The sequence below is a fragment of the Falco peregrinus genome, chromosome 17, assembly GCF_023634155.1.
Source record: "Falco peregrinus isolate bFalPer1 chromosome 17, bFalPer1.pri, whole genome shotgun sequence".
NCBI classification, from domain to species: Eukaryota; Metazoa; Chordata; class Aves; order Falconiformes; family Falconidae; genus Falco; species Falco peregrinus.
Genome location: NC_073737.1, coordinates 296,440 through 408,019, shown reverse-complemented (window position 1 = coordinate 408,019; position 111,580 = coordinate 296,440). Strand labels below are relative to the sequence as shown.

Sequence of the window (111,580 nt, the reverse complement as noted above, 5' to 3'; positions counted from 1 at the left end):
CCACTGCTCCAGTCCCACTGTCCCGCATCTCTCCGGGAGGGCTGCAGCACCCCAGGACGGCGGGCAGAGCAGCGTCTGGCTGTGGGTTTGCCTCAGCAAAGTCGGTAGAGCGAACAGCTTCCGTCTAGCCTGTAGGAATCCTACCAGCAGGAAAAGTTAAGACTTTCATTTTAGTTTTCTTTGCTCAGTGAACCATTTGTTTCTCTGAAGACAAAGAGGAAAGTTAAAAATTCATCTGTTATACAATCCCCGTGATTCATTTTTTGCTGCTCTTTATGTGTTGACACAAACCATGCTGGAGAAGGTGAAGAAAGTATGTTTATTTCTGATTGAAGGCTGATTACATCACTATCATGGGTAATGTAATAGAATAATTTTATACTCTTGGGAGAAATCTAAGAATAAATATGAAAAAGTAAAATATTTTGTTTCCACTGTCTCTGAAGATGAGTGATGATTAAGTGCTGTATTTACAGGATAGTTATCATACTCTAGACTCTGTGCTGAATAAATACTATCTTGAAAGGGTAAAAAAATCCATTGAAATATTTTAACTCACCACAAAATTAAAAAAAAAAATCCATGTATTTGTCCAAAGCGAAGGTTAGTTACATGTTAATTATTGAATCCACACAGGATCACTGTCCAAGAAAGCATTCTCTCCTCGCTGGCCAGTTCCTCTCTGCAGGATCTGCCTCGGTGGTGCTCCTCGCCTGTGGGGCTACTACTGGTTCTTCAAGCTGCAAGACAGGAACAAGCAGAAGTCACTCTCTGCCCTGCGTTCCCAGTTCAGAGCTGGTTTCTGAGCATCTCCTGAGGTCTGCCCATGCCTCTGCCTCCACCCTTGCCCGGGCAGCCCCAGGACCATCTGGCTCCCCTTCCCCAGCAGACGGTGCCCACCCCCGCCACCGCCCTTCAGCAGCCAAAGCTCCAGAGAGACTCAGTGCCCGAGGCAGACCCTGGGCCAAGCAGGACCGGACAAACCTGCAACCCTTCTCATAATGACTAAGAAACTTTTTAATGTGAGCAATGAAGAGATGTCAGTTCTAAAAAATCCCATATAAATAAACTCTTTCTACCTAAAGCACCCTTGCAATTTTAAGGACAGTTTTGTATTTTATGAAAGAAAACTGCTGTAACAATTTGCAAAAAGCGTACTTTCTTTAGGTCTTCAGTTTCATTTTGTTCGAGAGCCTACCAAACCCTGCAAAACTTGCCTTATTTGTGACCCAACGTATACGTGAGGAATTTCTCATTCGTTTGGCGATCTCAGGCTTACACTTCGGGAAATGGGTCCAATGCTGATGCTTCACATTAAAGTAATAATCTGTACACCTGACACCACAAAGCAAAGTTGCACGAGCCATTCTGGGGCTTTCAAATTGTGATCAAAACAGAAGATACCAGAGATACCTTTATTTCCACTTACATTTAAAGGGAAGAGAGAATATTTAATTCTTTAACAAGAGAAAGTATTACACACTCTCTCTTCATAGGTAGTGCAATTATTCAGCTGCTCTCTGGAACTGAAATAATGACAAATTAAAATGCCTTTCAATTCCATCTACCTTTTATAACTATTCATCTTCTGGAGTTATTATCACTCTAAAGGCTTTTTCATATTTTAGGCATCAGCCACTATACGGTACAGAGAGCACATGGAAAGCGTTAGCGCTACCAATAAAAGTTGCGGTCATTAAGGTAAGAAAAAAAAATAATTTGGCTTGGTTGTGAAGGATATGGTACAACTCACGTATTTACTATAATTTCCTGAAATTTATTAGAAATCTTATATCAAAGAGTGCATTCATTCTGGGTGAGGATGTGTAGGCGGGAGCTCAGCCTCCCATCACTTGGGATGGAGCTGGAAAAATCCAGGGGAAACAGAAATAACATTTTGCATAAAACCTGACACAGTTGAAGCCAGGCCAGGAATCACCAAAGCCTTCCTCTAGGCACATCTTGCCTCTGGGCAGATTAATTAACTTCCAAGGCCCCGAGCAGGGACAGCCGCAGATGCCACCCAAGGAGGGTGGGCAGAGCACCCAGGACCTGCCTGCGCCATGCCCACTGCCTGCGCCTTTGCCACCCCAAACACCGCAACCAGGAGCACGTTTCAGCCACAACGGGCTCTAAATGCTTGTTTACACTTTCTTAAATAGATTGAAAAAAATATGGAAATGCAATCATGGTGAAGGGTGACATTTCTCCAGGCACGATATTTACAGTATTTTGATTAGCTCCGACTTCTGAATAGCCAAGCAGCTTATGTTAATAAATACCCTATTCCAATTAGACATCTGTGTTCTCAATCAGGGAAAATAAAAAAAAAAAAAAAAAGAAAAAAAAACTGCAGAGGCACCACGCCTGCTGTCACTTGCTCCTCAGCAGGCCATTAATCATCTGGGCTTTCACAGGGTGCGACCCAGTGACTAGGTGAAGGGCTGTGCAGAAAGGTCTTCAGAGCACACCTTCCAAATCAGAAAGGACCGTTTTCAACCACAAAAATTTCATCTCAACTGAATACTTCTCTCCTTTGGTAGGTTGGATGGATTTTACCCCAATGATAGCTGCAGGATTGGGTCCCCTCTCTGCGAAAATCCTAAAATTAATCAGAAAGCATGACTTTGAAAGAGAAACCTAGACGGGTATTAGCATCTATGAATGTGTAAATGAGTGGTTATAAAATGCCAGTATACATTTGTGAGCTCTAGATGTGGCAGAGAGGTCTGGCTGATCAAAGAGACAAAATAAAGGCGAGAAGATAAAATTCTTCTTTATGGAAGTGGGAATCATTATCCCCATATAGTCAGACTCTTAATTACTAGGGCTGGATCTCAGCCTCCAATTGCTGACAGCCAGAACGGTGGAGGATAGCTCTCAGCTCTCACTATCCGGCACATTATTACAGCGTTTAATATATTTGCAACCAGCCCAGAGATGGCACTTACATCAAACGTGGGTCTGGGCTCTGGTACTCTGCCAACAGCATCTTTCATCCTTTCATCCACAAGCCCCTGAGGAGCTACTTCAGAGCTGGAGCTGGGTCCTCCAGTGAAACTCACCCCAAACACAGCTATCTTCTCCAGGACGTAGCCATGACCACAGCACCCTGGTCCCACCCCCGCCGCCTGCCCGCGCTAATTAAAGGAGGGAAGTGCCTTTTGCAAAGCCCGAAGTCAATATTGCACATGAGCCTTTCTTTGAGCCCAGAATTTGAATGTCTTCTGGCTTCTTTCACAACTACCCAGGACTTAATTCTCTGTTGTTTGTTGCAAATCACTTTTAGCAGCAATCTTTCATCTTGCAGTTTACAGAAGCCAGAAAAGAGGGAAGATTTGTTTCCTTCAGCCTACTGCAAGCAGCAAGGAGCAAGGCTGGCATGTGATTCTCTCCCGGTATTTCAGAGACAACATGCCCTCCTCCTTGCAGCCCCGCACCAGCCAGTGTTTTGGCTGCCACCAGTCCCCATAGAAAGGTGCTGGTGCTGACCACATCCAGCCAAAGCGGGCATCAGCACCGCTGCTTGCCTGGCACCTTGCTCGTCATTCTGCTGCTCTTCTGATCACTGCGGGGAGGAGGGAGGGAGAAGGGGAGATTAAAAAAACCCACATCTATTTCTGGAAAGCAAGTCAAACAATGACTCAATCATCTCTACACAGTTCATAAATCCCTAATTAAAGGTTTAGTGCTCCTCCCCGCTGCAGATGTTCCAGAGTCCAGCCTCATTTCAAAACCTGCTTCTGTGCTGGCGCGTGTGTGTGCCGCCACCGCGTCACTCCTTGGAGCCCCGGGCCGGAGCACTGCTCCCCCCGCACATTTAGAAGCAGCCCCTGCTCAGCTGCTCTGTGCGAACGCGCATTCCCATCGGAGCGGTGATGAACACTGCCTGACCCCTGATGTGAACAGACTGGATGCCAGATTTGCGAGGCTTTGAAAGAAATATTCTCCTGTATCTGACTCTCGCTCCAATTCCTGACTTTACGACAGGATAAAAAAAGGATGCATTTTTCCTTTATTTTCAAACATACAGGTTAAAGTAGCTGCACCCCAGGGAAAAAATGGGAGCTAGCAGACATTATCTTGCCTTGCATATTCATTGATCAGAGGGATAAGGACTAGCTCGCATTCGCCACCTCCTCCTGCCCCTTTTACTCAACACCAAAATACCAGCCAAGACACTTGCAGCTCTCCCCCTCCAACCCTTGTTTTCCCCATCTTTTGGTCAAACAGACTGAGTTGGAGGCATTCAGGTGAGCCCCTGAAATTCCTGTAAGCAAACAGCTGAGCCCTCCCCACCAGACACCCCGAAGGAAGAGCAGGCCGGCTGCAGGGGCCGCAGCCTCCAGCTCCTGCGCCGCTAACGGAGCTCCAGCACTGTCGGTGCCCGCACAGAGCAGGGACGAAGGTTCAAGCAACGTGGCCCTCTAAGCAGTAGTTCAAGGGCTGTATATGGTGGATTATTTAAAGCAACTGTAGCAGTGGCTCAGTTGTGTGTTGCGCTCTGGAGCGCTCTCAAGGACCATAATAAATACCCACAACTTGACTCGTTCCTCACAAAAGGTCTTTTCTCCTAATGCAGCTTTTCAGAAGGCTCAACTGCCCGGTATTTTTGGGCAGCTTCCCACCTGCAATCACCTTCCCTGCTAATCTGTCCCAGAGCAAAATCCCTTTCCTTTACAAACTGCTCCCCGCCTTTTACACACACACACACACACACATATATATATATATTTAATTATATGAAGTATGGCAGCTACATAAAATGTTTTGTTGCCTTGGCAACTGCAATCCACTGGCTTCAGACTGAGTTATAGGGAAGAGGGCAGTCTTGACACTAACCAACAATAATGAGAACAACAAAAAGCAGCGGACAAAACACTCGCCGAGGTCCACAGGAGGGCTGCAGGAGGGACGGCTTCCTCCCCTGGCACCCCAATGCCAAGCACACTCGCATCTGCCTCACCCTGCGCTCTCCAGCCAAGGTGCTGCCACGACCCAGCCTTGCTCAGCGCAAACTCGACAGCAGCATCGGCTCTGGGTTTCAAAATTAACTTTCTTTGTATAGAAGAGGCAATCATTTGTAGAAAGCTACAAAAACATAGATGCAGCCCTGTCAAAATCTGCTGTGTCTCTGCTGCCCTGCACATCCCTTTGTTCTGGAAACAGGGCTGAGCTGACGGCCAGCACACCTTCAGTCACTCATACAACAGTCAAAACACATTTTAGAGTAACTTGCCATAATGTGTTAATTTACAGCACTAGACATGAAGATTTCTTCCTCTTTGTCTGCACTACAGACAATTTCTGTACCCAGGAACGTTAGCTGTATAAACTGTATTTACCTTCTTGAATTCTTCTGCTACCTGCTACTATCACAAGCACCCAACCTGTGCAGCCAGCTCTGTACAAACACCACGGGCAAGGTCATCACTGTGCGGGGCAAACAGAGGAACTATCCTAAGACCTCCCCCAGACTCATGCTGGGGCTGCCCGCTGGGTCCGGCCCACTGAGCAGCCTATATGGCTGTTACAGACCCCTCAGGCTATGGGGGCAGAACTGATTCAGGACAACAGATTCGGGTAACTCACCCCCTCAGTCCCACAGAGAGGACAATGAAGCTGCAAAGGCAGCTTTAAACAAGGAGAGTAAAATCTGGTTACATCCTAATTACAGGGTGGAAAAAGCTTTTGTTGTGCACAAACCCAAGCTGCCAACCTATTGTCTCCCATGCTTCTGCACTTTCCTATAGGCGCTGGAGAGATCTCTGCCGCTCTGGGATACTTAGCCTCAAAGAAAATTGTATAAGAATGAACAACGAATGGAGGAAATAGAATAATCTGAGCAATTTCCCATAGAAATTGGTCAGACGAATGTCTCTAATTGGCATTCCATTATTACATTTGTAACATACTTTCTGTTGAATTTATTACTTTGTTTCCTCTTGTACTGAATGCCCATGAAAATCTCTTGGGACCAGATTTAAGTCATTATGAATAAATGATAAGAAACTAAATATAGAAAGACTGATAAGAATATTAATTTGCAGAAGAGGAAGGTCCTTAAAAAAAAAAAAAAAGCAGGAGTCCTGCAGGCCTCTGCACTACTCTGGTGTTCCCTGCACAGGCTGGCTTGATCCTCACCAAGATGAAAGAGAAATGTGCCTTCCTATCAATAATTCACATGCTTTCAGAGCTCCGGAAAGCTCTGGGAATGACTGCAACTTCCACCAAGCCTTGGCACTAAAATACCGTGGTGACATTTGGCTGAATGGCATCCCAGTGAGACGGGCTGGGATGCTGGGAGCCTCCCCAAACCCAGCGCAGCCCTCACCACGCCAGGTGCTGCTCCCTTCCCGGCCGCCCCATGTGTTCGGGACAGGATCCGGCTGTACCCTCCTGCTCACCGGCACCCCCGGCACCCCAGCGCTCTGCTCTCCCAGGTCTGAACGGCTGCGGGAGGTTCATCAGCCAAACAGCAGCAATGCCTCCCGCCACGGAATGGGGACTCCTCCAGCTCCCCATCCCGCAGCCTGGCCTCCCGCCACGCCTGCCAGGCAGGGAGCTGAGGGTCTCCACCCGATGGGCAGCGATAAACCACTGTGAATTATTGTCTCGACTCGTGCTGATCCTTTACCCAGACATCCCTTTCGATCTTGAGCTCTGTGGTAACACACTCCCCGTTCGGCTCCTACTCCAGCTACAGAATGAGACGAAGTAGAAAGACCCCGAGTCTTTGCAGTTTTTGTCGCAGGGAGCTGGAAGAAAATATTTGGGAAAGCAGCAGATGCAGAAGGAATGATCCTTCTGCAGAACCATCTATGTGTGGAGATGACACTCAGCTAGCTGCAGGTGACTGAGCACCGAAAGCGGAAGGTGTAGGTATAAACCAGGGTGAGGCACCCTCCCAATGCTGAGAAGTAGCAGCACACCTTTCCTGCACATCTCTATCCCTGTCCACGAGGCTGCTCTGATTTGAAATGAACTCCTTTATCCCTTGCAATAATACCAGCAGCAACAACAGCAGTAATAACACAAACTCAGAAGGACTGGCAGGGGAAGGATAAATTACAGCTCTGTGCCTGGGCAGCACATCACAGCTGCTCTCATTCCAGGTTTCCGACGGGGAAAGCTGTCAGCTCTACTTTCCAGCAGTGGGAATCTGTGGCGCTGGCTACGGACACCGACCCTGTCTGCACCGTCCTGCACGCTGCACACGTAACCTGCTGGAGCCGGGATGGGCAGCCAGTTAGACGTGCTAAAAGAGGAAGGGGGTGGAGGCAGAAGTGGCTTACTGGAGGTCCCAGACTGCCTGCAGCACAGCCTAAGCCCACGTCTCGCTTGCCTGACCCCAGCCCTCTCCTCCACAAAACATGGAGGCTGGTAGGTGTGCTGCATCACTACAGCCGCTCGACAATCGCCTCTCCTTCCACTTCACCCACCCTTCGCAAGGAGCGGGAGGAAGAACACCACCTCATTAGAAAATCAGTTCCTTCTGCTAATTGGGATCCTGAATATGACTACATGCTCAGGTCCAGAAAGGGTAGCATCTGGAAGACATTCAAACGCTCTGTGAATAAACAGGATAGAGGCAACACGAATAATACTGGGGATCTTTGAAGGTCTAACATCATCTGGGGAAGGTCTGCGTTTATCCTTTGGTAGCTTAAGTAAAATTAGACATTGACATTAGTACATATTGCTGGTTCTGATCATCCTGCCTCATCTTTCAGACTGCCCTTAAAGCTACCTGAAATATTTCAGTAACTAATGACACCTTTTATATCCTTCCTCTAATCTGGGCAGTCCTGAGTGCTTCAGCCTGAAACGGTTCCCAAAGCTCACACATAAGTGTATTAAGAGAGATTAGTTGATTAATCTCCTCTCTGGTAACATGTATCTTTATCACTTCATTTTAATAATTTGTACTAATTGACAGAGCAGACTCCCTCCAATTCTCAAAGCTGGGTAATACATAATTGCTCTAAATCACAGCATAAACATTTTCATTTGGAAACACCTAATCCCATTACACTCCCAGTATCTCTTCCAAGGTTTAACACATGAAAGATGCTGCAAACTCGGTGTCATTAAGCACAAATGCCTGTGACATCAGGACCAGAAGTTGTTAACATCTTGGGTCACTGTTGCCCATTCCTTCTTCACCCTTCCCAAACCAGCAGGCACCGCGCAGTTTGAGGAGAGGATGGGCAGCTATTTGGGTTTCCCAGCATGCATCTTCTGGCATGGTTCAGCAGGGAGGGACAGAAAACCCATCACTGGGCTGAGGACGTGGGGAAGAGACACGCAGGGCTCCACGGTAATCTGTGCTGCAAATGCCTGCGGCACTGGGCACCGTTGTGAGCAGGATTAAAGGAGTGCTCCTGCCCCAAAGCTGATAACCTATGAAGGACAAGCTGAGGACGAGGGGCATCCCTGAGGATGTGCAGGACAACAGCCAGGGGAATGGGGGGGATAGGGGGTGTCCTGAGAAGGAGCGGCTAGAGGAGGGGTCTGCGGGAGAGAAGGAAGATGCTCAGGAAAGCAGGACAACCCCTTAGCACCCTTCACCTCTCCAGGCAGGAGCCCCATCCACGGGACATTTGCGGGCTCAGGGCTCTGCAGGACAACCCCAGAGCCTCGGGCAGAAACGCGGGAAGGCAGGAGCAGCACCCAGCAGCCGGCGCGGAGGCTGCATGGGACACATCACGTGGGACACATCATGGCCCGATGGTGGGTTTCCTGGGGCATGCTGTGGCTGGTGGGAGATTGCCAGCAAACAGCAGAACTGCCCTCCGCGCCTCGGTGGGACGCTGGGACACCCAGCTGGGCTCAGCCCTGCACGCCCCAAGCTGGAGGGGCCACCCCTATCTGTGTTAGCAAAACACCCAGAGCTCCTCAGATGACGGGGTTATCGGAGCGTAAGCATTACAGTACGTGTGCGTTCACGTAGGCAGGCACAGGCAGGCGGGAGGCCACCAGGAAAAGCACGCAGGTACCCACTTGGTCTGATGCTTGGAGCCCTTCAGGTGCGCATGGTACTGCTCTATCGAGTTCAGGGTGACATTGCAGATGTTGCACGTGTAGCTGCGCTTCAGGCCTGCAAAGAAAACCTGGAGTCATTAACTGTGCACTGCCCTCAGCACCAGCCGTGTGTGTCGGTGCAGGCTGAGGGCAAGCTCAGGGCTGCACTGGGAGGAAAAACATCTTCGTGTCGGGGCTACAGACTACTCAGAATCAACATGGCAGCTGGAAAGTACAACTGAGTGATAATGGCTTAAGAAAGGGGAGGGGGGGGAGAAAAAAAAAACAACAACAAAAAAAGCAGTAACCCTTGCTCCCAGCCAACTTTTAATTAATTAGAAGATACTCAGGTCTCAAATTTCATTTCCAGTTGCCCAGACATTTCTCTTTACAGTTACCCATCTATTTACTTTTCCAGGCCAGGGTATCCAAGCATTAGTGAAGCCTAAAGGAATATTCTTAAGAGGCACAGTCTGAGCAGAATGAAGCAGGTTTCACAGGCAAATACTTCCTGGACACCGCAGTCCCCACAGTTCCTCAGCGCCCACATCCCTCTCCTGTGACTCTCACAAGGCACCACTGCGCTCAAGACTAACCAGCACATGAGGCCCTACTCATTCCCCTGGGTTTTGATAGTGATCAAATTCAGGGCAGTTCCTCATTAGTGTATTTAGGAGCTAGGTCACTTAGGATCTTATTTTTCTTCCCCCAGAAGGACCCACCCTGATTTATCCACCAAAGCAAACACCATGTTTGCTGGGAGCTGCTGATCACTGAGAGCTGGTGACTCGGCAGCCTTTGTCTGAAGGTCAAAGCTGGAAGCCTGGCGTGGGTACCAAGTGGCCATACAAAAGCTGGATGCCAGGAGCTCATTTGCCTGACAGATTTATTCTTGGCTACGATACCTGTCTACAGCCCCTGACCGCAAAGCAGCCCTTGCTTTGCTAATTTTAGCCCTTCACAGACACAATAACAACCAACTATTTATATAGCTGTTGCTCTTGCTGCTGGCCAACTGAGTACCACTGAACTAGAAAGAACATCTCAGTGGGTTCACAGTAGAAACGTTATGAAATTCAGTTGGCTTTGGTTTTGGGGAGGTTTGGGGGGTTTTGTTTGTTTATTTTTTACTTTCTAACAAATCTCTTAGCTGCCTCTGCTACTTTCCACTTCATTGTTTATTGGATTGCCACAGTTACAAGTGATTTGCTAGGTAACTATGCTGCATTTCATTGGATTGTGATGCAAACTGCAGAGAACGCTACCTAAGTGCAGCAGTGCTGTCAGCCGAGCAAGTTAAGGCAGGACCAGACCAGGCAGGCGACCGTGCAACACTGGAGATGTGCACTGGTCGTATGCACGCAAGGTCTGTCTATCTGCTAGCAAAAAGGAGACAAATGGTGTCAGCAGCACTGAACCAAACCACACAAACACTTCCAGAGCAACAGAAGTGTGGACTATGGCCTGTCCCGCTCCCTGGGTCAGGACAGGGCAAAGGCTGCACCTCGGAAGAGGCTGCTGGACCCACGGGAAAGACACCCCCCACCCCAAGGAGCACCACCCATGGCTCCCTGCAAGGGAAAAGCACTTGGTTTAAACAGCATTTCTCCCCTAATTCACTGCTCTGCCTCTGGGCACAGATTGCAGGGAAGAAAAAACCCAGGCAATTAAGCAGATTCATGCACATCTCAAACAGAAACTGCAAAGCAATTTATAAGCAAAGTCAGAGAAAGTCCCTCAGCACTTTCACTGGAAAAATCCGAGCTGAAGAACTAAACCCAACAAGATCAGCCTGTGTTTTGTCTATTCAGCTAAGATCAGACTTCACATCTCTGAGACATCCACAGCAGACAAGACATTTATTCACCTAAGAGCATGCACGCACAGAACATGAACAGGAGACTTTGCAGAATTATATCTGCAGGCACTGCTGACCATGGCACGATAATAAGAGAAGAGCCACGTTTCTCTGTATGCAACTTAGAAACATCTTCAAACTGGGTTCAACTACCACCTCTGGAAAACTGAAAATCTGGAAACAGGGACCCAGCAGACAGGCAGCAGTCAGAATTGGAGGTGAAGGAGAAAAGACCTTTTTCCAAGGCAGCATGCTGCCCAGCAGCTGCTGGGAACGGCTGATAATTCATGTCAGTTTGTCTCCTGGAAAAACGTTTGGTCCAGTTCTGAGGCATTTACTCTGAGTGCCCTGGCACACTCCTCCCTCCCTCTGGAGAGGACACTAGCCTGCTTAGCACAGGATAGATCATGTAATTATTTACACATTAATGTTCTATTTTGACTTTCTCAACAAGCTTTCACCCAAAACATTCCTCACAACTTTCTGTAATCACAGACCACCACAATGCTACTGGGGAAGTTCCTCCACACCTGCAAAACCTGCAAAAGCAGATCCAATTAGTTTCTTTCTTTCTTTTTTTTTCTTTTTTTTTTTTTTTTCTTCATTATCCTTCCATAAGTGACCTGGGCCAAGAGATGGACCGCTAGCTGGGTGGTCCCATCTATTTCTTGTGGGAGAAATAAGAAGCCTCTTCTAAGAACCAGAGCAGCAACAAAACCAGGTCCTGCAGAAGGGAACGGAGTGCAGCTGAACGTACATTGAATGCCTGTTTCTCTTCTGGACATCCCTGAGAGGTAGAGCAGTCTGAGGGCTCTTGTTCCTGGTATGCAGGCCAAAACCTGACATGAATTAAGCATTTAAATGCAGACATAAGTGTTTCAGACTCTGATTCTGTTGTCTCCCTTACTATGCTGAGTGTCAGAGAGTGGTTTCTTCTGCCCTCCTCTCTCTTGTATTTTAACATCCTAATAATTCCCTTGGCATCACAGACTGCATTAGCATCACTGACATTACATGTCCATCAGCATCACAGCAAACCATTGATGCTAAAGTAATTTCTGCCCTGTACTCCTAGGAAAAAGAGAATTGCGATTTTAGAGTCTCTGTGGTGAGGTTTCTGCTTTGCACTGATTCACTTTCATGAAGATCTGAACAGATCATTTCAAGCTTAATTGAAGGGATCCACTTAAAAATACCAGAGTTGTGGGATTCTCAGCATGGGCTGCTGTGCTCTTTAGAAACAGTTTTAATGTACCATATCATAGTCTCTTTTGACTTTCTGCAGTATTATTTCTTTGCAGAAATTGTTAAAACAATTCATTTAGAACAAATAATGCACGGCATTCTTGAATTTGATCAGTTTATGCATACCATAATCAGCTGCAAAGGCTATATACAAACTTACCATTTCCCAGCTGCACCTACAGACTCCAAAAAAAATAACTTGTCTTTTTTTGAACTTCAGACACAAGCTATACTACCCGCCCCACTTTTCTCAAACACTTCATACATCTCTCACCTAGGAATCTGGCCCAACATGAAGTTAAACATCTTCTCTAAGAAATACTTCAAAAAAATTCAGATGAGTACTTGAGAATAGCAAGCAAGCGATTATGCGTAAGTATTTAAATAGTCACCTCTATTTTTGTGTGTTATGATGTGGCACAGAACAAAACTCAAATTGCAAATATGCTTATGGATGCTCTCCTTACTGAATTTATTCTTGGTGCAGTAGCAATGGTTTTATAGTCAAACCCTCTGTCCGTAGCTGGCAGCTCCTGCTTCCTTTATTAAGCCAACAGGCATCAGAAACCCCCTACACACATGCCACAGCACAGGGGAGAGCATGGAAAAGGCAGTGCATGGCTGACACAGGCGCTGCGTTAGCACCTTGCTGCAGACCAAGCCCTCAGACCATGCCGTGATTGCTGCACGGCAGAGATCAGGGCTGGGGAACGAAAAACCTGGTAATACTTTAAATTAAGGTAATAAGGTTCTAATGCTCAGCAGCTAATTTAACAGCGTACATTAACAGCAGCCTTATTGAATCTTAATTACTTGTGTAGGTGGAAACGCCATCAGCAATTACAGTTTTTAACTCAGGACACTGTTTTTTTTCCCACCAGCATGTCACAGCTGCACATGATGATGAACAAGGGGGGAACCCTGTCCCCCACGCCCAGCACCGGCAGCACGCAGCACTGCTCCACCACAGCAGCTCTTCCCACTGGCTGATGCTATGAACTCGTTTGCGCTTGGCGGAATCACACACCTGCTAGTGTGCACAGATAGGTTTGAGATGGATGGCAATGTCGCTGGGGCTGGACCAGCACCAATCTGCACCTGCGGCAGGACGAGGACTGCAGGACCCCTTGGCTGAGTCCCCCATCCTGGATGGGCTTGTACAGGGAGAGTCTTGGGTGTGACATGAACTCCACCGAAACGAGACACGGAGAAAGGAAACTAGCCTGAGATGAGCTGCAGGATGAAACCAGCGGCAATAATCACCTCCATAACATCAAAATTAACAGTATGTGATCTCACTGGAGCTCACCAAAGCTGCCAACTTGGCTGAAACTGTGGTTCCATAAAACGCTACCAACCAAAGCATGTTGGAGTTGAGTATTAGCACAGCAAGCACTCTGCAACGGGAAGGCGGTCCCAACCAGAGCAGTCTGTGCTAGGAAATGCTGGGCTCTGTCTGTATTCACACCGACTTTTGTACCCTCACGACACATCAGCATTCCCTCCCTTACATCATGACATGCATTCATGTAAAATGGAATGTGCTCTTTTATCCATTAAATAAAATATTAGCAAGTAAAGTCATTAATGTCATTCTGCATAAAATGCACTAAAATACATTCCAGGGAAGGACTTGTTAATAACATCGCTTTTTACTAACCAAACGTGACAGCACAGAATGAAAAATATTTATAAGGCACACAAAGAAATTATAGGCTGAGAAGGAAAAGAAAACTCAGCTCTTGCCTGATTTCACAAGATGGCACCTGCGACTGTGACAATTCACCTGAAAACACAAAGGCTTCAGGTGACAACATCCCTGTGCAGCCCTCCCGATCCTGCTTTATGGAGAGGCAGCTGCATTTTATTTTAGGGATCCACAGTGTAATGCCCTTGAGAGGCACCAGCCTCTGCCCCAGGGCATGGTGCTTTTCCTATTCTCCAGGGACTGAGTGTCCTGGGAAGAAGACCAATGTTCCTGCATGGGGAGGATCTTACAGGATCCCATCTAATCAGCTCCAGGCTGGCCCAGAATCTGTCTCCATCACTATGTAAAATTCAGGTTCTACTAGCAGGCACCAAAGAGAGCCCAGGGTGCCTGGGCAAGTTGTTTGCTGTCACGCGAAAAGGTGCTGAAGCGCAGGTTATAAACACCGACGAGATGAAGGGAGGTCCGCCCTGTACGTAAAGCCTTGTGCTCATTTTATTCATTCAAAGGCGTACATACAGGAAAGGGCAACACTGAATCCATGTGACGAAGCCCAGACTTTCAAACACTGCGCCAGCCTTCACAGAGAGACCATTTTGCTGCGGGGTTTTGGCTCAGCACCAGCAATAAGCAGAGTTCGTTATTAATTAAATTCCCCACGACTGAGATATGCCAGTCTCTGTTGCAAGGCCCCTGCCCCTGCCAAGCCCACCTGCGTCAGAGCAGGAACAAGAGAACTCCGTGATGGATAACGCCAACATGAAGTCACACTGGTGAAATGTGAGCTGATGGAGCAAAAACGCAATTCCCTCGCCGCCTGGTGCAGGCTGCGGGGAGGCGAGAGCCGCCAGACGGAGCCGCACCGGTGCCTCCGACGGAGCAGCTTCAGCTCCGTGTTGCTGAACAGGTGCAAGCTGTGGGGGCAGAGCCCAGAACTCAGGGCTTGTCACCATCCCCACCTCGTTCCGTCTTCGCATGATCTGCTCCAGGGTTGGCTGGGCACCGCGGCAGCCAGAGGCGGCAGCTCTGCAGCAGGAAAACTCTCTTCTTCCTCTTCCAGGGGCTGTCCTCCAGCTCCCCTGGTGTCCAGCCCATCCCTGGGAGCAGGGGGTCCAGGACCGGCTCTGCTGTCCAGGCTGGAAAGCCCCACGAAGCTGCTCAGCGAGGCTGGGTCGGACCCCGCAGAGTGGCTGTGGGCACTGCTGGCAAACCCGCAACGCGCCCTCTGCTCGGCCAAGGCAGCTGGCCGTGCCACCATGCGTACTGCAGCTTTAACTCTGTACAGACAAGAGAAAAGGTGCTGTTAATGAGGTTTCTTCTTCCTTCTTTTTTTTCTCCTCTTTCTCATGTCTGAGTAGAAAACAAGACTTCAAAATTGCAGGATGAGCACTTGGCGAGAAGAACCAATGCTTTTGTTTCCTATAAATATCAGTTGTCCAAAAATATATTTCTATTCTTATTTCTCCAAATACACATTCATATTTATCAATAAATATTTTATCATAGCCATTATCAAAACATCAAAGGCTGCTGAAATGTTGTACTTCAACTGACACTGCTTGTTCCAGGCTCACACAATGCATCAAATGCTCATCTCCCACAGCAGTCAAAATAGAATTAATATTTATATTAAGTTGTGATGGGAGAAGCAACCGGGGGCAGCATGGAAAGGAAGTGACTTTGCATTCTAGTGAATACCAAGGTAGCAAAACAAGAGCAGAGCAGGGAGAGCTCACAGCTGGAATTCCCACCAGGTACTGCCAAACCCACCGGACATCGGCAGCGACGGTCAGACAAGGTGCTGCTGCTGAGCTGGGATAGATCGCCACTGGCTACCTCTGAACTGCCACCATTGCCATTTCTCTTGAAGCCAGAAATGCCTTTACCTGCTAAGGCACAGCTGTTTTCTCAGACAGAAGGTGGATCTCCTCCCATGTTGGCCATTGCAGGGATCTGCCTCCTGCCTCTGCAGGCATCTGCTCCAGCCTCACAGCTAAATGCACACAGGAGAGCATCTCACACCCCTAGTTAAGAACAACTGTGAGAAAGAGGATTTCTCAAGCTCTGCTGGACACCATCAGCAGGCTCAAGGACATCTCCCTCAGCTCACCGAGTCTGGCTGCGCAGCTCACTGGGGAGCCCTGGACACCTGTGAGCCGCAGGCTCCAAAGCAAGAGCCTGGAAGGGCCCGACTGGAGGAGCAAAGCTGGCTCCCCCCCGCACCTGGGGATGCGCCCAGCCGCAGCACAGCACCGCAGCCCCCCTCCCCAGCGATCAACGGGCACCGGCAGCACCACGTTAGGTTCAGCTGCAAATCCCAACCATGCACAGAACTGTCGTAAAGTTAAAAACCAACACAGGCTGACGAGTATGTAAAGCCCTCCAATTTCAACTCTCCTAGGCACAAGCTAAATGAATAAAACACTTCACAACTGATTTATTTACAGTTAATGATATCCTCAGCCACTCTTGAGCTTGGCACAGTTCAAAGTACTAAGCACTTCCATGTTATTGTCCCAGGTTTTATTTCCCCACATATTTTCAACAGCGGGCAGTGACTCAGTCCCATGAATCATTTATGGCATTGTGAGTCACACTAGGTAGCACACGAAGGACCTGGATAACTATTACAAGGTTTGTTTGAGATCAAGAAACGCACAATATACTGCACAGTCATTAGTATTTAAAGGAAAATTATTTCATTTAGCAAGAAAAAAAGAAAAGGTATTTTAAAATGTTAATGCAACGTCTTGCTGGCAAACCAGACTTCCTCTCCCGCACGGTTTTGAAAATCAAACCTGCACTTTTTCCTCTGCCTACTTCAGTCAAATACATTGTGTGCATACAGAATTGTAATCAAGACCACAGAGAAAACTTCCAACAGGAGGCTCGCACCTCTTCTCCTGTAATTACACCTCTATATTAAAAAGGCACTTTCTTCAGAATTCAGCCTGAGCCACATCCTCAGCCGGTATAAATTAGCACATCTCCATCAACAGGCGCAGTGTGGCGGAACCGGCCCTTCATCTGCACCAGGCAGGGGCTGCAGCTGGGGGGACCAGGGACGTGCGGGGGCTCCAGCAGCCATGGCCACTAGCTGTGGCTCCACTCTGCACGTGGGGGGCTCCCAGAGGGGTGCAAAGCCCAAATCTGGGTGAGCCTGGGGCCCCCTGGGTGTCAGAGCCCCTCCTGGCAGGGCATGGCCAGGATGGATGGACAGACAGATGGATGGACGGATGGCTGCTCTCCCTTCAGTGGGAACACAGAAAACTTGTGTTTAACATAGCCATAGCAAGTGCTCGGTTCCTCTCTGCTGCTGCTGACCCAGGGCCATTGCAGCCTTTTACAAGCACTAATTAAATCACAGAAGACAGCTAATGCCTTGCTCTCCATCAGGGAGATGTAGGGAGTGCTCTGCCTCCAGCACAAAACATCCCATCCCCACGTCCCTGTGGGGCTGAGCACTTTAACGTCTCCTCCTCTCTCAGCTCACAGGGACAGTCCACATTTGCTCAAGGACAGAAGTGTGTGCTAATCGAAGGCACTATTTTAGGAAGAGGCAAAAGAAACACCCAGGAAATAACTCTTAAAGGATACTGCCAAAATCACAGAGCGCCATTGCAGAGGCGAGGATTTTTGTTACAGTAGTAGGAACCTCATAAAGCAGCGAGAGCAACATGGTCTCCCCTGCACCACCTGACCAGAGGAACCACAGCAGGCAAGGGCTGCATCACTGTGGCCACTGGGTCCCGCGGGAGCAGGTCCTTGCTCTCTGGAACTGGTGCTCTCACCTCTCAGCTCTCCCAGGTCCAGGGTCTTCCCCAGCTGCTCCAGCAGGTCAGCTCTGGCCGCGTTCTTCTTGTGCTTTTTGCCGTCATAGTGCTGCTGTGCCATCATGGGGTTGTTGAACCAGGCTGCGCAGAGCTGGCAGTACCTGTCCGAGTCTCGCCGCTGATGTGGTGATGGTACCACCGGGGCACTATCCGTGTGCGGCGGCTTTAGGGAGCTCAGAGCAGTTTCTGTAAAATGAAAACATTAAGACATGAGCCTTTCCCGGCTGGTGTTGCTGTCTGAGTAACAGCAGAGCCTGAGGCAGATCCCACATTAGACACGGGGAGTAATTAGCAGCAGTTACAGGGTCCCACTGGATATTCTGGATGGCACTGCTTGGAAATCTACCATTTCTCATAAAAAAAGCAGCATGAAAGGCTAGCATAGGGCTGTTCCTCAGCTAGCTGCACTTCACTAGCTGGGAAAGGAAGACGGTCTCATTACGCATCCTACCACTGTTGTGACTAAACTTGCTAAACTTACCCTGCTTAAATTGCTACTTCCAGGAAAAACTGCCAGCAGAGAATAAACAAAACATGCAAAGCCATCTACTTCTCAAGACAGACAGATTTATCATCACATCAGGATTCTTCTTTTTCAATGTATTTGAAAAAGCTCTCAGAAAGAATAGGGAAAGCTGCAGTAATTGTAAATTGTCACAGATGAAGAAAATAATTTAATAGTCAGCACCCTCATTTAAATATCTTCATATTGTGAATTGACAGGTACCAGCAACCCACAATCTGAATTTAATCTCATTTCCCTTCAGATTCATCATGAGGCCACCCGGGAACACAAACATGATCCCCAAATGATTTCAAAGAAAAACGGGTAATTAGTCTTTACATAATGGAGCTGCACCTTGTTTGCTACAGTTTTCCTACTTTGTAAAAAATAAGTCACAAAGCCATGGAAAAACAGTAAAATAAAGTTCAGGTAACACTGGGATACAAAAATATACGGTGACTAGCACTTAATTATCACACCTCATTCAAAAATTCCCTTTCATGTGGTTTTCCTTTTCTTTTCCAGATGAAACATCTGTTATCTAAATAATTAACAAACCACTCTCTCTCTGACACAAGAATAGGCAAATTTTCAGGTGGTGAAGAGGAGCTCGGTCACTCTCCTTTGATCAAGGGGCTCAATGCTACTCCAGCCGAGTCCTGATGAGAACACAGGTTGGCAAGTGCCGAACCCACCTCAGCGTCTGATACCAGGAGCAGCAGCACTGAGCAAAACAGGGATATAATTAGACATGTAATTGCGACTGAAGCCCGCCGTGATTGGCTCCACCGCTCAAGAAAGTTAATATTGTTACGAATCTTCTGCTGACCTGCTCTGGAATGGATGTCTATTAACTTTCCTCAGGAAACTCTATCTTACGTATAGCATTACTTACAACCTCATCGATTTCCAGGGGTTTACAAGCATCTATTGTTTTTGATGACAACTGCCAAGGTATCAGAGTTTCACAGCCCGGACGGTGGGCTGGGGCTTTGTCACCCTCCTCGCCCGACTGCTTCTGCAGACACGCCTGGAGAGGAGCATCCTCTCTGCTGCTGCTGCCACCAGCGCTCTGCACAGCACCAGCAAACCAGCTCTTTGGGGGATTAGTTAATAAAGTGATTACACAACTGGCTTCTGCAGAAGATATTTCTTCTCCTCATTCTGCTGTCTCGCGAACCGCCCGCCTGCTCGTTTGGATTCATTTCACCCCACCAGAGGATTCCACTGCCTAATCTCTGCCCGCCCTCCATTTAACCAGCCCAGTTAGACACCGAGCACAACACCAACTGGGGAAACCTCTTCCCTTTGCCTGGGGCCTCACTGCAGCATGCCGGGCCCGGAGCATCACTCGCACATGCGCCGGCTCTGCCGGTGCAGCCCAGGTTGGTGGTGGCCGCGCTGCTGCCCCAGACACACTCCCAGCACAGCTGACGGGCAGCAGGCAGCACTCAGGACGGACACGGCTCTATTTTGCTCCTAAAAACATCATCTTTTCCAACACCTACGGTGCCAGCAGAAGACATATCCCCAGCCCTGCCGAGGTGCAGGCAACACGAACAACAGGACAAGTACACTGAAGAGCGGAGCCGGGGGCCTGCAGGCTGATTAAGAAGAAAATTAGGAGATAGCAATATCACGCATCCAAACTAAGACTAAGCAGACTTAGCATACACCTGACTCATGAAAAGTGAGCACAGCTTGCCTATTGTTCACATGTTCCTGTGACCACCCGCAGGTGCTCCCCGAGCAGCCTTGCTGGGGGGGGGGGGGGGCGGTCAGTGCCCAGGGGTGCGGGGACCACGCACAGCCCGGGGATGCTGCAGGGACCGCGCACAGCCCGGGGATGCTGCAGGGACCCGCTCCTGTGCCCCGCGACAGGGCTGAGTGGCTCCAGAGCACTGCGAGGCGCCGGGACGGGGCTGTAGCGATGCCTGGGCATCTGGACCATTGCAAACAACCAGTTATTACAGCGGTCCAGGAGCTCTGTGATATATCTGACTTGCTGCTCTGCAGGCCCTAGGCTATAAAGTTAAATCTATCAGATCTTTCAGTCAGCTTTCTCCTTGTTTATATGTTAGCTGCTGCCAGAGGGGAACCAGGGAGGCTGAAGTTCGCAGAGCTGGTGGTGTCCGCAGGAGTTATATCTCTCACTCACTAAAGAAATACGACAGAAGCATCCCCTGCTGCTCAGCCATCAGCTGGACTGGTGGCCCCATGGCTGTGCATCCAAGTCCCTCTTGATGAGCTTGGTGGCTTGTGCTCACCCAAACATGGTGCAGGAAGGAGGCTGGCAGCGCTCCTGCTTCGAGAGATTGCGCCAGAGCCCCCCCCTCCACCCCAGCCCTGCATCGAGCCCACCATGCCTGCCTCCCCTCCCTGCAGGCTGCAGCCCCCATGGCAGGGACCCTCTGCCCGCATCACATGGGTGCTCCTGCATGGCAGGGATTTCCTCTTGGCACTCAGAATACCAAGTACTTTCTTGCAAAGCCACAATCCCCAGGTTCCATTTACAACTCCCACCAGTCCTAAGGCACGTTGAACCCAGCCTGACAATTAACAAAAACATCCCATGTCTTCCAAATCCTCCTGAAGAGAAACAGCTGAAAGTTGACTTCTCTGCACATGTCGATTTATCATTTTGATATGCACTGCATAACTACTACAGAACAGAAAACATGATCGTTCCCTGAGCAGCGACACAAAAATTAATAATAAACACTCACAAAACAGCAAATGTTAAAAATGTTTCTCCATCTAAAACACAAACATAAAAGCTGCTAGTTTGACTATTTCAAGTATTTCAAAATGCTAAATAGCTCTTGACAGTCTGCCTTACGTTCCCTTTTGCTGTGGGAGGGAAGTGAGAAAGTCTTACTTTGCTGCAAGAAGCAAAATACAAAGTTAGAAACACTTTAGCACTCTTGCAATGAACTAATGTTTGACATTTCTTGCATGCAAAGCTTTTTATTCATAGCTGTATTTAAATGGCACCCAACTTTTTATCATTGCCACTCTCCAGGAACTGTGCATGAGAATGACGAAGTAACTGAGCCACGACAGTGGGGCAATGGAGAAACTCAGTTTTCTTCAACAGACAAATCTGGGACTTTTGCAGAGTCCAGCTGCTGCTGGGGGCACCCTTGCACCCAAACCTGAAAGCCATTTACTCTGTCCCCTTGAATGCAAACCCTGCTCTAGGAACTAGAGAACAGGAAGGTAAAAGAAGCCAAGGTAACTTTTCCTGCTGGCAAAATCCTGCCCTTGTACCTCACCCCAAACGCAGGGGACCCCCGTGCAGGCACCTGCCCCCACAGAGCCATGACTCACGCCGCAGCACTACCGGTGCTGAGGGGCCGATTTCCACCTTCCTGAAACAATGCCTGCAGGTACCCGCACTTCGATCAATGAAAGCAGCAGCTATTTCCCCCCACAATTCTTTGTTTTATAACTCATAGTGATGACTGGATGCAAGCTGACGGAAGATGTTGGAAATGACTAGAGAAATTCATCAGCAATAGTGGTGAGATAAAGCCTCTGAGAGGGCTACAACCTTGTGCAGCAGAAGCAACGGAAAAGATCACGAATATTTCACTGTAGTGAGGAGACATCGCTTTCCTACTGCAAAAAAAAACAACTGTTAAGGCACTTCTCCATTTCCTGAAAACACCAGCTGAGAAATGAGAGATGTGTACTTCATTAAAATGATAAAATTGAAAGGGAAGGTGTAACACTAAGACAGAAAACTCAGAATATCAAGCAGCAGTCCGTTCGGAGGCAGAACGTGTCCACATGCATCCACCAAACAGACCCAAGCCCTCCCAAAGGCAGGTGACGGATGCTACAGCTTCAGGTGATCAGAAAGCACATCTGGATTATCCGGCAGGAATTGGGGGCGGGGGGGTGGGGGGTGGGCGGGAACAGAACTGTTGGGGCACAGAGTAGGACATAGGCTCGCATCTTCCAACGCTGCGCAGAGCACAGGTTGCTTCAGTTTAGGACTGATGCAACCTCCATGATGAGGGCAGGGAAGTCTGTTCTTTCCCAGTTCAGCAGAGCAGACATAATAAACATCTCACCTCGTGACACAAAACCCCTTGGGAAGTGCCTGAGCTGCTCTCAGGTACAATATGAAGCAGCGCTCTTGCACAACACCGCTGGCAGGGAAGAACGCTCAGCACTCAGACCCATGCGGGATGTCAGCAGCAGGGGAGGTGTCTGCAGAATCCTGTCCCTCTGCCGCTTCCCGGCTGGAAACAGATGCCAGGCCAGGGCGAAGTTCGGCGTTTGGAGAGGAGCTGCTCTGCAGAGTGAAGCCTCGGGGAATTTCTGGCTACCAGCAGTGGCTCCAGGTCCCACCGCAGCCTGGCAGCAGAGCGTGTTTCAGAGCTGCTGCCTCCAGGAACCATCACCAGGATCAGAATTCCGGTTGCAGATATTTTTCAAATTTTTCACCTTCGCTGAGAGTATTACGTATTTTTCAATGCTTTTTTTTTTTTTTCCTTTTCCTTTTACTGGATAACACTGCTCTTCCAACAGCTCAAGAATTCTTCCTGAATTTCCCTTGCAGTTTCAACTGCATTCATTAGTCTTAATTTTGTCCCCTAAATACATTTTGTTACTGTTCAATTTAAAGAGATGCTATGCTCCACAGAGGCAATTGTATGCCTGTGTGAACAAAATGACTCCTGCAAAGACAGCTGGGCAAAGAATTTCGCCATTTCTTTCCTCCCTTTACACAAAGACCGCTAATTAAACAAATGGTCAACATGGAAATTCACAACAATTTAGAGTAGCAGGATAAATTCTTGTGCAAAGCTGAAAATCAGACGTTGAAAACTGGAGGTTATTACTGACTTTTACTTGCCTATTGGCACTAAAAATACCTTTTCAGATTAACTGTGTTTAATCTCAGCTACAATCAGAGCACTTGGGGAACTTTGAAAACATTTTATGCTTTTTTTTTTTTTAATTTAAAGATTATGAGAGTTCAAGTATTTGTATAGAGTCTTTCTCATTTTTTTTTGATCACATGTGAAAGTTAAAAAACACTTTACTTTTAGGAGCATAGGGAAACACCAACAAAACATTCAAGCCATTTAACCATCTGAAGGATTACCGTGTGACGATCAGAACAGCAGCTTGACCCCTTTTAAAGATGCTAACCAGTCAGGCTGCAGGCATGAGCTCCTGCCTCCTGAATTGCCAGCGCCCGCTCCTTGGTCACTGGGCTCAGCTTCCAGGTCCCTGGAATGTCAGAAGGTGCTGGATCCCTCCGCAGCAACACACAGGTGATTATCAATACCTCTTAATTGCTGCAAGTTAGCAGCTTACTTCTGAGCAGATTAATTTTAAATGTTATCGATCTCCTTTATGAAAATGAAAGGGAAAGCGAGCCACCACTGGTCCCAGCACAGGGCGTACAAGAGCCTCTGGAATGCCCTTCCATGGAGCTGGGGAAGAAAAATGGCTGGAAAATACATCTTCCTATTGAAAAGAGTGCAGCCACCACTCCCCTGCAGAGCCACCCGCAGCCTGGCTGCTCTGCTGTCACAGACATGTGAAGCCCCCAGGACAGGACCCTCCTCCCCGGGAGCATTCAGCATGCTCAGGGCTGTGTGTGGTCAGCTCCCAGGACTCATGAGCCCTGGACCTTCCGAAGCTCTGTCTATGAAACTAAAAGCTCCCTAGTGCCAGCCATGAAGGACTGAGACAAAAAACCCAGTGGAAAAATGCTGGGTGACTGTAGGAAGCCCAGGAAAATGTGTCCAAAGGGCACGTTTCTGAGAACTACTGGAGAGCGAGGAGGTGCTTATTAATGTATTCCTGCAGCTCAGCCCCATCTTCCAGATCAAGTGTCTGGAAGAGCTGATGAGTCCTTGAGTTAGTTACTCTTTCCTAGTGATTACAACAGCTGAAGAGCCCATCACTCTCGGAGCACACGGTGTGGCTCACTTAGAGCCTCCGCGAGGCTGATCCAGGTGATTAAAAAATTAGACAACACTACAACACAAAGCTGCAGCTCTTGGAAAGCCCTGCCCTGACAGAGCCCTACAGCCCCTGCATCCACAGGCAGCACGTCAGGGCTGGCCCCAGCACCATCCTGCACAGAGCCCACAGCAAGTCAGCCTCAGCACCCCTGCAGGGGTCTCTAACAACGGAGGGCGTATAGCTGGTTCTCATCTACCTATGCCAGCCTACACCTCTCCGATTTTGTTAATGGAAACACTGGTTCACCAGTAACTGAGCTCTCCGCTGGCACCTGCTGCACCCAGATCCGTTCCCTCCTGCCCACAGCCTGTCCATCTGCCCTTGCAGGACTCCAGCACTGCAGGCAGACCCCTGGCTCCTGGCTGCTTGCCCCACCTGCCCCAACAGCACCAGACCCCCAGGGTCCTGCCTGCAACAATGGCCCCACAGGTAAAAACAGCAACTCCTTCCCTGCTGGCGGGGGAATCCGAATTGTTGACTTATGTGGGAATTGGTCCATGCGCTATTCCCTGGTCACTCCTGTGACCCTCAGAGACTCACCTGGATTTAAGCAGAAATACTAGGGTTTGTGCCAGGTCCTTTGTGCCAGAGGAGAAACCACTGGAAGGCTGCACACAAGGGATGGGGTTCTGAGCACCAATGCAAGCACTGGACAATTACATACCATAAACGAGTACACTACTTCTCTCTGTGCCGTTGCAATTATTTGCCAGCTGCAGAGAACAGCCTAAGGAGCCCTCACTCAGCTGCAAATTACCACATCAGTTCATGTCAGATCCATCCTCCCAGCTCTCCACGGGGACGGTCAGGAGCTGCCAGCACCCCCTGCCACCCGCAGCTGCACCCTCGCCTCCTGCAGGGTCTGTGCCAAGCACCTGGAGCACCGGGCACTTTTCAGATGCACCTCAGCAACTGGCAAACTCTGCTGCACCTTCCCTGTTAGTTAAAACACGCAAGCCACCACCTAAAGCGATACCCTGTGCTCCCTCAGGCCAAGGGGATAATGTTTACCAAGCCAGTCCTGGTAAAGGACAGACTATATTCTATACACATAAGCACCTACAGCCTGTAAAGTTAAAAAAGCGACACACACACACACATGCACGCACAGCCAGCCCCCCTTATTTAATCACATCTAGGATTCATGCACTCTGTGTTAGGCAGGATGCACAACGCACAGCTGAATTTATATTCTGCTCTGAAGGAAGTGCCACTGGTAGCAATACTAAAATACAACTGTCTGCAGAACCACAGCCCAGTCATCCCGCCTGGTCAGCAAGAAAAACAGTTTGTTCAAGTATCCTCTGGCCTGACAACCACAGAGGAAGTTTTGTTTCTCAGTAAATTAGCACTTTGCAGGTGCTTTATGGTTAAGCAAACAGTAAGATGGTTAAATTATCCGATTCCAACATTTGACTTTTTAAATGTGAAAGTTAATAGGCTTGCATTATTGGAATCACCGTGGAGGAAAGCATGAATACCCATCTGGGCAAAAATCAAAAGACGATCGATCCAACAGTTTTTAAAGACCAGATTTCCCTCTAAGGTAAAAGCAAATGATATGCTGCTCTGTACAGTAGCACGAAAGGTTTATTAAACATATTAGCTGAGCTGTCGAATAACTTCTGATAATTAAAGCGAGGCTTGGCTATTTGTGCCCAGAGGAGATATTATCTTCCACTGAGCAAAACATTTCAGAAGCATGGAGCCAGAGATAGGACTCTCGTACAAAGGCCAGCCTGGCTGATAAACCATTAATCTATGTGAACAAAGCAGGCAATAATGAGCATCAGCAATTTTTAAAGGTTGTTATGACAGCAACACAAATGAATAGCTGCTTCTGCCGGCCATCACCACTCAGCTATCCATTCTCTGCCGCGCAGGCACCAAGCCGGCGCCTTGGCCGTGCCTCCTCGGCACAGCGAGCCCGCGCCGCCCCGCGCCGGACCCTCCTGCTCCGGCTCGCTGCCTCTGGACCTACCTGTGGCCTTTAATGCCGGTTGTTCACCTAGCAACAGTTTTAACCTTTTGGCATGGATTTTCCCTTGGTAATGCGATTCGGCCACCACTGCTGAGGTAAAGGACATGTTACATAGTGTGCAGCATTTGTTCTTATCCACTGAGTCACCATCACTGCCCTGGGTGGAGACAAAAACACAGAAAAAAAAAAAAAAAAAAAGAGGTGTATAAGCCCACCAAGCACAGTCACGGAGAAAGAAGAGAGAGGGACCCAGGCTGTTATGCCAAGGTCGCAGTTTCCAAGGGGATTCCCTTCCTCGTCTCCCACAGACTCGCTCCTGCCTGGTCCCAGCCCTGCTCAGCCTGGGGGTGACTCCGACCCCCGGGGCACTCCCGAGCCCCCAGCCCCTCCACTCTCATTCGTGCACGGGAAGCTCACCCTTGCGCTCCCCACGGCCGTGCAGCTCACCCCTCGCATCCACCAGCCAGCCTGCCTGCCTTTAGTCCTTATTCCTGTACTCCAGCTGAGGGAATCCTACAAAGCTGGTGCTTTCCCTGCCAGCAGACACCAGTGCTTCCTCCAGCCACACTTCTGTCAGAGACCCCAGAGCACTGGGGGGACAGGGTGGAGGGCTGCCCTCTCTGCAGGTGGGAGAAGCAAACAAACCAGCAGGACTCGCGCAGGTCCCCCAAGCCAGCCCTGGCCACCTCCTGCCCCTCCGCCTTTGCTCTGCTGTTCATGAGGCCCTGGTGGAGACCCCTTTACCCCTCCCATCATGCAGAGACCAAGGGGAGACCGGCCGGTGGAGCAGGGATCCCTGGCTGCACCCTCTCTGCAGCCCATCAGCTCCATGAGCCACCTGGCCACCCTGGGCTGCCTGTCCGCTGCCCCTCACCGGGCAGCCAGGCTCGTACCTCGCCACAACAATTTACTATGAACTGCTGACAAGATAAACCTGAAGGCAAGAGCAGCCTTGTGGCACATACTGAAGACAGGAAAAAACGCTCGCTGCAAGGTTTGCACAAGGAAAAAAACCAGCAAAACACCTAAAAAACCACATGTATGTTCTGTTCCTTTCCTAGAGACTGTTTTTGGGCTCTTGAACACTACCAGATGAAAAAACAGGCAATCATAACAGTCCAAGACACTTTGCACACACCAGGAAAAAACACATCCCAGAAACTGATGCTGCCTAAAGCAAACTCAGAGCTGCAGCCCATAGTCCTGTTGGAGGATCTGTACAATGAAACTCCCTGGTGCAAAGCGGGGGTTTGCGAGATCCTAGTGTCAGCTAAGAGGTGACTGGAAAAGTGAAGAAGTTAAGAACATCACCATTCAGTATTTCAGTGCCAGCAAGGGGCCATCCTTCACAGTTACTAATCACTGCATCTTTATTTTTACAAGTAAACCCTGATTTAATGACAATATTGTCTCCAACCTTCCTTACTCTTCATTATTCTTCTAAGAATAAAAGCCAGCGACCTCTGCCCAGCTGGGTGCTGAGCTTAGACCTTCTGCTCTAAGCAAAGCCCACGAGGAGGGGTTGCTGTGGCTCCAGGCTGCCGGTTTCCCCCACGGCAGGAGTGGTGCCGCTGCCCGTGCCACCACACGTCCTGGACCCTGCAGCAGCTCCTGGCACTGTTCCCTCTCACCCAGGCACCCATCACCCCGGGGGGTACAGAGCATCCTGTTACCCCCCGGCGGAGGCTGAGCGCAGAGGCACCGGTGCCCGGCGGGGAGAAGCTGAGCCACGGGGAGGGCCTGGGAGAAGAGAGAGCTCACCAACAGCCCCTGGGCTGAACATCTGTGAGCAAAACCTGACTGCAGCTGCCAGCAAGGGCTTAGAATAAACAGGTTCCATAGACACAAGGGTACCAACAACGAGCAAGCAGGGGGAAAAGCACACTTGCACTATTAGTCACAACTAATTATTCAACCCATTCCACAAAGGAAATGGGAATCACGTTTAGGGGTGCATATACGTGGCCTTGCTTTTCCAAAGATCTCAGTATGTTGTGTTTGCCATTGAGTACAATTTATAAATGATGTCTTTTGAAAATACTCCTCCGTGCAGAGCAAGACCTTTCAAAAGCTGGAAAATGACCTGCTTTGTGCAGGTCGTTAGCATCCCAGCTCATTCCCTGGATGAGATGGACAGACCTGGCCCCAGACCCACCCCCAGTGACAAGCCATCTAGAGACAGCTGTGCACTTTTTTTTTTTTTTAAGCGAATATTCCAAATGCTGGTGTACAGTCAAAACAGCAAACAGACTGCTTTAGGAGCTGCAGTCTTCATTTTACAAGAACTTCACAACAAGCCGTAACCACATTCTGGTTCATCTCCGCACAAAGATTCAGGCACTGGTGGGAGCAACACCACCAGCCCCTCGCCACTGCCCCTGCGGGACCGTGCCCCTGAGTGCCCAAAGCACGTCTGCCCAGCTGGGACCGATGGCACCGCTGCGAAAGGACAGCACAGGCCAAGGGAAAACCAGAGAGCATCCAAAAGCCAGCTCCCTTCTGCAAATGTCACGCTCATCTTCAGACACAGAATGCAGAGCACAGCTCTTCAGCTTCTCCACATAAACAAACGGGTGAATCAGCACCAGCACCAGCGGCCACCCCGCTGTCCCCCACCAAAGCACAGCCTGAGCCCAGGCCAACGCACCCGACCCAGCCGCCAGCGGTGCCGGGGCAGCATGGCAAGCCCCAGCTGTGCCCCCACACATCCCCACCATGGCAGGGCAGGAGACGAGCTCTGCAACGCTTGGGAGCAGGAACTGACCACACAGCTGACACCCAACCCACTGTGTAAAGGTCATTTTCTCCCCCAAAATAAGCACCATTGGAAAAAGGACCAATTTTCACCCCTTTGATGCTGCTGTTAACTATAAATCAACTTAAACCTTAGAGAAACATCTCCAGGGGTGATTAGTACTGTTCTGAGTGTAATTTGCACTTCTTTTAAATAGGTTTCTCTCAAGATATTTTACATCTTCAAAGGGAAATCACTTGAAAGTTAAGAGCAGCGTAAAAAATTCCCAGACTCTATTGATCATCTGCGGTGGCAACATATAAAGAGCCTCCAACAGAGTTCGTTTGAAACGCTGATACACTTCAGTGCTTATGTACCAGGGTCCCCTCCTCTGCCTGGTCTGCTCTTCAGTGACATTTCTCTTTTGCAACCTACTTTCACAGACAGACTGCAGTTAAAAAAAATAAATTGTAAGATGTTAAACTCCCTCAAACAACCCTCAGACACTCCACTTAGAGCCCAAGGCTCCATTTACACCGATCCACAGTTTGCTGCGCAGCTCATCCAAGCGCACCCAGGTCTCTGGGCGCATCTCGGAGGGGATTTGGCCACCAGAGCCTCACCCGTGGGCAGGACGGGATGTCCCCAATTGCTTGGTTGGCCTGAGCGTCCCAGCCTCTGTGCAAACCCCACAGACCTTCGCTCTCCAACAGCCAGCCGTTTTTCATGCTCTTTGTTAGTGGGATGCAGGAGGTGTTCAGATTCAAGTGTTATTAAGCGCTGGCCTAAGCCTGGTGCATCCATTCATCAGCAGAATCGCTGCCCTCCCCTCCACCCCCCCCCCCCGATGCCCCACACAGAGCTGCCCAGCACCCAAGGCCAGATCCAGCCCTGAAGGGTAATTATGCCTTCTCATTTGTCGGTGGCTGTTTTACCTGTAACCAGATGGGCTGGGGGGAACCCAAGCTGGGTGTCTTTTGTCACCTGTTGAAAGACACCGCGTTGACAGGATCGTACACAGCCAGCTGGTAAAATAACATCACGTGTCGATCAGGATGCCCAGGCGAGCCCAGCCCGAGCCGGGGCACAAGGCTCAGTCGACCTGCAGCCTGCTTGGGGCAGACGCCCGCTCTCCAGGGATGCTCTGCACCCACGCGTGCACTCATCCATCACTCCCCGCTGCTTCCCTGGCTCCCACACCCAGCTCAGTCTAAAGCAGCAGCAGTAAATAGGCACTAACATCTCAATTTAGTTTCCATAAAACCCACACAAGCAACTCTCTAACCCCACGCTGCATAAAGCCAGCCAACGCACAAGGAATACTTCTACCATTTGTTTTTGCAATCTTCTCCAGATGATCCCTTCTTGCTAACCTTTGCAGGGATGCAGCACTGACAGGGGCGAATGGCCTCGCATAAACTGAAGCACCATGGAACACACCACGAGCTCGGAGATAAAGCATCCGCTTCCCAACACTGGCATTGCTCATCCTCCCCCAGCTCCACAGACATGCCGGGCCAGCCTAGTTTATAGGCCTTCTTTTTGTAATATTATAAACTTCAAAGCAAGTCTTGTACATCCAACAGAATTGAGTTCAGTTATTCAGATGCCTGTTAACAAGCTGCTAAAAGGCATAATCTTCGCACAGGACCATGCAGTTACAGTCCCTTGCTGCATGCTCCTTAAGCAATCCTCAGGAAAAGTAAGGATTTTTATTCCACAAATACAAATCTGCTGTCTTCCTTTCTTAGGTTTTACTAAGAAGAAAATATCATACAGACACTTGAAATATAGCAATATAAAACACAGCACTCAAGGCACTGTGAAGTGTCTTTTAAATTTGAGTTAATTTTCTGCATGTGAAGAGGGTGTTGCTGTTAAAGAGCTATTTTCTGTAACGCTCTGTGTGAAATTTAGACTACTTCCATTTCAGAGTATGCTTTTCTTGTGGCACAAGAGCAAGCACCAGTTTATGGCCATCTAAATCTGAAACGCCTGCTCAAAGTCTCAGAGCATCTTAGGACCGATACGCTCTCTGAGGAAAAGCCAGCCCTAAGGTCAGTGAGGGGGGTGTGTGACATGGCACGCACACATCCCAGGTCCCGCTCTGGCAGGGACAGAGCCACAGGCAGCTGGGCAAGGACGAGGGCAACTCCTCCGCCAGAGACCCCGGCTCCCACCACGCAGCTGTGGCTCCGTGGGTGTTTAAAACCACACAGGACAAAGCCCTGGAGAAGAGGGAGGACAAGGGGCACAGAGCCTGTCACAGCAACAGCAGCCCTCACAGAGCCAGTCCCAGCCTTTGGTCCAAGAATAAATTCAACTCTTCCATCACTAATTCCTTTCACTGACACTAATACCTGACCTTTTGGTTGAAAATCGCTGATCAGGTGCAAAACACACAGTAAGAATGCTGGCCCTGAACCCAGCCATTTCATCCTGGTTTCAGTGTAATCACTGAAGATTTAAGTTACAGCACACAGTAAATGCTGTCCCACAAGCTATAAAAGCTGCGATTTCCTTGCTGACTGGGAAGTGAAGGCGAGCCTCCCAAGGCAGCCGTCGGCACGCTTCTGCCTCCGAGAGGCACAGCTCTTGGCTTTACTGTCTCCAGAGCCACCTTGCAGGACATGCATTACCCTCAGCAACAAAACCTAATAACCTGCTATTTTCCCTCAGAGAATTTATCCTTGCTATTAAGATCCCTTTCTTTTTTTAAGGAAGATGATGCTGGTCAAAGCAGTTTACCATCTTACAGTACAAGTAGGGCTAGAAAGAATTTGAAGGCTTTTCTCCCATCCCAAAAAACACATTTCATAGCACATAAGAAGTTTTCATCACATATGTCCTGATAGTAAATAGGGGTCCTATTTTCTGAAGGTAGTGAGACAGGGCTCGTTAAACCTGATTCACCAACTCTGGTACTTGAGGATCTGACTCTCAGTTTCTGTGGGGCCCTGGCACAGCCTGCAACCTTCTCCAATTACTTTCAGCTGAAATGTTAAGCGGAAATTTAAAATGAAAGGTCAACAATCCCTCAGCACACCAAAGACATGAGGGTTTTTTCCCCTCCTCCACAAAAAAATAAAACGATAATGAACAGCCCAACAACTGAGTCGTTATCCAGGGCAAGACTAACTGTATAAGCCTCCTACTTCTTACTAGGAAAGGATAACAGGTGTTTTGGGAATGCAGAGTGGTTTTATAGTCCACAAACAACAGCAAACACTACCCTTCGCCTCACTGAAAGGTCAGGTAGCAAACGCTGGTTTTAAGCCTGTTGCAGTGAGTGTCTGCAGCTGCTTCTCCTTCCTACTGCCATTTGCAAGAAAGACAAGGTGTTTAGTTTGGCGGTCCAAAGGCTACACGTCAAATGGCATAGAGTCATGTAACAGTGCAGGTTTTGATGGATAAAAAAAGGCTAACACTCCCTTCTTAGTTGCAGACGCTTCTGCACAGAAATTTAACTGGTTTTCACAGATTGTTTCCAATACTCATTAAAGTCGGTGTGCCATAGCTTGACTAACACTGCTGGATACCTGGATCGGGCAACGCAGCTGCACTCTGCACGCAGCAATGATGGTATCATGCAGCGTTAGAGATGTCCTAAATATTTCTGTTCTCTTTAAATGCAAAGGCTTGGATAATATCCACCTATCTAGCAATAGGCCTACGTTGAGCTGTAAATGTTGGCAGGTTTTCCCTGCTATATTTTCATAACAAATAATTTCAGAAGGTAGATCTCGTATAGCTTATCATTCACCTAGTGCACAAGGACTTGTTAATCCGTCCCCCTCCAAGGGCTGCCCTGTGCAATCAAGAATTGCTGAGCAAACTACATTGCTTCTCATTATTGCCTTCCACAACAGAGACGGGAAGTAGTTCAGCTTCAATTTCTTTGAGGTCTCTTTGATTCTCGGTCCACCACATCCCTGTACTACGGTGTACGCACAGCTATGCCGTTTCTTGTTAGATGTAACTAAGCTCTATAGAGGACCATGTTCCAAGTCTACACGTGCATGTCCACTGTACCTTTCGTGCTCTGTAACTAATAACTTGATAAAAATACTGTGAGGTTCTGTTGTTAAGGGGTAGATCGCATCTGCAATTACCCTGTGGGCAACATAAAAGTTCCACTAAAATTTTAATTACCGTGTCAAGGAGCTTTCAGATTCCTTTGGCAAAACTTGCATGCTTCTCCCTTTAATTAGAAGACATCTCACTAAATATTGATAGCATTAAGCCACAGTCACACTCCCATAGATCTGAAATGGTTTGGATGCTATCTGCCGGGAACCTCATCAACAGCTCTCACACCAGCCTCAGAATATGGGAAAGAGCTGAATGAATAATTCACTGTGAATCAGTCCCTTATAAATTTAGTCTCCTTTTATTGCCTGACAAATGGCTGCGAGCCGGTCCAATTTCCACACATTCATTTGTTTATCTGAATGCAACCAAGGAACCCAGCTGCCAATTTTTAAAACTGCAGACTGACCACAAACCTTTGTGGGGAGCCTTTTGGATCCAGCACTCTCGTTTTCATAAACTCTCAGGAAAAAACTGGGTCTGAAGACACCTCCAGAGGTGATGATGCTCTCCAATGACCTCCCCGGGGGCGGGGGGGTCAGCAACACCGTGCCGGGGGCACGTGCACCAGCACCACTGCCCGGGCAGCAAAGCCCTGCCCAGCGACCCTCACCTTCGGGAACGGCATCACATAGAGAGTTGGGAGAACGTGCCTGGAAGCGACTGGAGTGCTGCTCCAAGCAGAGCCTCTCCACAGCCAGTGCCAGAGCTGCTGCAGAGCAGCCTTCGCCGTTACCCAGCCGCCCAAAGGCACCAGCCTCCCACTGCCATCATCCTGCCTCACCTGCATGCCAGAGCTCACCAGCACAAAACTAGCCACTGCACTTAAACTGAATAAATGCTGGGTATTTGCTAGCAGCACATTTCTTTTTCCCATGAAAGAACATTCAAATAACTAAAAATGCAATTACTGTTGCTGATGCACATAATATTTCTTGTATAGTTTATTGAAAATTATTTCCAGTTACTTAGCATTTCAGCTAATCTAAATGTTACCTCTGGGTACCTGATCATCTGTGGCTGTAACAGAAAAAATGTTGTAGCAGAGAGTCAATGATTCACAAAGCAGCTGAGCAAACAGGGACTTAAAGTATACCCACGTTTTCTGACCGGAGCTTTTTAGCTGGACAGCCTCCATCTATGGGATGAAGCATATAATAAAGGCGAACTTTGCTGGCATGTTTCCGGCTCTGGAAAAAAAAAAAAAAAAAGAAAGAAAAAAAAAAGAAAAAGGAAGAAATGACATTAAAAAAAGTGAGAGGCTCTATTGCTGTGCATACAACACCTATCTGCCGTAAGATTTCACATCCCCTTGATACATGTATCTGACATGGGAGGAGAAAAGGGGGAAAGACCCAGGTGAGGAACATTTGCATTTCACAGAGGTTTCACAGAGCTCTCCCCCGAGCTGAAATGAACTGTGGAATGATTATGACACCTGCTATTAGCAGGAGAAATGGTCCACTCTTGCTGCTCTCTGCTAAGTCCTGCTGCCTGCAGCCCCCTGAAGACAGAGCGGGAAGGAAGGTGGCGAGAGCAGAGCAACATTTGTCATCAAGGCCATTTCCATAGCGGGAGAGATTGCAAAGATCAGGGGTATTTAGCTTCAGGCAGAGACAGGACGGCATCATGAGGGATCAGACGCACACACAAACCGAAACCCACGGTTCCTAAGCTTCCAGAAGAATAAAATACATAAAGGGTATAAAAACTCACTCTCCAGGAAATACGCCAACTGACACCTGCCAAAGGTTTGAAAGAAATTTCTCCCACAGGTAAATTACCAGATAATTGTGCATTATGAAATCTAATGCCTTCCTCATGCAGAGAGAGGAATAAGGACTACACGCGTCCCCAGCCTAAGCCCCATCTCCTCCCTCGAGGTTTTATGGGAGCAGAAGAGCAAAACCTCCCGGAGCACAACAACGGGGTTTGTGCTCCAGGTTAAGCAGCAGGAGCCGGGGAAAGCCCAGGCTCGACCTGATGCTCCCTGCTGCAGAATCCTGCCCCGGGAGCTCGGGCACCGCTGCAAGGTCCTTCTGCTTCCCCGAGTGCTGCCCAGCACCACGGGCGGAGGACGGATGCAGCCCATGTGTTCCAGCACCGACAGCGGTTGCTGGTCCCAAGCACACTCTGCCCCTCCACACCCAACTCCTGGCAGCAGCCCCCATCCAGCCAGGGGGCTGGACCCCCCCGCGAGGTGGGCCAGGGACTTCTCGTGTTTTTCTCCTTCAAGAAGAGCACTGAGCAGGCAGGTACTTCTCAAGCATTGTTTATACCACGGGAAAGTTTTCAGGGGACCTGTATTTTTCTAGAGGGGTGAGGAAGAGCTGAGGGATGCCCGGAGGAGACTCTTCATGTGAGGGACACAGCAAGGGCAGGTTTCCCACTGCCTTCGGGCACGCCTGGAGCTTACCAGCAGGTGAGGACAAGGAAAGACAGGGAGATGTCCTGCTCACACCAGCACCAACAGACAAAGCAATCCTCATAACTTGCAAAATGTAAAGGGAGATTTAAAAGCTTCTACAGCAGAGGCACAGACATAAACCTTCAAAAGACTAACTTACAGCCAGCTCTGGTCTTCCAGTAGCTGTAAAGGGGAGGGGGAAAGACTGCAGCTACTAAATACCTGCATCCAGCACCCAGACATGCACAGCAGCTATTATTATGCAAATGTTTTCTCTGAATCTCCATTTCTGATTGCCTCACAGAACAGCAGCACTGTAATATTATAATTTCAGATCACGGATTTGCAATTTTAAAATATTAAATTATCATTAGCATGTTCTGGAACATTCTTTTTCCTGTGGTGTGAACTTGGAGCTAAATTTGAAGAGCACTGTTATTTGTATGTGTAAATGTAACTATGCAATAATTTTTTTTTAATAGAGCAAATCAGTCAAGATAAATAATGTCAAATACCTTTCCCTAAGTTGTCTTCCTGCACGCATTTAGAAAGCATGACCTGCTGTAGTCAGAGCTAAATGCAGGAAAACCCAGACCTTCAGCTATCAGTGACCAACAGTCCAGACAGCAATGGCGTAATTAAAAAATGACAAAATAAATGTTTGAAATGCAAAGGACAGATGTGCGAGGTCAGTCTCAGAGTCTGGCAGCACTCCTACTTTCTGCCTGAAGCGACGCTCGGCTCGTCCAGTTTCACCTCAGGAAGGTTTGCACACCAGGGAGCCCCTGCCACGGACAGGCCACCACGGTCCTCCCTCGCACCACATGCTTGGGATGGAGGAGAGTCAAACGCACCGTAAAGGCGACATGGACAGAGCTTTTCAGCTTAATTCCTTCACTGAGTATTTACACCCCTCGGAGCAGCCAGCCAGCCTCAAGTCATCCTTCTCGCAGTCCTGGGGGTCTTCCCTCAGGTGAGCTAACCCAGCACCTCACCATGCCGACCCGCACCCAGCCACAGCCTGCTCAATTTAGAGGTTACAAAGTTTGTGGGCTTTCTGTTGGTTTTTCATAAGATGAAAAGGCAAGATTTTAACAGTAACCATTTTTAGTGTTCTTTTCCATGGCACTCAGCTGTGCCATAAATGATGTCCAAATGTCGGCATTAAAAGGCAGCGAAGCTTCAGACTTCTGTAAAACACCTCTCACCTTTATTTATGCATTTGTTTGAATTTATGAAAGCTAAAGCAAAGAAATAACTTATGTTTGGCATAATTTAAAACTACACGGCTCCTTATGCAGCCTTATTATCCTATGTTTATAAAAGCAGAGCTTAAAATCATCCCTGTATGTAGTGAGCATCTCATCCCCTCGCAGGGAGCGGAGGTAGCACAGCCCATTTGTCACCCATTTTATCTCTGGTATTTTCTACATTTACATGTGTATTTATCATCCTAACACCACGGCAAGAGCAAAGTGATTATTCTTAGCATGCTGCTCACAAACAGCCCTGCGGGTTATCTTTTCCCCTCTGCAAAAGCAACTTGAAATCCACAGCTCCAAGGGGCGAGAAGGGCAAGTGCCCAGGAGGGGGTGGCACAGCCCCCCTCACTCACTCACTCCAGCATCCATGGAATGGTCAGAGGTCCCGCCTGTCTGAAGGAGCTCTGGAGGACACATCTGTAAACCCATGGTCTGGAACAAGAACGCTGCCTTCGGAGATACCTGCCCGCCCATCAACAGCCACCCCACCTTTACCTTAGGGTGACTCAGAGTATTTCTGTGCCCGTGCATATTTCTTCTGTAGCTTTATAAAACGTTATGCTAAAGGCATTTTCACTTAAATTCTCTGTCCCTACTGTCTGGAAACAACTCCTTCAGAAGGCAAGAAGTCTAGCTTAACACTATGTGCTGTAAAAACAACACTCTATATGCAGGGAGCAGGGGGAAGCTGAGAAAGAGCCTGTTTTCACATAGCAACTGCAGACCTCTGCACTGCAAGCTCATGTGCTATTATTAAGAACGCTCATCAATAAAAGTAAATAAATGGATCATTTCTATCTATATCAAATCTATTTTAATACAGAAGATTGTGGCAGAGGCAGCAGAGTTCTGGTAATTCAACCCTAAAACATAAAAAGGGCAAAGCAGACCTAAATTGTGCTATGAAATGCAATTTGATTTTGCATAAATCAAGTTTTGCAGCACACTTCTGCCCAGAGCGAGCAGCAGCACAGCAAGAGGAGACAATCACGGCTCTGTGGCGGCAGCGGCAGCTGGCAGGACCCTGGTAGCCACAGACAAGGCTGGTTCAGACACTGCAGCCCTGCTGGCCCTGGCTGATGGAGGGGTTGCTCACTGCCACCATAACTTCACGGATTCTCTACCAATTTACCAACAGCAGTGACATCCCTGGGGAGGACAAAGACACATCTCCCTTCACAAGGCCAGAAGTCCCCAGGGGAGGCTCTAGCCCAGGGTCTGCCGGGCTGCAGAGATGCACACAGATCCCTCCCTCCCCGAGCGCTGCCCGGGGGTGTAGGAGAAGCCCCCACCAGCACCAGCTCCACAGCCTGCTGCAGCCCCGGGATCCGCTGCCACTTTGCACCACTGATTTAAGCTGACCTGACAGTCTAAAACATTTCACCATCTTGTAAGGGACTTCCTCCCACATCCCCAACCACCTCGCCAGGTTCAAATCAACCATTTCTGCTGCTCTCCTCATGCTGTGCTTGCATCTGATCCAATTTCTGTATTCCCCATAGCTCCCTTTATCATCCGCTTGTTCACTCCTCCGCTGGCAGCATCACGTTTTCAGTCAGTCTGCCTCTCCTCTCCTGCTCTCCCTCCTCTGTGCCCTGTCCTCCAGCCAAAACCCAGGGACCTACCACACTGGGGGACACGTGGCCGTGCCAAGCACAGGCAGAGACAGCCAGGTGGGAGATGAAGAATGGAACTGTAATGGCACCCCGAATGGCCGTGGCTTCTCCTAGTTTGCAATAAATTCTTTTTCAGAAGCCTGTTGGTTGGATTTTAATCCCTTTAGTCTGTACTGTGTTGATTTTTTGTATGCTGGCATTTTCTTAATTAAATTGCCATGAAACATGCAGTCATATGATTACACCAACTTTATTATCTGTATTGGCCCTACTTGTAATCTCATCAAAAGAGATAAAAGTTATTTTGGCTAGACCCAGTTCTCTAAACCTGATGCAGAATACCAATTGCACTGTCCTGAAGCTACGTACTCCAGTCCCTTCCCAGAGCCTGCTTTGTTCAGGAGCCATGCCAAGCTGGGAGGGCTCTGACTCCCGCACTGGTCCCCGGTGCTGCCATGCCCAGCTCCGCGCTCGCCTTCCTCCTAGAAACTTCCTCCACTTCCCAAGTCCCATGAAGGATCAGCAGTGATGATGCAGAGCACGTGGCCTGCTCTTTTCAGGCACTTGCCCGCAAATTACTGGACCTGCTGACTCAAAAAACAACATTCTAGATTTCATAATCGCTGCCTAACAAACTTCCAGATTTCTACTGGAACAGAACCAATTTACCCATCATTCTGTGATATAACAACATCCTCTGCTTTTTTTAATAGAGGACAGAAGTATTTTCAGCAAACGCCTTCCCTTTTTTGCCTCTTCTACCCACACGACCAGCAAACACTATTGTCGAGATCCCCGTTGTTCGCCACAGAGACAAACTCCCGTCTGTTATTCCAGACGCTGCTGGGTGCCAATGTCCTTTTTCTCCTTTTGTAATTTTTGCAAAGCCTCATTTATAATTTATGGTCATTTCTATCCACTTCCCCTTTTTCCTCTGTGAATTAATTTTTTAAAAAGTGTCTGCTCATGCTTGTGACTTTCCGGGCACACAGATACGTGTCCGTAATTCCCAGCTGCACACAGCTGAATCTTCACCCCCATGAAACTGGCTTCTTCAAAGCAACAAGTAGACACATTACTGATTTGGATGTTGGTTTGCTTACACATAAAGGCAATTACTGATGATCTATTCAGCCAAGCAACCACTAAGCTCACTTTGTTTTCTCTAAATCTGTGATCATTTCTCCCTGCTTGCCAGCCAAGCACGGATCCCTTCACTCGGGTCACCAACAACCTTAAAGATGTCCCACGTGGCCAGAAGCATTTCACAGGCCCCAGCAGCTTTTCCCAAATCTTGATCACTGCAATTTTTAAAATGCAAAAACAAGACTTCAGAAGCTCCAAGTAAAACACATAGCAGCAACCTGCTGCACCCAAAGGGAGGATAAGGGGCTGCTGCATCTACAGTTCTGCAGTCGCAGGGGGTCAAAGCATCCAGTCCAAGCATGGCAATTTAATTACAATCAACACTGTTGCTTTAGTCACCTTCATAAGAGAAAAATCTCACCTGCTAGATCCTCCTTTGCAGTGTGAACTCAGAGCTCCCGTAGCCACAAGAAAAACATTTCCTCCAGGAGAGCTCAGAAATACCCTTTTCCCATCCTCCCTCGTGCTGCGCTTGACATCTCGAAGCTGCAAAGAGCTGGAGAGGGCTCAGACTGACAGCCCAGGGGGGCCTTGAGAAAAGGGTTTCTAAACCACCCCTGTTCAAGGGAAAAGAAAATACCACCTTTGGTTTTTCCCCTTGGTGCAATCCCCATCACACAGACAAAGCAGGAGGATGGCACTGGTAGCCCACCAGCATGGGTACCACGGGTATCCACAGGGTACCACTGCCCCCGGGGACTCAGCCCTGCCTCTCACAACTGGCCATGCAGACAGATCCAGCCTTGGCTCTGCAGCTCCTGGTGTGACAGACACCTGCAGACCTCCAGAACGGCAAGGCATGAATTTTCTGTTGCAGGAACCGCTATTTCAGCTACATGATCTTTAACTTTACCACTTCCTATATTGATTTTGACTGTAGTCAAATTATCTCTTGTCCTATGCACCATTGTGTACCCTGTGAAGAGGAAAATAACTCTCTTTACAGCCTGTTGCTGGAGCAGCAAGGCACGAGCAGCAGGGCTCAGCACCCAGCTCGCAGGCTGCTGGCACCCTGCAGACGCCCTGCCTCCCAGCACCCGCGATCGCCCGCAGGCTTCTGTTCCTCCCCAAATGCACAGAGCATTCCTTCCCACTTCACATCCTCACACTTCTTCTGTGTGCGGATCCTACACCTAGACTAATGCAACCACAAATTTACTTTTCCACTGGTGTTTCGGGATTTTTTCAAGGCCACAGACCTCCCTGCAAACATACCAAGGGCATGGGGACATGGGGGATGGAGCAAGCAGGGCGTGAACCTCCAAAATGTGCTTCGCACAGCAGGATAAACCCTTGTTGTTCGCCTGCAGCCAACTGATGTCATGCAGCTGCAGCTCGGGTTTCTCAGCTCAGGCCACTCTGCAGTTGGGTAACGGTGCTCAAGGGGCAGATGACCTTCACTGCTGGTACAGAACCATCACCCTGGTGTCAACAGGGAACAGAAGAGTTAGCACAAACACAATGTCTCCTCCGCACACGGGCTGGCCAGCACCAGCTCTGCAGCATGGCACACGCTGGCAGCACCGCCGTTGCTCCCATTTTACCTTTACGTGTCTGAAACCAAACGCTTTTAAAGCCAGTGCCAGCCGCTTCCGAGACCCCGCTCAGCCCCGTCACAGCACGCGGACGGCTCCTGTCACAGCACATGAGGATAACTAAAGACTCTGCCTTCGAACACCTGGCATCCAAATCCAAACACCGGTTGCAAGTTTAAAATATTAAAGAAAACGAAGAGTGAATACCTGGAACAAAGAGGTGCCCTCCCATGCATCTGGAGCAGGAAGGGGCTGCTGCAGGAAAGCGGTAGCTGCGGGGCTTCTCCCGGGGACGGCTCGGCCACGGCGCACCTGTCTTGGCTAACAGCAACGTGTCATCGCTTTTAGTCCATGTCGGCTTAATGTGACATCCCCTGTGCCCCTCCACTGCTGCCAGCCCCAGGGTCTCATCCTAGGTTCATTCTGTTACTGCTCTGAAAGTACCTTTGAACTGCAACTATTTTTAGCCAGAAAAGGGACTCTGCACAGAGGTACCTTGGAAGGGAGCTGTATGACAGGGCTTTATCTGCTCTGCTGTTGCTGCTACGTCATGATAGATTTTGCCACTGGGAGTGCATTAAAAATAACGTTTAGCCATTAATGTTGACAACAGAGTAGTAACACGGAGCTTTGTAAAGTATCATTTAATCTACATTGCTTTCCTGAAGCACGCTGCAATCCAGCAGCTAATGCTGCCCTGGTGAGTCCATACTTACTGTATGCAGGAAAGGGAAGAGGCAGCACGAGCACCTTGCCATAAAACACCAACATCCACTTATCTCTTTCGTATACAATGTGTGGCCACATTTAATTCAACATACCTTCATTGCTGCTGTTAGCACAGGTAAAAGGGTACCGGGGCAATCTCCAGAAGGTCAGTATGTGCAATATGAAAAACAGAACAGCATCTTCATCATCTTTGTAACCGAACCACAACAAAGCTTTCTTTAGCCTGGTATTTTTTTTCCTCCTCAAGCCAAGGTTCTCCTACCAAACACCAGCACAATCTGCAGAACAGTAACGTCTGAGCAGCTGCTAAAAACCATATAGAGTGCACACACCACGGCAGAGCAGATTCTCAGCAGTTATGGTGAAGGATGTGGGAACAACAGGTGGGACATCCCCTCCTCCTTCACCCTCTGAAGTATTTACAGGTTACTGCCACCAAAGCAAGCCAAAACTTGGCAGGTTAAGTAGCAGCAGTGGCAGAACACATGAGAGCAAGCATTGCTAGCAAACATTGCATTCCCTTCAATAACACCCAATTAACATCACCAGACTGCCTGACACACGAGAGCCCTGGGCAGTCTTTATTTCCAGCTGAAGCACTTCCTTTCCACCCCCCCATCCTGGAAATGCCTGCAGCACCTCGTGCGGGGAGCTGGCACCAGACACGGAATATTCCAGCTCCTTGTGTTCTAGTGCAGCATTTATTTTGTTAAATAGAGTATGTGCTCTTCCACTGCATTAATATTTCAGGCACAGAATTGCCTTTCTGAGCACACACATCTTGATCCTTAAGGCGCTAATGTGCCAATAGTAAACAATGTTTATTATTCCTTCAGACAAGCCATCATTTTATGCAGTTTCCCAGAGAAGGACAGCCCAGCTGGAAGCAGATTAACCCGAGTACCACCCCAGCCCCACACAGACAAGGAGTATTGATGAGGCTGTCGATACCACTCACCCGCTTCGCTCCAGAGACAGGGCGAGACATTCCAAAGAGCACTCAGCTCTGGAGACAAGCCAAAGGGCACGGCACTTTATTTGTTCTCCCCAGTTTCCTCTGCATTTGAATTTTAATACACTTTGCCTCTGCCCTACCCCTGCTGCTCAGGCTCCACCACATGCGTTCAGGCATGGTGCCTTCATCTCACAAGGTAAGCCAGCATCGCGGGACACCTTCCCAGGCTTCTCTTCCTACAGAGCCAGTGTATTTCTTCATTTTAAATGAAAAAGCAAAGTACCATCTGAACACCTGAAGCAATAAAGATTACAATGGAGAAAAACATTATAGCAGCTTAAGGAGCAAATGTGGTGATGAATATGCAGCTCAGGGTGGAATCTGAGAGCAACTTTGCATATTTGGTAATTTTCCTGCAGGATTTTCAAGGAGAAACTTGAAAATAAATGGTAACATCTTCCTAATGGCTGTGAACACTTCTACATAGAGATGAGGATGCGGAGCCAACTAAGAAAGCTTAGCTTTTTAAATTTATGGAGCAGCTCACCAAAGTGATTGATACGGCCTCTCTCAAAGACAGAGCTGGAAGGAAGTTTTAAATTACAGGTGATCTAGAGAGTATCCAGCAGCAAAGAGGCTTCCCACTCCAGAGGAAGGTGAGATGCAGACATTCAGAAAAGGAAAAACTCATCTCTGGGGCACAGACTTTCAATCGCATTGCAGCAAGTACAGTACATTTTAATTTTTTTCTCCTGTTCAGCAAACTCCCTGGCACCGGCCACTTCCCAAATCACTGGTGCCCTCTGACCCTCCCCGATGCCTCCCACACTCTTCCCCATGCAGGGCAGCAGCCACTGTTGAGCATATTAAGCAGCTGGTAAAGCGGCCACACAAAACCTAGAGCTTCTGATCACAGGGCAGGAGCCCCAGTTATTTCTTTGCAATACCTTTGAGGCATGAATAGCATTTGAATAGCGATGCTTTGTTGATAAAAGTCTCCGGAGCCTGATGTAGATGTAGCAGAAACCATGTGCTCAGAATCCCAGCCTTTGACAGGCTCTCTGTCTCCTCAAACAGGGCTCTGCGCGAAGGTGCAGACGCTGGGTAGCTGCCTTCTGGTTCTCCCACCCACAGATGTCATTTAAAAACACACACACAAAAAATTTTAAAAAATCAATCCCTTCATTTCAAAGTTGTGCTTGAAAGACACACACCGTCTGTGCCATTGAAGCAGAGCAGAAAGGTTGATAGCTGCGAGACACTCCCCATCTCCACGGCCAGCACAGAAGGTGCCCCAGAGGATGGTGCTGGCAGACATGCCCTCCCCCCCTTCCCTGCCACCCAGGGCACTACGAGGAGGTGGCCAAGGAAGGAGCTGCCATGGCACAGCCCAGGCATCCCCCCGCTCCACATATGCCACAGGAGCCAGCTGGTGCTGATGGCCATTAAAGAGTGTCAGGAGGATGCTGGTCCCAACCTCGTGCAGACCAAGCATCCTGTCTGGAAGGGGTCTGCCTGCTGTGCCCCCACGCCTGGCAGCGAGCAAGCCAGGAGCCTTGGAATGCCCTCCCTGCACCAGATGGCACCCCACGTTTGGCCACCACTTGCCTGATGCAGCCAGCTATAGTTTAGAACGTTCTGCATCACTCTGCCCTTCTTTGTGATTCTTTATCTAATCAGTCATCCCGTTTCCTCTGTGCTCCTCCAAGGGGGAAAGGAGAGCCAGCGCACGTGAGGAAAGCCTGGCACATCACTGCAGCAAAGTGAGCTATCACCACACAGGGATTTTATCAGGCATCCATACTTGCATGCTTTATTCCAGCAGCAGAAATGGGAAGGGAGTTTTCTGATACTTCAGGGGATAAATTAAGATATTCACTTACTTTAAGAGTTAAAATATCCAAACGCATGATCTTTCAGGCATCAACAACAACCAGTAAGATTCGTTCTCATCTCTTTCTTACCACTGTATGGAAGCTAACTGATACCTTTAAAGCAACCTCCCAGGATATTCAGCACCACAGCACACAGAGAGCTTGTGAAGGCTTTTTCTCATTTGGTTGCCTGCAACTTCATTACGAGTCAGTATCCCAAGGCCAGCACCTCAGATCAGCTCTGCCCTAAGGTGAATCCTGGACAGGAGAGCGGTACCTGGCAGTTTCACAGGGATGGAAAGGAGAGCAAAGGTGCAGACATATCAAAGCCAGAGACACAGTTGCACAAAGCACACAAAATAAGGGCAGTATTTTGCTGTATGTCAAGCTGGAACTAAAAATATGCTGTGAACACCCTGATTCTTTTGTCATTTTTCCACTACACTTGCCCTTGGAAATAATACCACTTAATATTGGGCGACTGACATCAAATTATTTTTTATTCCTGGCAAAGTAGTGCAGAAGTAGGAAAGAGTTATTGGTTGATGATTTGGAGAGGGAAACGAGACAGCGATTGGAACTGACTATTCCTGTTTGGCAAGATAAAAACATCCCCCTTTCATACACTGTTTCCCTCTATTTTCTTACAGAGAAATGTCTTATTTTGCATGCACAAAGGAGCCAAGATTTCAGTGCCTGGCACAAAGGCTGCAGATCTTATTTGCTGTGCTAGAGAGGCAGCAGATAATTTCCCTTTCTCTCCAAGCTCTGGCTCAGCAAGGGTAAGGGCGCTGCTGATCAAAACAAACCATGCCACAGAGGGAGAAGATGCATTACCAGCACAGTCCAGCAGCTTGTGATCGCTGGTTTCCAGTACAGTCTTCTGCAGTTACCTTCACCAGCTCTGAGCGCCGGGCTCGGTGCGTTTGGCACGCTGCTTGGCTTGCTCCACACGCCTCTTGGCAAAGGCAGACAGACCCCTGGTGCCCCAGCAGACCCCAGAGCTGCACCAGCACGGAGGTCCACCGGTGCCCGCGGGTGGCCAGGCTGGCACCAGCCCCGGGTGCTCCCCGTCCGCTGGTCCCTCCTTCAGCCGACCAAAGGAAACAAATGCTCAGGAGCACAGGGGTCCGGGCTGGGCAAGAAGTTGCCCCAGGCAGCTCTCCCGATGTCAGTGAGCACACTGAGCTGGCTGCAGACGCTGAACTGTTCTGATTAAACCGCATATACCACACCAGTATGTAATTTCTGTTTTGCAGTATTTCGCTTTTCTCCATACAGTTCAAGTCAATTAAAAATGAAAAGTTTTGCTCTGTGCAAAAAGATCATTTACATTGTGGTTTTATTGTGTGCTTTGTTACTGACAGTTGTTAGCGTTCTTCCCAATCAAAAAGCTGAAACAAAGTAGCTTTAGAAGATGAAATGAAAATTAATTTGCAGAAAATTTAGCCTTCTGAAGTTGATATCTACCCTACGAAAATAATCACTTTTGACCATAGACTGCTTTTTAAAAGAAGAAAAAGAAAAAAGAAAGGTGTGAAAATTGTGACCAGCTGCTTTTTGATTAGGAAGAAACAGTGAATTTTACATTCCTGCTATTAACTAACAGGCTTGCAGCAGGGGCCGGCGTTCTCAGACAGGACGGAGCTTGGGGACATTCAGCGCCACAGTTTTGTCTCCTTTGTGGGGCAGATGCTCGGACCAAACTCCTTACGAAACAGCGTCAGAGCAAGAATTATTTGCAGAAATTATCTTCCAATAATTTTCCATGATTAATGTACACAGGGAAATCACACGCACGCTGCTCGTTCGATGTCTGACTACAAAAAGAGGCCAAGTTCACCTAACAAGTGACTCACTGCAAATGACTTGCTCAGGTCTCTGGAAACCCCGTCCAGCTCGCATTGGGAAGGAGCTGGGAGCACTGCAGAGCGGTTTCCCATTCACATTTGCAGTCAAAGCACACAGACTCAGAAGCCTCCCCCACAAGGCTCCGTGCTGCACTGAGCTGCCAGCAGCCCAAAGGTTCTGTCGGTCGCCTGCGTGGAGGAAAACACTGGGGCACGGCTGCGCCCGGACGGGGCTCCTCGTGGGCACGCCTGGCACCCCGCACCACCTTCCCTGTAAAACCTTGGGGCAGGTTTCCAGCCCTCGCTGCATCTGTGGGTCTCTTGGGACCAGGTATGAGGAGGATGTGTGTCACGCCCCAGAGCAGTGACCAGAACAGACACTCCAAGGCGCTAAGCCGAGAGCAGAGGCAGCTGTGGGGCCACGGCAAAGCACGGCACAGCTGTGGGGCAGAGGCATCCCCAACCTCTGGGGCCACCAGAGGAGACCCCCAGCCAGGGCGGGGCCCATCCCCCTGCCCTGCTCACCCTGTCCACCCCCCTGCTTTGCATTAGGCAAGCCAGCAGGCAAGGTCAGGAAACAACATTCTTGTGCCAAAAGTCTACAGCAGCTGCTGGGATTTCACAAGGGATGACAAATGAGCACAACACCTCACACTAGAAATACACAACAGAAACCCGTGTTGTTTTCCACATTTCAAAAACATCTATGAATTAATGATTCAGCTCATACCTACAATTACAGGACAGGCGCAGAAGAGAAGAGATTGGCTGAGCATCCCATTGCTCACCAGTCCCTACTCCCATTTCTGCGGCAATGCTTCTGCCTCCTGTAGACAAAATTTGGCATCCACATCCCCCGTTATCAAGATCTGGAAGATGTCCCTAAAACTGCAGCCTTAGACTTCACAGCGGCTGCCAGGGACCTCTGCTGCACACTGAGGGCAGCCAGAGGAGCATTTACAGGAGAGGTCTTAAGAAATTTACCGATATTTTTATTTTTATATATATATATAAGTGCCTTACAAGTAAACGTGCATTATTGTTTGCACTGTTTATTAATGTGGCACAGCATCCTTGGATACCGTACATTGATTACGCTTCCCATATGTCTCCACTGGCCATCCTGAGACAAATGTCTCCCTCGCATATCCATTGCTAAACGCTCGAATTGGAGCAAAAGTTTAAGGAAACTTAAATCTTCCAGGCCTCTTACCACAGATTCTGGTTTTGCTGAAATACTACAGACACTGATAGTATCCGTGTATCCAAAAGCAGGGGCAAAATGTAGCTAAGCTCCCCAGATTCTCCACATGCATCACTGCTCCAGGAGTCCTCCAGGAGAGACTGGACCATAGCATGAGTGCTTCTGCCACCTGGCACGGCTGACACAGCCAGGCAGCACTGGGGGGAGAGTCCTCTGCTCCCTGCACAACCAGCACACAGCGCGAGCCTGCACCCTCCTCTCCACCCCAACGTGAATGAGAAAACGTCTGTTCTCCTGTGGGGCTAACATCCAGCAGCCACTCACCGTGACAAGGACCGTTTCCCACGGCCAAGGGAGCCCGTGCCACGGCACAGACCGGCAGCAGGTCTCCCTTCTCGAAGGATTTTGCAGCAGCATATCCCTCAGTAATTTCCTCCCTTGTTTAACAAGAAGTTACTTAATTTTGTTTTGAAGATACGCAGTGCTGTTAATTGCAGTTCTAACACGTCTCTAATAATATATCCTTTCTAATTGTTTATTGCTTACCTACCTTAAATACATTCACAAATACTAATGTATTCTCTGCACAATCAGTGATTCCTACTCAAAGCATACTGCGGCACATTTAACACAAAACCTTGAGTTCATTTTGCTGAACTCTTAATTGATGCCCTTTCTAACCGTGCTCCTTTGAAAACTAGCTTTCAGTCACATTCAAATTGCAGCCTGACTTTGTAAATCAAGGCAGAAGAAAAATACAGTCGTGCAGCAGACAACATTGCAGTGACATCATCTGCAGAGTAAGAGGCCACCAGTAAAAATAGTATTTTGAATCTTGAGTTTTCAGAAAGGAACTTTAACTGCTGGCGCAGCTACTTGCTGGGGAGGCAGTAGCTGATGCCACCCCATAAAACAGGCAGCTGGAAGCAGCAGTGATGGAGCAGTTACAAACTGGCAGAGTTACCAAAGAGCATCCTACCTCGTAATGGGCCACGCGCTGGGACTCTGATATTAGCTGAGCGCTGCACACTTTGCAGTAGCTTTCAGTGAATAATTCCTGGTCGATGTCAGAGGATTTCATCTGTTCACAACAGAGAGAAGAGACAACAAGCAGAATCAGTTACAAAAGGCAGGCAGAACAGGACACATTTGGTGAGGGTCCCTGAAGAGATGAGCAAAACAACGTCCCAGGTGAGCGGTTCTTGCCACCACAAGGGAACAAAACCAGCATTATACAGGTGCAAGTGTTAAACACGGACGGTTGCCACCATCCCCAACATCTACAGTTCAGAGTCCCCGGGTTCATGCACAACCAGCCTGTGCCGAGCGTTCATTCCTCACCCTGCAAGAGCTCTGGGCACAGCTGGAGACCAGTGATGTGCCAGGGCGGCCGAACACACACCTGTGCCCGAGGACCCCAACCCACTGTACGCCCGCAGATACGGCGAGATTCCTCTGCAGCTCTGCAATCATATTTACTATGTGAGCTACAGTTGTAAGTGGCTGTTCTTCTCCATTACCTTTCATATCTAGAAATCCCACATACCTAACCAGCTATAGCATGTATCACTCACAGCTCAAAGCACACTTAACCATTTGTTATACAACACCAAAGAGTTGCTAAAGAGTTTTATAGAAAACACAAACATTGCCACAACCTGGAGGAAGGTGTTTTTAAGCTGGAAGGGTGCTCTGCTATATTTCTCAATTTAGACACGGAAGGAAATTGCTTGTGTGATTTACTGGGCTGTGCTGTTCTCAAGCAGCTGTTTAAATATTTGTGCATTCCCCCCAACTTCCAGCAAGGACACTACTTACAAAACCAGCTTGCTGAGTGACCTGGCTCACAGGAATACTTTAGTTCTCTGTTCACCCGTTCGTGTTAAGCAAGCAACTGTAGGTACCCAGCTCTGAACCGATAACAAAGACACTATCAGGAAAGTTGTTGCTTATAATAGACCGAACCCAGGCAGAGCCAGAAAACAGCAGAAGTAGCTTCATAGGGTATTTTTTAAAAAACACCAAAAACCAACAAAGAAACAATTTTTTTGTTTCAAGAGGGAAATTCAAGAGGGAAAACAGAAGCCAATGCCTTCTAACTAATGCCAAAATAAAGTCTATTAATTCACAATCATAACAAACCTGGGCATATTGAAGACTGATGACACAGTTTTTATAGAGTTTATCCCACTGACTGGGAATAAAAACAACATGGAAATGAACAAGTTATGAGATATGATTAGCAGAAAAACAATCAGGTGGAGAAAGACCTGGCATTGGTGGGCTGTGCAGCGGAGCTCAGGCTGGGTACATCCCAGACCTCTCTTGGATGCCGCTCCGGCCTGACAGCACATTCCCTGGGCTCAGCAAATGAAGCTTTCTGTGCACACCTGCCTGCCAGCCCACACAGCAAGAGCTGCTGACTGGAGGTGGTTGCACAGAACCCCTAGATCAGAGGTCCTCAAACGACGGCCCGCAGGCCAGATACGGACCCCCAGGGTCCTCCATCCGGCCCCCGGTATTTACAGACACACACCCCGCCCCCCCACCCCACCCCCGCCAGGGGTTGGGGGGGGAAACCAAGCAGCCGCAGATGACTGCCTGCCACTTCATCCGCGCGCTGGCCCCCTGGTTAAAAAGTTTGAGGACCCCTGCCCTAGATGCATTGCTGCCTCACAATTATTAAGAACCCTGCACGTTTTATGAAAACAAGCAGCTGAGTGGACAACAGAGGTCCTGGTGAGACTGACCTGACCCTGGCTCCAGGAAAAGGTTTATTTGGGTGTTCATGGTCTATGGACAAAAGACACAGATCTCAGAGCTCCTCTGACGGTGCCCTTGCTCTCTGATTCTGCAAAGACATCTGCTTGTTTTCTTTTGCTGTCTGCCTAGGTTTAATCTTCATTTATCCTGCCTACAGAAACGCTGCATTGAGAAGCTTTCAAAGACACCCAAAGACCCTTTTAAGAGTACAAGATGTGTTGCAAAATTGCATCAAAGGCAAAATAAAGTGGGGGGAAGAAATCTTGCTTAAACACAACAGATTGACACAAGGCAAACCAAAGAATCTCATTAAACCTCAATCCAGCAACCAAGGCAGAGGCAGGTAGCATCGCCTTCATTTGCATGCGGTTTGCAACGCTCACCATATAAACTCTCATTGCAAAAATCAGAGTAAATCAAAAGCTGCTCAGTATTAGCTTAGCCCTTCTTGTTCTGATAACAGATCCCAACTCTGTTCTTCCTCGAACACATGTATCTCCTGAAGGAAGGGCTGTCTCTCACCACATGCCCTTTGTTTACCCATGCAGCAAACTCACAGCTGTGGCTCGGGGCAACAGCTGCTTTGCTCCCATTCTCCTGCCCCACTCCCAGAACTGGGTGCATCATCCCCACTGGCAGGACCACGTTGCTCTGCCCAGCCGTCACTTGAGCACCTCAGCAAGGAGCAGCTCTTTCTTGGCTGCTTTCACCCTGCTCTCTGCAGCGGGACAGCCGGGCACCACGTTGCTTTGACCTCCTTGAGCAGTTGGCTGGGTCCCACTGTTGTCTCGTTGCCATAGTCCAATTGAACTGCCGGTGAAAACTGCTGCTCGGGGACCAGGTCTTTTTGCTTGACTTCAAGCACTGGATGCACAAGCAAGCAGCGATGCCACAGGAGATGGTGGTTCCCCGAAAGCCCTCCGTGCCCCTGGGAAGCACAGCGAGCCCAGGATCACTAGAGCTTGCAGGGCAGCAGAGCCTCTTGTCAGGGAGCAGAAATGTGTCCTCCTCATACCTGGGATCCTGGCAGAGGGTTTCACTGCTTGTTTTTGAATGCATTGCTTTTTAATAGTGATGAAAAGCACAGCAAGGCAGAGGAGTGAGGGATGCGGATTAGGGAGAACAGGAGAACAAATGAAAGCAAAGCCTCCTTCATGCTTCTGCATGAATATATTAGGCTAAACTGTAGAGAGGATTCAAGCATATGTAAGCTTGGCTACTTAAAATGATTAGAAAGCTCTGGTAACAATAACTGCTTCAGGCAAAATTTATTATGAAAGGTTTGACAAAAATAATAGATTCACCTTAGCAAGGAAGATTTCCACATAAGCAATCCACTACCAGCACCCATTTATACAAAACACCCTTGCAAAGCTGCAACTAAAACCTACACAGCCTAAGAACAAGTTAAAACCCAGGTACCAGCTATTGCCTTGAGAAAACATACTTTCGCTTGTCCCACATAAATGCAATAGAAGAGCAAAAGCCTCTTCCCCTTCTCAGTAGCCTCCTAATTATCTCTCTGCTGCTGGAGAGCCCCCAGATAGCTTTCCTCCCCTGAGTCCCTTCCAGAGGACTGAATTTGGCTGCTGCAACCTTTTACGTTTGGTGGCTGGTTCCTTTGCTTTTCTTAAAATACATTTTTTTCTGGACTTTTCTGTTTTCCTTTCTAAGGTAACATGCTAGAGCAGTACATCAAACGGACCTCAAGGTAATACTCAGTGAAATGAATACACGAACACGCATCTCTCCCTGCCATGTGTTTTACAGCAGTCTCTCTCTCTCTCTCTCTGCAACTGTCCCCAGGGTGCAACTGGCTGGTCTTGCATGTAGACCATAGGAAAGGTCCAGGGCTGGTATCTCCCCTGGGATCTGCGCAGAGACCCGTTTATGATGCCAGAACCAAACGAGGGGCCTGCCTGCTGCCTACGAAGGGGTTGGTACAGCGGTTAGCAGCGAGGCAGCCGCAGGTGGCCAGCTGATGGCATCTGTGCAGAACTGCAAGGGCTCCCCACTGCAGGGAGAGGCAGGCTCCAGGCACGAAGCCCTGGGAAAAACAGAACAGCCTTGTGTGGGTACCTGACCTAAAAGCAGCACTTTCTCCTGCACCAGAAAAGCTCCCTTTCCCCCGCCCTCCCTGTTAGCCTTGTCTCAGCTACACTCTGCATTATTGTTTTGTGGGTCAGCCTTAGCAGTGATTTACTCATTTCTTCCACCTGCAAATGTCATAAAAGGAGTTCATAAGCAATTAATATTTATATTTTTTTAATCACTTAATTCTACTCTGACTCTCCCTGCCTATAAGTGCCTAACAGCTCCTAGAACTGACTAGCCTTTGGCTGATCCTCACCACGCCGCCCATCTTTGTCAAAAAGCAGAATGGAACGAAGGGTTTTCTCCACCGCCAGCCATTGCCGCGTACAGGGCTGCGAAGCACCGCGTGCCTCCGGGACACCTGGGGGAGACCTGCAGGTGCTGAGCACCGAGGGACATGTGCCCTGCACAGTCTCAGAGGCTTTTCTTGCTGACAGCTGAGAACGAACACGCGATTGCAGCCTTCCAGCCAAGCTCAAACTGCTCAGCTGAGCAGAAGCACTTGGTCTGCACACCAAGGTCTAAACATCTAAAACTCTTTATCTCCCGCTCCTCAGGTGGGGTCATGAGCAGGGGGCCTCCACCACGCACACGGATCGCTATCTCCTTTCAGAGGGGTTTATTATTGCCTGTCATGCTGGCACTCAAGTGTCGAGGCTCCCCCTCCCTGCCTCAGACCTGTAACCTCTGCACATGTCAGCTCAGCATCTCCAGGAATGGCAAACTGTGTCATAAGAGACTTCATTTTAAATACCTTGTGCCATATGGCTATGATTCTTCTCAGCAGTTTCAGTGACTATAACAGCTTAATGAAAATCAATTTGATGAGGCTGACTCCAGTTTTTGGCAACTGTTAGAAAGATGCTAACTAAGTTGCATTAAATTTCAGAGGACAGCAATTCACATATTGACATCAGAGACATATTCAAAGCCAAATTCCTTTTTAAGGATATGCTTTGCACCAGCTGAACCCCACCAGACATGGACACGCGCTGAATGCATACCTGTTACAAAGGAGAGCAGTGGAAGCACACCTGTAGTAAGTGCTTTTGCAATCCAGACCCAGCCAGGACACCAGAAGTGCTACAGGACCTCAGTTCGGTCTAAAGTGCCAGCTGGGTGGGTCCCAGTCGCAGCAGCCTTTTGCTGCTGTAACAGCCCTGGGGGTCCTCATTCGCAAGGCAGGAGCAGAAGCACAATCTGCAGTCACTGCTAGCAAATGCTTCCCCACCATGCTTCTGACAAATACTGTTGCAGTCTCCTTTCTGGCAATCTTCCCCCAGCAAACTGCTTCTATTTTTATTGTTGTATACTCCCTGTTATCACGTTCATCGCCCCCTTTTTTTGAGCGATGAGCTCAGTGAATAGGAAAATAAGTTCTTTCAGTAATGGGAAATTCACGACTGGTAGCAAAAGTTCCAGAGTACACAACAAAGAGGAACAAGACAGAGGTTTTCTAATTCTGAGTTTTGCCTTTTATATCACTTCACAGACCACCCTTGCTGTTGTTCACTGCCAATTATTTCCGTATTTCAACAATAAGCAGAAACCCATGAAAACCCCAAGAAGCTGCAGATGACTTCATACCACTTTGGGGTAGGGAGTTTGAAAACGCAGCACCACCGCTCGCCTGGCCAGCAAACGCAGCACCACCACTCGCCTGGCCAGCAAACGCAGCACCACCACTGGCCTGGCCAGCAAACGCAGCACCACCGCTCGCCTGGCCAGCCCGCTGTCGGAAGCAGGTACCTTGCAGCTTCTCCAAATTCTCTTCCTGCGCTGCTGCTGGCGGATCCCGTGGCACCTACAGCAACTGCTCAGGAGGGGACATGTTAAGTGGAGGCAGCAAATGAAGGATCTAAATCTGAGATTACAGCCAAGTCCCTGGGTAACCGTTGTCTGAACTTTACAACACGTCTCAGGTACAGGGATAAAAGTTACAGGCAGACATCCCAGAAGCTGCCGACTCAGCTGCTGCAACCACAGACCCACACCCCAACCCTGCCCTCACCCGGCTGAGACCCTGCAGACCCAGAGGACTCTGAGCAGGAGGCAGCAGTGACCTGTGGACACCATCCAGACCGAGCAGGAGAGGCGACCCCCGCCCTGCTGCGGGCACTGCCTCACCACGCTCTGCCGAGAGCACCCAGTGCCAGCGGGAAGGCAACCGCTTCCCACCCTCTCTGCTGGCTCTGCCTCCCTCTGGTTGCTTCCAGCTGTATTTCTGCCTTTCCAATTGAACTTTTTAATTTATTTTTTTTTTAAATCACTGTTTCTCAGTGCCAGATTTTCCCCCTAGCCCACGCCCAAACACTGCCACCAGGTTTAGGGGAGCATCCCCCCAGCTACCCTCTGCTCAGGGCTGCTCTCCCCGACGCAGCTCGGACCCACACCCCTGCCTGCAACCACACCGGGGAAAATCCACCCAGAGCAGCCACACCGAGACCATCAGCTGATGAAAGAAGACTGGCTTTGCACCGTCATTTAACCAGCAGGTATCTGAGAGCTTGGGACACATCAGCCCCTCGGTCTGGCCCACCCGTGGTGCTGGGCACATGCCAGCGTGCTTCACCCTGTGCCAGAGCTGCCCCGTGTGGGTGCTCATTCAACCACGTGCTTGTTGCACTGCACCAGGAATTTCTGCACCGGTTCATTTCCCTTACTGTACAACCAAGGACAAAGAGCACTATATGATAAAGCACGGAATTCAGCAACTCTGTTTCTCCCAGCCAAGTGGAAAAAAAAATAATTGTGGCCCCTTATCCAATTTACTCTCAAGAGCCTTAATCACCTTTCCCAGAATTAACAGCTTCTGAAACCTCCGTATTGGAGCACTAGAGAAATGGCAACTGAGCATGTGCATAAATGCCAAATGCAAACGATCCAAAACCCAAATGTCCCGATTTTCATGTTATCTATTATTTGTGCCTTTTGCTGCTGTCACTCTCTCATGGATCAACACCTTGTGTAACACTTCCTGGTTTCTTCTGTTGTTTAATTTGTCTTGCAATAAAAAGGAAAAAAAGTCTTTACTAATAATTAATGTGCTTTCAGCAACTCTGTCACTGCACTTACAACAAGGCATCTGAAGACATGCAAAATACTGCCTTTTGAAGTGCCTCATTTCCCACCACTATCAGCATGATGGATGGTTGAGCCTGTTCCACAAGTGCAATTCTCCTCCTGCATTTATTGCCTTGAGAAAGGAGCACTCTGGGCGCTGGAGACCACAGCAGCATCCCACCACAGAGAGCACCACTGGCTACCGAGAGAAAAAGGCAGGGGCCGGGGCAGTACATCAGAGCAGCGCTGCACTGCCAGCTTTCCCCAGGGAAGAGCATCAGGCAGCAGACACGGCGGGACGTCCCGCAGCAATGGTGGGACCCTGTGCAGCCCACCCCGAGCCTAGTGCAAGAGGGCAAATATGCAGCTGCGGGGTCTGCAGCCCCTGCCTGTACCAGCACCTGGATTTGCCTGCTCTCCTTTCACAGCCCCGGCGGAAGCAGGATGGGGCCTGCACCAGCAAGTGACATGACGGAGCCTGGCAATCCTGCATCCCGATGGTGATGGTGGCAGCGTCCCTACCCACAAAGGCCTCACTACAAGCCGTGCGTGCTATTTTCAGTGTCTCCTGTTCTCCTGCCAAACCAAAAATTCTCCGTGCCCATCCAGCTGTGCTGCACATCTGCCACCTCTGCCACACATTGTCTTCCCTGTGTTTTTTGGTTGGTTTGGGGGTTATCTGTCATCTCCCTGCTCCCTCCGCTCCTGAAATCCTCTCTCGAGTCAGTTTGCTTCCCTTCTGCATTCAGCCTCTGATGCATTTTGACACACTTTATTGGAGCCTTGAAAATCAGAACAAGATTGTGTGTGGCACGAGCTGGGGAGCAGGAGAGAACCCTGCACGTGGCCACTGCATGTGTCAAAACACAGAGGAGACGCTGCAGAGAGCAACACGGAGGAGACGGAGCATCAGTGCCGACCAGTCTTAAGCTAAGCATCCCGAACACACAACTGCGCACTGCCTCCCCCAGCGTAAGCAGCCAAACTGCTCCTTCGTTGGGATCCTTCTTGATGTTTGCCAGGACTAAGGGACACTCGGACAGCAACAGTGTCCTCTCAGTGGAGGAGACGATGTTTTTGAAGGGAGCCTGGCAGCACCCACGTTGTGGAGAGGAGAATACCCGTGCTGGTGCCTGTCCCCGCCGCAGAGAGCGAGGAACACCACACAGGACGAAGAGTGCAGGCACACAGAGAGAGACCGGCTGCACGCTCCTCCGCACAGGATTCAGCTGCAAGCGCAGGATCCCACCAGCAATGTCTCACCAAATTCCCCTGAGACTCATGAGCAGGGTGGGGAAAGCTACCAGATGTTCCCACCTCCTCACCTTATCACAGGTGCTACCCAGGTACCATTTAGAAATAGCAGAACCAAATAGCATAAAAAAACTGATGAGCATTCAGGAAAAAGTGCCCTCCGGCCAGAGCAAAGCCACAAAATGCAGATGATGCCTCCCAGGCAGAAAAGCAGCAAGGCCAAGGCTGCGGGTGCACCCGGTGTTCTGCATCCCCCAGCCAGCACCACGCCACACAGCATGGCACCCACTTGGCACGGGAGTGACAGACGTGCAAGCTCACGCATGGCAGTAAAACGCAGCTGGTGCCTTTTTGACTGACTGACTGTCTGAGGTGGGAACAAAGGGCAAGCCGAGGAAGTTACAGGTGGGTAGATTTAGAGAGCAAAGGAAAGACCTGTGCAAGCAGCAGAGAGCAAACCCTCATGCTGCAAATTGCCTTGGGGGATGATGAAAAAAGGATGCTGCCAGGTTTAAAGGGAGCTACACCACCGTTCTGAGGGTGGCACCATTCCTTCCCTACAAATGAGTGTACCGGGTTACACACATGAATTGTTCTAACTATTCACACTACATCGTGTGGCAGGATTTAATTGCAAACATGTGCTGACTTGAATAAAAATATATTTTTAAGAGGAAGTTGATATATTGTGACAGCTTTAATAAAGTTTGTAGGAGCTGAACAAAAAGCAATCACATTTTGTGCCTCAGGGCATCGATTCTGCATCCTGTACACTTCAAGGATAGGGCTCTGGCACTTGCTCCAGCAAGGCTGGGTGGCACAGCTTGGCTGCTTAGCAGCAGGGACAGCCCAGAAACCTCCTGAAAGAAGGAGTTAAAACCCATGAAGGCTTCCACAGAGGCTATACTGAGACACAGAAGTTGATGTAGTCAGATGGCAGAGCGGAGGGACTCACTTGTATGGGGATGCGGAGAACTGGGATGGCTAAGAAATGAGGAACCCTGGCCTGGGACATCTCTGCCACTGGTGCCTCCCTGCAGCAACAGATTCCCCTCAACTAAGCCCTGGCCAACCCCCCACCCCTCCAACACAGCCTGGCATGAAGCCCTGGCACCCGCTCCTTTCCCTCCTGCTTGCCTCCCCTTTTAAATCCTCCCACCGCTCCCTGCTCCGCACTTCTTCCCACCCCTGCCACCCAGGGATGCAATTCTGGCAGCTCTCATGGTGCCCAGCCACAAGCACCATGTTCCCCCAGCCCCTCTGAGGACCCACACCCCCCAGGGACCCCGCGAGGCGTCAGGGCATCGCAGGGCCGGGAGCATGGGGTGCAGCAAGGCACCTTGCGGCTAACATGCTGCAGCGCCAGGGCTACCATGTGATGCTTGTGGTTGCCATGGGAACAGTGGCTTCTCACAAAAAGATGCATAAATAGTCTCGGAGCCTCCACGGAGTGCAGTTCACGCCGCGGGCACCCTGAAAGTCAGGGGGGTGCTGCTGCCATGCCCCAGTCCCTGTCCGCGGGCCGGTGCCAGGGCTGCGCTGCAGCACAAGCCGCTGCAGGGGGAGAAGCCGATGAGCAGCTCCTGCGCAGCCTTTCTCTGCAATTACAATCAGGATGCCACGTTTATTTTTGGATAAGCAGGACCTACTTTTTCCTGTGGCTCCCTAATAATGTACAAAACAGTAGGAAGCGAGTCAAGCTGAATCCCGTGCCTGCAGCTCGTAGCCTCTGGTACTTTGCATAATCAGGGCTTGTCATTCCCCATCAGCTTCAGCTCAGAAACCCAAGAGGCAAAGCCAAGTAAGGTGGCAACAAGCTTAGAAGAAGCCTTCAGAGAACAAATTTACCCATCGCTAATGGAGGATTATTTTAATACTGCATTCCTTGATAAAAGCCTGCATGCTGGCCTAACTAGCTAAGCTAAAGCATCTCTTACCAAAACCAGCTTCAGCCCTAACAACACTAACCCCAAATCAGTTTAATGTCACTGCTTGCTAGCCGACAGCATTAAAAGCTCCCTGCCCAGCAAAGGTTAACAAAGTTAGCGACAGCAGAAGCAGAGATGTTGCTGGTTATCCTCACTGTCATCCGAGGCTGAGCTCCTTTCCCTCCACACATATAGTATTTGCCAGCCAGAGCTGCCTCGCCAAGAGCCACCCAGTGAGGATTTATAGGAGCCCAGGTCTTCCCGAGGCAGCCAAGCAGCGCTGGCCAGGAACCCTCCCTACTTGTCATGATTGATGGACTCTGTTCCCTTCAGCTACAGCTCCCCTGCCATAGCAGGGCTTTTTGTAATCAATGAAATGATTTAGAAACAAGACACCAGGAATGCAAATGCTTTCTATCTAAGTCCCCTAAGTTAGCAGGGAGCAGCTAAACCCCTGGCCTAATTTAATTGCACATCCAAATTCCACATCCTTTAAAGGGTATCAGCAGATCTCATTAAACTTCTTCATACTATCGTGTCATCTGTCAATTAGCTTTGTGTGCAGCAGTAACCAACAAGGAGCTTTATCTTAAGTAAAACATAAAACATTTACATGTCTCCTACAGTCTTTTCTTTTTCTTTGCCTATCTTTGATTTAAAAAAGAAAAAACACAACCCTTTTTTGGTTTGCATTTGTTCTCTTCTAAGAGGCATCTCCCAGGCTCATCCACACAGAGCAGCAGCATGCTGGACTTTTATCTCAGACCTGCCTTATATTTGGGAGCATTTCAGCAGCAAGCCACTTGGATAATTCGTGCTTCATTTTCCCCTCTAGAAAAAAATCCACAGCACTATTCTGTCCCTTACCAACAGACAAGCAATGAGAAATGGTTTATCAATGCCCACTGTAGTGCTCCTGCTCCACATGTGAAAGGGTCTCCAGAAATGCAAATTATTCTATTTCATCAGTGAGAAATTAAACTGCTGTTGCAGAAGGGCCGGAGTCGGCACACTCCAGGCTGGGCCCCAGCTGCTCCTTTTGGAGACTGGCTCTGTTGCCAGGGTTTGGAAAGGTCTCCCTCTCTCTGCATAGTCTGGGGACTCCTGTTCCTACAGTATTTATCAGGCATCCCCTGTGGTAGCAAGAAGCAACAGAAAGGCATTAAAACAAGGTAATGTGTTTCATACAACATCGGTTTTCAAATTGGGGTTTCTAAGTTAGCCTTCAGTCATGGCCATCAGCCTTCCTTTTCTGGCTAAAGAGGAAATAAGGCTGAAAAATGCTTTTTGTATGTTCTGCAAAACAAGAAAAAATCCCTGTGCTTTGGTAGAGCCATGAAAATACCTTTATAAGTACGCACACACAGACCCAAAACTTCTAAAATGGTGCAGACTTTTCCAGAAAAGCAAACTGAAGAGACATCTCAGCTATACCACCTACCAGAAGCAAAGAGGTCAAGACCTGGCAGTAAAGGATTTCTGCGAAACAGGAAAGCATCCATCAGGTAACACCAAATTCCCAAAGCAAAGCATCACCTGGTACAATCAGAGCCAGATGAGAACTGAACGCTCGTTAAAACACGCCTTATTCCTGAGAAAACTGAATGTAATGGGGTTCACCATGATCTGCATCACTGGCAACGATGACACAAAACAGTCCCATGACCTCCCAGCACAAACAGCAACAGAGCTCACTCTGAAACAGTAACAGAGCTTGGTAATTGGAAAAACCCTGGAATACAAACCAGCCTGCATTGCAGAAAAGAGACTGTGAAACTCCTGAAGAGTTTCATAAATATGAATTAGTGAAGATAACTGTAGATGGCACCCAGAACTCAGTTCCATCCTGCTTTGCAATGTCATTTCTTGCCCAGCATCAGAGCAGTGCACTATGAATCAGCTCCTCGCACGCCTCTGTCCTCACACCCCATCCAAGCACATCCCATCCCCACGTGCCAGGCATCCCCCGTGAGCCCCCTGCCTGCGCTGGAAGCAGCCAGGGCCCGGGCATGGGCAGCGCTGCAATGCACAGGAGCTGCAGCCCAGCACATTGAAATTGCAGTAAAAACATCTGACAATTAAAGAGAGAAAAATAACAGGTTCCCACACTCCGTGTGGCTCCTGTCCCTGCCAGACTCCTGCAAACTACAGCCACGTGCTTGAACATTAGACAGATTAATATTGCTACAATTAGTAGTATCATGAAGCATCTCTGGCAACAGGAAATAACATTGTCATAAACTTGTGTAACACTTAATATTTTCAAATGAACAGTTGGATCCACAGTTATCATCCTGATGCTTTCACCAGTGACACTGTAGGACAGAAAACACAGAAATAATTAATTAGTTTTCATTTTAAGTCAAGCTAAACTCCAGCTCTCTGCCACGTGCTGCCACCGAAGCCCAGGCTCCGCAGAGCTCACAGAGGCAGTAAGCATGGATGTGGAGAGCACCAGCCTCCCGTGACACATGGTTACAGCTGCCAGCAGCTGAAATTCTCCCGGGTTCAGCCCAGCTCTGACCACAGGAACACAGGCACCACCAGCCAGCACCAGGCGCAGTCTGTGACCCCAGTGTGGCCCCAGCCCCCTGCCACCACTTGGTGTGGCCACCGGAGGAGCCCAGGCTGCGAGCCATGCCAGACCCACAGCCACCGCAGGACCCAACCACAGAGCCCACGCGGCCGGCTAACGTGCCCCACCCACGAACATTTCAGCTTGGTTTTTTGTATGGTGGGAAGGAAAAATCCCGCTAACCGATCCGTTCTCCCGCTTCTTCACCAAGAGCGCGTGGGTGCAGCCACAGACCCCAGAGCACTTCGAGGTATGGGCACGGCGGGCAGCACCTCCATGCTGCAATCCGGATCGAAGCCCAGGGGCTATGCCAGCCTGAACACCTTGGCCGTGCAAGTTTCTGCTTCTTACTAATACCATCAGCTCACACGTGCTTATTACACATCCAATAACAAAGGAGCTTGCACAGCATCCCATGCAACAGGGGCTTTAACCAATTAATTTGTGGTTTAAAAAGCAGTGGGTGTTCAATTGCATCCTGTTCCTGGGGCTTCTGACAAGCTGCTCTGGGTGCTGTAGATCCAGTGCTCAGAGCTTTTCCCATTTTCTTTACGTAATTTTGAAAGCAGTGCGTGCCTCATATCCAGAGCTAGCTGCTGGGTGTCATGTCTGTGGCTGTATCCTCTAAGAAAGCTTTAAATACCAATGTCTCACTTTGCCACCAAGTCCACCCACCGTTTTTAAGCAGCTGGATCAAATTTAGGAGTGGTTTTAAGTTCACAGCGCAGTTCCTTGCATCTCCTAGTGTTGATACTGTGCTCTGAGAGCGCACATGCAGCTCTATCACATCCAGCTCATGGGCAGTCAGGGCCTTTTTCAGGTACTCTATGTGACACACAGCTAACACGTATGTAATATATAAGCAAGTCGATCAATGGGGGACACAGGTGACACCTCTAAGGCCTCTATTGCAGAGGCTGACATACTGGAAAGATTGATTTATACTCTCCTGCCTTCAGAATTTGTTTCACCAACAAATATCTATTGGCGAGAAGCAGGTCCAAGCTTAACTACATCTTCTACACCATTTTCCCTTTAACCAGACAAAATAAATGTATTTCTGCTTTGGAATTAAGAGGAGCAACATTCTACCCCCCTATCACTTTCCAAATGAAGCTCCTGAAAGCCCTTTTTGAAGCTTTGTGGTTGTATTTCCAGACCTGCTCCCCCTCCGTGCTCTGGAGAAATGCATTAAATGAGCCCTTTGAAGTGCTGCTGCACATGAGCCACTGGTGTGAGCTCAGCTCAGCTTTCGTCGTGCCCTGGAAGGAAGGCAGCAACCACCACTCACCTTCCCATTTCCCTCTCATCCCACAGATGCCAAGGGGCACCGGGGCTGGAGCTGGCACAGGTCCCCAGCGGGGACACAGTGCTCCCCCCACAGCAGTCCTCACCACCCACCACCTCCCTCCAAAAGCGACATCCAGCTCCAGAGCAAGCCCCTCGCAACTGGTGCAAGCCCCCTCCCCTCTTGCCGCATCCCACCCTCCACTCGGCACAAGGGCAGTGCCCTGCGAGCTGCCCCATCTGCCCAGGTGCCCCGCAGTGGTGCACGGCTGGCGACCCCCTGCATGAGCACCTGCAGCAATGCTGCCCAGTGGAGGGGACCAACCGTACTGCACCCACAGGCCAAAAGACCCTCGACTTGGTGCCACCAGATCTGCACATTCCAGCAAAAACTCCCAGAACCAAACCTTTTACATAGGGGCAAACCGTCATCATGGGGTGAATGCCAAGCACACACATGAATTCCCCCTGCACAGGGAGCCGGGCAGGGTGGGCCACCAGCATCCCCCACCAGCACATTAAAGGCCTAAAAGCTGTCAAGCATCACACAACAGGCAAGTTTTAATATAGAGAATATTCATCTCCAGCCATTTCTAGTTAATGGAACAAAGCAAACTGTCAAGAAAAATGGGAACATTACAGTAAAAACAACAAAAAATTAAACTCTAATGCAATCAGAGAGCAATTAGGGATCTATCCTCAGGGAGCATTTTGGAACTCTGGGTCTTTCTCAAAATCTGATCTCTCTGCAACTTTATTCCTTTCTAATCAATAAATGAAGAAGCGGGTGGCATGGCTACCCCCTCCCTGTCCCCTGCAAAATGCCATGTCTTGCTCTGCAGGAGCAGAAGGTGGTGGCAGGTAGAAGCATTCACACCTCTGAGCTGAGGAGAAATGCAGCTGTCAGCAGAACAAGGTGCAAAGGCAGGGAGAACAGAAATCACTGCCTGTGTCTCTTGCAAGGTGACCAAAAACGCAAAGACCCAAATGCTCTTGTCCAAGAGCCAGGCTGAGCAGACAGCAGAGCATGAGAGACCCTGGAAAACCCTCTGGTTTCCTATACACAGCTCCCACAAAAGCTACTGCCCAGAAAATAAGTATTTAATTCCTCTTGACTTTTTAAACTTACCCACGTACATGCATACAGACAAACACCTGCTTAACCGAATTGCTCGAGTATGCTGCAGAAAGGAGCAGGATGCCACTTGGGCATCGGTCTCTGCTGTGTCTGGAGTACAAGGAGCCTTCGGCAGTCCACGGTGGCACGGGTGCCCCATGACCTGTGCATTGCCTGGGCTGGCCTCTCCACCACGCCAGTAAGTCTGGAAAGGAGCGTTTGGCACATCCTTCCCTGCAGGGCAGGGCACACAGTGTGGTGACCAAGAAACTGCAGAACTGAAACAAAGGGACAAAGACGCACCATCCCATTAAGCCAGCGCCCACCCAGCCTCATCTACAAGCTGCCCGAAGGTCACAGCTGCAGAACCGACACAGCAAAGCCTGGCTCTGTAAAACCTTCCTTCAGGGGATGCAAACACAGTACACGCTCTCTGCAGAAGAGAGGGTGGCATGGCATGGAGGAAAGCCTTCCTCCTCATTCCCTGAAGCTGCTGCTGTTCCTGAGGGCAGCCCCATCTGCACTGCGCAGCTCCAGTACTTTTCAGCAAGGGGTGTTTTTCACACTTGGTAAGGAATAACAGAACTCCCGTATGTCCTGCTACCTGCCTGGCAGCTGTCAGGGAGGCGACCCCCTCCACCTTCAGCCAGAGAAGGCACCTGTGCAACAGAGGGAGGTGGAAGCCTTGACCTTCATCGGTTTCCATACTCAAATCCACTCTGAGGAACATCAGCAGCCCCGTTTTGGCCTAGAAATTGGCCCAGTTCTGATCTCTCAAACCAGTTCTGGATCTCCAGTCGCACCTCCTTCCTTGGGAGCTTAGCCCAGATAAAGCGAGACACCCAGATCTGACAGTGCCCAGTGCCAGGAGCAGCCCCAGGAGCCCCAGCCTTGCCTGGATCGTCTCAGACCCTACAGTGATTTTGGAGGGACTTCTGGGAGCCCTCCCAACCCTGAAGAGCACCTTGCAATGAAAAAGGGTCTGATTAGAGACTCACGGGTCTGAAAAAGATGTTGACTTTTGGTGAAAAGTCACTTCTTGCAAAGGAATAATCCTCAAAATATCCCCACTGTTAGTGTCTGCATCTGATCACTGACGTGGGGGATAAGGGCTGTTTGTTGGTGGGACTGGAGATTTTTCCTCCCCCCAACAGCAAAACCCCTGCACGGAGGGATGATAAATCCATAGCTGGACCAGACTGGCCATCAGCATTCCCAGGCAGGTCTCTGGGCATGACAGGGGGGAGCTTGGTGGTGCAGTGCCACACAGCGAGCCATAAATCCCCCAGGAGAGAGAAAGCTGGGCTGCTCACTGGGAGCAAGGTGCTAAGTCAGCAAGGATCAACTGGCTGCCCTAATTCTTTTGCAAACTGGAAGCAGCAAATAAACCAGATCCAGGCAAATATCAGCAAAACATGTCCATACACAGAGAACGCCTTTTCAAGAAGGGCTCATCAGCAATGCTGTGAATAGCTAGGGAGGCCTGTCAGGGGTGCAGTACGTGCTCTATAGCACACCTGGTAAAGTGGAAACGCAGCAGCAGTCCACCTCCTCTGGGCTTTTCAGCACAGGAGAGGGCAGAAAAGCCTGAGGGAGGAAGGCTGGATGCGGGAGGAAAGTTAAGACAGCACAATTCAGAGCCAAGAGAAGTGACTTCTGAAACCTGCACACACAAACCAGCCAGGTACACACAGAAATGCGATGTGGACCGCAATGTATGGGCAAGGATTCGTTATTTGTAGTGACTTGGAAGGGACTAAGAATAATCAGATAAAATCAGTTGGGAGGGGTGGAAATCAATCTGAATTTTGGGACAGTCCCATCCCAGGATGTGGCCAGAAGGCAGGATCCTCCCTAGGGAAAGGGATGCAAGAGGTGCCAGAGCAGGTGCAGGGGCACTGGGATTTAGGAGGCTTATAATCGACAGGTCCACACTGCTCTGGGAGTAGTAAAGGATTCCTGCACTCCTGCCCTTGATAAAATCAGGGGGAAAGACCCATTTTTACTCTAGAAAGCTCCTGTGCTGCCCCTCCCTCCTGTCCCTTCCTACAGCAGATGAGTCACTGTCTAGAACCTTTATCAAAAATACCTCTTACAAAATTGTTTGTCGAGTCCCTGCCATTCCCCGCCTCACAGCACAGCGCAAGGAGAAGTAGCAGGAGATGCTCCAAGTCACTGTCCCCTTCCCGTGGAATGATGAGGGCCCCAGAGCTGAAACCCCTCTGCCCAGTGTCCCCCTGCCCCTCTCCAGCAGCAGCCCCCTGCTCCCCCAGGCTCACCCCTTCCATTCCAGGGCCAGTTGTTTGTGTTTTGCAGAGAGATTGCACGTGCTCATGCGAGAACCAACAGCACAATCTCACTCGGAAAATGCAAACTGGTGATTTTGAACTGCCTCCTCAACGTATTGCAAACCTTGTTCTTCACCCAGCTGAACGCTAAGGTCACTTCAACGTCAGAGGAGGGCAAAAGGAGCTTGTGGCTGCCCAAAGGGCTGCAGTGGGAGCAAGTCTGGCATCAGGAACTGAAGGAGCACTGCCCAGGTGTGGTATCACTAATCAATGCATACAGATCGCCTGCTCAGGGATCAGTTACCAGAGATCTTTCATGCAGCCCAAAACAGCAGTCACCTCGGTCATGCTGCATGAAGACCCCTTTTGCTTAGGCTCTCAGACCCATGGGCAACTCCGTCACAACACAGGGGGTCTGCCAGCCCCACGGAGACCACAAACTGAACCCCCTTGGCCAGCCAGGAAGCAGCTGTGCAGGCCAGCCGCTGCGGCCAGTCGGGCCAGGGGTGTCCCCAGGGATGGCAGCCCCAAGTGCTCGCTGCCTCCCTGGAAACCGGCTTTTGGTCTCCAAGCGGCGCTGACTTGGGAAGTTCTCCAAACTTCCTAAACAGAGAGAATGGGCTCGTCTTCCTGCATCTGCAGACAGCCGTGCCCCATCCCACAGCAGCTCCCGTTCCCACGCTGCTGTGGAGCCGCCTGTGCCCAGTCCTTTCATTAAAAGCACCCTGAGCTGCGAGGGGCTGCCCGGCACGGGGGGCTACCCGCACCGCCAGGCCTGCCCGGCTCACAGGTGGATGCAGCGCTCAGCGAAACTCCGCCAGCAGCGCACCGCCCGCCCGGCGCGGGGCCGGAGCCCTCGCACAGCCGCCGCGGGTGAGCCCGGAGCACCGCCGCGGGTCCAGGCGGGCACAGCCGCTGGGTGGGACCCCCGACCCCAGCTCCCCCTCCGCGGCAGCGCCTGCGTTACCCAAACCGCTCCGGCAGCCTGGCTGCACCTGGCAACTGATGCCAGCAAGCGCAACGGATCACCTCCCACCGCTCTCCCGCAAACGCTGCAATTAAACAGCTCCGATTTCCCGGCAAACTTTCCTCCAACTCTCACCAACAGATCCCAGCAACAAGCAACGCGCGGGCGGGCGGGGACGCGCCGGTACCTTGGTGCCACCGGCCGGGCTGCGGCGCGGCGGCCAGCGGGGCCGCTCCAGCGATGCCGCCGGGGAAGGCGCAGGGCCGGGGCTGCGAGCGCGGCGCCCCCCGCCCGGCTGCTCCCGCCGCCCAGGCCGGCTGTGCCGGGAAGGCGCCGGGCGCCGCTCGCTGCGGCTCCAGCTCCGCCCCCGGCGGCGGCGATTGGCTCCGCCGCGCTCCGCAAGGCCGCGCCGCCCGCAGCCCCCCCGCCGCAGCAGCCCCCGCCACCGGCGCCACCGGGAGCGACCCCCGCGGCCCCGGGCGGGCTCGCAGGTGGGGGGAGGGCAGAGCCGCCGGGGGGGGGCGGGGGAGGGGATGGTGGTGGTGGTGGTGCTGCTCCTTGCGGTGGAAACGGAAGGATGCGCAAATCCGGTGTGCAGGGCACGGGCTGCGAAGGATATCGCAGGCTCGGGGGGGGGGGGGGGGGGGGGAACGTATTTACTCTCAGATTCGTACTTTTGCGGATGACGCACTTATTTTAATACCCTGGATTTATGGAGTGAGCACGCCTCGCGCTGCAGGCGCCCGCCGCGTGCGGCACGGCGGGGGTAAGCCCCCCACGCAAGGATGGAGGGCAGGATCAGCTCTCAAAGCAGCGGCCAGAGGAGAGCAGATGCCAGAGGGAATGGGATGGAGGGCAGGATCAGCTCTTAAAGAAGTGGCCAGAGGAGAGCGGATACCAGAGGGAATGGGACAGGTTCATGATCAGCTATAGGTAGTGGTGGCCTCCCTCAGGCAGGACCAGATGGGCCGCAGGAGCCAGCAACCAAGTGCCCAAGGCCAGGGGCAGAACAGAAGAGGGCATGGCAGTGAACAGGGGAAAGAGAAATAGTGGGGGATGCAGACCCCTGCAAACCATACGCAAGGAGACAACCCCTAATACAGCACCACGCACACATGCCCAGGAGTCTGCATTGCACAGCCAGGCTTAAACCAAATCGATCTCCCCACTCTGAAATCCAGTAACAGCTGAATTCAGAAAGAGGGTGGACTCTCCTTATTTTTTGTGCACAATATCCTCCAGGCAAAGCCACTTCAGAGTTTGGACTGAAAGTCCTGAACACCGGGGTGTAGACGAGCAGAATCCCATACATCTTCCTTCTGCCAACACAGAACTTCAGAGGCAATGTCTTCTCACCACCCTTCTTTCTGCTCATAACAAAATAAGGAGGGCGAGGACTGGCTTGGTACCATGCAGGGTTTGTGTCCCAGCTTTGCTGAATCGGCAGGCACTTCGCTTGCCAGCACGTGGGCCTTACGGGGACATGATGGAGCAGAGAGAGGTTGTGCTCCAAGCCTTGGGAGGTGAAATTGCAGTTAATCTGGCTCCGCTCCACCTCCCTCTTCCCATAACATTTCTCAGCAGAGAAGAGGGTGCTGGGTCTCTGCAGGGAAGGAGAGATGTCTCAAAGGTCTGTGCAGTGCAAGGCAATAGGGGGTTGCACCCTGGAGGAGCTGGGGGATGCTCAACTTGCATGCAGAGATATGGAAATGCTCCTTTAGGCCTTCACTTCCAAAGCCAGGTAAAATGAAGCATGCTTCATTCCCCTTCTGAATAACTGGCTAATCAAAGTGATTACGGGCCTCCCTCTTTTCTCATGAAAGAGCTCTGCTGTCCAGGTATCACCTTTCCCAGAGCCTGATAAAAATGCTGCATCTTAAGCAAAATGCCTCATTAGAAAGTGTATGTTGTATAGGTAACAAGAGTAACAGCAAAATCTGACCGGTGCCCTGGGTGAGAGGTCTCCAGGCACTTACAGGTCAGCTGGCGGGTGGTCACTGGAGCACCTGTAAGAAGTGAGTCTGTTTAGTTTGATTTGTTTCTGTTATGGAGAGTCTCATGGATTTTGTATGTGCAGAGTGGCTGGCTGAGCCACACGGCTGCACTTTTGCTACCAGGTATCTGGAGCCTCAACTAGATGGTGAAATAGACTTTAAATCACCTTCTATCAAACAAACATTAGAAAGAAGAGAAAAGACTTCACCAGCAATTTTTCCATTTCCAGCTTAACCTGCTTGACAGCAGTTTTGCAAACTACCTGAGCTGTGATGCTTCAGGATCCTGCTTGGCTCTTTAGCTGTAAAAAAAGTAACTGCTAAAGAGCATTTAAGCCATGCATCTAAGCCTCCAAAATTGACACAAACCCCTTAGAGCTGCCACCTGGAGCCTCAGATACTTCGATCCTAAGAAGGGCAGATGAGCCAGTATTTGCAATGATGCAGCTGCCATCCAGGGAAGAGATATTTCTTAGATTTCTTCCTCAGGTTGTTTTTTTTTTTTTTTAGGATTACATAGTTCCCAGGAGCATCCCATGCTCCCTTGTAATGGCAGCATCAGCACAAGAAATGTTGGAAATAACTTACAAATTAATAAATCTTTTACATTTTTTCAAGGTGCACCCTCTCACCTTCTAATGCACTTGCCGCTGTCTGTCGCGGAGCACTAGCTGCCTTTCTTTGTGATTGCCTGTGGCTCCTTGACCCAGCAAGCATTTCAGGATGCTGCCCGTTCCCCAGCCGCCGGAAAGGGACACGAGGGTTCATGCACCACACCATTGCTGGGAAAAGCCCTGTGCCAGCATGAAGCAGCAGCTTTGGGGACACTCAGCTGCCTTGGTGATACAGCTGCGGGGCCAGGCCACCCTGTCGCCCCAAACACGGCAGGTGGGGAAGCTCCAAACCAGTCCAGAGACCAAGCTCTGTACTCTCAGCAGAGAGATGGACAGAGGTAACCAAACGCTGGAGGAGCAGGCTGCACGGCTCCCCACCGCTGGGTCCCCAACAGCTGGGAGAAAGCATGCCAGCTGCACACAGCCTGCTGTTGCCACGCAGGCACCAGGAACCTTTCCTCTCTCTCCCTGGGGTTGCAATGCCCCTAACGCTCCTGGAGAGCCTGGCAGCATCCCTGCAGCACGGCTCAGCATGGCACAGCCCCAGGGGGCCCACACAAGGCTCCCTGGACAAAAAGCCTCCGATCAGAACTCCCTTTTGCAGAAAAGGATGGCAAGAATGAGTAACTCATTACTGCCCTCCTTTGTGCCAAAGAAAAGAGCTGCCCCATGGCTCTCCCATATAGGCTTCGGCAGCCTTGGATTTGAACAAAGTGCAGGACTGGAAAATTCAGCTTTTGCTCCATTCCCAGCATCCTGCCAGGGCTCAGGAATGCGTTTACTGGCCTTGAGCTGGGCTAACTTTGGAACAACCTGAAACACATCAAAACAAGGATCTGTAAAGCAGCAGCTGTGATTGATTAATCACAGTAGTGAAGCTGAAGGGTTTGATCATTTTCAAAAGCTCTTTAACATCTTATTCTGTAAAGGAGGGAGAGGTTACCACAGCCACAGAATAAAGCAGAGCACAAGCTGGAGCTGTTTTGTTCCAGGAAAGGCTCTAGACAGGCTTTGCTGCCTCGCATGGTGCCTCTGGGAAGCAGGCGATCCAGACAGATGAGCGAACCTGCCACGCTGCTGCTGGCTGGGAAGGAAACAGCCTGACCGAGGTGTTCACGCGCCACCTGCACGGGCAGACCGCTCGCCAGCACACACAGCCTGATCCTGCACAGGCTGCGCCCCTCAGCATTTTACGCGCCCTGAGCCTGATGGACACAGCATTGCAAGAGCCAGCAGGGGTGGTTTTCCCCCCTCAGAACAGCCCAGCCAGGGCAGGTCCAGCCTGTTTCGGTCACTGGGCACTGTCTGGGAGTCCTCTTCACTCTCATACCTCATCATCCCACATCCTCACTGCCAGAGGGCTGCCCGGGATGAGAGCATGCACAGCCTCTGCTAAAAATCCCAACCCACGAAGGGCATCAGTTCCTCTCTGCCTCAAGAGGGAGGCACAAAACCTTCCTTGGCTTGCAGAGACACCGACAGCCCTGCAGCAGAGTAACTGAATGGAAATGAGGAAAACCTCCTCACCCAGAATAAGCTTCCCCTTCCTCTCACACATGACGGCTATGAAATATTTCCGATTCCTTGTATTTTATGGGAAGACTACATTTCTCCCTTCCAAAAAGAAAAAAAAAATATCTCTAATTTGACTCTGGTGGGCAGTCACATTGATTAATTTGCCTGTTCCACGAGCTCTGCTTCCTCCCAAAGGCCAAGCTCAGTGCTGTCCAAAGCAACCACGTGGTACAGTAACCATCACCCCATGGGGCTGTTCAGCAAAATATTTTTCAACCATGAATTAAATACAGAACCATTATCTGGTCAGCAATTAATTGGCGTAAATGTCAGGGTGTGCAGAGAGCCAAGTCCCCCACAGTGATGCTAAGGAACAGCCCTCGCACAGCATGCAGCACTGCGCGGGTCCAGCTGCACAGGAGCCCACAGCCCCCAGGCAGCCGCCGGCTTCATGCACCCACCAAACCAGGAGCGGCAGCAGGGACAATTAAATACACCTGCCCTGGTACCCAGAGGCTCTGAGCTCACATCCTTGCTCTTGCCTCTGTGCTGGCAACAGGAACGCCTCTTCCCGGGTGGCTTCCCCTCCACGCCGGCACACTCAAGATACAAGAACCAGTCACTCAACTCTCAAATGTTCTCACTTGCTTAGGTGCACCAAACGTGGTCGTGCTGGTCCAGCCCAAAGCACACTTGATGAACACTGGGCATTTACATGGCATTTCATGCTTCCAGACTGGTGTAATTACCTGCAGCAACCTTTGCAGCACTGACACAGGCTAAAGAGACAGACAACACAAACGCCCCAGGGAACAGAGTCACAGCCTCAAGGTGCCTGAATAACCCCACACCCATCACCTTCCTTCTCACCAGAGAAGGCAAACCCCTTGCTTTCCAACACCTCCAAGCAGACCTCACTTACACAGGGACAAGGGGCAGCGCCGGTGCAGGAGGGCATGAGGGTGACCACGAAGCCCAGTGCTGTCAGGCAGGACACCTTCTGCACCGGCGTGAGCACACGTAGCTGGCTGCCGGGCACCTGGGATGCTCTGCTCCCAGTGCTGCTGCTAGACTTGTGACCTACCCAAACTGGAAACCAGACTTTCCCCAGTGAAACCCTGGGTCTGACTGCTAGTAATCTGCTTTGCTGTGACATCCAGCTCCTGAGGCACTACATAGCTCAGTGAATAATTATAAAAATCTCCAGAAATAAACAAGATTCTTGGCACAGCTGTAAGCACAGCTCCATGTTGCTCTGCTGCCCGGGAGAATACACCATTGCTTTGGTTCTCTCTTATGCTGAGACTACACGTTAGCACTACAGCAAGTGTGGAAGTGTAACTTGTGGCATGATGTGGCCAGAGGATAAATGAGAACCAGGCCCTGCAGGACTATTGATCTACACTTGGTGTAAAAGCTCAGGTCTTACTCCCCTTTCCCCAAAAGAAGAAAACCAGAAACCTGCTGTCTTCAAAGCCATTTTCCTAATGAGCAGTCACTGCACAGGTCATGGCAAAGGCACCGCATGGAAGGGAAATAAGTAAGAATAGGATTTAGGTTTTTGACAAGGCACAGGCAGCCCCAGCTCCTTTGTGCGTTCACAGCTCAGCACCTGCACATCAGAACATGTTGAAGGACACTGCAATCTGCCCAAGCATATCATAACCAGGACTAGCTAGGTCTAGGTCACCTTGTCAGACAGAGGGGAGATTGCCAGAAGTAGCTGCATTTTGCACTTTAAAATCTACTTTCTGCCTCGTTCTGGTAAAACATTTGACATGTGGCCAATGCCATGCTATCCAGGGGACAGCGGAGGGCATCATTTCAGGCCTTCCCTTGAAACGCCACTAACTGGACATCATCAGCCTGTGGATTCAGATTGAATTCAGGAGAGAAGACAAATGATGCTCTACTGTGCAATGCAGCTGGCGTCCCTCTCAGCATCTGCTATTTCCCTTCCCTCCCTTGGGCTATATGGTGCTATCCATGTTCCATTTTTTGAGCTGGCTGGCATTAGGGAATGAATAGGAAAGGAAACTGTGGGCAAAGGCATGGTCACCTCCACATTATAAGACACCCTTGCAGCAAACTCTGCCTGAACTGGGACCTCATTTCCAATGAGACACAGGACAAACAAAGCTGCTGGCACGGTGCTCCCCCTGCTTCCAGGTGTGCCACCCGCACAGGAGGCTGCAGGCGGGTGAAAGCTGCTGCACTCACCAGAGCAGCCTCCGGTTTTGCTGCAGCTCCTCTCCCAAATCCAATTCCCATCTCAGATTAGAGCAGAGATCGCAGTCTGATGCAGAGCACAAAGCAGCGCTGGCTCAGAGAGCAGCAGCTACACAGCATACCTGGGGAAAAGAGACACTGTCTTGAGCAAAGCTTCAGATCACAGTTCACAAACCCTGCAGCCACACACATGCAGGATGAGGCCATTCTTGCAGCGAGGCCAGTGTGCAAAGCTAAATCAAGGCAAAACGTTACCCTGATTGTGCTGCCCCTGTTGCCCACCTCCTCCAGCAGCTGAGGACCTGCCCTGGGAGAAAATGCTGTTTGGCATCCTAAGAGGGTCGGGCTCCCAGACAAGCCCCTGCAGTTCCCAACAGACAGGGCTGTGCCTTGACCACATGTTTTACACTTCTGCCCCCAGCCCCTCCCAGGCTGTTCCCGCTCTGCCCTGCCACTCCACAGCTCTCTCTTCTGGACACGGCAGTCCCTATTCCCTTGGGATGGTAACAGCCCAGATTCCCTTCTGAGGCATGACACCCTTTAGAATTCTCCTTTCCTGACATTCAGCAGTGAAATCAGAGCAGGCAGCAGCAGGGTTTTTGCAAAACAAAGTTTGCCAAGCATGGTTAAAGTGCTACGTGCTTCTTCACTGAGGTTTGTGGGCCCTTCTGCCAGCTCATGCCGTTTGAAACAACCTGAACGAGTGGCTGACCCTGGCTCCATCACACTGTTAAACATGCCTGTGGGATGTCCCTAGATAGGTTACTTTGATTTTGTTAGCTCATCCTCAACTGCAGTTTTTAATCCTTGGGATAACAAAAGGCTGAACTGTAGCTGCCTTCCAGGATCTCAGGCTCTGGCAGAGCATCTTAAGTTCAGTGCATAAGAATTGCAGCACCCAGGGAGCTTAAACAAAGAGCCCCAGGCAGCCCCAGCCTGAAACACTGGGAATAATGCCATCACTCACAGACAGGGAAAGATGTTTGGAAATGCAATTTCCGAGGTCACCTTTTATCATCCAGGCAAACCATAGGCACCATGCAGAGCCTGAACGCTGCTTTTGTCAGCCAAGGCCAGCACTGGGGACTTCCTGCAATTACAGAACAGTGGTCACCACGTTTTCAAGAGGTCCTCTCCCACCTCCCTGCTGCAGGGCCCAGCAGCTGAACCCCAGGCGAGGCAGAGGGGAGCCAGCTACCCAGCAGGACTCTATGCCAGGGATTTCAGTCCTGTCCCTGAGGACGGAAAGGCTTGGTCCACTAATTCAGAGGCTAAAATAATTCTACACTTTCTTCTGTGAAATCCTCACAGCAAAGCCTGGAAGATGCAGTGAGCCCAGACAGAAACGTATTTCTCCTGTGGTTACCCTGATGCCTGACCGCCAGCACACCAACATGCAATTTATGCCTCACTAGGCAAAACCCAGTGAAGTGTTTAAACTTGACAACAGGAGCATTTCTCTGAACACTGCCACCTCAACTGACCCCTCAACATCACAGGCTCCCCAGCACCTTGCCAACACTTACTCCTGCTGCTGCCTGCAACACTCTGCTTCCCACTGACCATTACCTCTATGCCAGTTCTGCAGGCTCCTCACGCACTATTTAACATCCAGCAGTCCCTCATTGCACCTGCTTTTTGCTGCTTCAGAAAATCAGGAGTTTCTCCCAGCCCCTCTTACTGCAGACGAGCACACAAGCTGCCCCTGTGCCACCGAGTGGGCAGCGGAGCTCCAGCACAGAGGTCAAAGCCCAGGTGCTGGGGGACAGCGTGGAGATGAAGCCCCCTCAAGTGGAAAGGCTGCCAGAAAGATTGGCTCTTGCATAGGGAAAACGTGGACCTTAGCCCAGGCTGAGCTGCATCTCAGAGGCTTGTAAATAACAGCCTTGCTCGGCCTGTAGCTCTCTAAGCATTGCTAGCACCCTAGTTTTTCCTCTGGCTTAGAGGACCAATCTCTCTGCCCACACCACTAGCATTAATCTAGAGTTAGAGAGCGATAACACACAGACTGGAGCAGATACAGCTCTCGCAGGAGCCCCTGAGTGGAAAGAGAGGCGAGTAACTAACCCTTACCTGCCAAAGCATCCTGAAAACTCCCTGATGGCTGAGCCAGGCGTGAGGAGATGGTGGGTGGAAACTGGACAAACTACCAGCTCCAAGCACAAGCACAGATATAGAGGTGCGCTCCCAGCTCGCACTGCCTGCTGCTCTGCTCCCCCCTGCCCTCCACTGCTGCAGCGCTGCCAGCACAAGGAGCAGCTGCGGCTGGGGAAAATTGGTAGCAGTGGCTACCAGTGGTCTGCCAGGATTGCTCACAGTGATGGGAGATGCAGAGCAGCTGGGCAGGCACCCAGCGGAGCCTTCCTCCCAAGAAAGCCTGACAGAGAGCACACCTGTGGCTGGTCATCCTGGTTGCACCTGGGTGCTCAAGACTGCACAGGAGAAGGAAGCAGTGCTAACTGCTTTAATGGATTCCAGTTACCCCGTAACTGGTTACCGTAGATAGGTGCAGTGCTGTAGAGGATCACCCTGCAATGGACCGGCAGAGCTGGCTCAGCAGGGAAATGGAGCAACCTGCTTAGGAAGGGAGCACATTACAACACAGCTCTGCCCGCAGATCCCTCTGTGCAAAACCTGACATCAGGTCCACACATGCTGCGCTGCTGCAGAGGTCCCTTTGGGCACCGGGCTGTCAGTATCGGTGTTTTCCCAACACTGAATGAGGCTCACCTGCACCTCTGTGCAGTGGCGCAGCGCATTTGGCTTGCTCTAGATGCAGCTACATGAACACTCGCTCCATTATCCTCCCCAGGCAGGCTCAAGTGTTCGCCAACTTTGTCTTCCATGTATCAGTTGCTAAGGGTGCTCTGCACTGTTTGACACTATTTAAACCAGTGACCAGGGCTCTCCAGCTCCATGGACAAGAGCTGAACACACATCAGCAAAGAGCCAGCCCAGTCTCAAGGTGTAAGTATTAACAACAGGCTGTCATATGCTGTGTGTCACTGCTAATTTATCAGAAGGGCCACTTTGATTGGTTTCAATGCCTTTCCCCAGGGACACTGAGGAAAAGGAGAGTTGAGCTGGTTCCTTACTGTTTGTTGATTGAGATCTGCTCAGCCTTGGGCTCTGCATTGGCTGCTGGTGGGTCCCAGTGGTGGAGGGGCCCCGTGGGCACAGGCAGGACAGGACCCTCACCAGGATCTCAAAGCCTAGGATGGTGACAGCCTACAGGGAATGTCCAAAGTGATCCCCTGTGGTAAGTTCAGAGGGTGATACCTTGGTCAGAGCAGACGGTTTGCATATGGCTGCATATGGCCAGAAAGGGAATTTCCCTCCCAGAAGCAAATCACTTTCTCTGATTTGCACCCCACTATACATACCAGCACCAGGAGTAATTACCATGCCCACCCTAGCCCAATATGCAGGGTACTGTTTGTCTGCCTTGCTATAAATAGTTTACAGCACTGCTGAGCAAGGATTAATGACTTTTCTAATTATGCCTCCTTCAGCTGGTGACAGGGGAATGATACTGTGCAGATGTCTGAGCCCACTCACCCAAGGCATGGCTGGATTGCTCTCTGCAGGACATGCCCATATGCTACTTCATAATTCCAAGGAATATCAAGTCACGACTGCAGCAAAGCAAGGAAAAAGGTATTTCTTAACATTAAATAAGACACATCTGGAAACCATACCTACTCCAAGCTACTAAGAGGAATCATATTGGTTTTGGGTGGCATCTCACAAAGCTGCATTTCCACATAAACATTATCTGTGATTTGTACCACCTCAAAGTACCACTCCTTCTGAGTATGCAGAAGATCTGTTTCATATCAACTTGCTAATTAACCCTTGATTTTAATTTGTCTTGCCTTATTTACTAGGCAACTGCTTGCTTTGTCCTACTGAAAAGGAGCATTTTTCCCATGCCTGCACTACTCAGCTGCAGCAAGACTGATCCCTGCAGCGCTACACAGCTGCTCACGTTTCACCAGCTTGTGGCAGCCCTTGCAGGCCCAAGCTATAAAACTGGTTGTCCTTTTTCCAAACGTTCCTTTTCCACATGACTTGCTAATAGCGCACACAATTTCTGTAGAAGGGCTCTTACTTCAAAAAATGCTAATAAAAGGAAAAAGCATGCCCTGCAACACTTGACGGTACTTTCAGTCCTCATTTTGCGCTTTAAGTTTTCCTATTTTACAACAGCATGAATATGATGCAGTTTCAGCAGGGAGTATGACATTTTGGTGCCAAAATAACTCTCCATTTTCTGAGCAGTCGATGGCTATGGAAAAAATGTTTTCTCCTGAGGCTGTGGCAGGTGCATAATTTGCCTGGGAAATTTATTGGGAAAGTTCACAGCCAAGGAGCGCTTAGTTCAGCAGCTGCAGCACTGCAAGTTTCAACCTGGACAATGTGGCAGGGGCAGGTGAGCCTGGCTCCCCTCTGCTGCCTGGGCTCCAGAAGCAAGATTTTTCTATCCACCGTGCTGGAGGCTAAGCACTTCTCAGTGAGTTCTGCTGGGATTCTGAAACAGCATTTCTTTGCAAGAGCTATCAGAAGGGAAAGGATCAGGCAAGTTATTTTGCCCAGTCATTTGGAAACAATACAAGTCACTCCTTGCAGCAGAAATCCTGCCCTTTGTCAGGTCTAATTTAAGGCATTAACAATTCTATCAGTTCCACAAGGCAATACCTCGGTCCTGCAGCTCAGGTTAAAGCAATTGCTGTGGGTTTCGGATGTCGGCACAGGGAAACGGTCCCTGCAGTCCATGCACCTGGCTCCCGAGGGGCATCGCCCTGCCAGCACCCTCCAGGTGACACCTCCAACTCAGAGCCACCCGGCACGATGCCAGGAAGGGCCAACACAGCCAGAGAGAGCTGCGCTGCTCGGGCTTCGAGGAAAGCAAGCACAAGGGCCAGCCATCCCACAGACTTGCACCACCACATTTCACGTGCCTTTCCCAGCAAGCTGCGATGCATGGCCACTGGCCTCACTGCTGCCGAGAAGCTCAGCCCCCACCACCATATGGCAGCTCCTGTCCTCCGGCTCCGAAGTGTTGCTTCATTTCTGTTCCACCGCCAACCTCATCAGAGTGCCCCAGAAACCACTGCTGCTATTTTTAGAGGATAAACAAATACCTCTAGGAAAAAACAATCCACTTGTACATGACTCCCCTTCAGTCCAACACTCAACACACAGCCACAGCATCAGTCCAGTAGCTGTAAAAGATGAAGTGAGAACGGATGATCTTCACCACCCCTCACCCACCTGCCTGTAGTGAGAAATCAACTAACCTTCTATTTGGTTGCCAAGGTTTCTCATTTTTGCGTGTAACTGTGTATTTATAGTGCCCCTTGCTATCAAGAATGAGCAAAGGGAACAGCAGATAAGACAGCCCAGCAGAATTGTTTCCCAACAGAATGTTTTTCAGTTTTCCACAAGGCGTCAGCAGCTCTTTAAAGTCTTTTTATTACATCCGGCATTAGATGCAAAATCATATTTCAAAGACACTTTAACTTTGAAAAAACAAAATGCAGATTCTGTGCTGTGCCACCTGCAAACAGCAGAGGCATGACCCACATCAGAGGGAAACTTCTCATGGGGAGAGGGAGCTTTGCAGCCCAGACTGGGCCATGTAAAACACTTTCAAAATGAAAGGTCACAGGGAAATCCCTACCTTCCAAAGTATAGCATTCACTCTAGTGTTACCATGCCACAGCTCAGGGTCCTAATTTAAATTGTTATTAAGCCCTGCTGCAGGCCCCATAACTTAATGGCTTTGGGTATGATAGCCTGCCTTCCACCAAGGAGATGAAGAGCACATGTGCATCAGAGGATGGGGTGAGGAGAAACAGCACACGGAGCTAATAAGGATCAAAATCACAGCGCATCACAGGGGCACTATACCCACAGGACAAGCTTTTCTTCCCATATGCACACATGGCTGCCCCAAGGGGTGTCAGAGGAGCACTGATGCTCTGGCACAGTACCCCACCTACAAGTCAGGCTTCACAGGGATAAGTGGCCTGATCCTGACTGGCTTTGAGAAGGTACTGGGGGACCACTCTAAAGAAGCTGGCTGCAGGGGGACAGCAGCCACAGCAGTGCAGTGGCTTTAGCTGCAGACTGTGTCTTCTCCTTGTGTTGCAGGAAAAGGCGAGGGCTCTGGGGGAGCCCACAGCAGAGAAGCTCAGCAGGGGTTGTTCACTGCCTGCCCACTCCCCGGCTCGACCCCGGGTGCAGGCAAAGTGCTCCAGAGGCTGCTGCCAGAGCCCCAATGGGCTGGCTGTTTGCAGACAGAACCCACGTGGACACCAGCCCCGTTCCCAGCTCAGGGCTCCCATCGCAGCTCATCTTCGTAATGGCACAGAGCAGAAACCCACAGACTCGAACAGGCAGCCAGGCATTGCTCAAACTTTTAGGGGAGACCAAAACTTTTATGTTAGTTTATGTTAGTTATGTTAGTTATGTTATGTTAGTTGGAGTATATAGATTGCAACTCCTTCACGCAGTTCCAGCAAACACCCAAGTCACTACCCTGAGCCGCCCCTGGCCTGGCCAGGCTGTGGGCAAGACATGCCCTGGCTGCAGTATCCCCCTTTTCCCAAGGGACCCGGTTTCCCTGCTGAGCATCCTGCTCTTCGGGGTGGGCCCCTAGACTCCTGCCCCTCTCACCTGCCAACACACCAGGCACCCAGCCCCCCAGTCTCCCCTCTGGGTTACGATGGGATGGGGAGGTCTGCAGTCAGTGTGCAATCAGCATTTAAAGCCACGTAGGAAAAATTAACTAACTTACGTTTTCTGTTAATGTTAAATAAAACCAGCAAAGCTTCTGTTATTTTTTGTTTCTTCCTAATTAGTTTATTGCACTACAGATTATAAATCAAAAGTCTTCTCATCTCCATTCCTTCCAGCATAGAGACTATCATCAATTTCTGAATTTTCTGGGGATTGACTTTTACCTTTTTCAGCTTTTTTTTTGAAGTATGAAAAGCCTTAACGGCTGCGAGCAATTAGCTAAATGAATCAAGCAGCAGCTTGTATGTCCAGATCGCTTATGCCATAAAGAGGCACCATCCTAATTGGACCAGAATGGAAGCTTTTGACTGCTGCACCTGATACTACAAAACAGGAGATGTGCAAAAATTCAGAAGCAATTTCTCCCCAGCATCACAATGCGCTCAGCATAAATCATTTCACACGTTATTAAACGAGCAGAGGACATGCAAAGAGCTACTTCTAGCATTTTGAATTATTCTTGTAAAAAATGCAGCATTTAGGGCAAATGACTCTTGCAAAGGTTCTCTCAAGAGCTGCAACTGAAAATAATAAAAATTTTAAAAATTACAAAGGCCCCATACGGAGGAGGAGGGCTCCGCCGGAGCGGGACTGCGGTGCCTCCCAGCTCCCGCGGGACCATCGCTCGCCCCCGGCGGGGCCGCAGCTGGCGCCGGGCCGGGGCTGCTCCAGGAGCGCGGCGGCACACGGCGGGGGGGGGGGCGGCACACGGCGGGGGGGGGGGCGGCACACGGCGGGGGGGGGGGGGCGGCACACGGCGGGAGGGGGGGGCGGCACACGGCGGGAGGGGGGGGCGGCACACGGCGGGGGGGGGGGCGGCACACGGCGGGAGGGGGGGGCGGCACACGGCCGGGGGGGAGGGGGGGGCGGCACACGGCGGGAGGGGGGGGCGGCACACGGCGGGGGGGGGGGGCGGCACACGGCGGGAGGGGGGGCGGCACACGGCGGGAGGGGGGGCGGCACACGGCGGGAGGGGGGGGCGGCACACGGCGGGGGGGGGGCGGCACACGGCGGGAGGGGGGGGCGGCACACGGGGGGGGGGGGCGGCACACGGCGGGAGGGGGCGGCGGCACACGGGGGGGGGGGGGGCGGCCCCACTCCCGAGCCGACCGCGCCACCCCGCGGCGGCCGGCCGCGCTGGGCAGGGGAGCGCGTTCCGCAGCAGCCGGCGGCGCAGAGCCCGGAGGGGGGGGGGGGGCGGGGGGGAGCCGGGGCAGAGCCCCCGGGGATGGGGGAGAGGAGGGAGGACCAGAGCCCCCGGGGTGGACGGGGCAGAGCCCCCGAGGGGACTGCGCAGAGCCCCCGGGGAGGCGGACATCGGTCTGCCTGCACCCTGCCAGGGCTCCCCGAGCGCGGCTGAGGCCCCCCCGCAGCCTTACAGACGTTGTAACCGGACAGGGAAGCTGGAGAGGGGTTTTCCACAAGGGCAAGTAGTGGTAGGACAGATGGGGATGGCTTTACCCTGACAGAGGGCAGATCTAAGTGAGATACCAGGAAGAAATTCTTCCCCGTGAGGGCGGCGAGGCGCTGGCACGGGCTGCCCAGAGCAGCTGTGGGTGCCCCATCCCTGGCAGTGCCCAGGGCCAGGCTGGACGGGGCTGGGGGCACCCTGGGCTGGGGGGAGGGGTCCCAGTCCATGGCAGGGGGTGCAACTGGGTGGTCTGTAAGGTCCCTTGCAACACAAACTATTTTATGAAAATCTCCACTGCACCAGGAGGTGCAGCTTCCCCGGGGGGGCGGGGGGGCTGAGTGCCTTCACCCTCCAGACCTTCACCCACTCCCACATAAGCAGCTTAAAAACTAGGAAATGGCTTCTGCAGCAAGCCTGGCATCGGCTTCAGGTGGCATCGTGACGCCCGAAGTGCAGCCTTGCAAGACAATACGGTAAACTAACAGAAGTTACAAACCAAATTTCTAGTCTCTTTGCTTAAGTCTTTAAGCAGATCTCTCCAGCAGGATTTGTGAGAATCGGGGGTGCTGGCCAGAGTTGTAAGCATCAAAGCCCCAGCTACACAAGGGACCAGAGTCAAACGCTGCAGTGTAATTAAGGGCAAACCACATTTGACTGCTCATATGCTTTCCTGCTGTTAAAGAATTCCTCCTCCTACATGCCTTAAACACAGAAAATTGTATTTTGGATGGTCAAACATAAACGAGAAAGTTTACTCTGCTTTAGTGCAGTTTACCAGCTGCATGCCACCCATTCCCCTAGCAGCTCACCCACAACCCAGCATCTGCTTCCAGCCAGCCAGCACCTTGCCAAGCTGGGAGAAGCATCTCGGAGTGCCAGGATCACTCTCAGTCCTGGAGTGCAGCTCCAGCAGCATTCACGCCTGTTTTTTCTAAGCACACATACTTCAGGAGGAGCTCCTCTTATAAAGTAAGGTGATCTACAGGGAATTAATTTTGGGCTCCATCCCAAAGCTGAAAGCAGGAGCAGATCAAATTTTGTACCACTCTGCAAGACACAACAGTGCTTTTCTGAGACCAAACTGAAGAAATTTTACTATCTGCAGGCAAACAAAGACCCTCGTTCATATTTTAGGTGCTGCTGTCTGTCTTCCCTTTAATTCAGTCACATAACTGCAGACATTTTGGTTTCTAGACTGTAATCTGATATTTGCACAAAAGCGATACAAGTATCCTGCCATTAAGTCCCTTTTACGTTGAGGAAACAGTTCAGGTATTATGAGATGCTTATCAAAGAGCAGGACCTCTGGGTTCCCAGCCAGAGCTAAGCTATTCGTCTGCAGGAGCAAGGACCTTGTTCAGGTGGGGAAGGGCACTTGTGTGCCTGCCTGGGTAAGCAGGGGATGCCATTCTCCTTTCCAGAAGTATTTCTGCCTGCACTAAACATAGGCAGCAGCAGCCAAAAGAGCCGTACAAGGGCACTGGAAAGAAGCCCCAGGTAAGACAGGGTGACTACAGATGATGGAGGACGTGTAATTACAGAGAACAAGGAGCTTCAAGGATCAGATATGGTTTGGGAAGTACACTATAGGGATTTTGGAAGCAACTCAAGTTCTCAGTTGGACCAGTCTGTCTGCTCCTGCCATGTATCAGTTATCAGACTATCTCATCACTGAGTGGAACAGAAGGACCACTGAAGAAAAACAAGGTGGAAAAATGAAACTGGGTTTCAGTTCTCCCATTGTACAGCCTTCTTGATCTTGCAAATTTTCTAAGGCAAGCACCAGTTTCACAAGAGTGGAAAAGTATTTTGTCACACAGGCCAGCAGAAACAATGCAAAACCTTACAGTCATGAACAGAACAAGAAAATCCATAGCCCATGCTGTGCTGGGACTTGCACAGCCATTCTGTCAAGGAGAGAAACAATAGCTCATAACTTGCCAGCACAGTACAAATTCCAGACTGCCACCTGGGAAAGGTCACTGTGCTGCCAACTGTAAATAGCTACAGAGCGAGGCTCCTCCGCTGAAAACTTTCACCAGCCATCTGGGAGAACAAGCACAATGTGTAGCTTCTTACCACGTGAGGGAAGGAGCAAAGATAATGTCCGTTTTCATTCGGTTTGCTATTCAGTCATCTCCAGTCATACGTTCCAGGAACTGTGCTGCGACAAAATGAAAAATCCTCCTCGGCTAATGCAAGGAGGGTGTGCTGTGCATTGAGGTAGCACCTCAAACACTTATCTCTATCGTTCTTATCTCAGCAGATGCTGCTATCCAAGGAAACAAGGCATGGTTTCATTGTTATGGCTAAGCACAGAAACACCCCTGTCCTGGGGACCCTGTGTGCTACACTGACACATCAAAGGGCGTGAGAAAGATGCATTCACAGCAAGATCAGGCGCTGGCTCCACGCTGGACAGGAAGGAAGCGCTTAGTACATCCAAATAAAGGGCAGAGCCACCACTTGCAGGTTTAGAGGTGATGCTGCATCGTGCTTTTGGACACAAGACAATCCCATCCCAAAATGCTCAGTATCTGGTGAACCTGACCGAGCCCTGACTCACAGCATTGCTGCACTGGCTTTGTGTCGGATGTGCTTGCCAGGGCCTTGGTGAGCTGCGGGAAAGCTGCAGGCACACACCCCAGCCACTGCTTCTACCAAGAAAAGCACACTACCCCCTTCCTCCAGCCCCTCCTGTTGCTTGACACTGATTTTACCACAGTCAGACTGTCATCCCGGCCTTGCAGGGTGGGGATTTCACACTTCAGCATAAAGGTGATAAATAGGATTCTGGACAGGGCACGTTGGGTTTGGTTATTGATGATGCACATTCCAGCTTTGGGAAGTCCTTGGAAGCCTGGTGTTCAGATTTCAGTTGAGATTTATATCCAGGAGAACAATGCTCTGTTATAGGAGGGCTTTGGTCTCCCAGACACGACAGTAATTCTCAGCAGCTTTTTCCTGAGCTCTTTTCTGGCTCCCCACTTTGACTCATTGTCTATTGTTGCACATCTGTCAAGCGTAACAAGGAAAGCTGTGTACATGCCTCATCCACTACAAGAGAGTTTCTTTATGCGCTGAAATGTCAGTGCTCTGCTCTCTTAACCCCTACAGTGCCATCGTATATGTGCATAGGAAAAACTGGTGAGAACGAAGTAGAGCAAGTAGACATTCCTTTGCCTCCTTTCCATAGTCCTTACTTAAAAGTAAAATCCCTTAAAAAGCATTAAATGTGCTCGTATGTCACAGTACAAGCTTAACCAGAACAACATGACAGTGTGCAGTGCATCTATGGGGACAGAGGTCCCCGCCACTGTCCATGGGAGTGCAGACCTCCAGTCTGATCCCATCCTCCAAACTCACTGAACACAGCGTCTGCTGCATCTTGCCACACCTTTTAGTGATCCCAGCCAGAGCTTTGTTCAACATTTGGTTAAACACCAGCTTGCTCCCATGGTTTTATAAACAAGCTACGGACTTCAGCAGAATTATTAGTATAATTTATGGGCATAGTTCATACAATTATTTTAGCAGACTTCACTCTCACACGATGACTTCTTTGTACCACTCAGAAAAAACTTGTCACTATTTCTAGGCAGTTCCCTTTAATATACGTGCTGTCAGTCCTCGACTGGGCATTTTCCCCACTGCCCCACACTTTTTCCTACCTGTGAAGGACCTCATGGTGCAAGCTGTAAAGCCTTAGGCTTCAGTGGCCACTGGCAGCAGCAAGGCTCTCACAGACCAGCCTCCCTGGGACCGTCTGCCCCTGGTTTGCTTCAGAAACAGGTCCCTGGTGGGGCTTGTAGTCTCGGTCTGTGCAGGCAAATGGGGTTCTTTCCACTGTGGTATGGGGAAACTGCAGTACAGAAAGAGGCTGGGCATTCCTCTCCTTTAGCATGCAGTTCTTTCCCCTGGTCCTGTAGCAAATCAGAGATTAAGGTAGAATAACCCAAGGCCACCCTTCCTCCTTAGCTGCTTTGTATCTCTATCACTTCATTTGTACAAGGTTTTATATGGAAGCTGGTAACTGCACTGTTTCCCAACAGCAGGAGATTCTTGTGCAGTTTTCTGACAGCTACCAAGCATAATTTCACTGCTGCTGACTTTTCCCCTGCTTGCACCATGAGAACTGGGAGCTGCCTCCCCTCCAATGCACGCTGGGTTCCCAGACCTTGCTTGCAGCCAGTAAGACTCCCACCAAACCCGGATCTCATCACAAGGACCCCTTGCCCAAAAGATGCAGCTTTGGCTACTTGTCTGCAGAGAGGTTCTGCTACACTTGGAGCCCAGCCCAAAGCATTTATTTGCCTGTGTGGAAGGGTATGACAAACATCGCAGATCCACAACCCAAAAATGTATTTCCAGGCCATTCTGAAGAAGGTGTATTTCAGTAACTGAAAATTGGCTTAGCAAGTACTTTCTCCTGCAGAAACATACCGCTGTAACATACCGGCTGATGTTAGTGCGTGGAAGGTGACCATCCTTCAGAGAGCAATTTGTTTCCACCTTTGCACAGAATCAATCTGAAATTTGTCCAGAGCATCTGCCTTGTCACAAATGATGCTCCAAACCCAACTGCTTCTGCTTTTCACAGTGTTCATTTTCTTCTCCCATATACCTTGTCAAAAAGAAACCATGAGTTCAGTCACTATGGCTCTCTTGCTTATGTTTTTCATTCAGAGATTTTAATCTTCCAGAATCTAGCTCCATGCTCTACTTGCACTGCCCAAAAAGGTGCAGACCTTTGGTTGCTCAGAAAGAAAAGTCTGCCAGGACCCCAGTCTGCAAGGAGACCCAGTAAACTTCTTGCCAGGAAACAGCAACAGCTGTTCAGAGAGCATAGTGCAGGAAAGCAGGTTTTTCACAAGTTTCCCACTGCAGAGAGTTCCCTCAAGCCAGCTCCAGACTCAGCGTGGGTTTTAACCACCGCGTCCCCAGGGCCCTGCAAGTCACGCAATGCCAGAGACAAAGTTGTGCAATCAGCTGTTCCAGCTCAGGAGAAGCCAAGTCTCGTGTATAATAAGCAGTTTTCAGGGAGGGAGTTACATACAAGCAGCAAGACTTCAACATGGAGCAGAACCCTAACAGAAGTCAGCGAAGCCGTGACCGGAGCCAAGCTATTTCAAGCCAGGCCAGCGCTGCTTTTCCAAAGGGCATGGTCAGTTTTCCCACTTCAAGCAGGACCTTTACTTTCAGCCACCTTTAACAAGGAGGTTCAAAGCAGTCGCCGGCAATACTTCAGCAGCCAGGATGCTTTTGCCACCCCCTGCCCCACAGGTGCACCCACACCCCTGCAGTGGGTGCGCACGGAGCAGAGCCCAGGGGAGCACACAGGGACCCCAGCGCTGCACCAGCCGACAGCAGCGGGAGCCACCCCACCTTCCATAGCGATGGACCGTGAAAGAGAGTTTAATTATTCCAGCGCTGTTTTACAGCAAGCAAAAGGGATCCAGGAAAATGTTTTCCTGTGAGTAAATGATTGCAAGAAGCTGGCTGTAAACACAGTTCTTGGAGCCCAAACAACATGAAGCCGAATGTTACCTGTCACCATAAACTGTCAGCCTCAGCCTGCCTGTTCTGGGAGGAGCTGGCTGGGGGAGCAGGCACCTGGCATGCTGTTGTTTGGGCAACACAACCGTGTTAATTCTCTAAAGGAGGGAAGAGACTGCAGCCCTCTGCTATTTGGGAAGAATAACATGCAGACAAATCACAGAGCTTTTCTTTATGCTGCCATGATATACAAATAAGAGGCTTAAGTATAATTATAGGTTGCATAATCAGTGTGAATAAAGAAATATGTAGTAATTGATGCCATATTTTATAAATATCCTCACTGTTTAAGAAACTGAAAATGTTTTCAAAAGAAATACTTCAGCGTAATGATTATAAAGCCCTTTAATGTGAGTGAGCTGCTTTCTGAAGCCAGTTTTAGATTCAGTCTCATGAACATAAATAGAGTTAATTGCCCTTCTGTGCAAGCTGGATGTTAGCACATTCCAGCAAAGTGTGCATTTTCCAAAGTGCCAATTCCAACACATTCCACCTCATGCAATTTCTGCCTTTTTACGTGCAGTACGTAAAATGCAGGCACATCTGGGCAAGGGTAAAGTTAAGTGCTTATAGCAGTAAGCCTTGGAAATGGATTGAGACATCAACTGCTTGCCCATATGTTATTTGGATATTCAAGTGCAAATGTGGCTTCTCTGAATTCACCCCACAAGGGAAAGCACATTGATGTGCAAATCGGGACAGTGGGGAGAAGGGATGCAGGGTGGCTCCGAGGGTGTACATGGCTCCCCCTCCCTCTTCCTTTTCGAAAATAAGCAGCTGCACCACAGGGGCAGAGCAAGGGGAGGATGGTGAAAAGGGGAGATCCTTTACCAGAGGGACCTCCTCAGCTGAACAGCTCCCCGGGGCAGTGTGCCTGCAGGTGCAGGATGCTGACACCACTAGGAAAGGATGCTTAAGGAAAACTGCCCAGGTGCATGCTCTGCCTCATCCCTGGTGCATCACAGGTGTGCCCAGCCATCTCACCAGTCCCCTCTGCCAGGCCAGTTCTTCGCCGAACTGCCAGTCCTGCTCTGATCCCATCCAGGCCACAGTAACAGGGTAAGGGACACTCCCCACCCCGCCCAGGCCATGCACACTTGCAAAACACAAAGATCATTTTCTCTATATGACTCACATACCAAGTCATACATGAAAAATGCAAATGAAAATACAACACAACTCTATCAAGAGACCTTACAGAAACAAAGCATTTACATCTCCAAAAGCAAACACCACCTCTGGTTTGGTCCTACAGGATGAAAATAGGGGATACTTTGTAAGTAACTCTAAAAATAATAAAAACATCCCAATTTGGACATGGCTTCGGGGCACAGCACAATGTGCAGTCACAACTGCCAAATCCCAGCTGCGGAGGCGTTTGCACAGATGACCCGTTGCAGAGGGCTGTCTCAGAGCATGGCCCTCCCCGGGGTTTTGGGTTTCTGCATTTAACGAGCTGGTGATGAGTGACCCCTCCCTCAGCCCTCCTTCGCTCCTGGGCCTTCTCCCAGGAGTCAGGCAGAACAATTTTAAATCAAATTTCCTCTTACAGATTTTCTGAGACTAGGGGTGAAGCGCACTGCTGAGCAAGCATGAGTCCTGGCTCTGTGCTGCAGCCTCACGACCTAATCCAAGCATCTGTCACCACAAAGGACAGCCACACATGGCACTGGAGTCGCATTTCTGCCCCCATTTCAAATCCCAACCCCACCACCAACCCAGGGCCTTGTGAAGGTTGCATTTTCCCAGGCATACAGGCTTAGGGCTCTTTCTGGTGTCAGGCTCTTTAGCAAAGAGCAGGGACGGCCACCCCCATCCACAGGCTGTTGGCACAGGGCAGGGTGCAGTCCCTGCTGCTAGCTGATGCAGAGCCACAGCCACTCTGCTCCTTGCAAGCAAACACTCAGCAGCATGGCAGAGACGGGGCGATGCACCAGCGACTGTCCTCTGCTTGTCTTGGTTTGGTCCACCTCTGCTGCCCTGCAGCTTCGTTCCAGCTCAGGGCTCCCACCACCATAACTGCCAGACCCATTACAACCTGCTGCAACTCTCTTTGCTCTTGCAAAGGAGATAATATTGGCTCTTCAGGCACCTCCCTCCCAATCAACATAGCATGTGTCTCACGCTCTGCGTGCTGAAAACAGCCTTGTGCCCACTAATTGCTTTGGCATGTGGGCAGGGGGAAAACAGCCAGGCTCTGCATTGAATTAAACCATTACTCCTCTCTCCTTGGAATCACTCTCCTGTCTCCGTGCCTTCATAGTAGCCTTTCTGCAGCAATGCAGGAGGGATTAATTGCTGCATGGTATATCCCAAAAAAAATGTCTGATGCTTATCGAAACAGAGCCAGCTTCCCTTTTCCCAAAGACCAGAGCATAAGCCAGGGCCTTGGTGCAGCAACACATCTGCTGATCAGCAGCCTGGGGCTGAAAGGGTCCCACCAATCACAGTGTCTATTCGCATTCACATCCTTGAGCACCTTTCTCAGCCTTTTTAAATAGACACAGTGCAGTCACCTTCTTTCTTGGCCCTCAAAAGCCTGCAATGCCCATTAGCAGGCTGCTGAAACCGCACCACCCCTTCTGCTCCCTTCAGCTTGCAAAGTCCACAAGAGGCTTTAAGCTCTGGCACCTGTAAATACAGCAGGCTGCATCTGGACAGCAAGATCGTGGCAGCCTCCAGAAAGCCATAGCTCAGCTCCTAGCTTTAGTTTTGCTAGCCCTCCAAAACTAAACAGCAGAAATGTTGCCGATCCCAGGAGATCCTTCTAGAGACACATTGTCCTTCTGACCACAGGAGCCAAGTCAGTAACTCTAGTGCTGGAGGCACATCCTGAGTGTCAGGGAGACTGCAGTACTGCCCTCATCCACCTCCCGGCTCTGCTGCCAAGGAGGATGCTTTGCTGGTGGCTGGGGCTGCAGTGGTACTCAAGCTAAAGGAAGACAAAGCAAGGTCCTGTCCCTGCTGCTACCAGGCTGCCCAGTGCTGCTACCGAGAGCCCACCATGAGCCAGTAAGCCAGCCTTTGAGGCAGGGGGGCTAGAGTGTAGCAGCCTGTGACGAGTCATGCTGCCATAACTGGGCAGCTATACCCACCCTCAAATGAGCCAGCATCAGCGCTACCACTTGACTGCAACGTACATACACATTAAGCCTATGCTGTGAAATGCTGCTGCAGCAGAGGTGAAATGCAGAGACGCAGTACACACTCCAGCTAGGTCATGTTCTGTTCATAGCCAGGCTCTTCTGGACCTGAACATGGGTTTGTGTTCTCAGCCATCAGCGACACTACTGTTTGTGAAGGACAGCATTACATTTGGCTCCATGCCTGAGCTAAACACTGCCCTATCCATCAGCAGTTTGGCTTCTCATTCATATGATGGGCTTGATCCTGAAACCATCTGTTTTCCTTCATCTTGCATCCAGCTTTCACTTGGACAGCAGAGCCTTTTCCAGCTACAGCCCCTGGGCATGGGGGCAGGAAAGCCACTTCACTTGCTGCTCTCTGCAGCTAAAAAACCAAGTTTGACTGGAAACACACACCAATGACCCTTCTTTTGCAGGTAGAGGTGAGACTGGCAGGACTCGCTAGCGAGGAAGACCAGAGAAATAGCCCAGGGACAGAGCTCAGAGAATGCAGCTGGGGCTGCTTGGGCTGGATCCTTGCAGCAGAGCAGATCCCATGCAGCTTGGAAAGACTCCACTCACACAGGCCCTACAGTGCCCAGAAAAGGTCTCTAGGAAAAAGGTTCTTGGTCCAGCACAGAGCTCTAGAAAAGAAAGATGCTCTCATTAGTTGGAAGAAACCTTCAGCAGTCTAAGAGCCTGCAATGAGTACTTTCCTTCTTGTAATACTTTTTTTAATCTGTCAGTGTCTTCTGCTCCCAAACAAACACCCTGTGGGTTCTGTCACCAAGAGGCTACAAGCACACTGGTTGTGGCCTGGGGCTTTGTTTCTTCTCCAGGGAGTGGAACCAATGTGAACTTCACTGACTGGGTCCTTCCCTTCCTCCCCTTGGGATGCTTTTTCTTTATTTCAAGGCTATTATTAACCAACAGGCTGGTGTAAACACACCTTTTGAAAGGCACTAGCAGACAGCAGTGCCTCTCTGCACTGCACATACAGCACTTGTGCATCTCCACAGCAGAGACCACAGCAACAATTCATTGTGCGCCCCAGTCAGCAGGTCATGGCTCCAGCATCCAGGCAGGGAGGAAGGGTCAGGGCTCTGGACTGCACCTCTCACATGGGCTCACCTGGGAAACAAGCAGCCTCCAGGCCTGCAAAACAGGCCATGGGCAACGTTGCCTTCTGACCACTTCCCTGTGGGGACCACCTCCCTGCCCAGGCCCAACCTGCAGCACCATGCCATCACTGGAAAGGGGCTTTTGGCACCCTGGAAAAGGCTGATCCACAGGTCCTGGAGAATGCCCATGAGCAGGGGACCTGGCACTGCTTTATTAAGGGCCCTCTCCTCCAGGCTGGAGCTTATTTTGAGCCCCAGCTCCCGAAAGCTGTGCTGCAAAGCAAGGCAGAGGGACAGAGCTGTGCACATCCATCAGCCTGTCTCTTTGCTTTGGACCAAGTGGAGTCTTGCCAGCTGAACTGCACAAGCCAGCTCTAAAATCCACAGAAATGAACTGCAGAACCCATGTTCACTTATAGTGCTGCAGGAGGGGAAAAAAAAGACCGGTTCCTGCACGTGTTTCCCATTCTCTGGGCCAAATCTAGACCTGGCATAAGCTGGAGCAATGCACAGAGGAGCTGTATTAGAAAGAGCCTCCCATGCTGACACCCAGTGCAATAACTCCTGTCCAGCCTGGTGGAGACACCATGTGATACTCCTTGAGTCCCTGGGTAGCTTACAGTGCCAAGTCTGCAAGAGCAGGTGAGGTACCACATAGTGACGATAATGAAAACCAGCTGCCGAGGAAGTGTCTGGAGACAGCAACAAACTGTCAGGCTCAGGATAAGTACTGTCTCCTAAAGCACGGAGACAAGATAGCTGCATCTCTGGGAGGGCCCTGCAGAGGTCATTTTGAAGGAATGGATATGGAGGAGACTGTTGTATTAACCCTTGGATTGACTTGAAATTACACGGTTAAAATCCTGTTTGTTGTTGCTGAGCCATTTGGAAATTCAGCTGGTAAATGCTGCCCAGCCAAGCCCTCTCCTCGCTGGAAGAGCCACTGGGGAGCACACCTGCCACCACCCCCCGATGCACTGTAGGATACATCTCCATCCTCGAGAGACAGCACGACCGCTGGCGCAGGGCCTGCGACTCAGGGCAGCGCTTGGTGCTTGTGCCTGGAGCAGCCTTCGGGCGCTGCTGGAGGACGCGCCGCCGCAGCCCCGGCGGGCACGGACGGGGCGGCCCCGTCCCGCCTGCACCAAGGCAGGAGCCGCGGCCCCGGCGGGCACGGACGGGGCGGCCCCGTCCCGCCCGCACCAAGGCAGGAGCCGCGGCCCCGGGCCGCGGCGATGCTCCACCCGGGGCGATCCCTCCCCGACCCGTTCCCTCCGCCACCGTGAGATGGCAGCCGCTTCCCGCGACTGCTGCGGCGGGGGAAGCAGCCGGTCACCCCCTCGCTCCCCCGGCAAGGCACAAGCTGCTTTTCCGCAGTTCGCCGTTGGTGCTGGAACCGCCGCAGCCGCCGGCGGTGGCGCAGCGCCCAGGGAGGGCAGAGCGCGGCGGCCGCCCCCGCACGGCACCGCTCGACCCTCTCGGCTCCGGTGCCCCGGGGGAAAGCTGGCGGGGTTTTGTGTGAGCCTGGTCGTAACGAGAGCAACGGCACAAAAGTCTGCTCAAGAGCTCCCCTCTGCTCTGCGCGAGTCACCTTGTAGTGGGCTCGTGTGAGTCTCTGGTAACTCGAAGAAGGGGAAAAAGAAAAAAAAAATCCAAACCACGGCACGTGCTTTCAACCCCCGCATAGTCCGCTGGCAGCAGGCACCCAAGCCATTCCACTTATGTTTCTGGCAGCCGAGAAACACCGTTTGGAAAGTGAGAGCATCTCTGCTCCTGCTTAGTCATATATGATGAATCCAGGTGCTTGGAGGACACAAACCAGGACCTCTAGACTCAAAAAACTGATTCAAAATCCTGAATCCTCTATATTTTAAATTAATCTTTTCCCTTTTAGCCTTTGCGTGACTTTGTTCAGCTTTCCTAGCCTTCCTGCTGGAGCAGTTTCCTCCTCCAGGAAACAGAGAAAATGAAAACTTTCTGCACCAGATGCCTGCGGCAGCTGAGGCACTGGGAGTTTCCTGACCAAACTGGACAGGGTGACAACAGAACAGCCACATATGTGCACAGGAAAAAGCTACTGAGTGCCACCAGCTGCCCAGTCAAGGGTATGTCTGGCCATATGGCATCTCCCTCTGCACCTTCCCCTGCAGCACATCTCTGCCCCGAGCACAGCCACCGGCAATGGAGCATCCTCCCAAAAGGGCTGACTTCAGGAGGGCATGTCAACAGAGAGCATGCAGACATCTCAGCCCTGGCACCAGCAGCAACCACATCAGCTTAACATTTCCCATAGACTAGAAAAGCAAGCACAGCTCAGACATTTACCAAGGAGAACCTGGGTCTTGAAAAGTCTCTTCCTTTGGCCAACTGAAGTAAGCCAGGACAGCAGCTGGGAGAGCCAGGTGTGCTTTGCAGGCCACGGTGCTGACTTGGGAATGACACCTTGTCTGTGCAACACACCAGCCCAGGCAGCAACAGTGAAACGCATTAAACCAGTTCTTTTGTGCTTAACCTCCTGTCGAGAAAAACAATGACATTTGTATCTGCTACAAGCCAAGCAAAGCCAGAGAGTCTGCTGGGAAAGCAAAAAAAAAAAAAAAAAGAAAAAAAGAAAATTGGAGGGCTGAGCTGTATTTTGGGCTGTAGTTGGGGCTGAATCCCTCCTGATTTTCCTTTCAGCCTGTACAAACCTGTGCGTGTTCCTCAGGGACTGGGAAAGGGCTGCTTGTGAGGACACCCTTGATGCATGGTACCTGACAGGAAGCTTTTCTGACTGTGCTAATGGCAGAGAGCTTGTGGGAATCTGCATGAAACTTGCCTGTACACAGCGACTGAGGTGCTTAAGCCTGGAAGGCAATTTATGGGGAATTGTAAACTGGGCATTTTGGAAAGACACCATGCATTTCCAACAGGATGGTAACGTGCTATCTAGGTGCCAGCCTAGATATGTTTAGCATAAACATGCTGTTTAATGATCTATGCAAACAGCATGTCAGGCTCTCTCAGCAGCAGCACGTAACGGGTCTTCAGATCACTGCACTATACAAGGCCATGCTGAACTGTATACCCAGCTCAGAGCCAGGGCTTCAGCTAATCTTGGGACTCACATCGGCATGTAGGAACCCAACTGCCCATTTAATGCCTCCCCATTCCTCCTGATGTCCTCCATCCTTCTGCAGGAAGGCAGAGGAAGCACTCCATCCTCTTCAGCAGATTTTGCCCTAGACAGCTGAAAACCCTTGTAGTTCAGGAGGGATAAGATGTTTCCTTGTGTGTGTACCTGGGCACCCAACACTTAAATACCTGACTTCAAGAGGTGACAGGCAGCCAGAGGCCATGCAGAAAGAAGTGCTGGCTGAGCAAGCTGGTATCTCATCCATCAGTCAGTGCCATCCTCTGAGCCCTGGTCCACAGTCACACGTGATGCAGGGCACAGATCTCCTGTTGCACAGGACCAGCCCTGCAAGCCTGAGACCTGGTGCTGTATGCTGCCCTGCAAGTTTACTGCACTTTCTATCCCAACACAGCACTGTCCCCGTTTAACAAGTCAGGACAGCTTTCAGCTCAGATATACTTATTTCTGCAGCTGGTAGGACAGCTTTCTTTGCCCTAGATGCCTTGTCAAGCTCCCCACCACATCCCTCACAGCCCCACATCTCTGCAGCAGCCCCATCACCAGCACTGAGCCCCCCTGGGAGCCATCATTCAGCAGGATGCCCCAGGCCAGGCAGTTTCCAAGCAGATGAGGAACGAGGGAATTAAAAACTGAGAAATATTTCTAATAGGCATGAATAGCCTTATTGAGAGAAGGCAGGCGCACACTGCCTCTGATCCAGCTGCACTCAGCACATCCCCAATCCTGTCCGTCCTCCCAGCTGGGCTCTGCACCAGCTCAATTGGGTTTGTCAGAACTTCCAGCCCCTGTCACCTCTGCATTTGACTTGTCACTATCTCATCAACACTCCTCAGCCTGATCTTGCCCATCTGTCCCTTGTCAGCTGCATTTCCAACTCCCTAGTCCTGCACCATTTCCTTCTCCAGACTGCAGCTCCTGCTCCATCAATGCCCAGATGCTGCCAGGGGCTGTACGGCTCCTTTACTCTTCTACTGCTCCCCAGGTGTGTCCAAAACACCACAACATTACTGCAAGGACCTGGGGCAAACCACGGGCAGCACCATCCTCCCTCCCCAAAAACTGACTGTCATCAGAAACACTCAACACATGAGCAGAAAGCAGTGCAGATGATATTTTATAAGGAAAAATAAAATCAAGTGTGAAGCATGGGGTTATTGCATTTTAGAAATTACTAAAGGATTGCTTGCTCTGTGTGTAGTAGGAAATGTCATCACTAGAGTAGTTTCTAACTGTAACCCGCTAGGAGTAAAAGCAATTTATGCATGTGATCCTTTATGTTAGGGCCCAAACTTGGGCAAGATCACCCTATGGAGAAAGAAAGCATTGCTTAGAGCAAGCAACAGGAGGAGAACTACCAATCACCAGCTAATTATTGCAAAGAATTTTGAGTGAAATTACCAACAAAAAGATCAATATGAACCAGCTAGATTTATTGCTTTGGGGCACTGTGGGAAGCAGGCTGGCTGAAGCTCATGCATGCTCTCCATCTTCTCCCTTTGTATCTTGTTTTAAAAAAACACATTAGAATATTTTTTTTGGTGAACAGGTCAGTGACGCTGAACAGAAATAATTACGGCCAGTGAATCACAAATCAATGTAGTGCAGTTGTTATACACAAGGCAGTCCAGAATCCTAATGCTTCTGATCTCACCCGAGTCCTGGGGGATTTATGGCTCTGGCAACACAAGTAACATTCTCCTCTGGGAGCTCAGTCAAGGGTTGTCTGTGCTGCTGCTGGAAAGCCTCCTTGCTGGCTTATTACCCCATCGTCTGTGACTTGTGCAATTTGAAAAGGTCAAAGACAGGCGGTGGAGGGCAGAGCCAGCATCAGCTCTCTTCCCGTACACAGACCAGCCTCGTGCCAGCGGGACGCTGCCTGCAGAGCCCTCCCCAGGCTCATGAGACCTTGCCAGTGTGGCCTGGCAGCACCGATCCCTGCTCGCAGTTATGGACAGTGGAGCTGCTCCACACAGCCATGCTGATGCTTGGCCAGACAGGAACCCAGGAGCAGGTCGGCTCACACTGCCCCGCTGGCTGGAAGGCATTTTTTTGGCCACATACTGTGTTTCTGTGGGTAGGGAAAAGGACAGGAAGACCACACAGCAACGTTTCACTTCAGGAGCTTTTCTAGAAAAGCTCCACCACAAGTCTCCTCCTTAGAAAACCATCTTTGTCTTAACACAGAAGTGCCATGTATGTACTGCTGAGCTGTCCCCTCCTCCTGAGAGGAAGACCTGCCACACAGCTGCTCCTGCTCATCTGAGCTAAATGCTCTCTGCTGACAGATCCCATCACCATGCCCACCCGGTAAGATCCAGCAAAGGCAGTGGGGCAGCACTTGTTGGGGCTCAGGAAGCCAGGAGAACCTCAGAGCCTGCACATGCCCCAAAACCTCACTCTCCAGGGTCGACCTGTCCATGTTGCCTGGTGGGGTGACATCCCTCTCCCCACCCTCCTCTTCTACAGCGCCTTGCTCTGCAGGGAGCAGGTTCCTCCACAGGACCCAAATCTGCAGGGGGTGCCAGCGGTGCACAGGGAAGCTCAGGGGCCTCGAGGAGGGCAGGGAGAGAGTCCCACCGTGATGGCTGTGGGCAGCCTGCAGGGAGCATCCCAGCATCTGCAGGGAGCATCCCAGCATCTGCAGGGAGCATCCCAGCATCTGCAGGGAGCATCCCAGCATCTGCAGGGAGCATCCCAGCATCTGCAGGGAGCATCCCAGCATCTGCAGGGAGCATCCCAGCATCTGCAGGGAGCATCCCAGCATCTGCAGGGAGCATCCCAGCATCTGCAGGGAGCATCCCAGCATCTGCAGGGAGCATCCCAGCATCTGCAGGGAGCATCCCAGCATCTGCAGGGAGCATCCCAGCATCTGCAGGGAGCATCCCAGCATCTGCAGGGAGCATCCCAGCATCTGCAGGGAGCATCCCAGCATCTGCAGGGAGCATCCCAGCATCTGCAGGGAGCATCCCAGCATCTGCAGGGAGCATCCCAGCATCTGCAGGGAGCATCCCAGCATCTGCAGGGAGCATCCCAGCATCTGCAGGGAGCATCCCAGCATCTGCAGGGAGCATCCCAGCATCTGCAGGGAGCATCCCAGCATCTGCAGGGAGCATCCCAGCATCTGCAGGGAGCACCCCAGCATCTGCAGGGAGCACCCCAGCATCTGCAGGGAGCACCCCAGCATCTGCAGGGAGCATCCCAGCATCTGCAGGGAGCATCCCAGCATCTGCAGGGAGCACCCCAGCATCTGCAGGGAGCACCCCAGCATCTGCAGGGAGCATCCCAGCATCTGCAGGGAGCATCCCAGCATCTGCAGGGAGCATCCCAGCATCTGCAGGGAGCATCCCAGCATCTGCAGGGAGCATCCCAGCATCTGCAGGGAGCATCCCAGCATCTGCAGGGAGCATCCCAGCATCTGCAGGGAGCATCCCAGCATCTGCAGGGAGCATCCCAGCATCTGCAGGGAGCATCCCAGCATCTGCAGGGAGCATCCCAGCATCTGCAGGGAGCATCCCAGCATCTGCAGGGAGCATCCCAGCATCTGCAGGGAGCATCCCAGCATCTGCAGGGAGCATCCCAGCATCTGCAGGGAGCATCCCAGCATCTGCAGGGAGCATCCCAGCATCTGCAGGGAGCATCCCAGCATCTGCAGGGAGCATCCCAGCATCTGCAGGGAGCATCCCAGCATCTGCAGGGAGCATCCCAGCATCTGCAGGGAGCATCCCAGCATCTGCAGGGAGCATCCCAGCATCTGCAGGGAGCATCCCAGCATCTGCAGGGAGCATCCCAGCATCTGCAGGGAGCATCCCAGCATCTGCAGGGAGCATCCCAGCATCTGCAGGGAGCATCCCAGCATCTGCAGGGAGCATCCCAGCATCTGCAGGGAGCATCCCAGCATCTGCAGGGAGCATCCCAGCATCTGCAGGGAGCATCCCAGCATCTGCAGGGAGCATCCCAGCATCTGCAGGGAGCATCCCAGCATCTGCAGGGAGCATCCCAGCATCTGCAGGGAGCTTGAGATGCCACAGCGCCTAAGTACCATCAGAGGACAACATGACATAAGGGATGGGGTCTGGCAGGAATTAGCCCCTCCTTATTCATTGCCGCTAATAAGAACAACTCTTGGGTCAGCACAAATTCTTTCATGTTCACTTGCAACATCTATTTATAACATCAACAAAACCACAGGACATAACAGCCTCAGACACGCTCAAGAGCTTCCAAGAGCTTGAGGCAGAAGAAGGTTTCCAGCAGCAGCAATTCCCTGGCAGAGGTGATAGGTTTTTGTAGTTCGTGGATGGAGGCGCCAGACCTGGCTCAGTCAGCTGCCACGGTGGCCCCAGCTGCACTGTGGGTCTCACGAGACACAGCCCCATCACAGGGACACAGCTCAGGTGTCTGTGGGCAGTGGCCACACTTGCTGGAGGGAGCCGGGCTGCATCGCCAGGGCATTGCCCAGCCAAAGCCGCTGCTGCCTCCGCCTGCCCGGACAGAACGCAGCCCCAGCCCAGTCCTCGCCCAAGCATCACCTTCACACCTCCCTCCCCAGTGAGTTTTCCACTAGGTCCTGCACCAACAGCTTTTCCCTGTCTCCCTCCCCCCTGCTTTTCATCTTTACAAATCAAATGGTAACAATGAAAAAATGTTTCTTTCTGCTTGGAGCCAGAGGTCTTTGACCAGCGGCTGGGTTTAAAGCAACTTCTGTATCTGCCAGACCCTATGGAGCAAGGGGTCCTTTTTCAAGAGTCCTACCAAAGCTAGGGCACATAAAAGCAAGTATAGTTGCAGAAATAAATGTTTCCTTGGGATCCCTGAGCCCAGACACAACCAAGTTCCTTGAGGGTTTTAGGCCTGGCAGGACTCCTTGCATTTCACATTTCTGAATTATAATATCCCATTGCTTTGAAATACCAGTGGATTTCCAGCATCTGCTGGAGCCCCAGGTGTTCACAGAAAGGCACTGCCACTTCTCTAGTTTTCCAGCAGCTGCTAAAACCAGTAGCTTGCACCCACACCATGAAGCCCTTCAGTATGCTCGTTTCTTGCATTGCCTTCGTCTCTGCACAGCGAGCAGACAGCCCTCCTCACCGAGGGGTGCCAGGGGAGCGGGGCTCCAGGTCTGCTCCAGCTGCTCCTGTCTCAGCCAGGCAGCCTGCAAGGTGGCTCCTGCTGCTGGATACCCTAACCCCTCTGGAAAGCCTTCTTGTTTCTCGTTGGTACCTGCACCCCAGAGCCTGCAGGGGAGCGTGAGCAGCCCCCAGGACACCTCGACGTCTGTATTGCAAGGTAATGATGCTGGGATTCCCGGAAAAAAACATTTTTTTAACCCCCAGATGTATTCAGGATCATCCAGGGGACTGCTGCTGGCACAGAGCCGGGTGGTTTGGCAGATACAGCTCTAAAGAAAAAGAGGGGGGGAGGGAGGAATGGTGGAAAAATGTCCCCTCCAGCCCTCTTGTTAAATTAAACCACATGTATATTTTTTAAAATACAGCGGAAAGGAACGACTCTCCAGCACATGTTCAAGAGCAGAGTCTTATTTCAGAGATTTCAAAAAATTAGTGGCTGAGCACTGAAACAATATAGCCTTTAGACGAGGGCATTTGGAAGTGATTAACGAGTCTGAACTCATGCATTCAAAATAAAAAGTTAGTACCTCACACTGGTAACAACTGTCAGCTACTAAAAATCCAAGGAGGGGGGAAGAAATCAAACTAAATCCTGTATAATCTAATGCTCCAAATCGGCAGGAGACCACTAGGAAGGCCACTGGCCTGTGCCTTCCCTGGCAGCATTGCCCCCAGACCCTGTGCTAGCTGCTGCCAGACAGATGGTCCCGCTCTGACAGGGGGGGTTCGGAGGGCCATGCACCCCAGATCCCACAGCCCCATTCTGTCACACCTTCCCAGGGTGAGCAGACCAAGCTGGCAGCCCCCGTGCCATGGGAGCTGCTGACCGACCACTGCATGGGGCACAGCCCCGGCCAGCCACCATGGGAGCAGGCGAGGGACTGAGCCACAAGGGCTGCAGTTTGCAAGGAACAGCCTGCTTCTGCTTCCAGTCTTCCTGCCTTTTAAGTGATAAAAAGTGAAAGACCACTCAAACCTGGCTGCCCTGTGCCCCGATAGGAAGCCCTGCTGGCTGCGCACTTGGGCAGTAAGTGGTGCAGGAGAGAGCTCAGGGTCCCTTTGAACATTAAATTTGCTCTGCTTTTCAGGGACTTTTCAGCTTAGCATCAAGAAACTACAGCAGACTTGTGTTGGTGGTGTCAAGACCGAACAGGTCAGGAAGTCTTAGTTAAGCAAAAAAAAAAAAAAAAAAAAAAAAAAATAAAAAAAAAAAAAAATCACACCTCACACTACAATGTAGAAGCTGCTTCTCACACCCCCAGACTTAAAGCGAGTAAGAAGGACATTTGTCCTCTGTGGCTGCCAGCCCCAGCACAGACCACCTGCCCAGGCACACCAAGGGGCTTGACCCCGCTGCACGCATGCTCCAAAAGCTTCTTCTGCACCTGTACGACCAGCAACATCCACCGCAAAAAGATGCAAAGCCCAGAGCTCTTGGCAGATTTTCCTTCTATGACCAAGACCAAGGTGAATTCCCACAGGAGCAGGTGACAGCAGACTGCATCGATGGCACACCAGTACCGCTGCACAGAGCATCTCACCCCGCTTCTGGTGCTGCTCAGAGAGTGGCTGGAGGATGAGGACAATGGGGAAACCCTGCAGCATGGGAACACCCCCAGATACAGCCAGGCCCCCACTCATGTGCCAAGCTCTGAGCTGCAGGGCCACCCTTGAGACCTGGTTCTCAGCCACATGGGATTTGGAGAGCTGCAGTTGGAGGGGACTGCTGGGGGCTCATCTGCCTGCCCTCCACAGATAGGCTACAGAGGCAAGAGCCAGCCAGACTGCCAGAGCATGCTGTCCCAGCAGAGATGTTTGTGTGCATCCTGGGCTGCCCACCCCATGCCAGAGGCACCCAGACCTGTGGACCCTGTGCACAAGCTGGGGGGAGATGATCTGCCATGGCACGTCGCTGCCGGGCCAGGGCCAGTCTGCGCTTTGTGTTGGGAGCTATACAGAAACAGACTTCCCCATGTCTCGTGTCTGAGAACTTAAAGAAAAAAATAGATGTTTAGGAATTGCTTCAGTAAAAAAAAATGTTGGTAACATGACCAACATCTGGGAGCTTAAAACAAAACCAAACTCTTCCTCCTCTGCAAGGAGAAAAGGCATCCTTAACCCAGGGAGCCTGGCAGCCCTGTCACACACAACTGGGCACAGTGGGTGCACCAGTGACGGGAGCCTCGGGCTGAGCAGCTGCTGTCCTCTGTCATGGAATGAGGCCTTGGACTCTGCCTGCATCCCCTGCCACACATTTTCTCCTTGCCTTAACAAAGACTAGGCTATTTCAGCAGCACCCAGAAATTCATGGCATTTTAGAAACTAGCCCAGGATTTTCCATCCTTCTCGTTCCTTTGTTTAGTTCTCAGGTCTGTCTGAATCACACACTGCTCTTCACTGGTTTTTCCTGGGCTGGGCAACAGTCAGGAGCTAGCAACAGCGTGTGCGTGCTTTCACACACATGTGCACTGGTACTGCCATTAGCCAAAGAGACCACAATAGATTTCACATCCCCAGAGCAGACCAGATGCTCTGGCAGAACAATCCCAAACCCTTGCTAGCTCAACCAGGCCCAGCTTCCTGAAACCCCAACCTGCCCTCATCCCTGAGAGCATCTCTCCACACTGCAGCAGGCAGACCCACGGTGCTGAGCAGACTCTCCTGCCATCAGGAGGTTCCTCCTTGTCCTTTCTCTCTCACAAGCCTGATGATCAGCTCCCTCCAGCCCACACTTGCAGACACAGCATATGGTGTCCTTCCTATCAATGGGAACATGTTGCAAACGCAGCCAACAGGCCAAGCTGCAGCCCCTTGCCAGCACCGCAGCCAGGAAAGCAGGGGATCAGAAGCACTGGGTGGCAGGAGGGACACCCTTGCACACTACAGGAGACAGGCACAACAGATCTCAGCAGCACACTTAGAGAAACAGTTGCCTGCAGAAGAGCAGGCAGCCTTTCCAATTTTTTTAAACTCAGCTATACTGTGCTTTCGGCCAGCGCTGCGGAGCTGCAACACGTTTGTCTGCACAGGGCGCTCAAAGGTTTCTGCAGTCAGGTTCCCACTGGACCTTTTGTTTCGGATATAGAAAAACACAAGCTGACAGCAGCACACAGTACACGCTGCTTCTAGCTAAGAGCCCTTCACATAATCCTTGCATGCTGCAGCACACCTTTGTGTTACACCAGGCCACACATTGCAGAGCTAGGCTTTGGTACCAGCCAGGAGCTAGGAGAGGAGAGGTTTCCAGCAATGAGATGGAGAGCAACAGCAGCCATGCACAGCATGCTTTACAACCACACTATAGCACAGCTGCATCCCCTGTGCTCTAGACTTGCCATGCACTTTCACCTTTTGCACTTGCCTCAAAGTTTCCCACTGAAGAGTCTCATCCTTTGGGCATGAAAGTTGTCCCGGGGAGGGTCTCAGCCCTGTGTTAGTCATCTTGCTGTGAACAGGGAGAGCATCTCCATATCAGCAAGCAGACCAGCTGCCAGGACCTGCACCTCATGGCTTCTCTTGACAACAGGCATCTGTCTCTTACATTCACAGAAAAGACCCAGCCTATCTCTGCATCAGATGCACACCTCCATCTCTTCCCAAAGGCGAAGATCCATGTCCAAGCAGAGGAGCGTACATTGGGGAACAGGAATTGGTGCTGCTAGGAGAAGAGAGCACAGAAAGCTCTCAGAGCCAGGGGACGCAACCCCTGTTCATCTCCTAAGGCTGAAGCATGAAGAGCTTTCTTAGCCGAAAGGCATTGAATGCAGCGTTCCTGAACGCAGATCATTACTATTATTATTTTCTTGTTTCTTTAATGACGTTGAACATACTTCAAGACCCTTAATCACAGAGGAGATTACAGCAGACTCCCGGAGGGCTGACAAATGGGCTGAGGAAGGCCAAGAATAGCTGCGCTGACAGCATGCCTGCCAGGAGCAGATGGAGGGATCGGGGAGGAGAGCAGCCCCTTCCCTGCGCCCCAGGCAGGAGGCTCCCACCCACCCGGCTCCCTCTGCACCACGGGAAGGGTGGAAGGAGCCAGCCGTGGGGGGACCCCCCTCCAGCCTGTGGGGTAGCCCATGCTGTGACCACAAGCCTGTCCCAGTGTTTCCCGAGCATGCCTTCCCAGGCACACACCATGCAGCAGCCCCTCTCGCACTGCTGCTCATCGCTGCCCCAGGCAGGCATCCATCACTTCCACCAGCACCAGTTACTCTGGAGCTGGGGAAAGCAAGAACAGAGCATTCTGCTCCCACGGCTGTTCCAGCAGCCACCAGGACGTGCTGGGGTGCCACAGGGGCTGCCCCGCCAGCTCGGGAGAGGTGCTGGTGCACAGCAGCTCATCTGCAGCTGCCCGCCCCATCTTAAAGAGATTTCAATGCTTTAAGCACTGTGTTGGGGACAATTTTCATGTTTTGGAGCATGATGTAAAAAGAGCAGGATGTCGTAGCCAAAAGGATTTGCCCCTCTGGGCACGGCATGGAAAGCAGCAAGGGAACAGCTTCGCAGCCCTCTTCCTCCCCAGACCAGCCCTTGCCTGCTCACAGGCTTTTGTGTGGGGAAACCCAGGTCTCGCTCTTTGCAGAGCACAAGGCATTTTCCATTGATATCAATCTCATGGGTTATCCTATAATTTTGTAAAATAAAAATTATGAATATTTTAAATGAAATATATTCCTTTGTATGACACCAGGAACTATGAATTGATAAAGATTTCCTGTTATCTTATAAAATCTACCATGCTAATCCTTTAGCAAGGCTGTGCCCATAATTGCGAGCAGATGTCTTTCTCTGCTGACACGTTAAATAGAAGCAGAAAGACCCGTTGCTATCTCCCATCAACAATTTGCACTAAAGCAGAGAACAGATTTGCACAGAACAGGACTGCTGGAGGAAAAGGGAGATTAAGTTCCTGCAGATCAGGCGTCTAAGCATTACAGCAAAACAAGGCAGCTCAGAAAAACAATGAACTCTAAACAGTCCCTAATCCCAAAGTAACCAAAAGCTTTTGTGAAGGAAAGTGAATTTGCTGAAACTAATACTGCCAGAGCACAAGGAGAGCCCAGAGACTGAGGTAACGCCCTGTGAAGGCAAGATTATCCAGCTGATGAGTCCTCACGTTAGCTCTCCACATATGCTGTCTGTGCAATATCGGCTTTTGGATGTCTGTATTAGCCTGTGTAAAACCAGAGGGGAGAGGGAGAGCAACACATCCCTGAGGGCAGAGCAGCTGCTCACCCCACACAGCAGCAGCTCTCCCAGCCCCAGGGTGCTCACCAGGTCCCCAAGCCACCCGGCGCAGACAAGGGGTGCACAACCCTGACACGCACCCTCGGAACCCTTTGCAGCAGCTCCCCGCCAAGCCCAGCCTGCCGGACCCCAGTAGCCAACTCCCCACAGCTCATCCCGACTGGGTCTGGCTGCTCCGAGCCTCCCCGTTAGTTCTGCTCCCGGGGGGCGGCCAGGCTCCTGGCCCCCAGGGGACACAGATGCGTGGCCAGAAGCTGACCGGTCCCCTGGCACAGCTTTCGGGCAGAGCAGAGCCTGCTTACCATGCAGCAGCCCAGGAATTATCCATAGAAGTGGAAGTGACAGGGTGTTTAGCAAACATTAAACCCAGGAAGCTTAAAAGGTCTTTCAGGATTATTAAATAAACATTTAGGGTGAGCGAGAGGAAAGAACATGAAATGGTGAAGAAATTATAAACACTCCGGAGCAGGCGGTTAGGGGCTACACTAGTTCAGCTGGGCAGCACAATGTTTAAAGTAATATCACCCATAATTATGCCTCAGTTCTCCAGCAAGCATTAATTCAAGGGGAGAGATTTTTATAAACATTTAGCCCGATATTAACATTTTATTAAGGCCATTTAACATACAACTTTGCACATGCCATCGCAGCCTGCCTGCAGCCGCAGCCTACTGGCTCGGCAGAGCAGGGTCACCAGCAGCCCAACAAGCTCAGACTTCTCCAAACTGGTGACTTACCCTTGCTGTAAAACGACTAGGGAGACTGACTGGCCTGAGTGTGACCACTCACCCTTGAAGATGACCAGTTTAAAGGTATCACATTTGCATTTGCTAAAAAGGTTGCAGTTCATTATTTGTGGGGTTTGATGTAGTTCTGAGCACTGCACTTGAGAGACTGCACACGTGCCTACCCAAAACAAATGCCCTGATCTCTTAATTTCTTGTCAAGTAACAGCAGAGATACTCACTCTCCACCATCCTTCTGGGGCTATAACTTATTCATACACAACCCTACACCTCCTAGTAAATTAATCTCTCAGCCACATTAATAACTCAAGAGTTTGGAGGAAGTCAGAGTGAGGTAATGAACTGCAAGAGTAGAGGTTGCTAATAGCGTAACGTACCCCAAGCTGAGCTAAGCAAAAGAAAAAAGCAGGATGGTTTTAGTAACTGTACCGAGGTACCTTCTCATTTAGGGTTCCTCATGAAGATTTCGGAGCAGCAGGGGAGCACCTGCCTGCCAGCAGCTCTGGGCCCAGATACATACACAAGCATGCAGACAATCATCTCTCATTTTATCATCATCCTTTCCTATTAGTGCTTATGAAACACCCCATGCTGTGGCACAGAGCACCCCTTCAGTATTTGCTCTGTGGCACATGCCCCTGCACAGAACATGGGCTGTGGTTTCAGAACAATCCATCCTGGCTGTAAAAATCCATAAACTTGGATTTGTACAGATCAGAGCCCAGAGAAAAGGTCAGCAGTTCAGTCCTCCAAAGCTCAGGTCAGGCCTGGCACTGAGAGTAGCCGCGGGAGGGATGTTACCCCTGTAGGTGATGCCTGTCTGCAATCAGAGTGCATTCCCTGCCTCAGCCGCAGCACCATACCAGGGCACAGGCTACCATTTAGGAGATAGGTCACAATATGACCACTCCACATTTTTCCCACGTTGTAGGGAATAATATCCTTAAACAAGCAGGAGGACCCACAAATGCAGTCGGGACAGGCAAGTTGGAACATCTTTTCCAGGCACACGCTGGACTGAGGCAGAGCACACCCACAAACACCACCCACCATATCATCAAATGCTGCTTTCTATTGCCCTCAACAGACTTTTCTTCTGTGAATTGGGTCTAACGCATGCAAGGCAGTGACACAGGGTCTCAGACAGAGCTGTTCCCTGCACCTCCAGGATGGGAGCAGAGAGCTGGATCCCAAAGACTGCACGCAGCCCCAGCCCACATTGGCTGCTGTCAGGTACGGCTCCTTCCAGCCATGTCCTGGCTTTCCTCCCCCTCTGTTCTAGAGCAATGGCTTGGCAAGCATCTCCTGGTTGTCTCCAAAGGAAAAATGTTACAGACAGCAGCGAATTTCCAGGCTATGTGTGCACAATTCTGCAGAAAAGGGGGACTGTTTGCCAATTGCTCGTGGCTCTTGGGATCTTGGCAGGCTATGGGCGAAGCCCGCTGTGCAGCAGCATGCCGATGCCCCCACGCTGGCGAGCGGAGACAGATCCACCACCCTGATGCCCCCAGAAGAGACGGGGCCAGGCCTCCCCCAGCACTCGTGGTCTCTGGCACATCCCACACCAGACAGCAGGGGTGCAGCAGACCCTGCTCCTGCCACGCAGACAGAATTCTTGTGGCAGGCTGCTGGTCCAGAGGAGATTCCAGTCTCCGCTGGGAAGGTCTTGAAACAAAGCCCCCATTTTACAGAGGCTGGGAGGCTTCCACGGAGCAGCTGGCCACCCTGACAGGTTGACCTGCACTCCCTCCCTCCAGTTCTCCGGGATGTGGCTTTGCTTAGGGAAGCCATGTGCTGCAGAGCCCCTGGTCCCTGCACGTGGGTCTGTCTGCAGCACGGGCAAGCAGCCTCACAGCAAAGGAGCCAGCAGCTTGCTGTTGCCCTCCCAAGAAGGGCATTTGAGCATGACTTGGACACCTACAGACTATCAAAAGATAGCGGCTCAGCCAATGGGTAGCACACAAAGGCTCAGATGGAATTAGCTGGGGAAGAAATAGTAATAAGAAAAATGCCGATTCCTTTGAAAAACAGTGATTTTAAAAGCACTTGCTAAAGATGCTGGAAGGCTTTTTTCCCCACTTGATCTAACAAAGGCCTTCCTCAGTGGCAGCACCGCTGCGGTGTGCACAGGGTTTGGCTGGGTATTGCCTGGCTGGAATGGAAAAAAAGAGCCTCTGCGTCAGGGAACAACCATTTCCAAACACAGCTCTGGCCTTGGGGTAGAGATTGGCTTTAATTATATGTGTGTGTGTGTCTTTTTAAAGGGTCATCCAACATGATTCAGTGAGAAAGCAGAGGCAGCCACTGGAACACAGCAGAGCGTTTTCTCTGCAATGCTACTGGTGTTGGTACGGGGAGTGTTTCACTGTGGCTTTGGAGAACATGTCAGAAGAGACCTCCCCTGTTCACCCAGCAGCGCTCACTGCCCGGCCCATCTCTTTAGCTGCAGGGGGCTCAGGAGTCCATCCCTGTCGTCCTGGTCGTCCCCACCCCCGGGCACTGCACCCTGCACAGAGCAGCGATCACTGTAATTGCAGTCTGCCAGCAAAAGGAAGGAGCTTGTTATTTCTGTTATTTTTCTGTTATTTCTGCTATTATTCCTGCAGGATCCAGGTTACCTGTTTGTAGAAAAGCTGATTAAATAGGGAACTTGCACAGAATGGTGGCTGGCTGGCTGGCGACCCCAGATCAGCTGCCTATGAGCTAATGACAAGCCAGCTCTAGTCCCAGACTTACCTAGAGGACTCTACCAGCCCCTTGCTCCCAGCCCCGCTCGTGGCTCAGCTGATGCTGCCCACAGCTTCAGATTCACTCACAACCCACAAACCCTCTGCAGTTCAAGCACAATGTACCCATTACATGGCTGCTGCCCCTGAGGAACCATGTTCCTCCCGACTCCTTGGAGGGATAAGTGATGGCCAACACACCAGTACTGGTGGCTGCTCAAGTTGGGACAGAGGCCCCTCACCCACCACTCACCCCCAGCCACGTAGCAGGGGAGGGAGCTGCGGGAGCACAGAGCAGCGCTTCCCACGTCCATGCCCTCCCGCGGCTTGGGGGTTTGCTTAGTCAGAGGTGGGACCTTGACATCCATCTGCTCATGATGGATCTTTTCTCCACAAAAGTGTCTGAAAGAAAAGGAACCATTTCTCTCCCACATCCTGCTCTGTTCATCATCTCAGGAGAGCACAAGCCCCCTGTTCGCACTCTGTACATCTTGCCTGGTCTATGCTTCGCATGGCCACATGCAGAAAGACACCTCTTGGTTTGCAGGGGTTTATCTCCATATTACAGCATAAACAACTTCCCTGTTTGTGAAAATGATCTGCAGAGCTCTCCGCCACTCCTGGAGGTTATTAGATCCTCAGTCAAAAGTGTGAAGAGGCAGAGTTGGCATTTTGCAGGACCAGACTGCAACACCAGCGTGTGCCCTAGCACGGGCTGAGGGCCTCCAAAAGGGAGGAGAACTTTGATGCGAGTTACTGTTAAGCCCTGCTGAGAGGGAAGCAGCTCTGCATTGGGACCAAGCTAATGCTCACAGAGGAGCAGGAAAACACAGGAGTTGTTTTCCCTTCCAGACACCGCATCAGGCTGCCTGGAGCAACTGGGGTGCCTCAGCCCCTTGCCCTGCACAGTAGTAATAGAGCCCCACATCAGACACGCTAAGCTGGAATCTGCTCTTCTCCAAGGGAAGAAATCCTCCCCAATTCCTCAACTGTTCTTTCCAGCCTTGCATTTCCCAGCAGGGGTCAAAGCAGAATGCAGACTGCCAGCAACGTAAAAAATTAATTGAGGGATGGAAGATGACTTTTTGTATAGCATGAAAGGAAACTGCATTTGTTTATAACTTAACTTCAAACTGGAGGCCAGAAACTCAATTAACAGGCTGTACTCAACAGAAGGAATGCTGGAGCAAACAAGATAAACATTATTGGGAGGATAAACTGAGTCACAAAAAGATGATATTTTGTTTTGTGCAAGATTCATACTTCAGACAAGCCCAGGCTGATACCAAGCCTGAGTGTCCTTGTCCTCCCAGATTAGCCGCTGCAACTCTCACATGAGTCAGCAGCAGTTTTCTGTGGGGGACAACCCCAAGACACGACACATGCACTGCTGGGAGTCTCAGTGCTCTGCAAAGTGGCCCAGCAAGACCCAAGCATCACTGAGTCTCATTCTCAGCCTCCTTGAATACTAAAACTTGTTTCAGAGTCAAGCCTTGCTCCCACTGAGCATGGGAGCCTAAAACCAAGTGCATTCAGGCTTCAGTTGCTGATCAGCAAAGAGCTGAAGCTCTTCTCAAACTTCAGGCATTTCTTTCCACCCCCAGTTCAGCAGGATCCAAGCACACACCGTGCTTTGCGCAGCCATAATCTCCCTGAAAGTACTCACACAGACAGGGCGTACATAACATACACATTAAATTCAGCCCCCATTCATTATACAGCAGAGCTTCAAAAAGAAGCAGGTACATCCAAAACAATACAAGCAGAGCATTGCATCCTATGGGCAGCACACTCCTGTCTCTCCAAACACCCTCTGCCCTAGTGAGGCAAAATTAGAAGTTGTGTCCCAGCAAAACAAGGCACGTCTTAGTTTAGACTAAGCATTTATGCAAATGCTTGTAAGTTAAACTAGAACTCATTAGAACAATCAGTATTTGAATAATTTATAGTGTAAAATGTATGGTATTTGCACATAAACTGTAAAATGCATGACATGCACAGCCACCAGTCCTTCTGCCACTGGGGAACACTGTCAGCAGACACGCAATTTCCGATTTAAGCAGCCTATCATGCTCTCATGTTTCAGTATATGCCTGTTTGCTCCTCCGTACAGCTCTGCACAAGCGTACCTCCAGACTCTTAGGTGCTTTCCCCATAGTTCATGCTTACCACATTTCAGGTTTCAGTAGACTCTTCTTGTCAGAGAGTAAAACAACAAATAGAAAGACAGCAAACACACCCACGTGGAATGGTTGACTGCTCATCTCACTCTTTACGTGACCTAAAGATACTTCAAGAATTGCCAGTTCCCATTTCCAGGCAGATGTTGCTATAAGTTAGTAAATGAACCTAGTTTGTAAACGCTCAGTAAACACATGGACTAGCTTCCTGCACCTCTTCAAACCTGCCTGGTGCTCATACCTTGGTTAATACCTACAGAAGACCCAGCAGTAAAATGCCAGCAGCAGGAAAGCACAAAGCAAAGAGCCATCAGCCTTCCCCCCAGCTTCTGAACTAACCCAGACACCAACTCTGATCTGAGAAAAGGAGACCCCAAGCAGCAGACCCCTGACCTTACCTGCTCTCATGGTGACAATACTGCTGCAACCAGCTCCTCTGGCCAGAAGCACAATAGAAATAGAGCTTGCTGGTTCCCCTGAGGTATCAAACCTCCCCAGGCACCTGGGACCTAACCCCAGGCTGCAAAGTGTTCACACCACTTGGCCATTCCTTACCTGACTGGGGGGGGTGGGGTGGGGGGGTGGGGGGTGGGGTGTTGGGGTTGGGTGGGAGTGGTGGTAATTACTTTGATTAAAATCACCTGAGAGCTGAAGCCAGGACCAGCTGGCCAAAGCAGGCCAGAGTTTTCCAGAAAGAATACCTGCTTTCCTTACAACCAGCTACAACAACAGCAGGCTTTCCCTAGGAGGGAAGAGGAAGGTGATTCCTGTTTGCTCCAAGGGCTTCACTACTCTCCTTTCTTTGCATTGGTGTAGGCTAAAAGGAGGTTCAGCTAGTTAGTGTACAACAGGGATACTTAGCAGAGAACAACCATATAAATAAAATACTGTAATCCAGCAGTAGCGATTTGACAATAGAATTTTCTGTCTCCAGCGTTGTGGATCTAAGATTTAAACTTCTATGTCGTCCCTTGCTAGGCAGCAGTGGTGAGATGTTGCATCTCAGAAGGAGACAACACACTGGGGCCCCAGGATATCAGCAACACATGGAACAAGTAATGCAATTGATATGGAAAAGGCAATAATAAAAACAACTTTCAAAGAAAAAAGGCATTTTATTGAGGGGTTTCTTGTTCCAATCACAGAAGAGAGAAAACAGAAG

The 111,580-nt window shown here is 50.5% G+C and overlaps 1 protein-coding gene across 3 annotated transcripts; it reads right to left on the bottom strand.

The window, feature by feature from the left end:
• Positions 1–300: 300 nt before the first annotated feature.
• ZMAT4 (zinc finger matrin-type 4) lies at positions 301–67,266 on the bottom strand. 3 transcript variants are annotated; one of them, XM_055820347.1, is made up of 7 exons: positions 67,018–67,266; positions 48,526–48,627; positions 34,069–34,158; positions 26,146–26,302; positions 17,627–17,854; positions 9,004–9,100; positions 301–740 (listed from the first exon to the last, which is right to left on the bottom strand). In XM_055820347.1, exons 2-7 carry the CDS (start codon positions 48,625–48,627, stop codon positions 725–727), a joined length of 690 nt encoding a protein of 229 aa, XP_055676322.1. In that variant the 5' UTR covers positions 67,018–67,266; the 3' UTR covers positions 301–724. The 3 variants fall into 3 exon arrangements, with proteins under 3 accessions (XP_055676322.1, XP_005233586.1, XP_027636904.1); XM_005233529.3 differs by having other exon boundaries at positions 67,070–67,264; XM_027781103.2 differs by lacking the exon at positions 34,069–34,158 and having other exon boundaries at positions 67,070–67,265.
• Positions 67,267–111,580: the final 44,314 nt, after the last annotated feature.

Bases quoted from the DNA above. Each gene is read 5' to 3' on its own strand.
- ZMAT4 (XM_055820347.1), bottom strand. From the start codon at position 48,627: ATGAAATCCTCTGACATCGACCAGGAATTATTCACTGAAAGCTACTGC. The intron at 34,159-48,525 runs GTAGGATGCTCT...TTTTTTTTCCAG, and splicing joins AGCGCGTGGCCCATTACGAG to AGCCGGAAACATGCCAGCAA. The intron at 9,101-17,626 runs GTGAGAGCACCA...TTTTCTTTGCAG, and splicing joins GGACCTGGGAGAGCTGAGAG to GCCTGAAGCGCAGCTACACG.